This window comes from Sipha flava, unplaced genomic scaffold (genome assembly GCF_003268045.1).
Source record: "Sipha flava isolate LNK unplaced genomic scaffold, YSA_version1 131_pilon_pilon, whole genome shotgun sequence".
Lineage (NCBI taxonomy): Eukaryota > Metazoa > Arthropoda > Insecta > Hemiptera > Aphididae > Sipha > Sipha flava.
Genome location: NW_020271757.1, coordinates 575,814 through 719,992, shown reverse-complemented (window position 1 = coordinate 719,992; position 144,179 = coordinate 575,814). Strand labels below are relative to the sequence as shown.

Sequence of the window (144,179 nt, the reverse complement as noted above, 5' to 3'; positions counted from 1 at the left end):
ATATATATATATATATATATATATAAAGTCAAATAATTCTTATAATTTTATTAATTATTTATTATTTATTATTTCAAATAATTGTTGCATACTTTTTTAAAAACGTTATTCTTGAAATTTTTTATTTTTATATTCTTTTATTGCGTTTGTTGTATTTAATAATCGTTTTTTTACTCGTATATTACATCTTACAGAATAATTTATAATATATATATATAAATTTAAATTCTAATATATTCAATAAATACGTATATTATTCAGTGAATAATATTCACGATTCACATTACTATGTTGTCACAGTACTGACATATTTAATCACAGAACTCCAATCCCGATAACACAGACACTAACTACGCATAATATAGGTTATAACTTATAATATTATGTAGTTCGATTTATATTTATTTATAATGCGTGGATATTATTAATCGTAAAATCAATTATCTCTTATATATCTTCAATATAAAATGATGGCTTATTCCGAATCTCGATGTATATCGATAATCGATAGAACTGCAGATAAACAAGGGGTTCTCAAACGCTACCACAATAATATAAGTAGAAATAGATTTGGCGGAAACGAAAATCAAGTTTTTTGACGGAAACAATGACCACCCCACTTTCACTTATTCAATTTTTATGTAATTACTATTTACATTATCAATCATCTATCAGAAGAAAGTCAATTAATACCTGAACTTATTGGTATTAATCTTTTAAAAAATGATCTTATTTAAGAAAAAAAAGTACCTATAGTTTATGCTTCGATTAGACAAATTTTTTACGCAACAATACCTTTAGAATATATATTAATGATATTTAATATTAATATATAAAAAGGTATTAAATTTTTATGCTTATAGTTTGATTAAGCATATAATTAAATTAGCTATTTAACACTGATAATAAATGTTTACATAACTACGAATTGCGGAAACAATGTATTCGACGAGGAAAATGGAAAACTGTACTAACGAGACGTATACCTATACGTAGAAGTGGGAAAAACGCCCTGTGTGAATATATCCTTTTTATTGTTGTAGAGTTCTCACGGTTTTCTTGAGAGCCAGCTGTTTGTGAAAAGGACTCAGACCGCGAGCACCAGCTGCGGCAAAAAGGTCCCCGATGCGTGTATAGCTGTGCAGTGCAGTATGTGCATATACGCTGACGGTCTTATCAACTATTCTTATCCTCGGCTCACTCATCTCAGCTGTCTACTACCCCCGCGAACCGATGTGTAATGGGAAAAATACATTTGTATTTTTTCATCATATTTGTTATGGTCGTTTGGCTTTTTATTATATTATATATTAATAAAAACATTGAACACCTTACTACTGCGCATAAGTTCCTGTACAATAATATCATCCGAACTCGGATTTATAATGATTTTTAAGACGTATTTATAATGCTAGTGCAGTAAACCATCCGCGAAAACACTGCCAACACTCCAAGACACATCCTATATTCAGAGTTTGACCAAAACAAACTAAATTATACTATAATGGATAGCCACCAACTTAGCTGATACGCAGTTGCCACGTGCCAACTTGGAAACGATTTCTTTATGGCGCCGAATTTAAAATGACATTAATTCAATTTGTATCGAGTATTATTGCACTTCGTCGTGAAATTTTTTTTATAAAAAATGTATCCTAAGTTAATGTTAATTTTAAATAGCCATTCTAACGTTATTAATTATTAGTGTTAATCCTTTTTTAATGTATTTACTGCAGAATTGTATAAATTAATAAATAAAACGCATTTAAATTTCTTCGCCTTACCTATAAAAATAGTCAATCATGTCGATAAAAGGATGAAAACTGTCAATAGGCAACGATGATGAGGAAATTTACACGTTCTACCTATTTATATATGTATATATATAATTATATAATATTTAATTTAATGTAACTGTACGAATATTAAAAATACACGTTTGTATTAATATTTTATATTATGACTTTTATTAATTTTGAGTTTAGCAAACTTGTATTTACACATGCCAAGTAGCCTAATGAATTTAAATTGTTGTAGATATATTATACACGTGACAATAATATATTTGCTTAAATTGGCATTTACCCACTAAATTGTTTGTCCTTGCGTCGACTATATTAATGTTTCATATAGCTTATTTTAATACATATTTATCTAGTTTTTTAAGTCTGTAATAAACAATTATGAGACTGTTTTCTAATATTTTATCTTTTTTTTTTAAAAAAAAAAACTGAAAAATCGAACCAATTTTTCAGTAGGGTAGTATATATAGTACAGTATTTCACAGGTGATAAAATCAATCGAAATAATAAACCAAATATTTTTGGTCCATTTTGAAAATTATACCGAAACGTTTGACAGTGTGATACCTGATTATTGTGTCCATAAATTTAAGAAAAAAATCTTTACCGTAAGGAAGGGTCGTGTTTCGTGGAATTCGATTAACATTGACTTTAACTCGCCAGCTAATCCCATGACAATAACACCAATGGTACATCGTTTTGTACAATTGACTTTGTGTATATGCACATATTATTTACGTATATGTTTATATCTGTGTGTGTGTATGTTATTATTGTATCTATGTGTATTTTATGTATACGCGAACGCGCGCGTGTGCCTCTCAGATTTTTTATTTATTTCATTTGGCTTTTATTAAAGTAAAATTGTCTTTTTTGAGTTTTAACATTAAAATATTCAAACAATAAAATATTTTACTGATAAGTATTCCCTGATATAATATGCACGTAAGAATACTAAAAGAAGATTTTCCCTTGTAGTTTAAATATTGTTCAGTAAATATAAATCTGCAGTCTATACTGTGTGTATGTCTATAACAATATTTTATAGACGTTAAATAAGTTTCAAGTAGTACACGTGTTATATTGTTAAAATTAATTAATAAATCTATCGAATTAAATTATTTTCAAATAATCATTATGTACCTCTTAATTTTATAATACAATTCAAAATAATGAACAATCGATAAAAATAAAAAAATATAGAAATTAGTTGTTTATTACTACTTAACTGTATATAAGCCAGAGTAATAATTAGTAATAATAATGTGTTAGAAATTATGTTTAGTGGCAAAAGTCACACTTAATTATGTAAACAAATTAAACCCCAAGAATGATATTCATCTCAAAACTCAAGTTCATTGTTTTTAAGATGCTAAACATTAAAAACTTATTGGCTATCTTAAATAATAATAATAATGTCATATTCTCAGCTATAATTAATAAGATATTAAAATATAACATATTTAACATATTCTGATGGTACAGAGTTTCACGTTGAGTAAATTAAAATTTATTGGAAACTTTTTAAAATCTATTACAATGTGAATTTACGAAATTCTACTTTAGTAATAAATATATCTTATATAGTATTAATAAGTGGCTGATTATTATTAAATTGCGTGTAGTCATTGGTTTATAATTTCAAAATCCTTAAACTTATACTCTTCGATAGCTTTTATATCGTTACTTAATTTAGATTCCTGATAGTTATCTAAAAAAATATACCGGCTTATAGTTTTATATTTATTAATTTTTAAATACATTTAGTTACTTTGAGGCTACAGATTTTCTTGACATCTGTGAAAACGGTTGAGATTAATATTATAGTAGAGGATACTAAGTGGGGTGAATTGATTATTATTGAAATTTTATATTTATTAAAAGTAAATTTAGAAGCAACAATAGTGTTTGCATTTTAAACTCAAATATTTACTATCTGTAACACGGGTATCACCATTAACCTTGGCCTTGTTATAAAAAATTAAAACAAATTATTCAAAATCTGAGTTACTATAATAGATTAAAACAAAATGGTTTGAATCAGTATATAAAATGTATTCATATAAACTTAATGTAGTCCTAAGAGTGTGATTTTAAGGCGGCAGTCGATATAAAAGATAACTAATTCGTCCATCTTTCATTTGTCGCTGTTCGTTTATAATTTTTTATTTTTGTGTTATTATTTTATTTCTTTGTTGTACTTCACCTTCTCCTGCACTTTTAATTTTTATATATGTGTCAACTTAATATTTAATAATAGTAATATTAGTAACTTAATATTAGTAATATTTATTACCTATGAATTTTACACGATCAACTATTGATAATATTATCATGAAAATAAAAATCGCCATGTGATCATTGCGCAAAATCTTAAAACATTAAAATTTTTCGATTGACGAATAAAAATAGATGATGGTTACAAAAAAATGCTGCCACCCTTTGATTCCAAAAAAATGTGCCGCCCGGGGCGATGGTACCCGCTCACCCCCCTCCTAAATACGTCTCTGTTCGCACACATTATTCGTTATAATTTCTAATTTGAAATGCCTATAAAATAGAGGGGAATACTTCTTGCATATATGTTTCTGTTAAATAATCCCAAAATTCTATTATTTTATCACTAGATGGCATATCTGCAATTAAATCAAAAACAAATGAATCTTCGACTTCATCAGATTTGAGGAATGGAAGACCAAAAATATTACTTAAAAATTTTTCTTCGTCTGAGTCTCCTTCAATATGAAGTTTAGATGGGCCCAAATTTTGTAATTTTCTAAACCACGCTTGATCGAAATGAAAATTACAACATTGAATACCATGTACTGCTAACCGCTTCGTGTATTCCAATCTCAAAATCAATTACAAATACATTTGGGTTAATTACGAAACCTTCGATCAAATATGCTTCACATAACTAGTGATGAAACTTTCATAAGTCGATGTACTTTTATTGAGAAGCAATGCATATACCAAAGACATATATATACAAATTTGAAAACCATGCAGTACAAATATATAACTGATAAAAATATTTAGTATCGAACCAAAATGTTCCATCCAAGGTGGTTAATTCCCCCTTCGCCCCCCTTCAAATGCGTCTTTGTTTATTATTATAATTATTATATAATACCTGAATATCATATTTTGATAAACTGAAAATTCATTCACCATGAGTGAGCAGTTAGCAAACATTAAATTCATCGAGGAGGTAGAAAAACACGAACTTTTGTACAATTATAATCTTCCTGGATACTCAAGAAAAGACCTGACAGAAAAAGCATGGCATGAAATAGCAGCCAAAGTAAACATGACAGGTATTTAAAAAAAAGTAATTAATATAGGTATGTACCTAACTTTTTAAAAATTTTAAATAATGCATTATAATCTAATGTTTAAATTAAATAAAAATATTAATTTTTATAATTTATTATGCTTTATTGTATAATGCAGTATTTTGAATAATATTTCAATGTATATTATTACGTTTCAACTGTTCTAAAAATAATATTACCCAATATGAATTGTATTTATTTTTATCCTATAAGCTATATTAATAATAAAGTGACTAAAAATACCATAAAATAACATAATATACTAGCTGTTTATATACTATTGTGCTACATTGTATTTTGATTTTATTTATAAATTATAATTATAAGTATAATTACATAATAATAATAATCATGTTATTGTATCATAGCGTATCGTATTTCTTATTTCTGATACAGTGTATTTCCATTGCCATGATAGAAATGCACAAGGAGAAAGAAAATAATTGGATAAATAATTTCTAATAGCATTCGCTGATGATGTTTCATTTATTATTACCTGTCTTGGTATTATTGTGTCTACAGGTACTACGGCTATTTCATGATCTTCTTGCGTGTCTATGGGTCTATAGACGATACCCTCTCGTTTACGTACAAAATTATGTAGCATGCAAACCGCTTTAATAATGTCATTCACTGCTTCTACTTTTCGACATCGTATGGGACCATTTAAAACTTTTCTTTGTGAAACTGTGCAAACTGTGTAATTACTGTAAATAATTTAGTTAGGGACCGGAGCAAGTATCTAACCAGTAACCGCGACCATACGGATCACACTGTTCTAAGGGATAGTGAGTCCCAGTGGTCGAAAATCCTACTTATACTACTTATATTACTCATTTACTCATTTCACTCGATAGCTACTAAACAACAGAGCGAGTTCCCGGTTTTTTTTATTTGTTATTTATTCTTTTTATTACATTGATTTTAGTGGCCGAGTGTAAAGAAAAATGGCGTAGTCTTCGTACTGTTTTTACACGAAAAATGAAAATTCCGGCAAGTGGATCTGGTAGAAAAAAAAAGCATACTATTTAGCAGATGCCATACAGTTTTCTGTCCCATTTATAAAAAACGCTGATTCCGCCGTCCACTGGTAATCTTCCGGAGAAACCGCAGGACGAAACGACTGATGAAACGATAGAAAATACAGAAATATGTAATAGTCTGACAAACTCATCGTACTCTGAACTACAACCGTCACCACTTCCAACATCACCAACATTAGAAGCACCACTCCTATCACCTTCCGCATCACCAGCATCACCAGTACTATCGCAACAAATCAATCATCCTGAAAAACAGTTCTCGTCGTCTAGAAATAAGAAAAAACCTGAAGTTCAAAAATAAATCGGCAGGGGAAGCAGATAATTGTGTGGCTGAATACTTTAAAGCTAAAAAGACAAGATTGGAAGCAAAATTTAGTTACTAATTCTTACAACAGTTAAAACAAAGAAGCTCTCAAGATGTTTTTATTAAGTTTGATGCCTGAAGTTGAACATTTTAATAAGAATCAGACTGACAAATCATATCGGTTTTTTGAATTTGCTCTAACTCAAAAACCAAAAAACGCAAACACTTGAAATTTTCACCAAATTTTTATATTAGTGTCTTTTATACGTGGTTAAGTTTTCAAAGTGTTATGACATATTTTGCCTTATTAATAGACAATTTAAATTTTCAATTTTCCAAGTTTTTTTTTTTTTTTAAATACCGATAAAAAAAATTTGGCTGTAAGAAAACTTTTGAAAACTTAATACAAGGTTTATTATAAATTATACTTATCGAAACTAAAAAAAAATTGGAAATCATTTCACACAAATTTTTTTAGAAGCCTATAAAGTCCAAATTTGTATGAAACAAGTCAAAATAACAATAATTTGCACGTTATTTTGTAGTTAAAAATTCATAAATTTTTTTTCTATTTATACTTAAGGTGTACAATTTTAACACAAAGTTATTTATAAGTTATTCTTCTAATAACTTTGAAAAAATGTCTACCGGACTTTAAGGAAAAATTTGTATGACCGTTTGAAATTTAAATTTTTACGAAATCGCATAAAATAACAATTTATTCTCAAACGACTTTAAATATTTGTTATTATTCAAAAATGAAAATCGCAGAAACTCGAAACTTTTACTAGTTATTAAGTTTGGCATTTCCTTTAAGCGTATTTTTTTCAAAATATTATACTGATTTTTAAGCAACTTATAGGCATTTGAAGTATTCGATTTTTCCTAATAAAATCATAAGAGTTTAGTACACTGAACAAATATGCATTAAAAATCAAAAAAATTACCCAATAATACTGAAAATGCTCTAAAAATGCAAAATAAAATTTATAGTTTTGAAACCCTCGTTACATGAAACGAATTATATTCTTAGAGAGCATTGTGTATGATCAACCAAAAAAATATGCACTTTGCATTGAAATCCGGGTCCTAGTGATAACTAATAAATGTAAGTTTAATGTGGTACGTAGTATACAATTGTGTTAATATAATTAAAAGTGTGTTTAATAAAAAAAAACGGTATTTCACCATATTTCAAATTACCACTTTAATTTTTATACAAGGAACTCAATTTACCGATTTCATTTTTATATGAGGAACTCAATTTACCTTTTTTTTTTTTGGGTGGGACTCAGTTTATCTAAAATTAATAAAATGAGACTCAATTTACCAAACCCTTTAAAATGTACCTATAACTATATTTAATGTGAGATTGTAAATAATTAGGTTAAAGAAATTGTAACGGAATGAAAATAAATGATTAATCGTTACAATACGATCTGCATATTTTATCGAGAATATCATGTTCAAACGAATGATTTGAGGACTCACGGTGTATAAAATGTAGTCACGTATTTTATTTTTTATTCTGTATACCCATATGAAAATCAGTGGAAAGTTTTGCAGGGCCCGGAACAGAATTTTTTACAGGCCCCTAGCATTTTTTTTCGTGAAGCCAAAAATGTTTTCTGGGACGCCCTAATACTCGTATGATATATTTTTCTATTTTACATAACTTACGTAAAAATATTTTTCCTTAATATGGATATTATATTTGATCATTGAAGCGTCAACAATATATTGTTTATTAATTTTTCAACGTTATTAACATCAAATACATAAGAAAAATCGTAAACTTCACAGGGTGTATTCATACATTACATTTGATACATACCAGTATAAAATCAACATCAAAAGTTTACATTATGACCCATGTACTTTGAATTACAATCACTAATCTGTGGTATTATATTCTGACTTCTCGACATAGCATGATGTTTAATTATAGATCACGTGATTGGTATATAACATTGTTTTCGATTCACGTAAACTCCCATAGAAATCATTTGTTTGTGTACTCTTTTTTTTTTTCGATTGATACATTTTTTCTCGGTAAAAAGACATCGTAGGTCACGAGGTACATTAGAATTCGTGCATTACGATGTGACTTATACATTTATAAAAAAAATTATCGTGCTTATAGCATATTTATAAATAGAAACAGAAAACAATTAAATTTCTTTAATCTTTTATCTAAACCAGGGGTCTCCAAACTACGGCCCGCGAACACGTTTTAAACGGCCCGCAGCACCCATAAGACGATAAATAAAATATAGATATCTAAATATATGTGTAATTTAAAAAGTCGTTATCGCGGGCACGTATCATAATTTATGACGACAGACATTGCAATTTCCTTTTATATTTTTAGTTTTAACGTTGATAACGGAGAGATTAGTCACATAGACGAGCGGTACGACGAAATTATTTCATAACGTTTGTACAGTTACATGTCTAAGTTTGCAGTGCCTTTATTATAAATATTATTCTTTACCTATTAATTCACCAATTCGACATGTCAGGAAGAGGATTGAAAAGGAAATAGATTCAGAATGTCGTGTTTTCAATGAAAAGTGGTCGTTGGATTATTTCGTAATTTATTCAGGTGACAAAATAATTTGTTTAATATGCAAAGAAAGTATTTCTGTACTTAAGGAGTACAATATTCGAAGGCATTATGAAACGAAACAGAAGACAACTTTTTCAAAATTTACTGAGAAATTACGGTTAGATAAATTGCAGTCACTTCAAAATAATTTTTCATCACAACAATTATTATTTAAAAAACTATAAAATATTAATGAAGCTGTACAAAGGCTAGTTTTCGTATTACACATCTATTGGCAAAAAGAGGAAAAGCGTTTTCTGATGGTAGTTTAAGAAAAGAATGTATAATTTAAGCAGTTGAAGAAATTTGTCCAGAAAGAATTGATACTTTTAAAAATATTAACCTTTCTGCTAACACAGTTACCCGTAGAATTGACGATATTAGTAATAATTTAAATTCCCAGGTTAGTAATAAGACTCAAGAATTCATTTCGTTTTGTATAGCACTTGACGAATCAACAGATGTATCTGATACGTCACAGTTACTTTTATTTATTCGAGGTGTTAATAAAGATTTAGAAATTTCAAATGAACTACTTTCTGTACATAGCATGTACATAACTACGACAAGTATCGACATATTTAAAGTTATCGAAAAATCATTTTTAGAATATAATTTGAAGTGGGAAAATTTGAAATGTATCACTACTGATGGCGGAAGAAATATGTGTGGCACAAAAAAAGGTTTAATTGGACAGATATTTACGAATTGTGAAAAAGAAGGTTTTAAACCAATGACTTTGCATTGTATTATACATCAGCAGGCATTATGCGGAAAAACTTTAGACTTGTCTTGTGTTATGGATCCAATAATATCAACAGTAAATTTTATTCGCTTGAGCGCACTTAGGCATCGTCAATTTCAAGATTTTTTGAAAGAAATAGAAACAGAGTACCCAGATATACCGTATTTTAGAGCAGTTCGATGGCTTAGTCGCGGAAAAATCCTATCGCGATTTTTTGAACTAACAAATGAAATTGAAATATTTCTAATTGATAAGAATCGACCATTGCTTTTACTTACAGATAGTGAATGGGTTTGGAAATTAGCTTTTTTAGTGGATATCACAAAATATATGAACGACTTCAACCTAAAATTACAAGGTAAAGATGTTCTAATTTGCGATGTTTACACATTAGTAAAAGCATTTAGGCAAAAACTTATTTTATTTGAAACGCAAATTTCAAAAAATTGTTTTATTCATTTTTCTACTTGTGATAAATATAACACAGAATCAAAAACACAATTTCCAGTCGACTTCGCTCAAAAAATAATTTCTGAACTTAAAATCCAATTTAAACAACATTTTTCTGACCTTGACGTAAAATCGGAAGAAATATTTTTCAAAACCCGTTTAGTTGTGATATTGAGAAGTTACCTTCTACCCTTCAAATGGAAATGATTGATTTACAAAGTAATGATGCACTGAAAATCAAACATCGTGAAGAGACTTTAGTTGATTTTTATAAATTTCTCCTAGATATAGAGTATCCAAATTTAAAAAAATTTGCAATTGAATATATATCTGTATTTGCTACAACTTATTTGTGCAAACAAACTTTTTCTAAAATGAAATACATCAAATCAAAATATAGATCGGCCATGACTGACAAACACTTGGAGTCAATTTTGAAAATTGGAACTAGCAACATACAATCTCAATTCGATCGAATATTAGCAGAAAAACATCAATTTCATACTTCTCATTAAAAAAAAAAAAATTATTAAAATTACAATGTATATATTATTATCATTTAAATTTATACCAATTATATTTAAGTATATTGTAGACAATATTTTATAAAAAGATTTAAAGTTAACTTATATTTGTATACCTATATTTTTATAAAATTAAAAATTATATATGTTAATAAACTTTTGGCCCGCTAAGAGCATTTGATATTGTTTGTGGTCCTTCAATAAAAAAGTTTGGAGACCCCTGATCTAAACTATTTTTTTGTGGATATAGGTTATACGGTTTAGAATAAAATACTAATATATATATACATATATATGTATTTGCAATAGATAACTCAATAAATGGTTTTAACAAACTTACTTTCTATACAAAAACGTTTATAAGAATAATTGGATGTAAAAAAAAAACAAATAATTAGGTAAATAAGTACTTAGTGATATAAAAATATATATTTTTACCGATATTTTCGACCGAGTAATTTCCAACTGCAAATAGATTTAAAATAACTATATTAACTACTATCAAAACAGCCTTAAAAAAATATATAGGTACTTAAATGTAATCAAATAATTTATAATCATTTTTTTCTAGGATTTATTTTTATAAAAATATTTTGACAACTTTTTCTAATAGTTAATAATTTTTATTTTTCGTATATTAATATTAATAGTATTTAGCTAAAATATTAACTTTAGAAAATGATTTAAATTTATTAATCAAATCCAATACGTAATAATGTGGAAAGTATGGAGTTTAACCACCTAAAATCTCTCCATTTTTAAATCTCAGATCTTGTTTATTAGTACCTAAGCAAATTAACATATTCACTGAACAACATTGCAAATGTGATTTTAAGTCAAATTATTATTAAAATGTTATAATTTTTATGGAAAAGAATAAACATATTAAAAAAAAAATTCTAATCTGCTTAACTCTTATTAAGATTATGTTAATACTAAATACACTATTTTAGTAATAATCATTCTTATTATCTACTATTAAAATTTTTATCATCTATATTACGCTGTTATAATAATCATTTTTATCATCTGCTATTTAAATTTTTATCACCTACATTGCACTAAAATAACTGTGAAATGAGTAAAAGTTTTAATAACACTATTTTACCCCTGCATTTAAGTCTTTAGTAATTTACCGATATGAGTACATACAGTGAATACAGTTTTAGGCAAAAATTGTTCAGCCTCATTAAAAAATAAATGTATATTTGTTTATATTTACTATGACTTAGAATAAGAAAACAAATTGATTATTATTATGTAGTAAGAATGTAATTTAATTACTTGCTTTATTGATAAACTCTTCTAGGATTTACTGGCATTCAATAGCCTAACTCAAATTTACCAAAATCAATAGCTCTTAAAAATTATGGTTGTTTAGTAAGTCACACTAACATAACTAATTATACATGTGTGTCTAATTATAAAAAACATATAGTGAATAATTTTTATTTTTTCAATTAAACAAATCATTGGTAAAATTGAAAAAAATATTAATAAAGATTTTAAAAACAAAAAGTGTATCTATAAATATATAAATATATTTACAAAAAAATTTTAAAACATTCTAAACATTAATCATTAATTTTTTTCATTATACATCTATCATTGTATGACTGTTGTACAATACACAATATACATGTAAATGGTAAATAATTCATTCATTACTATCACTTATAAACTACAAAATTAAAAAAAACATTTTTAGTAAAACATTTTGTCCAAACAATTTATATCTAAGATTTTTTTGGTGTACTTTTTTTAGGTACATTAGTTGAGACTGAGGTCTTCTGTCTTGAACGACTAGAACCTTGTTTTGTTGAAATAATTCTTTTTTTTCTAGAAATGTCATCCCCCAAAACTAAAATATTTAAATTAAATTAATTATTTAAATATTGATTGAGGATAGAATTGCTTAAAGTTGGGGCGCTGATAAATAATTCAATTTACCAAGACTACCAGGTGTTAATGATGCACGATTTCTGCGACCCATTCTACCACGTTTGTTAATTGAAGTTGGTGTTTCTAAAATAAATTAAATATTAAATTTAAAAATATAGTTGAATATTTATATTATTGAATATTATAATTTATTTAATTTACTAGGAGATGATTTGGTTGGAGAATCTTCATTTTCAATAGTTGTTTCACTACCAGTTTCTTCGTAGGCAAAACTACCCTAATTGCATTTATAAAGAATTAAAAATTACAGTTGAATAAAATTAAAAATATCTACATCATAATATAAAAATAAAGTTTAATATTAATGATTTACTTCGCTATGAGGACTTAGCACAAATTCATCAATAGTTGATCCTTCTTCCCCCTTTCTTATTTTTGGAGAACTTTCAACTTTAGCATCTGTTTTACGTTTTCGATCTTTTTCTTTAAATCCTTCAGCTCTTGTTTCTTCTAATTGCCTTCTTTCTTCTTGTTTTTGACGATCTAAGTATGATTTTATAATTTATTTAACATTTATTTAAAAATTATTTCTAATTCTTACACTTTGTTTCAATTTCATCATCATCCAAAAGTAATGATACAACTTCTTTTGGTTTTAAAGTATCAGGTTTTAAGTTTCCACCACTTATAACCATTCTTTGTATCTATTGCCAAAACAATTAGAAATTTAGAAATTATTTTATTTATTCAGAAAATGTTCAAGACAACATACTTCACTTTTTTCTTTAGCTCTCTGCAATATTCGTTCTTCAATGGAATTCTGAGTTATTAGCCTGTACACTGTAACCTACAATAAAATACCATATAAAATAAATTAAGTGTTAGTGTATTATAAAAATAATTATTAGAACAATTTTTTTTAATTATTTATTATTAAAATTTATATTAACCATTTAGAGATGAAATAAAATATTAATCATAGTAATTAAATTAATAATTTTAACAGTTACACAGAAGAAAAATATAAAAACTATGTACAAAAATTAATAGAATAGATCATTAATACAATTATATATTATACAATATAATTACCAAGGTAGTTAAATTATTACAATAGTCAATTGATGTCTAAGATTTCATAATGTTTTCTACTTATCTTATTATATACTTATATGTAAGCTAACCTGTTTAGTTTGACCAAGTCGATGTGCTCGGTCCATAGCTTGTTGATCTACTGTAGGATTCCAATCACTATCATAAAATATTACAGTATCTGCAGCTGTTAAATTTATTCCAAGTCCTCCAGCTCTTGTACTCAATAAAAATACGAAAATGTCAGAACTACACAATAATAAAAAAAATTTAAAAATAAAAAATTATTTTAATTTAAAATCATATACTGAATATATATGATACATCATATTATATTTATATTTCATACATAAATATATATCAAATACTAATACAACTAAATATAACATTTTTAAAATAGCTTTTTAATTTATATAAAAATAAAAATATTTATTAATTTTTCTATTTAACATATATTTTGAGCTGATCAGAGAATATAATAATTTTGAAGTTATTTTTTTTTTTTGCATAAATACTTTTTAGGATTGTAAATTTATACCAAAAGTTTCAATTATTATTCAAAAGAATGAAAATAGAAAAATAATTTAATTACATTTTAAATAATAAATACTATTTACCGATTTTGAAAATCAGCAACCATGTCTCTTCTTTCAGATATTTTAGATGAACCATCAAGTCTCATATACCTTAATTTTTTATACCACATATATTCCTATAAATTATGAATACAAATAAGTTATTAATTTTAATACTACTTTAGTTAAAATACCTCTAAAATATCAATCATTCTTGTCATTTGTGAATATATAAGAACTCGATGGTTTTCTTGTTTTAGTTGGGTAAGCAAATTATCCAAAATTTTCAATTTTCCACAATCAGTAACCAAACTTTGCTTATCTATAAATAAAAATGCATAGAAATTATTGACATTGTGAATTTAAAAACAAAAATTACCAGGTATGCTAATGTGAAACCATCCATTTTCAGCTCTCAGAGCATTTAAACCTCCAACGTTTCCACATGACCATTCATTATAACTAAAATTTGAATCCCCATCATATATTAAATCATGGCCTTCTTTAGAATCGCAAGCTTCATGTCGTTGCCAAACATATGCAGCCGATCTACTACCAGGAACCCATAATTGACGACCTTTAGTAGTAACTTTTGGGTAGTAAAAATACATAAATGATGGTAGTTGTGTTGGTTGGTATTCATATATTTTTGATGGTCTAGGATTGTAGTTCTCCATTGTTTTATTTTCAAGAATTATATTGTCCATTGTTATATTCATATCAGAATTTACCTAAATTTCATAAAATAAATTATAAAAGGCAAATTTAACATTATAAGTATCTTTTGGTTTATACTCGTTTCATGCGATGTAATTTATGTTCCATAGTTTCATTCATATGGTGATGAATATGAGTTGTATGATAAATAGTACACGTATTTACAATAGGAGTTATAAATTTAAATATTTCTGGTATATGTTTTTTCACAAATGGCCAAAATATACTGTATTTATCCCAAAAAATTTTTTCTTGAAACAAATTGTTCATTTTTTGATGTATTAAAACATAAATAAATCTAGAACATTGATAATTAATAGCATTAGTTATTAGATTATTTTAAAATATTTATTACCTAAAAAATAATCCACCATTGGTTATTTGAAACAGCTCAGTAGCTGATAATTTTAAAAGTCTACTGAAACCAAACGCATTCCAACTATTTGAATTATCTAGAAATATAAAATTATAAGAAACTATACTTAATTACAATTACTTATACTATTCGCACATAAAATTTTTAATTAATTTTAAAAATTAATAATTATATATAAATTGTTATTTACCATTATTTACTGGGAAACAGCTATGATGGACATGTTCAACATTATATATACAAAATTTGTTAGTAAATAAATGTTGTTTCTTCAAAAAATTATATCTAACTGAATTATCAAAATAAATAAGTTTAGGAACTATAAATTCTGTAGGATGAAAATAAAAAGGTGATCTAGCTTCTCTTCTTTCAAATAATTCTGGATGATTACAAACCTAAAACACCAATTGTAAATAATGATAATCATGACTAAACTAATATTGTTAAATTCATAAATACAAATGAATACAAACTTTTCGAAATTGCATAACTAAATTCATAAGATTTGATGTGACATTCGGTGAGGATTGGTAAGAACCAGCAGAATGTAATAAATCTTCAATACGAATCTTTTTCCTTAAAGCTTTAAGTATAACATTGAATAATATTAAAATATTTATAAATCATCAAATTAAAATGGAAATTATTAAATTACCAGAATATAACATTTTTTGGCGAGAAGTAAGTGGACAGTACATCAAAATTTCAATTTTATCAGATAACTCATTTTCGACATCCTTCTTTATTCTACGTAACATAAATGGTTTTAAAATCAAATGCAATCTAGACAGATGTTCTGAAATAAAATAAATTAGAAAATGTTATAATAAATATCTATAATTTGCCTACAAAAAGTATACCTACTAAAATATATTATATTACATTTTGATATATTTAAAAAATATTTTAATAAATCAAAACAATACAAATAATAATAGATTATTATAAAATTAAGACATTTTAATAAAAAAATTAATATAGTAAAACTAGCTTAAGGCACTTTTGTACAAAAGGTACTGATTTTTATTGATCCTAAGATATTTCCTAAACAAATGAATTAGTGAAAAATGAAAATGTTATAGAATTTGACTCATTTTATTTATATAAGAACATATACCTAATAAACAAATATAATTATTAATTAGTGTTTGATTAAGTAACAAAATAATACTTATCAGTATTCTGCAGTATGAGTAAGTTATTAGAAAAAAATCATCTATAATTGACTAAATAAGTATGCTACTCAATATAAATTCCTTTCACCATGTCAACATGGTTTCAGAAAACAACACTTAACCACTGATTGCCACGAAAAATTGAAACCAAAGTCATAGAAACTCTTGCCAACAAACAATCAATAATCTTCATAAGTCTCGATTTACAAAAGGCATGGGACACTGTTTGGCGATAAAGAGTAATTAATTTATTTAATAATTAGAACATATATGGAAATATGTTAATCTTTCTAAACAACTTCCTAAATGAATGATCCTTTCAAGTAAAAATTAGAGATCAAATATCAAATACATTTATATTAGAAAACGGAGTTCCTCAAGGTTTTTCCCTCAGCATTTTTTTACTTCAAACAGCAATCAATAATTTTTCTAACATTATCACAAATCCTATCAAATCAATTATTTTTGCTGGCGACACCCACATATACATTTGTGGTACACACATTTCTGTAATAACCGGAATATTCCAAAAGTGCCTAAATGACCTTTTTGATTGGTGCTTCAAAACTTTCATTTTCTCACCTCAAAAGACAAAATGCATTTTATTTTCAAATAAAAAAAAATTAACAAAACCAAAACTGTTTTTTAGTACCATTTGTTTACCATTTGTAGAAAACATTTTTATACTGAATCTCACTTTTGACAAAAAGCAATCTTGGAAATCTCATATGTCACTCAAAAAAAAAAAGCACACAAAAGCCTTAATGTCATTAAAACATTAAGTCATTATAAATGGGGTGCTGAAGGTACTATATTATTAAAGATATATAGATCGCTAAAAAGATCTAAACTCGATTATGGTTCAATTTTTTATGGAAAAGACTCAACATTTTTAAAAATTTCAAAAGCAGCCCGATAATCAGTTTGTTACCCTTGACGGGAGAACCCCCTCTTCAGCTCTGCAGAACTAAGTTATCACTTAATTATATAGCTCATATCAAATCTACACCTGATAGTTCAACCATTCACCTTTTAAATAAAAAGCTTTTCCAATATACATGAACACAATTCTAAACTAAGAAAACCATTAGGTTTAAGAAGAGATGATGGATATCAATATTGCATTTAATAAAGTATGTCAACAAGAAAGCAGTCAGATACCTTCTTGAAAATAACCAAATTACACAGTTGATACAAGCTTAACAGAACAGTTGAAAAAAGAAACACCAAATACTATTTAAAACAGTTTATTTAATAAACTTATACACAGTTCGTATAACAGTAGTCAGATCTACACTGGTGCATCTAAAATTGAAACGGGTATAGGACTTGTAGTAGTCCACCTAAATGTAACTAAACAATTCAATGTAACTAAACAGTCGAATATCTAGCACTATATAAAGGAACCCATTTAACTCTAGAAATCAATGATACAAAAATAGATATATGTTCCGACTAATCTGCAATCCAAAATACTAACTGAGCCATTAGCAAAATTAGTAACCTTCTTTCCTCATCAAACAAAGACATTAGATTCATTTGGACCCCAGGCAGGCGCGGATCCAAGTGGGGGGATAGGGGCGATCGCCCTCTCCCCGTTGGCCGTATCAAAATGTGTTAATTTAATTTGATGTACTATTAAACTGCATTATTTTGCGTAATAACATTCTAAAGTATTGTTATTATCACACATTTTCGTCTTTTATTTTTATAACATAAATTAATGAATAGTCGATAAGAAAAATATTATTGTGACCGTATGATCGACAACAACCATCAGCCGACTCATAGAGTATACTTCTTTATAATCCGCCCCTACTGTTATGCTAGGCTGAATCCACGTCTGACCCCAGGTCATGGCAACATAAAAGGAAATAAGGAGGCAGATAAATCAGCGAGAAATGCATTAAATAGTCTTGCCAGTGAAATAATATAATAAGCAATATACAATAATCTATGTAGATGATGCTTAAAAAATAAAATAAACTAACCAATAAAAAACCAATAAAAAAAAAAAATACTTACGAACCACATAAGATGAATGTAATACTTGCTTAATACCTTTTTTGATATAACATGTAAAAATTTATATTATACTTACATTTTTTGAACAATAAACTTAGTATTTTATGCACTTAAAGGTTTTTCAATTCACATATAAAAAGCTTTATTACTTAAAACACTCTTTTAGGCTTATATTTTGAAGAGTGTTTTAAAAAATGTTAACTGCATTTAATTCTTACTTTCATCAATGCCTGTTTTGTTTTCTGCATGACTTTCAATATCCTTAGAAAACCATTCAGTAAATTCGTCATGGGAATCAAACATGGTCGGCATAATAAAATGTAACAAAGCCCAAAGTTCTGCCATACTATTTTGTACTGGTGTACCAGTTAATAACAAACGATTTCGACACCTAAACGTTAATAGTAATTTCCAACGAACACTGAAACATTCAATAACAATTGAAAAATAATGATATCATTAATAATAGATGAGAATTAATAGCTTTGAATATTTCTATGTGTGTTATAATTATAGCTATATAAGCTAAATATCAGCTTTACGATCTAATAAGTGTTTAAATTATTTATATAAATGTTTCATAAATTAGTGTTTTCTTAAAAAAATGATTATACATGCTAATTGTTAAATTCTGATACATTTCTGATACACTAAATTTAAGTAAAAATTTAATAACAAAAGACAAAAAACAATCAAAAATTATTTTTAAATTTAAAGTAATTATTTATTTATTTTTAAATCATATTTAACTGAATGAAAATATAAATCAATATAAATCACTAATAGCATTAATATGTTTAATATTTTTGATAAAAATATAAAAAATACTTAGTCTATATATAAATGCTGTTGGTACTATGTAATTGAGGAAAATTTACCCTCAACAAAAACATAAAATCGTAGCTCAAGAGATGAAAATCAATACACAATTGTTCTTTTGCTTATTACGAGATGACTTAGGTGTACGTACATATAAAATAAGTGGGAGTCATTTATTGAAGGATCAATTAAAGGTAATAAAATCTAAAATATCAAAAAAGTCAAGAAACCTGTACAGTCAAAAAAATTTAATTTACTGTAGAGGAAAAATATAACAAACAAAATGATAAGGTATATGATAGGTCTATATTAGAGGCAAAATAGAAGGTTTTAACAAGGTCATCATCCTGCTCAAGTAATAACTTTTTAGGAATGTCATGGCATGGTGTAACATAGATCTATTTCTGTTAGAGAGAGGTTGAAACTAGATCTCACATTTATCTGACAACTGTCATAGACCCTATATTAAACCCACTTTACAATACATTTTTTAAAGGAATTGATTGGGGATTTCAACAGAATTCGGCATCTGGCCATATAGCAAAAACACAAAAGTGGCTTGAAAATAATTTTCCGAATTTCATTAAGACATTTTAGATTGGCCTTCCACAAGCCTGAATTTGAACTAGCTAGATTATGATTTATGGAGCATTTTAAAAGAGATAGAGAGAGCATATAAAGAACAACAGAAATTTGGAATCACTAAAACTAAGTATTGTGAATGCAGCAGCGGAAATTCCATTAGAAACACTTGGTACATTTATTGAATAGTGGCTAGAACTTTTATGTCATTGTATTGAAGAAGTAGGGGGGAGATTTTGAATAATTTATAAATGGTCTGAATTGTAATTAGTTAAACTACTGATATATATTTATGAAATTTTTGTGCGATGTGTTGTTCTTGAATAACGTTTGTTAGGGTAGTACTGACAGTATTTAAATCCAGACTAAGTACATGGCTACATTTATATACAATTAAATATATACATTTTAATAGTTTTTAATAATATTAAATGAAATATAAATTTTAATTCAAATTTTTTAAGTATGTACTGAAAAAAATGATTATAATTTTCTTAAAGTAGCAAGCTGATTATTATTTTTAACATATTACATTTTTCAAATGCATTTTTAATATTCATTTTAACTTTTTTATGTGTATTAAAATACAAATAGTATAGATATTTTTTCCTATAAGTTCTCATCCCTATAGTTAAGTAAATTAAACTCTACAATACCTATTAGTACTTTTTATAGCTTGGGCTTCATCAAGAACCAAATATTGCCATTTTATTCGATTAAAGTATTTAAAATCGCTCACTATAAGTTGGTAACTTGTTATAACAACATGAAAACTAGCTTCTTGAGTATGTAAGCCTTTTTGATCCCAGAATTGCCTTAAAATTTTTCTTTCCTAAATAATTTGGTTTTCATTTATTAATATATATAACCTTGTAAAATTATGTATCACTATTATTCTTTATAATTAAGATAAAGGTACCTGTGGATTTCCCCAATATGGAACAACTTTAAAAGCAGGAACAAACCTTGCTATTTCTTGCTGCCAATTGTGAAGAGTAGATGATGGAGATACAATTAAAAATGGGCCCCATACACCTATATCAAAATATTAATTTTACATTAATTAACATATAAACAATATTTATATTGGTAATCAAAATGGCTAATTTATGAGCATAATAATCTTATTCTAGTACATACAGAAATAAATACATGTCTATATGTATCATATCTCGTATATGAAAAGCTATTATACAATACAACTAATTAAATAAAACAACTTTTTGTAATTATTCTTTAGTAATATTTATACATTATATTATACAACAGTGTCATTTTTTCAAATTTGTTGTGAGGGAATTTTTAAGTTTTTCTAAAAAACAAGTGATTTTATAATATGATAAAAATACTTATAAGGTATGAATTAATAATTATATTATTCTATATAAATACAAATGAAGAATTACTTACAACAACGTGATAAATATTATTGTTATCTTTCTCTATACCTCTGAAATAAGTAATTTATATAAATAGTAATTATGACTTTTTGAACTTTTTTTTTCTGGGAAAAGAGAAGTCGAGACCCAAGAACCCTTCCAAAAATACACCACTGTTATACAATATATAATGATATTTAAAATAACAAAATTCAAATTATTAGATATTTGAATAAATTACGATATGTTTCAGCAATATGACATAAAAATGCAATTGATTGTACTGTCTTCCCTAATCCCATTTCGTCTGCTAAAATTCCATTTATTCCCTAAAATGTTTAAATATTTAAACTTATTCTTCGTAGTAAAATTTAATTTTTTTAAGATTTTAAAAAATTTTACTTGATCATAAAGATTTGCAAGCCAATTCATTCCTTTTAATTGATAATGTTTCAAACTCCCTTGAAATATTGTTGGCTGTGGTCTTTCTTCATTAGGAGGAGGTGTATTAATTTTAAAATCTGGATCATCGAATTCATTTGATTGTCGTATCTGAGCATCTAATGCTTTTTGAGTGTTTTGTAATGCTTTATCTTTATACACTTCACTGATTATGAATAAAAACAAAAATATAATTTATGAACAATAAATAAATAAATTTGTTTAAATTTATTTGTATTTAATAACATAACATAGATAAATAATAAGAATAAATAAAATATTAACATTCCTCTAAATATTTCAAGTTCTTAAATATACATTATTTTTTAATTTAATTAATATTATAAAAAACTAATAAAATATATAGGTGTTAATTTTTTAGAAATTAATATTATTTAAAAACTAAATAATTTATTTAATTGAATATAATTAATTTGGTATTTTTGTCGTATGCTGTCTACCATGCATGTTTCTATACACTATAAGTAGTATACCGCAAACCTGTCATCTGCCGTACATCTAAATATAAAAATAATTTAGGTCATTCTTATTGATTCGACGGCAATTAAGTATTATCTTAACGATTTAACTTCAATAATAAAGTTTAACAATGATCGTGACTGTTAGGCCAAGCACACATTGAGACGCAGGTGACCCAGCAGTGTAGGACAGCGCAGCGCAGGAAATACTGTGTGATCTATGTGAGTGCATATTACTACACAGTTCTGTGCCACCGTTCACTTAGTCATGAGCGCAGTGACGGATTAAACATTTGTGAGCCCCTAGGCAATTAAAATTATTTACAAAATTATTTTTTATATACTTTAAAATTACTATCCAATATTTAAAATAAACAGCTTTAATAATAACCAACTATTATTAATAAATAAAATCATGTTTATTAAATTTTTTTTATTTGCAAGAAAAATTAACTAATTATTATATTATTTTTATTCTTTTCAAAACAATTTTATTATTATTACTGCATATAGTACCTACAACTTGATATATAATATATTTCATAATGACTTTTGTCCCGTAAATTCATAAAAAAAATAAAGGTATCACTACATTAAAAAAAAAATATTTTTCCGTTTTCACAGGGCCCCTTAAATGAATGAGGCCCTAAGGCGGGCACCTACTCCGCCTAATAGGTAATCCGGAACTACATGAACGAAATTATGGCAGACAATTTAATACATTTTAAGTTCTGAATCAGTTTCTGACGGATAAATCTGATAAATTTTTTTTTTTATTATTTACATTAAATACACGTAAAAAAATTGTGGAAAAGTAATTTTTTAATTTTGTCTTCATATAGTTGATATGACTAGTGTCATGTAAGACAATGTAATGTTAGACGGCTTCAATCACAAACTCTTCCGTAATAAAATTAAAATAAAAAATAAAGTATTGAATCATAATCAAAAAGGTAGAAATTATGTTAAGCCGGCGTAACTGGAAAATATTCCAAACGCGTGTGGCACGTGTGCAGTAATCTGTGTCGCGAGCACTACATGATGCAGGCCAACATAGACACAGCACTGCTCTGCCCTGTCCTGCCTCCCAATATGCGCTAGTACGTTCTAATAGATTACAGAAAACTACGTTGCGCTGTCCTGCGTCTCAATGTGCGCCCGGCTTTAGGCTAGAATCACATGGACACGCGTCGGTTGATCGCGCGTATCTATATATATACAGGTTTCCAAATCATCGTTCACATGGCGCATGTACGCACGTCGACCACGATAACGACGCAAGTTTTTATTTCCACGCAAACACGCGCGTTTCAATGCGAATAATCGAATTTTAATCTAAAGTTTTTGAAAACAGGTGTTTTTTTAAATATGGAAATTGAAATAGATACCTTAATTAATGAAATAGAAAAAAAGCCTGCCATATGGGACATGACAACGCATGAGTAATCAAACCGAACCATAAAAAGAAATTGGGAAAAGTTAGTGCTTATTTTTGGTGGCCTTGAGGATTCAGAAGAGAAAAAGAAAAATTTGAATGTGACATAAAGACTAAAAGAAAGTCTTGTTTTTAAAATAGGATGAACCCAATATTTCTTTTCCCTCATTTGTCTGCGTCTTCTCATCCTTTCGTGGACGGCCCATAAACACACAGCATTTATCCCATCCATTCTTGATGACAGTCTGAACTGTACTAAGTAATATAGTTTTTGACTAGAACATTCCCATACAACGTGCGTGACTCGTATCCATATGAACGGTCATACGCGCGTTTTGTGGCATGCTAACTGGTTAACAATACCGGTCCATGTGAACCAAGCCTAATCGTAAACATATGAGAAAATCAGTTACAGTTTAGTTCATGCTGCTATACGTGATACATTATTCTACAGTTAAAACACTTTACGCATTATGTTAGCCAAATATTTATATTCAATCGTTCAATTGGAGGAAAATATCATAGCTATTTTTAAGAAAACAGGACTTATTGAAATTGACACTCCTCCTTGAGTTTACTGTAGCTTCTATACTAAATTCTGTACTAGCAAAAAAAGAAAAGAACAAACTGAAACTTTTAGTTTTTAATACATACCTATTGACATATTATATTGTAATGCACTAATTTATTTACCTACAAATCATAGAACATTGATGCATATTTTTATATAAGCATGCATAATAGACCGCATATGACAAGTAGAAATACGCGGTAGCCTGCATACGACAATAATATCGTTAGTTCTTATAAGTCATATTATACCTATTATAATTTTCAATATGCATCAATCTAGGTATTTTTTCTTCATCTAATTGATTTAAAATTCGAAGCTGTTCTTCAGCAGAACTTTGCCCAAGTTTTTTTGACATAAAATGTGCATACAACTCAGTTTGAGTGATTAAGAAATTTAATTTTCTTTGTTGACGTTTGGCCTATTATAATGTAAATGAAAATAATATGAGATTATTATAAAATGTATAGAAATCGAATAATAAACAAATATTTAAAAATAAAATTTGCATTTACTTCCATTAGCTCTACATCCATTTTTCTTTGTTCTTCAGCTTCTTTTTCTTGTTTTTTACGTGTTTCACGTTCATTACGATCATACCGTTTCCAATATGATAACATTTCTCTAGTTAAACGTTTTGCACGCCAAACATTTTCTTTCATATTTTTTTGACTCTAAAAATTGTTTAAATTTATTAAAATTTAAATTAAATTAAATAAATATTACTTGAATAGCTTTTTGACGTAAATGCTTCATACAAGACTGTGCAGTTCGACGACATGTTATTAATATTTCTTTATGATTATTATTTTTCATTCTATGGACCTAAAAGTAAATGATTTTTAAAAAAAATGTTTAAAAAACTGCACACGTTCAATATTTTGTTACATTTTTTTCTAGTTATTACCTTTCCCATTTCTTTTTTAGACATATGTAACCATAATTTCTTTCTTTTCATAAATATAACTTGAGCTGTTTTAGCTTCTAATAGAGCTTTTTTCTTTTCAAGTTTTAATGTTTTGGCTGTAGGACTTAATGATCGTGTTTTTCTTTTTGTAAGTTTTTTATCATTATCAGAATTCTATGTACATAAATAATGATTTTTAAATAAAATATGTATTATATTTATAACTGTAACTGAATAGTAAATAAGTATATTGTTTTACCTTGTGTTTATGTTTAATAGTAGATGCTTTAGACTTTTGTACATTTTTCTTTTCTGTTCTAGTTTGATATTTATCAAAATTAGATAATAAACCAGAACTATAATACTTACAGCAATTTTTCTGTAAAATAATATATCTATTGATAAGTTACTATGTCTGAATACATAAGTACATTTTATAAATAATTCAAGATGAAACACTATAAAATTCACTAATATTCAAAATAAATAAAATTACATTTTTAGTAGCAAAAAATTGTTGTTGACATTTTTTTCTAAATAAATGATGTCTTAACATATTTTTTAGATCTTCTTCTGTTACAGTATCGTCAGAATCATCTGAATCATTATTATCCAAGAGAAGATTTTGTAACCATAACCGATCGTCACCAACATTTGATAGATTGTAAAAACGAGAACGGTCAACAATTCGATCTAGAATAAATATAATAAATAAATATTCAAATACAAATTTAATTTCATATTATTTATCAAATTAGAAATAGAAAACTAACCTTCTGGCGTTTCAAGATCACTAAAATCACCATCTAAATCTGTATCACTTGAATCTTCACTAAAATTTGATATAAACAAATTATGATTGAATTTTCTCATATTCTTACACAAAAATATTATACTAAGATAATTTATGTTATAATGAATATAACTCTTACCTATAACTATATAAACTATATTATCTAATATAGATAGAAGAAACTAATTACAAATACATTTTTAATTTTTAACAAAACACTTATCATACATTTCATAATACATACCCAAGAGGTGTTTTGAAAATGTTTTCCACATGATTCAAATATGGTTCAATATTGATTGCTTGAATAATTTGCTGGTAATAGAACGGCAACGCTATTTCATTGTTATTCATTTCACCATTCATCTTTAAAATTTATACCTAATTGGCAAAAAATAATTTCTCAAATCAAAAATTAAAAAATTATGTTTAATATTTAAAACATTTTCACGAAAGCCATCGAAATAGTTTGCAAATAATAATTACTATAGGTAATATTTTATGAGAAATAACAATATACAAACTATGTATACAATATACCTAAATTAATATAATTCTCAATATTTATCAATCAAATTAACCAACAACAACAAATATAAGCTTATCGGTTTATTTTAATGATGATAACAAAAAAATAAAAAGCGTTGTGATATATAAAATACCAACTGAAATGTAAAACATGCATTATAAAAAGTTTGATCATTTAATGTGCTTTAATTGTCGTGAAATTCTATTATTGTAAATTATATTTCCTAATGATTTAAGAGGGCAAAATTCCGTTCTTCTACAAATAATAGGAAAAAATGTAATTAAAATTAAATGTTACAACTCATACCAACCGATAAAAATGTTCAAAATGATAATTTAATATCAGTTTTAGTGACAGCCTGTAATACAATAAATAAATTGATGTATTTATTTTATTTTATTTGTCACATGTTAATTTATTGATAGTTAAAACTAAAATACATCTGACAAAAATGGCATTTAATGGTGTTTAATGGTGTTAATCATAGACCTTATACTCAACCTTATACCCTCTTACTGAGTTTAAGGTTTTAATACATTACTCGATCTCGATTATTCATCAAGTATTATTTAATTATATATTACATTACCTCAAGGGCGGACGCAAAAAAAAATTTCAGGGGTGTTTTGAAAAGATAAGAATAATTACCGTCAGGCCCGTATTTAAAAAATTGGCACCCCCGGGCATATTAGTTATACCCCCCCCCCCCAAAAAATAAATAATAATAATATAACACTTATTATTTCGTCCATAATCGAGATTCTTAAATATTAAAATATAACTTATAAATCATTCGATGTCCCGCACTCGTAATGTGTGCATCTAAATTAATCGTTAATTACTATTTTATTAAAAATCAAACTAAATACTTAACCGTTTTTGTTGTGATAAGTGTCAAAAAAACATTTCTTAAGTGTTCTTTAACAAAAGAAAATCACTGTCCATCTGGGACCAAAAAAACCCCAAGACAAGACTTTTTGTAAGTATTTTAATTACTCAAATTCATATATGTAATTACAACCGTCTTCCCAACTGCGTATATTTCACTTACGTAACAACACCTAATTAAAATGAATACTAAAATAACTAAAACGATCTCCCCAATAAAAATTATTAATTAAAACACCGTGCAAAGAAAAAACACACATAATAGTCAGCCATTCTACTCCGATAATAATGATGTTTTCAATTACGACTGGACTGAGGTCGTTTCTCCTAAATCTCAAAAACATTTAAACTCCGAAAAACAAAGTCCGTTATTAACAACAACCAAAACAACGACGAGCACACAATTTTCCTCCTGTAATAAATTCGGTAAACGGACGTTTCGCCTCCGCCGTTTCGTCCCCGGCAAAAAAACCAGTCCACGGACGTTTCGTACCTGGCAATTATTTAGATAAGACGTTTCGTCCCAGAGGGTTATTAGCCATAGGACATTTGGTCCCCGTCATATTTTGATTAAAGGACATTTGGTTCTTAGTATTTTTAAATTATTATTATTTATTAATTTTTTCGAAATTCATTATTTTATTAACAATTAATACATTTCTTTTTAATGAACAATTCTGTAATGTCTAATATAGTATATAGGCTATAGGCAAGTAATAAATATTTTACGTGCACTATGCATCCAAACAGGTTTGTGAACTGAAATTTTAAATTTATATTAATACATCAAATAATAATGATGGGGTTTTCAAATAGGTGTATGATATTTAGTATATCAAAAGTTATTAAGGGGGCTGGAGCGTATCATGTTTTAAGGAGTAATATTTAGGCATTTTATATCACATTAACATTTTTGCTGTGTTAATGTGTGAGTAGTAAATGAACATAAGTGTGTGTAATCCGTTATCGCGTTTATCGTGCCACCGTACATCGACTAAAATACAAATGAAAAAATATAGTTACTCCAGCCCCCTTAAGATAAACCTATTCGATAAAAAGTTTTTATACTTCCTATTTCCGCAATTATACACACTCACCGTAAACAGTTGCATTTTGTTCGTGTTGTAGTGCGTATATAATACAAATATGTATTTGTATATTTTGTAATATTGTCATTTAAACATTAAATTGTTCATTTAAAATTAATGTGTTTAGATTATCAAAGTATGCCGAGGACCAAACGTCCTATGGCTAATAACACTCCGGGACGAAACAGTGGGAGCGAAACGTCTGCGATTCAATTAATTCAGAGTCCTATCGCAAAATGAAGACATGGATATGGAAAATAACGAAATAAACGAAATCGTATTCAAATTACCTCCACTAATATTTATTAAAACAAAAATCCAAAGTTATCAAGTTTTTTGCGAAAAAATAAAAAATATAATTGAACCGTCCAACGGTTTTACTTGCAAAAGCTCTACTGAGTCTCTTAAACTTAACACTACCTCGTCAAATGCATACAGAACTAGATGATACTTCACAGGATCGTTTATGTAGTATGCATCGTCTCCTACAGGTGCAAATTTGGAGTCGTCAACTATAATTAGATATCTAAAAGAATCTAAAGTAGAATTTTTCACTTATCAATTAAAAGAAAACAAACCGTACCGGATTGTTATTAGAAATTTACATCCTACTACTAATCCCGATTATATAAAAGAAGAACCTGAAAAAGAAGGATTTCAAGCGAGAAATGTCACAAACATTCTCCATAAAGTCTCAAAAATACATCTACCCCTCTTTTTTGTAGATCTAGAACCAGCACTAAATAATAAAAACACATTCGAGCTCAAAACTCTATGCTATACCAAAGTCAATATCGAAGCACCTCGAATCAACAAACTAGCACCACAATGCTTAAATTGCCAAAACTACGGTCACGCCAGAACTTACTGCAATAACCATCCGAAATGTGTCCGTTGCGGTAAAAACCACAGAACTGACAAATGTACCAAAAGTCGAGAGCTCCCTGCCAAGTATTTGTTATGTAATGAAAATTACTCAGCAAATTATCGTAGATGTCTTGTTTTCAAAAACCTACAATAACTTAGAAAATAACAACTACCAAGCAAAAGCAACACAAACATAACCGAAGAAAACACAAATTGTATAAGCCCAATCTTGTACAACCCAATTCTCAACAGTACCTCACACCCAAATAATTCAAATAACAGCCAAACCTATTCTCAGGCCACCCTACAAAACAAAAACCCGATACACACAAATAACGAACACCAAAACCAACAAAACGAATACATGACTACCCAACTAACCTCCTTTTTAAACGAATCCCTTATTAACCCACTTATCTCACTTTTAACAATAGCCATCGACAAATTAATAGTAAAAATGTCAAATGTTAACAATCAAACTCCTCCGTTATCAATACTACTCTGGAACGCGAATGGAATAACCCACAATAAAAATGAACTTCAACATTTACTCTTTGACAAAAAAATAAATATAACTCTAATTACAGAAACTCACCTAACACCAAAGAAACATTTCAACATACCAGGTTATACAACACATTAAACAAATCAACCCGATGGTACAGCCCATGCCGGTACCGCGATCTTAATATCCTCCATGTTATTACACTATGCATTACCGACATACCAAAGATCTATTTACAAGCCACAAATATTCAAATAGTACTTAACCATATCCCCAATACAATATCATTAGTTTACTGCCCCCCCTAGTCAAAAAATCACACCTCCCCGACTCCAAAGATTCCTAAGAACACTAAAAAATTCATTCATTATCGGCGGTTATTTTAATACACAGCATATCGCATTTGGTTGTAGGTCAACTAATCTCAGAGGTCAAACGTAATTTTAAATAATCGATTTTCCTTCATTTCACCTGATGCCCCAACCTATTGGCCATCCCACACAAATCGTCACCCAGACATACTATATTTTTTCATAACTTCGCTACCAAACCAATTAAAGAATAATAAAAAAAACCTCGAAGAACTATCCAGTGATCACTCCCCAATTCTACTCCACCGAGGTGGCAAACCTGAAAACATTAACAACACTTTACACTCTGGAAAAATTAATTTCAATTTATTTAAAAAAAAATTGGAAGAACACGTTTCATTAAATATCCAATTAAAATCTTGTGATGACATAGACAGCGCTTCACAATTCCTCATAACAACCATCAAATGATAACAAACTCAATCTCTTCACCACCAAATTTAAATATACCAATAAAACCACACCAATATACTTATTTACTCCATAATTTAAAAGAATTTATCAATAAAAAACGTCGAGCAAGAAAAAATTGGCAACAAACACCTTACAAACTACAAACATTCAATAACAATCAATTTCATTCATTCTTGTCATCACTCACACCAGTCAATGGTTCCTTATGAAAATCAATAAAAAATAGAACTAAAAGAAAAGACTTAGTCCCCCATTTAACAAATCCTAACAATACTTTAGCCATAACCGACAGTGAAGAAGCAAATTTATTCAGTAACCACCTATCAAAAACTTTCCAACCCCACTCAGATACAAATGCTAACATAACGACACACTTAAAAAATGTTCAAACATTTCTTAACAGTCCACTACCTATTTCACTGCCAACTAAACCAATTACACCATAAGAAATAAAATCAAATATTACTAAACTACGCAACAACAAATCTCCAGGGTACGATCTAATTAGTAACAAAATTCTCAAAAAACTAACAAACATAACCATACTTCTTCTCACTCAAATATACAACGCAATGCTCAGGTTGTCATACATTCCCCCGATCTGGAAATTCTCAACTATAATATTAATTGCTAAGTCAGAAAAACCAAAGCAATTAGTAACTTTATGCCACTAAGTACAAATCTTACCATCTATCCCTGTCATTTGGAACTTCTCTCCATCTTATTCCTGGCCCTATCGTTTTTACATCCTTTTTCTCACAGTCTTCTCACCTCAACCTGGGTTTCCCTAAAGGTCTTTTCCTTATAGGTTCTTCCTCTATTACTTGCCTTATTAGAGATCCTTGCTTACGCCAGGCATGCCCCCCCCTACATGAGTCTTCTTTTTGTGATCGCCTTAACTATATCAGGTCTCTGAAATTGCATTTGGAGCTCATAATTATGCAATTTTCTCTATTCATTCGTTTCACTATTAAAGACCGATCCATATATTTTTCTTAAAACTTTCCTCTCAAATACCCCTAATCTTTGTTCTTCGGATTTTCTCAATGTCCACGTTTTAGAACTGTACAGGACTATAGGTCGTAATAATGTCATATACATTATTATTTTTAAATGTTTAGAGATGGTTCTAGATTTTAGTACTTTTTCTAATCCGTAATATCCCTTATTAGCTAATTGTATTCTCGACGACACTTCTGTCCAGGCCCATATTTAGGGGGGGGCACGGGTAGACACATACCCGGGGGCGTCAAGTCTCAAGGGTGGCAAAATATTTTAGCAAAATTAATTTTAAAAGTGATGTAACTAATGAAAAAATAAAAATAAAACAATAAAAAAAAGTAAAATAGTATGTTTTATTATGTTATAATTTATAAAATATAATAACAATTGTATTTTTATTATGTTATAATTTATTTATTAATTTAAACGCCATTTTTTCAGCAATTACAAAGAGAATAGATTACAGTAGAGCGTTTTGTGTTCTAACATAACATAATACGTTCTAACATAGTGTCACTCAAGAGATAGGGGTGGAAGATAGGCTGACGTTTTTTATTAAATGTCATGATATGACACTTGTTAATATTGAGTGTCAGTCCTACAGCTTGAGTCTATGTATTGAAGGAGTTTAGATCTGACAGCAGTTTAAGGCAGTCAGAAGGAGAGGAGATTTTAAGAAATATCTTGATATCATCTGCGAATAATAAGACTTTAGTGAAAGAGAGGAAAATCTTTACCGAATTTATAAAGAGAATGAAGAGGAGTGAACTGAGATGATCTCCTTTTGGCACTCCTGAAAGAATGTGAGTCAGTTCGGAGGGAGTACCATAAACTTTGACAAATTGCCTTCTGTTACTTAGATATGATTGAAGCCCTGATAATAAAGGATAGCCGATTCCAAGTTTTTCGAGCTGATAAATTAGTCGAGTATTATTAACAGTGTCAAAGGCTTTTCTGAGGTCTGTGAACACTGCATCCGCTTGGCAACTGTTCAAAGCTATCTAAGATGTAGGTCGAAAAAACAAGGCTACTAGTGACAGTTGATTTACCCTGTCAAACGCCATGTTGGTCATCAATTATGATATGGTTTAAATTCCTTTTTATACAGTGATATACAATTGATTCAAAAAGTTTGGCAATATGAGGAAGAATAGAAATAGGTCTATAGTTGGAAACAAGGGAATGATCACCTGACTTAAAACCAGGTGTAACTTAGGAAGTTTTCCATACGTCAGGGAAGACACCCTCATCTAAAGAACGTTTAAAGATATGAAATAAGGGAAAAACTATAAAGTCACGGCAGTTGTAAAGTAGTCTTGCAGAAATTTCATCTAGGCCATTTGAAAAGTTGTTTTTTAAGTTGGACAAAGCGATATACACATCATCAATATTAAAGTGGCAGTTAGAAGGAAGAGCATAAGAGTATGTATTATAATTGGATATATGGGTGGAAAAAGGGGGAAGGGAGTTATAAACAGAAGAAAAATACTTTGAGAAAAGAGCTGCAGAATCTAGCGGTGTGTATGCGGATTCATTGTTTAGGTGAACAGTGCTCGGTATGGAAGCTGAGAAGTTAAGTTCTCTAGTACATTTCCAAAAGATGGCTGGTTTGTGAAGAAGCATTTCTTCAGTGTTTTTGATGCAGGTTTGATAGTCAATCTTTGACAAACGATTGCATTTAGCTCTAAGTTCAGAAAAGGCATTATAATCTATACGTAATTTTGTGCGTTTAAAGTTGGTATGAGCACGTTTCTTTTCCGAAATAAAGTTTTTAAGAGTATTAGAAGTCCAGCGTGGGAATTTAGGAAGTTTAAAGGTTTTACTTGGAACAAACCGTTCTATGGATTGGAGTAATGCTTCATTGAAAACAGCGACCACATCATCTATAGAATATAATAAAAAGGTAGATTCCCAATTGTATGAGTTGAAAAATTTAGAGATAGCAGAGTAGTTGGCAGAATTATAGTCTTTGTACGTATGAGTAATGGTGTTACCACTTAGTGCTTGGACTGGAAATTGAATGGAGAGGGGTGGGTGGTATTGATCGGGGATGACAAGATATTCAATAGCTGGGAGGAACGAAACGTAACAGGAGTTGGAAAAATTAAGGTCTAAAATCTTACCGTGACTATTCAAATTAGAGTTGTACTGGAAGAAATTATGAAAAGAGAAAGATTCAATAATAGATTGGGAAGAGGGATTAAGATTCACCAGATGCAATCAATCCTAACTCATCACTAGATCAATCAACACCGTGAATGTTATAGTCACCGCAAAAAAGAAATTTGGAAGTGGTATATTTTGAGACAATGTAATCGACAGTATTGGTATGTGATTCATATAGTTGAGGATGACTATTTGGGGGTATGTAGACTGCGCCAACAATAAGGTTTATTGAGGGATCAGTTATATGAATAAATACTTGCTCAACTGGGTTAATATTAGTAGGTATTAGAACTGTGAGGTAAGTAGATTTTACAGCTATTAGCACTCCACCACCTCGTGTACAAAGATTAGTGATATGATTTCTGTCTAAACGATATATGTGATACCCATATAGACTTAGCTCGGAGTTGGAGATAGCAGGAGAGAGCCAAGTTCCAGTCAGTATTATAATATCATAGTTACCGAAAGTTAGGAAAATAGTTTTAAGAGGAATAAACTTCGTTCTAAGACCGCGAACATTTTGGTAGAAAATATTGAGATTAAATGTAAGGGAGTTATGAGAATCATGTAAAGGATAAGTTTTATGAGTGGATACAAAATCAAAATAATTATTAATACTAGACATAGTGCATTTACACAATGTACAAGAGGAAGAAGAATAACTAAAATGGGCACAAGTATGGTGTAATAAAATGTTGAATGGTAGGTGATAACATGCATCAGTTAGTTTTTTGAATTGGATTGAGATGTATGCTGATTATTGAGACGTATGGTGGTTGAGACTGGAACAATTCTAGGAAATCCATTGCAGTAGCGGATGGAAATATTTTTTTCTCCTTTTTCTTGCCTTGTACGTAACTCGTTGTAGGTTTCACGAATTGAAAGTCGTTCTGAAGGCGTTCGATCACGAGAAATGATGACATTGGTGAATTGGTCAGGTGAGGTGTCTTGAAGGCGTAGAAAAGGCATTATCACATGTTCAACATCATCATTTGAATAAAGTACTATTTTAAGAATGCAGGGTGTCAAATCTTTACTTCTTCCTATTCTAAAAGCTTTGCAAATTTACGTTGGTGGTAATGGAGGGTCAAGCTTTTTAAAAATGTCTTGAACAAAATTAATGTCATCAGTGACTCTTTTTGAGGCCGAAGGTTCAAGAGATTTAAGCACTCACCGGATTATGATATTCTTAGCACATGACGGAGCATTAGCCGAAAAAGAAGTTGATGAAGATAGAGCGGTATCAGATAAAAATTTTTCAGTGGGAGCAAGTCTGGTCTCAAGTAAATTTATCTTGTTATGAAGAATAGTATTTTCAAGTTTAAAATCTGCGACTTGTTTCGTTAATCCTTCTAGACATTTTTTTAGATCAGTAAATTGAACTATTTGAGTATCGGCGAGATGCTTGTTAGATATGAGAATGTCTGATTGTGTGGATTGAAAATTTCTGAGAAGTTTCATAATATCAGAATTAGATGGAGCTGGATTAACAGTTTTGGTAGAAACAGAAGATCTAGTAGTTATTTGAGATATTAATGACTTGGATGGCGAACTCATAGTTATATATAATTTATCTGAGTCACGCTGTATATAGGAGTTTCTGTGCTCGCAGTGTATATGGTATGTATGGAGAGGTCAAATAAAACGATGGAGTAATTTTAAATTACGGGAAGTACTCACATTTATGCGGCGCGCGATAAGATTTGCAGCGATTTTCTTGCTGATAAAAATTTCCGATAACTAAACACAGGAATACACCTTATGCATTCTACGCATGCGTGTAATTTATTCTCCACTATTATAATGTTAGGCTGTTGTATCAAATCATTATAACCAGTGGTCGAAATGGTTCAAGATAAGTAGAGGGATGCCTTATAATTCAGATTTCTTGAAATCATCATAACATTCTTCACACCTTGTGTACCTATAATATTTATTTTTTTTATAGTTCACATAAAATATATTATCTTAGTCCGTGGCTCTAAATACGGGTATAATACGAGTTGCGAAACGGCTTATACTAAACAATACGATAAGCTGAGCGGCTGGACTTGAATGTTAAAAACAATTATTTTCACTGAAAAAAAAAATGTCTTATATAGAAATATAAAAATGATAAGTATATCGTTTTAAAATACAAGTCTTAGGAGGAATGCGTTATTCTAAACAAAACAAGTAAAGGGTTGAAAACTGTAAATATAAAAAAGTAGAGGAATACCATCCCTCCGTATCCCCCCACTTCCAGCACTGAGTATAACACGATAATAATATAAGTTTTGAATCAAATTTTCAAAATTTGAATATACTACTTACGTATTTTACACTTTTTTTTTTGTGCTTCAACCATTTCAGTAAATAAATTATTATACATACCAGATACATTTGAAAAAAATCAGAACAGCAATAACTATCTAACAAACTTGGGTAAAATACTTTTTAAAAGTATTTAGAATAAATATTCGAATATTTACAAAAAATAGTATTCCGAATATGTACTTAAATACATTATTTAAAATACTTCAAAAGTATTCCGAATACTTTTAAAATACTTCTAGTTTTTATACTATAAAAATAATGAATATCCACTCAACAGAAATATTTGAAATTGCTGACTAAATATATGTTATTGTATTGTATTTTTATATTACATAACTATTATAGTTTATGGTTTGCAACAATAATAAATACCTGATATTAGCTTATACAAGATACAATGGAAAAGTAATAAAATCATTTAAAAAGAGATGATTTAACGGTATTCGAATACAGTATTCAAAATACTTTCAAAAAAGTATTTAAAAAGTATTCTGAATATTGTATTCGGAATACTACCCAAGTCTGCTATCTAATATATTGAAATGGCTTTTAATAATGTTTATTTATATCTACATTTACCCAATTACCTATATGAACAATTCATAAACCAGACTTTATCATAATGTATTACACAAAGGCTATTTACTAAATGTTTTATTGAGTATTAACAATACAATTCACAAACATAAAAATTCAATATTATCTAATATCTATATAAATGACATTAAGTACAAGTATGAATTATTAAAACCAACTAGTATAGTGTGCCGAGTTGTGAGTTCAACACGATTACACAATATTAAGATTAATATTGATTATTAAATTATATATTATTATATATTAAATTAGATTAATAACTTCATCAAGAATACTTATTGCGATATTACTGATATTTTATTTAACACTTTTTAATTTAACACCAACATAGACAAAGTAAATGATAGTAACAAATATAAGCGGAGAGTATATACTGGATGGCTGGATACATTGGGTTACTAATGCTGTTTCGCAACTTTATCCTATTCGAAATTTTGCGATTCGCAGGTGGTTCATATTACATCTATTCATTTGTTTATGGTTATAATTGTAAATTGTAATTACGTAGTAACTATAAAATATGTATGAAAAAATATAATGTATACATAGTACATTATATTAGAGTCGAAACTAAACATCACAATAATATACTAATACAAAAAAAAAATTATAACGAAACTGAACATTATTATTTAACAACTAAAATAAAACGACAATATATTATTTACATAGGAAGTAGGTATGTAGTTAAATTTCGAATAGTTTGATTCATAACCACAGATATATATATCTATGTTCATAACTCATATTATTATCGTATTATAGTGATTTGATACGATATATTAATAACAGCCCATAGAGTTACTCTATGTAATAACCTAACATTATGATAATGTTGAATAAATTACGCAGAATGCTTAAGGTGCATTCCTGTGTTTAGACGCTCCTCAACTTTTGAACGTGTGGCTACCGATTTTAATAGTAATAATTTAATATTCTATGATAACGTATTCATAATAACAAAGGGCTCAGAAGGTGTTGCATTTGCATGATTTTATAGGGCTTTTCAATTTATTGCTAAGTAACCTTGAAGTAACACTATGAAAAACCTAATGGGAACATTTTGAAAGAAAATTTTAAATTTGAAACTATTTATTTTATTTTATTTTATCTTATATATTTATACCTAGAAATTATGTTTAGCTTAGTATAATATACTAACATTTATACTGTTATGTACGAGTATATTTAATAAAATTTTTATTTATGAACATTTTTGTGTTAAAAAAATGTGCATATTTTTTAAGCATATTTGTGCTTTTTTAAGCGTATAAATGCATGCATATTTAGATATTTTTAAGTACATTAAGTTTCGAGCCCTAATAATAATATAATACATACTGTCTACTATATAATTTAATATTCATCAGTTATTATTTATTGAAACTTATGAAAATATTTCATATCTAATAAAAAACTGCGAAAATATGTAACCAAAATTTGATAGTATTACCATAAGATATATATTGGTATCACACATTTTCAAAGCACACGGTTTGATAAAATACACATCACGGTGTAGTGTCAACCCGGCTTAAGTATCAACCTAAATCATAACTCTTATGATTGGAAATTATAATACATGTATAATGGTACATTGTACTTAATACTTAATATATATTGCAGGTATTAATGAAAGAAAAATAGAAATTAGTTTTAGAATTAGGTTACAAAGAATAACATAAAGACGTACACACATATAGTAGATACGGTTAAAATCACTAAAAATTCTAATTAAAAAATATTTTTTGATAACAGGTTATAACTGCAGCCGTAACCGTAACATCAGTTTCATATTTTTAAGATTTATGATTTAAACCGAAACCTCGGGAATTTTTTTCTGAAAAACCTAACCGAAATCGAAACCAGAAAAAACATAAAGGTTACAATCCCTGAATACAACTATAAGTTATTATTTTTAAAAAGTTTTGGTTAATAAATTATTATAAAATATGGAATTATTATTAATTATCTTGTTTTAGTCTTATCATTGTATTAGGAAAGTCAATTTGCTCAATTTCAAAATGTTTATATATTTTATAGCATATTCGTATTCCGTAGTTCTAATAATAATTGTACTGTGATAATAATAATAATAATTTAAAGAAAGTTCTTCTAAATATTATCACAAATTATCACATCTATAAATTCATTTTTTAGAAATACAAAATCATAATTTTTACAACTGAATACAAAATACATGTTAAAAAGAAAACATTTTGACTTTTTATTTAAAAGAGGACGGACAAACGAGGACGTCCAAAAAAAGAGGACGTCTGGTCACCCTTCCCTATCCACTGCCACCACCAAATCGAGCATTGATTATATATGTAACGATGTTTAAATGTGATACGCATTTAAGACACATGTTGCGAGAGCGGGTTTATCAAGTTTATCATAAAACTGATAAACTGGATTTAGAAAGTACACTATGTCATAGTCCTAAATTCAAACGTATAATCGAATACTAAAGAGTATCCCTTAATCAGTATCAAAAACAGTAAAGTTATCCATAAGTCAATAATTTTGATTTGATATTCTATATATTTATGACCTTTTATTATAATTACAATATTTTTTGCCCTTTAATTTTATTTGCATATTCACATTTTTGATGATTATTTCTGAACCAAAGTATTGTGGATTATTTAACTTATATATTATCGGTCCAAATAGTTAAAAACCAATTTAGAGGTACCAAATAATGAAACTACCTAGTTTTGTAAATAAGTGTTTTTAAATTATGTATTATGTTTTTAGATGTCAAATGAATCAAAAATAAGCTGGAGTTGTATGAATTCCAAAGAGGATTTATTGAAACTTTTTTCTGGTCATGTTGATATTGATGTTATTGAAATGATGATTGATAACCGCAATAATTGTATGTTCATTTTCAAGTATTTATTTAAGTAAATAATGAAAATTAAAATATGATCGTTAGGTTAAAGTTTTTACTTTGTTACAACTTTGACATACCATATTAATAATAGTATAATTATTATATGATTTAAAAATATTATTATATGATATAAAATACATTATTGTATAATAATATAATATAAAAACACATAAATTAGATATTATTGTTTCTAATTGTTCTTGGTTTTCGGTAGTGATAAAACTTTAAACTATCAGGTACAATATCAAATATAAATAAAAATCCTAATCCTTATATTTGTTTTTTTATTAGTGTTATTGGCATATCGTGACCTTATGGAAATTACCAAAATTCCGAATTCTGAAACAAATTTACAATTGTCATCCAATGAAGACGTATTAGCTGCCACTTCTGATTTAAATAGTCCTAATATTATTAACTGGGAACGTTTATCAAAAAATGAATCGCCAACTAATCGGATATTATATTTAGTATCGAAAGGCTTTAAAGTTATGGTATTGATGAGAGGATGTCCAGGTAGTGGGAAATCTTATCAAGCCACTAATATTTTAAATATGTGCTATAAAAATGCTAATGTTGATGAATTTATATTCAGTGCAGATAAGTTTTTTATAAATAAACAATCGGGTGGATATAATTATATTCCTTCCAAAATAAGACAAGCCCATCAATGGGCTCTTGAAAATACAAAAAAAGCAGTTTTAAATGAAGTTACTCCTATAATTATTGACAATACCCATATTGAAGCTTGGGAAATGGAAAATAGTATTAAAATGGGTGTAAACAATGGTTATTGGATTGAAATTCTGGAGCCCATTTCTGAATGGGCATGGGAAGGATCAGAGTTAGCCAAAAGAAATATTCATTATGTTCCTTTAGAATATATTATGAATTCTATACGTCGATATGATCATTATATCAATACTGAAAATTTTCTAACTAGATTTAAATTAAAGTATAGCAAAAATAATCAACCTCCGCAATTATCAAATAATATAAAAAAGTACCAGCTTCATGAAAATCTTTTAGATGAAAAAAAAAAAATTATTGAACCCATAATTGCAAATTATGAACACTTTAATAATTTATGTATATCACAGAAACAAAATAATTATAAAAATGAAAACCCGTGTACTTCATTTAATAATATTGATGAAGATCCTTGGATTACTAATATGATACAAAAAAAAGAAGAACCAGTACTTTTTTTAGTAAATGATCTTGAAAATCTATCAAATGATATATCTGATATAAATGAAGATTGCTTTTCTACATCCCCCTTTGAAGAAGCATCTAACTTTACCAATAAATCAGTCAATACATATGAAAATGATTTCTTATTTATGGAAGTTTTAAATGAAATACCCGAAGAAGAATACAGCAGTTATGTTATTTTTGGCAGAAATAGAAATATTAATGATGGAAATCATAGTATTTCAGGTACATTTTGTGGAAAATTAGATAAAGGTACTATAACTAATGATGAGCTCATAGGAATCATCCATAAACCAAATATAAGTGAAATTCGTAAGCAGTTTCCGGAAAATGTTTGTTCATTAATAATTGAATTGTTTGATAAATGTGAAGGAAATATTGATTGGATTTTGGATATGTTATTCGAGTTAGGACATAATATTTCAAAAGAACAGCTACAAAATGTCATTCAGATTGAAGAAAATAATTTAGCTGAAAATATTCAAGTTCAAAATACTATTGAAAAAATAAGACCAAATAAACAAGATAATGATTTGTCTATCATCTTTCCAAATTCTAAATCAAACACTCTAAAATATAATGAAGATACTTTTGGTAAAAAAAAAAAGCAGGGAAAAAAAGTAATGGACACAAAAGGCAAAAAATTTCACACAACTCATCCTAGTTTTAGTATTGATCTCAGAAAAAATATTGAAAATAAATTTACATTTGATGATTCATTATATTCTGACCATGTATTAAATATAAAAAAATTGAAAGAAATTCATAATACACCGATAAATTACAATTTAGTTATACCATCAACATCTGATGGTATTAAAAAAGATTCAAAAGCAGAAAATGATCCCAAAGAAAAGTTTGTTCAGTTGGTTATAGATACTTCTGTACTGGCTCAATTATGTGACTACTTTGGTGATTTTTCTTCTGATCTTAGTAAGTCCCACAAATCATAAGAAGCTATTTCAATTTTCTTAATTACCTTATTGTTTTTTTTATAGATAATGATCGATTTTTTTTTTAACATGTTATTTTTTGAATTCAGGTAAAACCGCATTACCAATGTCTGTAAGATTACCTGAAAAGTTAGCAGAAGATCTTTATTACTGTTTGATTGCAAATGTACCTACAGATATTTGTGAGCAAGAAGCTATATTAAAAGGTAAGTAATGGTTATTATTTAAATAATATAAAGCAGTTTATTTTCAAAAATTATGTATTGCTAATTTATTTAACTTGTATAAAGGTAAGTATAATGTTGAATAAATATCCTTTTTAACCCTATAAAAAATGTTTTTTCTTTATTTAACTTTAAATTTTTTCTAGTGGAGGTAAAGAAATTTTGATTAAATTTCTTATTATTATTAATACTTATTAGTTTTTATATAAAACTTGCTTATAATCATGATGAATTATTATTAATTGAAATGCTATAAAGTTACATATTCTTTTGTTTCTTAACTGAAAAAAATATTTACAATTTCTTTTGTGAATTATTTTCTGATTATGGTTTCATCTTCAAATATTTATTTATTTGAAATATTTAAATTATAAGAACTTATAAAAATATTGATATTGTACTCTATTAAATTAAATTGTCTGTTAAAATAGTAGAAATATAAATGATTATATTGATATATATGTTGTAGGCATATAGTCAAATCAAATAAAGTTTAATGCCTAGTCATTTAATTAAATGTGAATATTGATATATCAATTAGGAATATGATTAAATGCCTCTTTCATGTCAGGCAAATAATAAAAAAAACATTTTGTATTATTTTAAAAATTTAAATATATTTTCTATCAGTTATTTATTGCTATTTTATATATAAAAAAGCTATGTATTATTTATTAATTTGTAAATCATGTTGGTATATGAAATAATATGTTTAATTTCATGTTCATTATTACTCTTATTTTAAAAATTGAATCATAAATATTTACAGGTAATAACTAATTCAATGTGATAGACGTAGATGATAGTACGGGTATATTGTATACCCTATAGTCAGTATGATTTGACTATATGGCTACGACATATATATAAATCCAATCTTACATAAGATTTCAGCTTCATTAATCTTGATGGAAAGTTTAAATTGAAATGCAACATTTTAAATTTAAATTCTATAAATAATTTAGAAATGGTAGTTCATTTACTATTATTATTTTTGTTGTTTTCTTAAAAACAATTGAAAAATTACCTATTTGAAATATTATCTGTATTTAATTTTTATAAAAGTCCTATTTAATAATTTTGAACCTTTTTACTATTTTTATAGTGGTACATTAATTTTTTAAGTAAAAATAAGTTACCTTGCTTTGTTAAGAATCTAAAGAATGGTGGAGAAACTATTATTTACTGAATTATATTTTTAATAATTTAGTTATATTTAATGTTGTGTAAAGATAAATAAAAATGTATCTAGATAAAGATAAAAGATAAAACATTATTTATCCGAATAAAAAAAAGATATATTATTTATTTCATTAATTAGTTTATATAAATTTATACTTAAAAATTAAATTAAATTAATATTAAAAAAAAACTTTGATCTAATAGGTATTTCAATATAAATAATGAACAAAAAAATTTTTATATTATAACATTTGTGGGTGCCAGTGTAGCGTGCGATCTACCAGCCTGTTTTTGGCGAACGTGATTTGTGAGTCGCTTAGCATTATTCAAAATACACCACGAGGAAGTGGGCTCACACGTATTTCAAAAATCACAATTTAAAAATCACATCCACATAATATAAGTTTTGTTAAATGAATATTTCAAATAAAAGTTTCGTTTTAAAACTCACAATTTCAAAATCACATCCACATAATATAAAATAATAATAATAATAAAATATAAAAAATAAAAGTTAGTCGCTATTTATGAATGTCGCATATCATTTAAAAAAGCAGTGAACAAATCTGGTTCACTATTCTGCCACACCTTCCAACCATACATATCTAAAAGTGATTGAAGCATATAGATAGGTATGCCCCTCTTTTTTTTTTAATATGGATATTTTTACATCCAACCATAACCTTTCAACACCCCGTGTGTGCGCACCTGTTAAGGGGTGAACATAATTTTCTTGATAATTAACAGTTTCATGAATGAACCCCTCTGCTGTTGATCATCGGTATAAGGGCTACTCATTTGAGTGGATGACGGAACCACCTTCACATTCCCTTTTAATAATAGTTATGGGTATCCTTGTCACGACGTTCTACGTAAAAATACCGACTGTCATTTCTATGAATCTAAGATGATTCATAAAATAAATAATTTTGTTTACTATCTAGGTAAGATAATTAATTATTTATTTAGATAATGCTCAACACTGGTTATATATTTTTTTATATTGTGTTATCATTAGATGAAACTTTGGCCAAAACGTTGCAAGAAGAGTATAAAAAATCAACATCTAGTAATTCTAATTCTGTAAGTATAGTTATGTGATGATTCAAGAAAAAAGGGCTTGTTTAACTTAAAATTTAGACCTTCATATCATTAGTAATTAGTAGAGATCAGTTAAAAAAAAAAAATTATAAATACTTGGTTTAAATTTATCTTTTATTTAGTATTACTGATTTGATGTACAAAAACATTTTTGAAAAAAAAATATCTGATTTAATGCCAATTTTACCCTTACGTGGATTAATCCTAATATTATTTAATGATTTCTTTTTATAAAAACCTAGGAGAATATAAAAATAACTAACAGAGTGAATATTGTATTTGTTGATCAATATTATCAAAATGTTTTTTCTTCAAAAAATATTTTCAAATATTCTCTAATGTATTAATATTTCCAAACCCTTGAAATATGTTTTTCTATAGAAAATAAATTTTTTTCTTTGAATTTTGTGTTTCAAGAATTGTAAAGATATCTCACTTTCATTTAAATGCATATACTTAAAACCCATATGTAAAATCATAAAATCCGACATTAGTCATCAATTAAAATTTTATTTTTTGACAGGGAGGACTTTCTTTTGCTGCAGTTTTATCAAAACAATTATTATTGGAAAAATTCAAACATTTTGATTCTAAACTTATTATGGATGTTTTGCATTCCAATGGTTATAAATTTGAAGTAAATATATGCTTATTATTCTATTGCACATTTTTGAAATTTATTTTTACAGGAATCGTGTAACATATTAACTGAGTTATCTGGAAGAAGATGTTTATCAAATCAAGACTCTCCCAACATAGTAATTAAATTTTATTTATTGATTCATTATAATTTAAACTTATAGTATTATATTTCCTATTTTAACATAATACAACAATATACTTTTATGAATTTTTATAACTGCTAATTGGATAATCAAATTAAAGAAATAAAGACAATGTTATCAGGTAGTTTAATGGGAGAACTTATTCCAGGATAGCTATAGATTTGATTCCTGGTCTGATTACTCATCTTTTGACTTTTTTCCAATTTCTTATAATTTCTGTACTTTTAGGAAAATGAAGATAATTATATCAATAAAGTCCAGCCTATTGTTCAAAATTATGAACAAGAAGCTTTAAAACATGCACACTCAAGACAACAGTTTTTAAATAAAGCTAATCAATCATTAAGCTCAAAAATACATCCTGCAGTGACTGCATATTATTTAAAAAGAGTAATAATATATTTTAAATTATTTAAATCAAATTATGATGTGTAGTACATTAATAAAATATAATTGTATTTATTTATTATTTAGGCAGAAGAATCCAAACAAAATGAAAAACATGCAAAAAATCAAGAATTAGTCAACATGATTAAGCAAAATGAAAGTACTACTTTAGATCTCCATCATTTCCCTGTAATAATAATACTTTAAATTTTTGAATTAAATGACTGTTTAAATCATATATTTTATTAGGTTAAAGATGCTATATTAGCATTGGACATATACTTGGATAAACATATATCTTATTTGAAAAAACTCAATGAAATATACAGTCGAGGTAGACAGTTGACAATTATAACAGGTCGTGGAAAACATAGTCCTAAAGGTATAGCCCGCATCAAACCAGTTGTAATACAAAGACTTGAAATAAGACGATTAATGTAAGTTTATTGAATTTTATATTTTAATAACCTTTAAACTTTCTTAAACTAACAAACTTGTTTTTCAGGTACTTAGAACCAGAATCTCCAGGGTTAATAATGGTTATTATAAAAAAGAACTCATTGCTTAGTTTGGAACTTTAAAAGTTAATAACTATATTGTTTAATAACTTTTAAATAATATTTATAGATTTTATAAATATATGAAATCAAGTAGAAATAAGTTTAGACTAAATATTTATTTACTTACTAATTTTAATTCATCAATATTTAATGAAGTGAAACAGTTCACAGATTGCCATTTTATGAATTACACTCTATGTTTTGTTATTTACTTTAATAACTTTCTTAACTAATTTTTATTATTTATATATACCTGTTTATAGTATAAAAATGGATTTTTACAGTCATATATTATATTTTATATGATAAATGTTTGATTAATTTAAAATATATGTTTATATTTTTTACCATTTATTGATTTTTAATATATATTTTATTGGTAACTTGATAAAAATAATTATTTACAAATGTACAAATCTCTCCAATTCAAATTGTAATGAAACTATTCCATTTTATTACAGGGAAAAATTATTATATCAAATTTATTTATTTTTTTTTTTTAATAATAATTAATGGGTGGTGCCCTTTGAATACAATATGTATTACATTTGACTTCAAGTAAGGATTAAGAAATACAATTTAATAAGAATAATAATTATAATGATTAAAAAAAATAGCAACAAAGAAATGAAAAACATAAAGGATTTAAGGTATTATAAAATAATTATTATAATAACAATAATAATACTTATAAATAAAATAACAAAAAATGAAAAGATTTAAGGTAGTAAACAATGAAAGTTGTTAGAGTAAGAAGGAGGGACCTCATTGGCGATGGACAATATATGTCTTAATGTTTCATTTTTCATATAATTACTTTTGTATTGGGGAATATAGAACACAGAAACTCGTGATTGAAATTAAGGGATAAAATAGTAGGACAGTCAACAAAATAATCAAATATTTATCAAAAACTGTGACAGGGTTTCCAACCCGCGGACCTTGGACCACATGCAGCCATCGAAAATTTTTTTTGTCCTTCCTCCATAAAAGACTTGAATTAAAAAAAAAAAATTCACAATAATATTAAAACAAAATTATCAGTGGCGTAGCCAGGATTTTTAAATGGGGGGGCTAACCACTTTTTTGGATAAGTAAGGTAAGAGAGGATATGAGAATTCATCCTTAACCTCCCCCCACCATCTACCACCAAGTTTCTGAACGTAATTCAAGCATTTTAGTATAGTTTTAAAAATATTTATTAATATATAATTTATAATAATAATAATAATTTTGGTTTCAGTGTTCAGTCACTTGCTCCACTCTGACAGCTGCATCCTCTTAGGCGAATTTCTGCCAAATTCAGTTATTATTTCACTTTCATCGAATTGCTCTTTTTTATTTATATTAGCCATAGCTAACCCATTCAGTCTGTTTTCCGACATGGTGCTTCTTAAAAAAAATTTTAAGCGATTAAGTACTGAAAACGTTCTTTCCGGAGTGAAAGAGGTAACTGGTAACGTGGCGAATAATTGTAAAAGTATTTTAATGTTAGGTCGAAGATTGGTGCGATGTGAGAGTGAATCAAGAGCAGAATTCGGTGTTGGGATAATATTTTGACTCCATTGTTGCCTCCATATGAACAGGTCTGCTCTGATTGTAGATGAGGTATCATCATGGAGATCTTGGACATATATTTTAGCAGCTTTTATAATATTTTTATCGTCATACATATTTAAATTAGCCGGAATAAGTCCTTCAAGTGGCATAACATCAATAAGCCTTTGATTAAAACGAGCATCCATTGATTCTATTAAATAGTCAAGATACATTATACATATAAACACGGCCCATGTGGGGGCTATAGCCCCCTTAGCCCCCCCCCTTGGCTATGCCACTGAAAATCATTATCTATATGATTGTATATTATTTATGTTTTTTACTATAAAATGTAGGTATACGTGCGATAAGTTACATCAAAAATCATGATTGAATTCAACTCACTACGTATATATGTAGATGTCGTGGAAGTCATTATTAGGCGGCGATTATTGACTGCAGGTTTTATTGGATAATAATATCACTTTTTTTTCGGCCCTTAGTATATTTATGAAAATGTAAATTGGCCTACCAACTACAAAAAGTTAGATCATCCTAAACTATGAAATTTGTTAATTTTCTTAAGGCGCGTACACTATACGTATATAATAATGTAGTATATATATACCTAATATACCTATACTAAAATATAAATTTACTATAGTCTATTTTCATGGTGCAGTATTTTTTTAGTTTGGACCGTTTGTCCGCTCAATCATATTATGTTATACTTGGTCTTGTACGGTAGAAAAAAAATAGGTCCGTAACCTGGTCTCGATCCACTATAACAAATTATTTTAAATTTTCAGTCCGGTCCGATCTAAAATTATATGTAGCAATCGGTTCGGTCCTTTTTTTAAATTTTCAGTCCGGTCCGGCCCTTAAAATTACGGACCATGCAGAGCACTAATAGGTACCTAAATACAGTTTCTTTTTAAAGATAACATTAAATAATTCTGTCCAGTGACATCAGATTTATATGCGATTTTCAGAAAAAAATAGGGAATACATAGAATACACATTTCTTGATAATTTTTACATTTTTGGATCTTTCAGTGTGCGCATGCGCTATACAACTTGCATTTTTTTAAATGGCAATAAGTTTTTTGAATGCCAACTTCAGATAGACCGAATCTTTTTAAGATAATTTGGTCCTTTTTACCATAGCTCTAAAATCAAAATTAACCAAATGACAATGAGTAAAAGTTTCGCTTAAAATTATTGAATTTTTCAACAATCATACTAGAATTTTATGAATTATTATGAAATTTGAAATCTTCTATTATTAAAGTTTCAATTTAAATTATTAATTTTATCATTTATTGTTATTTTTCGTGATAGATGTGGGTAATTACTTGTAATCTCTTTGATTATTTTATTTGTAGCCTTTACTAAAATAAACTAAATTTATTTATCGTGTGCTAAGAATAATATTATCTTTAAGTTCTTATAAATATTACAATAATAATTTATTTTAACTGATAAATTATAACATTTGTTTAAATGTACTTATTGAATGTCATTATAAGTTTTAAACTCGTATGTAATGTACGTATTTCATTCAAATTTAAAAATGCCAAGTGTCGTGCACCCAAAAGGGATTACGATGGGTAGTGATGGAGAAGAAGAAAACAACACTTCGAAAAATATATTATGACAAGTTTAGATGACTTTATTTATTAATTTAGACAAACACACTGTAATTATGTAGATAAATATAAAGTTAAACTGTACAGAAGTCCAGTCGGTCACGACTAGTATTAACAATAACACAGTCTAGTGCCTTTAACTCTGTATTAAAAGTGACTCCCTGTGGCTAGTGAGCAGACGTAGGTGAAGTTGGCCCCCCCACTTTGTCCTATCGGTTTCAAACTAATTCCAAATAATTGTAAATTAATTGTAAATAATTGTAAATGCAGTTCTGGAATTTGTAAATCCCCAAGAAAGTCACAAAATCAAAATCAAAATGGGGGGCTAACTTCACGCAGCCCCCCTCCCCCACTTTATCCTATCGGTTTCAAACTAATCCGAATAATTGTAAATTAATTGTAAATAATTGTAAATGCAATTTTGGAATTTGTAAATTCTCAGAGAACATGGAAAATCAAAATCAAATGTTTATACATATTATTATTGTTATGGGTAGGATTACATCATGTGTATAGTTTAATATTAGTAACGAGTCGAACTTGTGATATTATTAACCTAATATAGTATATTTTCTGAATTCCAAGGAACCTGAGATATCGGATATTTATAGTCAATTTTTTTATTACTTATGTATATATATATATTTTTTAAGTTATGTGAAAAATTGCGTTTATTTTTCCTATTGAAAAGTTGAGTTATTTTATTACAGTAACGAAAAGGTAACCTTGTAAGCTATTAATTACTTTTAGTTTATTAGTTATAAATAAAGTATTTTAATTCATTTTTAAAATTCTGAACCGGCACTTTCAATTCAATTTAAATATTTATTGAATACTAAAACTATTAATATTATTACATCTTGTACTAGAAAATTAATTTAATATACAAACTGCTTATTAGTGTAAACATAAATAAAAACAAATATTACCTCATACCTTAAAATATAAAAACTAAAAATATTAAATTAAATAAAAATTGTGCAGCCTTATGACACATTAATTAAAATAGATATTATAGCGAAATATTAAATTAAATTAGCAATTACAATTTAGTATAAATAATTAAATGAGGAGAAACTTTATGTTTTATCGGGGAGTTATAGTTAAGAATTTTTTTTGCCAAGTCGTTGTGCTTTTCCCATTGTCCATTTGAACGTCGAATGTAACTCACATAATGCCCATTACTATAGTCTACAATTCCATTAAAAATAAATCTATTGAACAATAAAAAATAATTATAATTTAAGATGAAATAATTATGCAGCAATAAATTTAAATCTTACATTTCATTTTTGATCGTCACCGTTTTTGGAAAATCGGTCATTTCAAATAAACATAAGTCTTCAACCTGATCAGCTTCAATGAATAAATGTTGTTGTAGAATTTTGTTTTGTGTAACTTCTCCATCGCAGTGAGGTTGAGAACAAGTATAATTTATTTTGTTAACATAATCATTTAAAGCCTCTTCTAAACGGTTGATATTTATTAAAGCTTGGTGATTCAACACAATTGTTCGAAGTTTAGTGTTTTTACATGATGTATTAGTGCATTTAGTATAATCAATAGCTGATGGAATTTTTTTAAATAATTCTCTTATAATGTATGTTACATTGCATTGAGTATTTATTCTTTTAATTCCTGATAATGTAGTGTCCTCAGAAAAAATAGATTTTAAAATATTGAAACGGCCCTTGTTTAATATTTTTACTGTCCCGTTAGTTGCAAGTGTCTTGCAAAATTTAAAAAATGTGTCCTCATTTGAGTCAATAAACATTTTATAATTAGGATTGTCTATATATGCTGTAGAAATAATAACAGCCACTGAATCGTACGCACATGTGTTTTGTACAAGGTATTTTTGTTTTTTATCCATAATGATTGAAGAATTATTACCATTTATCAATAAAGTATTGAGGCTAGATCTCATATTACGTCTATTTAATACATTTTCTATATTTTTATTTGACTGCATATATTTTGTTGGTCTAGATCTTTTTGGTTTATCATTAATAGTATCAATTACATGAATTTCCTTCCCAAGTCCACGCCAGTTCTCATTTTCATTTAATGTGTCTAAGGAAGTATTTGATTTATTTAGTTCTTTTGATATAATCACGTCAAAATTGAAGGAAATCGATGACAATGATGAACGAAAAGATATAGCAGAATCTGACGTGTCACATTCAATTGAATTTGGTAATGTTTTATCCTTAGTCTCTACGTCTTCGTTGATGATATTTAAATACGATTCATCAATAGCCATTTTAGTTAAAGGGTTTTTAGGTAAGTCACTGGATGTATTACATATATTTGGTTTATTAAATTTTTCAGATATTTGTTTTATATGAGCAGCGTTTCTTAATTATGAACTTCAGAATAGTTTCGAGTTAGAATCAATGCTGTTTAAATGATGAATGACTAACCTATCTGCAGTCATTGGTTTTCTCTCGTGGTAAAGTATAGTACATTTTAATTGCTTGAAATCTCCTTCTACTGATGCAGATGTAGCAATACTAAAAGGTGATTGAAAGTGATTTTGCATGATTGATGTCCATAATGGAAACTCTTTGCATAAGCGCATAACATCACTTGACAATTCAGGAAGATAGTATGCAGATATTCTATTCCCTTTTTGTTTAGCATTTTCTTTTGATTTGCTAAAAATATTTTGCAAAAATATTTCTAATTGACCTAAGCCTTTTTAATTTTCTTCTAATTCTTCAAGATTTTCACTTTCATTTTCATTTTCTGGTTCAATTGAAACAATTAATTCAGAATTTAGAATTTCATCCGTGCAAGATCCTTTCATAAGACTAATAAGAAACTCCCTGCCTGCTTCTGAAAAGGTTTTCGTACTATTGTCATAGCCAATCCACCCATCTGTTTCACTAAGTATAACGGTTAGTAAATTTGTTAAAATTATTTTGAAATCGTTTAGGTTTTTAGCCTCCATAAGTAATCTTAAACATCTTACCTAAAACTCTTTAAGATGTTTTCTCTTTTGTCCAATTAAACATTTTATACGACAAAATATTTTCATCATATGTGCGATATCTATTCTTATGTAACATTTAGGGAGCTGTACAGTTTGATTGGATAAAAATAAAAAACAGTTTTCTATATATTTCTTTAGACTTAATCCTTTACAAAAGGAACGGGTCAATGCTCCAATGCTTCTTGGAACATATTAGCATATGTTCAATTAAACCCTCAATTTTCAATAGACATTTAAGCAACGAAATTGGAATATTTATTAAAAAAGTTCATACGATTTTGAAAAAAAATAAACTACACCCGTATAGGCCTGATTTAGTATAAAAGTTGGTACCAGGTATTTCTAATCGTAGACTTATATTTATTGCATGGTTTATGTGATGCAATTACACGACGATCTCGATTTTTTATGATTTATCTATTGGACTGATGAATTTAAGTTTACCAACAACGGTATAATTAATAAACAAAATAACCGGTATTGGGCTGATCACAATCCATATTGGACGACTGATACAAATCACCAAACAGTTTGGAGAAGTAACGTTTGGTGTGGACTACTCAATGGGAGACTTCTCGGCCCGTATTTTTACGACGGTACACTTACTGGCAGAGGATACTTGGAGTTTTTAACCGATGTTTTACCTTCATACATGGACGATATTCCATTAAAGATTGGAAATAATGTATTTTTTCAACAAGATGGAGCATCTGCACATAATGCAATTGTTGTAAGAGAGTATTTACAAAATAAATTTGGCAATCGATGGATGGGTACATACGGAGCAGTAGCTTGACCACCAAGATCTCCAGATCTCACGCTATTAGATTTTTTCTGTGGGAACATTTGAAGAAAGTAGTGTATTCAACTCCACCTTAAACTATTCAAGATTTTAGAAATAAAATCGTAAATGCTTGTGCAGAACTTTTAAAGGAAAAAATATTAGCAGCTACTCAAAGATAAGTGATTCGTGGACTTCAATCATGCATGGAGAATGATGGACTAAATATTGAACAATTTATTAGATAGTTATTAGACATTTTTTACCTAAATAAATAATAGAAATAATTAAAATTATAAAAAATACATACAGGTAAAAACATACAGGGCAAGGTACCATAGTGCAGTGTTTCTTAAACCATGTTCCGCGAAACCCTGGGGTTCCACAAAACTCAAATGTTTTTTTTCTTTATTTTAAAGCAATCTGTACAAACAGCACATTTAGTAATTTAGATATAATAAAAAACATAGCATAATATTAAAAAAAACAGCTTTTAAGGAAGTCACCCATTGGTGACACCTACGAACTTTTAGCTGGATTTACGATCTTACTAAATTAGATCGGGATTCCAATTACGTTTAAACCTACACGGGGTTACCTGGGATATACAGTAATACCATGTCTCTAATGAGAGGATTAGTACTGGAGTTGAGTTTGGAATGGAAACGGTGGTAGTGAATTTTTGCATAATCTGTGACATTAATTACTTTGAGGTCATTGTGAAGTGAAAGGTTTGTCATGTACCATGGGTAATAGTGCGTAGGGAAATATTTTGGAAAGATTGGATGGGGCGAATGTTTGAGACTTAGCCATTCCCCATATTTGAATACCATATGACCAGATAGGTCTGGTCATTGAATTATATATCATTTTGGTTTTTAGATTAAGTTTAGATTTAAGGAGGGGTCGGAAAAGATGGAGTCTAATGTTGGTAAGTTTCCTTTTGTTTTGGAGATGGGATTTCCAAGTTAGGCGTTTGTCTAAAATTATTCCTGGATACTTTGTCTCATTCGAGATAGGTATGATTTTATTTTTGAGTTTAATGGTAGGGCAAATGCCGGGGCGTAGAGCGAAAGTGACTTGGGAAGATTTGCTTTCATTAATACTAATCATCCAGTTATTGGCCCAGTTATTTATAAGATTTAAATGTTCTTGAAGGTGTTGTGCAGCTATAGTTATATCATCATTACTTGATAGGATAGCAGTATCATCGGCAAATGTAGCAAGTAGGGTGTTGTCGGTTTTAGGGATGTCCATGGTAAAGATGTTATAAAAGTCGATTGAAAGGTCTCTACCTAGAGAGACACCTGCTTCAATATCGAACAGTGGTGAGAAAGCATTGTCGTGTCTAACCTTGAATTTTTCGTGTTCTAAATATGATTTAAGGATAAGGTATAGTGGTGCTGGCATGAATTGTTTTAATTTGAACAGCAGCCCATTATGCCATACTTTGTCAAACGCTTGTGCGACGTCGAGGAAAATACCTGTACAGTATTTTTTATTTTCGAATGCAGAGGCTATCATGTCAGTTAGACGGTGAACTTGATGTAAAGTCGAATTTTTGGATCGAAAACCAAATTGAGTATTAGGTATAATATTATACTCGGATAAGATGGGTCTGATTCTCTTGATGAGACATTTTTCAAAGAGTTTGACTGAGGTGGGCAGCAAGCTAATGGGTCTATATGATGTAGCCAGGTTTTTGAGTTTACCGATTTTCGGAAAGAGAATTACAACAGCAATTTTCCAGATGGCAGGGAAGAATGATAAACGCAGCATGGAATTATAAATAAATATTAATAATAATATCCCTTTCTTTGAGAGATTTTTTAAAACTTTGTTGGTGATATGATCATAACCTGGAGCTTTACTGATCGGAAGACTTATAATAATACTTTTGATTTCACCTGGAGATATTGGTTTGGTGGGAAGGGACATGGGTAGAGGAGACGAAAGAAAGTTGTTGACTTTATCAGTACGACTAGGATCAGGTCTAGAATATTGATAGTTTTAAATGTGAATTCTAAGTGCTCACCGAACAAGATAGATTTTTTAGTGTCGGTTACTGCTAAAGTATTATTTTCTTTTAGGAGAGGTGGATCTGAAACGTTCTCCAGCGGCAGAAGGTCCGGAGAGCAAAACACGACGGTGTCACTTGGCGGCTAGTACGACGTTGAAAAAGAACCGAGAACAACTACGTCGACCGTTGTGGACATAATCCAAACCGCACTCAAAACGTCTTGAAAAAGGAGTCGGAAGCGATCACGTTGGGAGTCACGGACGAACGACGAACACGAAGTAGATAAATCACAAAGAAATAACCAAATAACGACTCACAGGTCCGTACCACACGATCGCAACTCACGAAGTCGGCAGACCAATAAATAAAAATGCTGGCGATACGGCAAAAGTAATAATAATGAAAAATACGTCCATACGTAACGAAAACCGGAATTGACGCCACACGAAAATGTTGTGACATCGACAACGCACACGAACGAAGAGACCGGCGATTTTCGCAGAGCGGAGGGCAGCAGTAACCGCTACTACCGACCATTAGCGAGTTTTGCAGCAGAACTAACGGCAATAAAAGGATTGACAGAGGCAGTTTGGGCATATTTCAAATACTGACCTGTCAACTGCGATGTGGAAGGAGAAGGATACCATCACATTAGAATTCCTAGTAAGCAGTATGAACCAAAGTTATGAAGAGATGGAAGTTACTAGACCAGATATAGTCGGAAATATCAGTTGTCTTGGCAGGAGAATAAGAAAGCGAAAACCTTGACAAAACATCGGAACTTGTAACGTGAGAACTATGTTAAATAGAAAGCTAGAAAATATTAAAGTTGAAATGACAAGGTTAGACGTAGATATATTAGGTTTGAGCGAAACATGATGGGCAGGAAATGGAGATTTCTGGTCTGATGATTACCGTGTTATTTACTTTGGAGATGAAAGAACAGGAAGAGCCGGAGTTGGAGTTATAATAAACAAAAAATAGAGTCAACAAGTGATAAATAAGATAGCGTACAATAACAGACTTATAATGGTTAAATTTAAAGCTGAACCCAGAGATATTGTAGTAATTCAAGCTTACTTCCCAACAACTGAAGCAGAGGACAACGAGATAGAAGAAATGCACGCAGGACTCGAAGAACTCTGTAAATTAGTGAAAGGAACTGACAACTTAATAACAATAGGGGATTAGGGAATAGGGGTGAAGGTGCTGATGGGCAAGTAGTAGGAGCATATGGATTGGGCACTAGAAACGAAAGGTGAGAACGACTTGTAAATTTCTGCAAACAATATGACTTGGTCATAACAAATATATACCAAAACGTTCATCGGAAAAAAAGGTGTACGTGGAAAATGCCAGGAGACATTGGACGATACCAAATCAACTATATATTAGTAAGAAAACGCTTCAAAAATCAAGTTCGGAGATGTAAAACTTACCTAGGCGCCGATGTGAACAGCAACCATAACCTCTTAATAATGAAAAGCAATGTTACATATAAAAAACTAAATAAGTCTACACAAAAGGAAAGAAGATATGACGTAAATGTGTAAAAGATCATAAGACAGCGGTAGCCTATAAATCATGTATCAGTAAGACATTCAAAGCACTCTCACAAAATGATTCAATAATTATAAGATGGGAAGTAATCAAAGAACCTATACATAATGCAACCAATAAGATTCTCATAGGGAATACGTCAAATCCCAAAAAACCATGGATAAATGAAAAGATTCTAAGAGATATTGAAGAAAGAAGAAAGTACAAAAGCTCCAAAGACAACTAGGGAATAAGAAAATATAAAGAACTTAAAAACAAAATAAACATAAATGTAAAAGAAGCAAGGGAGAAATAGCTGGAAGATAAATGTCATGAAATAGAACTATTACTAAAAGAAAACAAAATGGACCGCGTTCAATGCAATAAAGAAATTTGTCAGTGGCAAAACAAAATCTAACAGCAAAATAAGAAACACAAACGGAAATTTTCTAATAGACAACGAAGACATTTCGCTAGTAGATGGAAACAATATCATGAGGTTCTGTACCTGGGTGAAGAAACAATAAATATAAATAATGAAAATAACCCAGATAATGAGGGCGCACCAATCCTAAGAGAAGAATTAAACCAAGTCCTTAAAAAATGAAAACTAGAAAAGTCCCGGACGTAGACAATATTATCAACAGAACTGATTCAAAATGTAGATACAAAAATTCAAACCAAATTGTTTAATTTGGTTTATGATATCTATATAACTGGAGAAATACCAGAAGATTTAAAAAAAAAAACATTATAATTACTCTCCCCAAGAGAGCAACGGCTAAAAAATGTAATGAATATAGAACTCTGAGTTTGATGATACACTCGGCTAAAATCCTCGTAAAAATAATAGGTAACCGGATAGAACATAAAATTGAAAAGCATTTAAGTAATGATTAATTCGGATTTAGAAGGAACAAGGGAACTAAAAAAGCGATTTTAAGTTTAAGAACATTAATTGAAAAACAGATCGAAATTAACAATGATACATTTATGGCATTTATCGACTTGGAGAAGGCATTTGACACAGTTCCCTGTAAAGAACTTTTTAGGACACTAGAAGAAATAGGAATTGATTATAGAGACGGACGATTAATATACAACATATACAAAGAGCAATCAGCTATTATAAAAGTATCAGACAAGTTTGCTACAGCCAAAATAGGAAAGGGGGTAAAACAAGGGTGTTCACTGTCACCTAAATTATTCAATATTTATGTAAAAAAACCTATCAATGAAATTAAAGAAACACTCACCAGAGAAAAAATTGGAGTGATAGTAGGAGGAGAATTGGTATCATTTCTAAGATTCGCCGATGATATAGCTCTTGTTGCAAGCAGCGAAAATGATCTCAAAAGAGCGTTAGAAGAAATAGCAAGGTGCTTCCATAATTATCACCTACAGATCAATTGGAATAAAACCAAGGTTATAATGTGTCAAAAAAAAGAATCGTATTCATAGATTAAGAATTAAAATTGAGAATCACACTCTCGATCAAGAGGAAAGCTTTAGATATCTAGGTAGTATAATTAGCCAAGATGAAAAATGTACTATGGAAATAAAATCAAGGATCACTCAAGCAAAGACAGCATTCATGAACAAAAGAAACCTACTGTGCTCTAAAAACATGAATATAAGATGAGAAAACGACTGATAAAAATATATGTGTGGAGTGTCGCACTTTACGGATGCGAATCATGGGTAGTGAACAAAGCGGAATAAAAGTTCCTCGAAAGTTTTGAGATGTGGTGCTGGAGAAGAATGTTGCGAGTAAGCTGGACAGAAAGAAGAACTAATGAAAATGTTTTAAACGAAATAAATGAAACCAGGAAGATACTTAGCAACATAAAAGAAAGAAGATAGAATATGATTGGTCATGTCTTAAGACACGAAGAAGAGTTTCTATAAATATAATAGAAGGGAAGATGAACGGAAAAAGAGATTGAGGACGACCAAGAACGTCATATATCAAAAGGATGATTTCCGATGCGGGTCTAGCAAACTATAAGGAGCTGAAGAGGTTAGCTGAGAATAGAGATGATTGGAGAAATTTCGGAAAACTGCAAAACCAACCTTAGGGTTGATCACCCCAAAAAAAAAAAAAAACTACTCGTGTAAATAATTGATTCCATTTATTCTTTGGCAGAAATGCAAGGCAATATAAGTTCGTTGTAATAGATTTCGAGTTTTCAATGTGCAATAGGACCGATATTGTCCTAGTATCGGGCGCAATGGCCAACAGTTTAGACCGGTATAGAATTATAAAATTGCAAGGAAGTCCATTACTCCTGACAAACTGCATCATGTTATAATAATGACCTTAATTATGATTGATAAAGCCTTGGATAGATGTATTAGTTATTTAAAAATAAACCAGATAAACTTCACCCTTTGCTCGATCATTATGGATTGATCATGTTCTCAAACAATAGAAATCTAAGTGTCCAAACATAAAAAATTATCTTAATAAAGGGAAATTAGAAACCATTGTAATCTTTTGGAGTGATAGTACCGATAAAGAAATAATGGAAAGAATGGGACTATAGTCTTATAAGACATTACAAAATGTTAGAACTGAACGCTAGTGACGAGTATAATAATCAGGAGTTTTATTTGCAGTTAAAAGATATATCAACCAAGACAATAATATCTGAAAATATAGGTTACATGAACAAAGGGGGGAACCTTCTTAATCTAGGTGAGGCCCATCAAATAATTTGTTCTAAGAGTCATGGCATTACGTACCTACATGATCTTACAACAGACGTAAAACTAACCAAATGTATTTTTGATAAATTGTTGAGAGTAATGACCCGTAAAGGTTTAAATATGTATGAATTCTTTTAGAAAAAATGTATATGTACAAAAATATAAGATTAATGACGTATGTATATGTATATGTGTATGCGTACGTGTAATACGATAAAACTGGGTCATAAGGACGTACATGAACTTGACAATGACCACACTCAACAAATACTATTTATCATTTGTCATTCTGTTAAAACAAAATTAATATGAAAATTTATTGTAATGTAACTAATAACATATTTATAATTATATTCATGATTGATAAAGAAAATATTATGATATATGTGTATTAATAATATTGAAATAGAACTGATATTTTATTGTGTGATATCAATATCTATTAACTATTGCATATTTCTTTTATTAACAAATACACCTGGACCGATTGTAAATAGATTGGAAGGCTTCATCTTATGGGATGAACCCCTATTTTGCAGGGGAGGTGTTGTGGACCAATGGTGACCCAGTTAGAATAATCATGTTATAACATATATAATAAAGATAATAATAAATTATTATCTATGTGTTATAAGTATGAATAATACACGATGTATGTGTAAACGGGTATCTAATGTATCTAATCTCTTTTCTATGCCGTAGGCCATCACGACTAGACCTTCCGGTCTGTGTCGCGTGCCGGCTATTGTAGGAAGACGATGGACAGTCGAACTGCAATCTGTATTGACAACTCTTATGAATGAGTGTAATATTGTCGGTTAAGCTCTCGTCTCTTCTTTTTAATGTTCAAATATTTTATAATTATTTATGTAATAATTTTTGTAATATTGATTATATTTAGTTAAATAAACGTTAATAATATTAACTACGAATAGTTGTGCTTCGTAATAAGTTAAACCTTCTACTGTGCCGTTGTTGGGACACAACAACGGTAATACGTACGGCAGGACGACATTATCAATATCGTATTAATCAGTACGTAGTCTTCCGTTGTTCGTTGTAGTGTATGTGCTGAGTGGCGTTAAAATGTATTATAATTCAATCTATTTCGATACTTGGAAGTATCAAAATAGATTGAATTTGACGCCAACACTAAGACTTTCATTAACAAATCTTACAAATATTGGTAAGATTCAAGCTCATTCACCCCTTTATGATTCATGTATTAATTTTAATAATATATAATTTAATCAAATATTATTAAATAATTTTATTATTTTTTATTATTAGGTACCTATATACTATATACTATACACTATATCCTAATAAAAGTTATATTATATTACACTTGAGTATTATAATACCTTCTAAATAAATAATTGTATTATATTTTCCTGTACTTAGTATATTAGGTGTATTATTAATATTGCCATTTATTGTCATGTTTAGTGATAACCTCTTTTTTTTGAAGATAATTTTGATAGGGGTTTCGCATAAAAAAATATTATTGTTTGGTCTTCCATGATAACAAATAGTTAAAGAAATACTGCTATAGTGTATGTTTGTTGATGATATACTTTTGATAAGAGAAAATCTTAAAGAAGTTAATAATAGGTTGGATGAGTTAGCTCTTGAAGGAAAGGGATTGAGAATTAGTTGATATAAAACTGAGTGTATAGACTCTATACAATATGTTTAAACATTAGGAATCTGAAAATTTTTCGGGGACCATTAAAATTCTAAGTACATATTTTCAACATACATAGGACAATAGATATTATTTTAAAATTGGATGTAATGAGAAAATTATTTATTTAATTTATTATTTGCTATTGTTTTTAAACATAAAGAACATAATTAATATTGCAAATATTATAAACATAGAATATTGTCGTAATATATGTTTTTATTTTTCGTCTGTGGGCCATATAAAATTTATTCGCGGGCCGCCATTTGGTGACTCATGGTATAGAGTATGACTTTGGAGGAAGATACCAAAAAGTTGAGGGGATGAGGAAACCAATGATAATAAGCGGTGAAATGATAGGTAAAGTCAATAGAACTTATCCAATGTATCATACATATAAATACATTTTAATTCTAATAAAACTTATCAATAATATTTCCAAAAGTTGAACCTTGGTACATGATCAATAAATATTTAAGAGTATAGTGATAAATAAACATTTTTCAGACATACATGAACTCATAAGAATATAAATAAAAGCAACTGTGTTTTGGTTGTATTATTACTTTTTATTTTATAAATCCCCTAAAATAGAAACAATAAATATATATAAACAACATAAATTTACATTAACATCCCAACCATAAAAATATAAATTTAACTTATTTAACAAACAATAAATTTACAAAAATGATAATATAGTTTTTTTATATATAATATTTCATAACATAAAATTCAAAAACATAAAATTTAAGATCCATTATAAAAATTAAATAAATTGTATATAAATGTATGAGTAGTATATTAAACATTCTATAAGTTCTAAGTAATACAAATTTGGGTCTACAATTATAATTGGAATAATTATGAATTTGAAACATATATAAAATACTGTAAACGTATTTAATAAATCTAAATTAATTTAAAAAAAAATGAAAATATACAACTTCATTATATTTTTTATTTATAATATAGTACCGATATATTGAAATCAATATTGTTTTTATTCAATTTTAAACATAAATAAATATTTATTATTGTGATGGATTATAAAAATTTGTTGATGAATGATTTGTCTGAAATATTGAATCTGGTGTTAATATATTTTCAGTTGGTTTGCTGCTACTCATAACATTAACATACATATCTTTTCCTAAAATAATAATTCGAGTTTCACTACTAAGCTAATAATGAAAAAACTAGAAAGCTATACATTTATAATAAAAACAAAAATTTCAATAAATTGAAGTAAACAACTTTAATGTATATTTTAATTACCTCGTTTACGTTGAATTTTAAATTGATTATGATTTTGATTGGCGGGGGAACTATTAGCCACTGGATTAAATTGTAATTCTGAATCCATAGGAGGTGCTTGCGGAGCTATTTCTTCAGTTCCAAAATTTTCATTGATAGACTATAGTAAATATATTTTAAGTATTAAATTAAAATAATTATATATTATTAACTTATTATTAACTATTACATCAACATTATTAGAAGGCTTCCATAATTTTGCTAATCCTCCAAGCCATGAATTCTTTTCTTTTTGCACACGTTTAGTGTCAACATCTTTTTTTGCAGGTGATTTATTTTCATTAGTAGCAGGAATCTAATGATATTTCAAAATGCCAGATTAATTTATAATATATATATTACTATATATTTACAATATTTAATTATTATTTTACCGTTAATTAAACAACAAAAAAAGAAAAGAAAAATATATACTCTTAAACTAAAAATTAGAAGCTCACAAAAAAATATCTTGAGTACATCAATGTCAAACAACATTACCTTTGGTTCTAATTCAGCCATTTGACGATCAAAAAATCCAAATTTAGGTTCCGTTGATATGGTCTTTTCTGATTCTGTTAATGTGAGATCTGCAGCAATTGTTGAAATATCAGAAGTCATTTCATTCTGATTTTTATGAGTGGTAATTTCTTCTGACATAACCATAGATGTGGGATCATAGTATTGTGAATATTCTAAAAAATAAGAATGCTATGCTCATTATTTGTTTTTAATCATAATATATTAATAAATAATATCCCACAGCCTTTAATTTATTTTAATTCTAAATTCTACATCTTATTAGTTCAAATTTAAATATTTTTATTAGACATTGAATACATATTTCATATTATATATATATATATATATATATTAATTGATTGATTTTATGCATAAATAATAAATTATTTACAATATTTTTTTTTTTTATAATAACATTATTTATACATTTCCTACCACAAAATATGTCAACCATTATAAAATTATTAAAATAACACAAACTAGATATAATTATTTGATTTAACTTGTATATATTTATTATTTAGAATTAAAAGAGTAAAAGAAAATTAGTATTTCATATAAAACAATATTAATTAATTAAAATAATAGTTGAATACTACATTATTATGTATTTTCTTAAAAAATGCGCTATAGTTTACTTATAGAAAGCAATAAAATAACTGAATAATTGTTGCTGTTTTTTTTTTTTTAAATTTTTTTAACTGCTTAGATGTATACATCTTATAAATTTTTCACTGATACTTAAAAATATTCTATTTTCAATATCAAGATTAGTACATAAATATATTTATATTCTAAACATCTATGGACTTAGTCAGGTTCAAAATTAATTTAGTACTTTTTAGCATTTATATTTTGTATTCAATATAGGCGAAAAAAAAAATCAAAAATAATTTAAATTATTATTATTCTTTTAGTCAAAAATAAAATATTTTCAGTTATTGAAATAGTGATAATAATAGTTCTAATAATATGGGTAGGTATAGACCATCATATTATATCACCAGGTAATATGGGTTATTTATCTTAAAGAAAAATTGGTTTAAGTAATAGGATAATAAATAATAAATACCTGATGTAATTGCTTAAATTAAGTATTCATTATTCAACATTTTAACATTGCCATTTAATTGTTTTTTTTTTTTCTAAAATTTAGAATTTTTTTTTTATAGAATATTATATTATTACGGTACAAATTAAAATTTAAAGTTGTAATTTCTATAATTCGAGACCCCCAGTTATGAGGGCCCTGGGCATGTGCCCATAGGGTAGTTAGAATTGCATAGTATGGAATAAATAATAAATAATTAAATATCGGACAAAAAATAAATTTTACAATAATGATAGAGCAATAAATAACTGTAGAAGCAACCTCATTTTTTATTTCAAATTCTAATTGTATTTTATCATTCAATACCTTTCAATATATTTTATTAATTAAATCATTCACAATTAAAAATTTGTAAAATAATCATTCAAAATTAATATTAGATAATTCTAAACACTACAAAATTCAATTCTTAATGATAAAATGATTTATTTTTTATTATTTATGAAATATAATACAATATTACAGTGTATAAATATAATTAGTATAATTGGATATATACATTAATACATACAAAAAGGTAACCGCTGATTTAAATTAAATTAAGCAATTTTTTTTTAACTATAATTTATATTTTTAAAAACATCCTAATAATTTTAATTTGATTATTATATTGTTTATAAATCATATTATCAATACACTACTAATATATTAATAATTAAAAGTATGAACAGTTCATATATATGTTATTTTTCAAACAATACAAATATCAACATTATTATAAGATTAAAATGATAAATAAAAAAATATAGTACTATATGTTTATTTAAATATTCTTTATCGCTTATTTGCCACAAAAACGACATAACATAAAAATTGTCATTTTTGAGTTGTTTACAAATAATAATAATTTTGGTGTTTTTCTTTATACTACAAGAATGACATAAGTGAATACACAAAAATAAACCGTTAAATGGCAGTTGTGACATTATTGCGTTATCATGGGTTATCCACATGTTTTATTCCAATACTGTCTTATCTCAGTTAGTATTCCAATATACTTATAATATATATATATATATATATATATATTGATAAATAGCTATCATTTTTTTTGGTAGAATGACATAATTTACATTTATGTGTTAATGTTACAAAGGTAAGAAGGTATTTTTTATTTGTTTGAAAAAGTGTATTATTTCGACTTATGATTTTATTGATGAAATAATGACTTATTATGACTATTTGCAACAACAGTCTCATTAGTTAAAAACTTAAACTAACTCCTAATTTTATAATAATAATATTATTGTAGGTGAAAATTGAAAGCATGAATATAGTGTGCTACAACACTTTACTTCTATTCAAATAAGTTTTTAAGGTAATTTAATTATTAAACATGATTTTATCATCATTTTTATGTAAATAAAATTTTCAAATTTGTTTTGTGTAAAATCATATTTTTCATATTATGCCATTGTTGTAGCAAACAAGCGATATATATATATATATATATATATATCTCAAATAAGGCTATTTTAAATAGAATATTTAAATAATACAACTATAGAAAACATAATTTAATAGAATATTTTTTAAAAAAAAAACACAACTTTAGTTTAATAATAAATAAGTAAAAGTATATTAATTTTAAAATTTACCATTTTGAGGTGGTTGTGGTTGAATTTCACTTGATTGGGAAACAACATTTGGTTGCCAATATGGGTTTACTGATGAAATAGATGGCGGTTGAACAACTTGTAAAGGTGTTTGAGGTGGTGGTACTTGATATTTAGTAGAATAATCTATGCTTGCACCTGGAACCTATATATAAAGGTTAAATTAATTATTTCATTTTATTTTCATAATTCTTACAGTTTGTTGTTCATCGGGTACTGTTGAAGATTCAATTTTATGTGATTGATAGTTATCTATTTGTTGTTGTACTGATGGTGCTACTTCATCTACAGAGTTATACTTCTAAACAGTTAATAAATTAAATAAATTAAAATATAAAATATATAATTAATGTAGAATAATATTTAAAATATATAAATCCATTTTACTTACATTTCCAGAACTCATTAATATATGTTTTAAATTTTCTAACCAATCCAATGTTTCCAAATTTCCAGGTAAACTATTATTTGATAATTGCATAAAATGCAAATCTGTACTTAATTCTACTACATTGGCAATAAATCCTAAATTTACAGATTCAGGTGATGAGACCACCTGTGCTGCAATAGCTTCTAAATGATGTAAAGCATGTTCACATTCTCCATACTCAGCTAGGCGAATTGCTAGCAAGTATTTATAAGGCTAAAAGTAATATTAAACTATAAACTTTTGGTCTAAACAATAAAATAAAAATATAAATAAATAATGATACAGTAAATTACCAAAAGACTAGGAATTTGAAAATTACTGAGATTTAATCGCATAGAAAACTCATAAGCACTGGTAAGTAGTATGGCACGATTTGAAGCCATAGTATTAAACGGCTGATTAAAAGATGTACCTAAAAGAGTATACTTAGAAGATAACCCAAGTGATTCTAATGGTATTTGAATAGCTAAATAACAAAAGTGGGCTCCAAACACATCACCTTTAGCATCTGAAATATTAAGGCAAAAACAAGTATTAAAATAATTTTTTTAACCTTACATACTAACTTAAAGTGTCTCCAAGTTGTATGGTGGCAATTCGAGCATTATTTATATTGACATGTTGATTACTTAAAATCATGGCTAAATGTTCTCTCCAATCACCCCAACTGTTATCGGTACAGCACTATTATTTACCAAATAAAATAAATTATTAATGATTAGCAGAAATATATTTCAGTTTTATGATAAAACAATTTGATAAAAATATGTTATATAGAAGATATGATGAAATAATACATAATAATTGAGGAATTAATGATTAAATAATTGTACGACTATTTTATAATAATAATAATATAAGTACTGTCAAGTTTTTGAAAAAATGCCTTAAGGCTTTAATTAAACATTTCTTAATTACAAAATGTAATTAAATTAGACTCAATATCTAAATTATTGAACTACTTACAATATAAAATTCTAATGACTCAATTTTTTTTTTAAACCAAATAAGGAAATTTTAAAAATAATAATTGATTCCAGAGAATATTAATTTAAATAATGACTGATTTTTAATACTACAAGAGAAATAAAAAGAAAAAAAAAATGGAATTATGTGAAAACAACATTTTTTTATAGGATACATAGATTCTACCATAAACTAGTTTCACTATATTATTTTCTAAAATTTTCCTAAATAACAATTGTTTATAAGAATGTTATAAATTAAAAAAGTATTAGAAATTAAGAAATTTACTTACAGTTGTACATGATGGTATTTTACCACTACTAAGTTGAAAAAACGTTTGTAAAGTATCATTTGGCGATATTGTTTGAAAATACTTTGATCTAACATAATTTAATGTTTTTGAATCCATATATAAAGCCAATATAAATGCCAAGCCCCAATCTTGATTTGCTATTGCAAATTCTAAAAATACATATATAGTTGAAATACATTTTTAATAATATTAATATTAACATTATGTTATTAAAAGTTTTAAATATATATGTTGTTAAAAATATTCTATTTAAATAACAATAATTGGAAATAGTTCCAATTAATTCAATTTACAAAATACTTATCTAAATATAATTTTATTGATTATAATATTAACAAAGTGAAATTTTATTCATCACTTAATCTATGTTTTTTATGTCTGGTTGAATTACATTTAATTTATGTCATTTATTACATGCTAAAAAATTATTTTACTTTGGTTTGATGACACATCTAACTATTAAACTATGAGTATAATATGATAAAACATAAAAGTATGATTTAAGTTCAAAATGCAAGTCCTTAATTATATATGTCATATTAAATAAAATAAATTTGAAAGCAATATAAAATAGTCATATTTGAAAAATGAATCTTACCGAAATTTATTACACCTTAAATATTAGTATTGAATACTTTAAAAATAAAAAATAAATTTAATTAAAACCAAAATGGATGGATTTAATCTTTTTAATTTTAAACACTAGTATTAACACACTAGATTTATACTAAACATTTTAATTTTTATTGCATGAAATAAAAATTTTACAATATTTTTCGAATTGTTACGAGTTTTGATTATAATTAAGAAAACTAATAAGCATAATATTTAAACATTATTGCAAGATATGTTAAAATTTACATTCTTAAAATATTATATATGATTTAAGATTATTTTTACTACCTGTACTAGTATCACTTACCTAAAGCCTCAGATTTATTTCCTTGTATAAGTAATTCTCTGAAATTATTTAATGGTTCAACTGACATTCCCTTGGTATTTTTTAAGTTTATATTATCAATTAATATACTGTCAATTGGAAATTTCAATACATTTTCCATTAAAAGTTCAGATATATCAGTTCCATCAACAATCTTTAAAACATAAAATTAAAATTAAAGTATTTTATATATACATAGTCTCTATTAAACAAAACTACATTTTACTTACTCCATTACGCTTAGTTATCATACAAATTAATTCATACAAAAGACACTCTGAATGGTTATTTGCCTCTTCTGAAAGTTTGTTTAAATATTGAGCTACAGCATTTTTGTGAGTTTTACCTCTGAAAAATATTTATTACAATAATTATTATATTAATAAAAATAAAAATTTAGAACTTGATTTGTATTTTATACTAACAATACAAAAGGTGTTGGGAATCTAAAAAGTTCAGCAGTATCAGTATCATTCAAATCAGGCACTGCTTTAAAAATATTAACTGCAGCACTTGAAGAGTTTAACACATATAATTTCCCAAAACACATATTCATTTTTGCTAAAAATAGGTATAATTAGTATTATAAATATAAAATTAATTAAATTTAATAAAATAAGATTTTAAAGAACTTGTTCTCAAATTATACTTAACAAAAGATTAGAGCTCAATTTAAAGTCAAAAACATGCAAAAAGATAAAACATTTTCAAAAATTATTATTAATTATTTCTTCATCAAAATATCATTTTCTCATTAATTTTGTTTTCTTATGTCACTAGAGTACATCTCAACAAAAATATAAATTTGGAAACCACCATTTCAAAATATTTATAAAATAATCCTGTATTGTACAATTTAATTTGAAAAAACCAAATATAATTAATTTTGATTAAATGTTTTAAAATACAATTTTTTACTAGTGAAAGCACAATTAATAAAAAAACAATCAATTTTATTAATTAATTCACAATAATAAATAACATTTTAGATAAAATTAATTTAACCAATATATAATACCACGCTAGTAATGTTTATAAATCATTTATATTATTAAAACTAGGAAACCTTAGTATAATAAATAGTTTAGTCTGAAATTACCATTTATATGATACTTTTGATATCTAAGAGGAGTAGTCCGATGAATTTCCTTTTCTTTTTCTTGTCTAACAATATGATTTAAAGATCCTCTAAATACATAAATAAAATATAAAATATATATCTTAACTGAAATAACTTAATTGCTTTGGAAACATACACATCATGTGATTGTGTTGATAATGGTGTACTACATTCAGATCCATTTTTAGTCCTTGATATTAGTTTCTGCATTTCAACTTTAGCTTTATAATTTGTGTACCACTCAGTATATGCTTTAGGATTATTTTCTCTAAATTTTAAAAGGAAATTTCTCCCTAAGAGAAAAAAAATTTACAATAAATCAAGATATATAAACTTAAAAACAATAGACACTAATTTAATACAATGTTAATATTATCACATACTCTCTAATGGATCAAGCATTTCAATATGAGCTGAATAATCTTGAAAAGGTACAGGTGAATAATACCTTCTATGATAATCTGAATCAGTTCTACTTGAAGGTCTATTACGATAGATAACCTCATCTCTTCTGTAATTCTGACTACTAAACATAAAAATTTTACAATTGTATTAAAATATTTATTTAAAAATTAAAATCATACCATACATTATTTCATCTTGGTATCGTTTATCACGATAATTTTTAGGATGTCTTCTATATCGATCTAATTCAGGACTTCTAAAAATACGAAATTACAATGACATTTTTAATTAAAACTGTTGTATATTAATAAATATAACAATAAATACTAAAAAGTAATCAACAGTTTTTATAATATATAATAAATATAATTTACATATTAAACAACAACAAATAAAAAACTAAAATTATAAAATATATGCAATAAACTAAATTAAAAACAAAATTAAAGTAACTATTTACACACTTTTCTACAAATAACCTTAATATTATCAATTTTTTTATTTAGATTAAATGTTTTTAACCATAGTTGAATAACAAAAAAACTATACTTCACTGTATGGGTGTCCCCAGAAATTATTTTTAGGGGGGGGGGGGCCAAATTAATTTAAAAATAAATGTAGATTTTTTTTGTACATTTTATACCTACATTTTATTTACTCATTATTCTTTTTCCTCAAACATAAAATGTATGATAAAATAAAATAACCCAATTATTATTAAAGATAGTTTTCTTCTACATATAATATATATGTTATATTAAAATAATCTATGTTTACTAAATTAGCATGTTACAGATAATAATTTTGAAAACATTTTAAAAATTCTGGGGGGGGGGCGAGTGCTCTCTTTTGCCCCTTCTGGAGACGCTCATACTTCACAAAACAATACAGCACTATATAAAATTTACTCTGAAAATGTAAATAAAAATTTAAAGCAAAATCAATGTATTTACAAAAATAAAATAATTTCAAATTATTAAAGGACACTAACAAATGCAAATTATAATACTTGTAAATACTGATTGAGCTAGAATGTCACTAAAATCCAAAAGGTGCTTCAACCTCTCCCAAATATACATATACATTTTTATAAGATAATATGATAAAATATTCAATCAGAAAACCTGTTGCTATTGTGGGATATTGCCTTGTATGAATTTATAAATAATAATAGTTATTTTTGTAAATTATCAAGCAATAAATAAAATAGGAATATGTAAATACCAAAAAAGTAAAATATAGAAATTCTAAAAATTAAAATAGATAAACTTAATATTTTTTAATGCATTGCGGTAAAACCATTTATATTTCAAATATGAGTAAATAATTTCTGATTATTTATATTAAATTTAAATTTTTACCTATATTGTCTCCGTCTTTCATATTCATCAAATTCATCATATTCACTTGGATATTCTATGTCTGAGTGGTCGTAGCTGTGCAAAGCAGGATAAAAACATGCAACAGTTATGTATGTGAGTTGAATATTAAAATTGTATGTAAAAAAAAAAAAAAAATGTGAAAATTGGTTAATTGCAAGTACAAATATCAAATATACAAACAATATTAATTTAATATCTAAAATTATATTAAAAATATCAGATACCTATCATGATGATTTCTTTGTCTAAATCGCTTAGGTTGATGATTTCGAGATCGATGTGATCGAAATTCAGGTTCAACTTCAGGACTCAGTGAAGCATTTTCTTCTTCTTCTACTTCATGAAAATAATCTCCTTCGCTTCTTTCAAGAAAATATTAAAATAAATTTTTAGATAAAACTTTATAATTTTAATACCATAGAATGTAATTTATAAATCTATTTTTTTTTATGTTTAATAAAATGAACAAAGAACAAGATTTTCCTACTTACTCTCTAGGATGACGATAATGTCTTCTTTCACGATTTTGGTAACGCTCTACATTTTTGTTATATTTTTTCGTTTGAGATCCTCTGCGGATACTCCTAATACCTTCTTCTGATACTAGATTAGTCAGTGGAACTGATGAATCTGAATCGATTGAATGTCGACGAAGTCGTTCATCATTTTTATGGTTTATTTTTGACAATCTTGATTTTTGACCTTCTTCTCCAATATTACCTTCAACCATTCTATGAAATCCTGGGGGAGGATGTTTTTTTTCAACTCGTTTTTCTGTTCTGTCATACTCTTGAAATTGTTCAGTACTTTCTGATTGAGCAGAAATTAATTTTAGACTATTATCTTGTTGGGAATCCATTACTGCTTTATTTTGGTTTTGAGTAGTTGACCTCAAATAAGGACTTGTTTCATTCATGTAACCATCTGGTCCAGTGCGTTCAAAAACTTCATGATCTAAAATTCTTGGACGACTTTTTTTAATAACAGTCATTGGCTCTTTTAATTCCAATTGTGATTCATTTCTACTTGATGAATAACTATCAATATCAGAAATGACTCTAATTGAATCATCTAACTTTAAATTGTCATTGGGCTGGTTAACAAAATCTTCAACATCTCTGTGTAAAACTTGTCGAGAATGACCTTCAAATTGATTTTGAAACTGCTCTGATGAAAGCCTTTTTAAAGTTACTGAATTATTATCAATATTTTGAAAATTAGAGTTGTTATCAATTGGTCTAGCTCCAATTTGGGAACCTGTAACATGTCTTTGAACAGGAATATCATCATCACTTAACTGGCCAGGTACTGTTCGAACATCAAATGGTTGAGGATCATATGGTTCAGGGTTTGAATAATCTTCAAATGATTTTGTTTGTCCAGTAACCAATCGATGCAATCCAACTGGTAGTCGATCTAAAATATCATATTTAATAAATATAAAAAGTAAACTATAAAAATACTATAATAATAGTAAACAATAATTGAAGTATTCTACAAATAATTTTTGTATTTACTACAAAAAAATTAGCATCAATATATCATCAATATCAAATAAAAATTTCATTAGTAATAAAATACATACACTAATCATGAATATAATTAACAGCATAAACGCTACAGGCATTAATTATAGAATTATGAGAAGTAACCCGATTGTATTGCAAACCTTCAGAAAAAATTTGGAAAATTCCATTTATTTCCCAAATCCTGAAGTTATGTAAATAATCCAAAACTTCAGGATTCAGGAAATAAAATATGAGTAATTAGAAAATAGAAAATTAGTATATATCGCACTCGCGCTTAAAAAGTGACGCAACTGAAAAAATATGATTCTCCAATAAAGTTAATTGAAAATGTACAACATTTTGTAAAACATTTTGTAACTTCATAAATTGATCAATTTATTTGGTTTTTCACTTACTATCTTATTTCCTTTTTTCAATTTTTTTTAATTTTTTACTAATCAGCCATTTCTTATTTAACAAGTCAATTTTAATTTGTAATTCTTTTAATTAAGTTTTAAATTGTGACGTTTTCAATGGAATAATTTACATTAAAATTGTTCTTACAACTATTTATTTTAAGAAAAGATAATTATTTAAAACTAAAACTAAATCATTATTATTTTCATTAAATATAATAAAATTTCATAAAGGTTAAATAAAATTATTTAAAAAACATAACTGAAAAATCTTAACTTAATAAAATGTATTAAAAACAAATCTGAAAAATTATTGAACTACATAAATTAAACTTACAGGTAATAATAATATAACATGACTTAGTTTTGTATAAGGAACCTTGTTTTCAAAAAATGTAATTTAAGTCTACTTTAAAGTATAGTAAAAATCTGCATAAAACTGCGGAATATGGTTGTTTTTTACTAATGTTAGCAAATCAGTCTTTTTATTTTCTTAGATTTTTAATAGCGTCCTGTATGCATGCTTTAAATCTGTTAGGTGTTGTATTGTCAAGTTCCCTTTAATTTTCCTGTTTAATTTAACAGTTTGAAATTCTTTTGAATACAAATTCTTAAAATAAAACGTATGAATTGAATCCTTTTCAATCTTCCAAACTTTTGGGGGGGGAGTTAAATCTTCACATGGCTGAAATTGAATTTGAGGTCATCTATTAGTGTTTTAATTGCCGAAAAATCTAAATGTGTCAACTCGTTAACATTATATGATTTTCCCCTTTTCTTCACCATTTGTATTAGTTGTGCATACTGAGATGGTACATTAATGGGACTGAACTTTAATGAATTTTTAACTTGTTTTTTGTTTGTGGATAACTTGTAAATACTGAAACATAATTTGTGTCACAACTTAAATTTGTTCAATAAAATTTATTAAAAACTGTCATAACTCGAAATAAAATTTTGTAAATCAAATAAAATTTAAAATTACCTCAATTAATAATGACACAAATAGAAATAATACTTTAAAACTAATATAATATTTTAAATTATCTTAATTAATAACAGCACAAGTCTAAATAATGCTTTAAAAATAATTTATGATTTTAAATTACTTTAATTAATAATAACACAAGTCGAAATAGTCCTCGTATGGAAATTATTTTCAAAAATAATACTGGTACAAGACGAAATAGTACTGTATTGTTTGTAATTTATTATTAAATACAATGACCAATTAAAAATAATATACTTTTAACAAATTATAATACATGTTCTCTTGAAGTTGTACAATGCAAGTGAGATATGACACTTTTGATAATATTTGATCGGTTAAATGTTAAATTATCAAAAGTGACATTTATTCCATCTGTTGGTGAAAATATAAATAGACTTGTGATATTTTTGTATAATATTATATTTACTTAACTTATGCTATAATAAAGATGGAAAATCATATTTTTTCAGTTATCACTTTTTAAGTGGCAGTGTGATATGTATTTTGTCATTTTAAATAGTTATCATTATTATTAAAAAAATGCCTCCTCTATCAAAAAAATTGGCTCAAACAACAATGAAAAAATGTCAAAAATGGAATTTATGAGCTGTTTAGATTACCATCAGCAAGTGGTTTGCAAGTAGCTTGTTACTATATTCAACTGTAGAAAGCCCTCATTTTAGAGAAATTATAAATGTAGCTCAACTTATAAATAATGGGCCTAATAGATTCAATTTAAGCAAGATGTGAAAGAAAAAGAAATTAGAATGAAAAAAATTGGAATTTGATGTGTTTAAAACAGTCAGTATTTAAAAATAGCTCAAGCAGGCCAACTTAACCTGAATTTTTCCTAAAATTTTATGTTAAATGTTTATTATGTAATAAAAATATAGATTTTTTTAAATTAAAATGTATATTTTTTTATAATGAATTATAATAAATTACAAATATTTATTTACATTTATTTCTGATAGTCCATAATAGAAATATGAAATTGTTAGCTATACTCAGCCCTGACAACTGGCAAGTGCATACCTGAACTTGGCCTGGACCAGACAATTTATATTAAGTCCATAACTGGACCAGGTCTAAGCCAAGTTTTGGGCAGGGCCAAAGCAGACCAGCTCAGCTTGGTAAAAGGACGTTTCGCTACCGACGTTTCGTCCCCATCTATTATTAAGATAGAACATTTGGCCCTCGGGAGTTATATAAATTTATTTATACCTATCCATAGGACCTTTGGCTCCTAGAATGTTAAATCACTAAATTTAAATAGTTTTTTTTTTTAATTTAAAATTTAAATTCTTTTTAAAACGCACAATTAACAAATTTAAATCCACAATAACCGTATATTGCATAAACTGTACACGCCACAATCAGTGAACGGTAACAGACACAAGGTATCAATAAAAAAAAAAAAACCATTATAATGATAATAATAATAATTAAGGTAAAATTATATTAAGTAAACATAAATTATAAATATTATATGATTATTTATTCCTGTTACATTTGTACAAATATTATAATTAAAATAAATCTATAGAACTCATGGGGGCCAAATATCCTATCTTAATAATAGATGGGAACGAAACATCCATGGACTTGTTTTTTTGACAGGGAAGAAACGGCGAGGGCGAAACGTCCGTGATTCGCTCAAGTGGTAAAGAGCATTAACCTCAACTGATAAGACTTGTATTTCTCCAGTATATTATAATATAATACATAAAAAGATAAATCTAATTTTTAAAAATAAATAAAAACATACCATCATTATTTTCTGTAGAATTTCTTTTTATAATTTCAGTATCATTAAATGTTAAATTGTTATCACATGCATTAAAATTGTTCACCTAAAAAATACATAAATATTTTATTTAACTTATTGTTTATTAATACTTCAATTTTAATTATACTTTAAAATAGTATAACATAATAAAATATAATAATAATTCTTATTAATTTTAAGTACTTCTGTTATTTTTCATTGTCTATATTTAACTCATATCTGTACTATTGAATTCTTGCCTATTTTATTTATTTGATTAAATTATTATTATTAATAAAGTGATTATACTTATAAAACATGTATTTCAAGAATCAAATACTCTAAGATAAAAATTTTTTTGGTATAAATTGACTAGTAATACAAGTACAATACAATTATTAAATAAGAATCATGGATCACAAAATGTGAAACCATAGGCGCAATTAGGGGGGGCTGAAGGAGCTAAGCCCCTTCAAAAACATTTAAAGCCCCCCCAAAAACCATACAGAAATTTATATTATTATATTAATAAATAAAAAAATATGTGATTACTACTGAAAAAATGAATAAAATACATTTTTGTTATTCTTTTTTTTAGTAACAATATTATAATCATGGTCTTAAATAATATATCTATTATTTTTAGAGTCTAGAATGTGTTTAATACAGCGCACAGCAGAATATAATTATGTTTTGAAAAATATGATAAAAGGAGTTCCTAACTATTTAATCATCAAAGAAAATATATCTAAAGATACGTTTCCAAATCTTTTTAAAATGATTTAATTGGCTATCACTCTTCCGGTCAGTTCGGCTACTTGCGAACAGTCATTTTCTGTAATAAGAAGAATAATTATCTCAGGTTTACTACGTCACAGGAACGGTTTTTGAAATTTGCAATACTTAATAATGAGAGAAATATTATTGTTGACACCGAAATTATTTTAAATACATTTGCTAATAAAAATAGAAAAAATAAGAATATAAAATGTAAAAAACTATATTAAATCTGTTATCTATACTTTTAAAGTGAATTATTGTTTTATTACTTATTTTTAAATTTTACTTGCCTTCTAATAAGCACATTTTTTATAGAGGGTAATGGGTGAAAAAAAAAGCTTCTGAGAGGCAGTAATTGAAAAATGTATGTAAGGGGCTAAGCCCCCCCCAATATTTATACTCTAGCAATTAGATATAAATATAGGCTCAATGCCTATGTGTGAATCACTTATAAAGCTAAATTTTACTCGGTTAATCAAATTATGATATATCTAGTATCCCTTAAATATTTTAATTAAAATGTGAATGTAATGTAGTACTTCTTTAATGTACTGAATTTGAATTTTATTTTAAACACATCTACCATCAATTTAAAAATAGTGATTAGAATATTTGTACGAAAACTTCAATTGACCAATATTTTGTCTAAAATGTAAAACTATCATTAACTTAATAATTTATATAAAATTAATGTCATTCACCCAAATGTAATAAACTCCAATTGTGCATTGTTTTAATATCATTAGAGAACATAAAAAAAAAAAAAAAATTAAAAAAGAATAAGCAAATGCACTAACTATATAAGTTCATAATTAAAAATTTTAAGATTATAAATTATAATTAATAACTTACCTCATCACTAATTTGTAAATTATTCATTTCAACTTGTAGTGAATCGTTCTGAAATGATTCTGGTGGAAGTATTTCTCTATTTTCAACATCTGCCCAAAAATTGTCATCGGTTCCAACAATACTATCAACATTTTGATTAAAATGATGGACATTAGGTTTAATTTGATCAAGTGGACTTTCAGTTTTATCAAACCAATTATTACTAATGGCAGGAAATTTCTGTTGATCGTTTTCAATTCCATTGTTATAATTATAAGAAGGCCTATTTGAATTCACTATTGGTTGAGCTGCTCCATTATTGGAGTCAAAAACAGAATAACTATTCAATGTCAAATCTGAATTAAGTGTAGAATTAGATTTAAATTTCTGAGTATTAGAATTTTTATTGTTTGAAGGCTGTTCAATATAATTCCAATCATCAGTACTACAACTCCATTCATCATTCTGTTGAGAACTTTCTATCTATAATAGACAAATTAAAAATGTAATAAATAATAAATTGAAATAGCAAATAAACTTACGGGTTGCTGCTGAAAATTAGAAGAATCCAAATTACCCCAAAAGTTATTGTTGGACATCTTGACTGTTTATTGTTGTCTTTGTGCTCTATACAAATCGTTTTTTTAAAAAGTTAAGCTTTTATCAAATAACAAATTTAGATGAGTGATCGATATCATTAAAAAAAATTATGTCTTATCTTACCCTTCTGCCCTTTGAATTGAATATTTCTAATTTTAATATTTAATCCATAATGCACACAAATAAACACTGTCCGGAGTAAAAATATTCACAATATTTCTATATACTAAAATACTACTCTACTTTCACAAATTCATAAAAAGTTGAATCGTTTACGTCACTGAAAAATTGATATGTTAATGTTTAAGTATAATATTAGGGTTAGAAGACCAAGGGCCAACAAACAGTGTAACCATTCTTGTACTTCAAATAATATTGTACTATGCATTTATACCATTATCGTAAAACCGTGATAATATTTCAAATTATCGGGGTATTTTTCATCATTAATTGAGATATAAATACTTTATTAATTAAAATTTAGTTAATAATTATGAATTCAGATAATGATAATTTATATGACATACTGATTCGAATATGTGAACGAACGCAAAGAATATGTATTAAAAATTAGAATTTACACGAATAAATGTTCACAAAGTAGGTATGGTATAAAATATAAACAGCGGTGTTCCCATACGGTATTCTTAAAGTGACCACATATTTCTCTAGTTAAGACGAGAAAAAAATAAAAAAAAATAAATTTGATTAAAAACAATTTTTTTATTTAATCTTTATATTAGTGATGGGAACAATCGAGTGATTTCAACAATCGAAAGATTCACTCGAAAATAATATCTCGGTTAGTACTTAGTTGATAGTAACTACTAATTACTAAATAATAATTTAAAATTCTAGTAGGTAGTACCTAGTGTAATATATTATGAAATCACTCTTTCGTTTGAATAATAAGTACGTTGTATTACTTATGGTTACTTATTTATTATGGTTAATGTATTTATTATAAGTACGTCGTATTACTTATAATAAATACATTAACCATAATACATTTTAATTATATACCATATATTAATAAACCATAAAATTAAACATGTCGTATTTTTTTGGGAATATTTTAATTTATTATCAACTTCATATAAATAAAATAAAAGTACATCCTTGTTTAAAACAATAAAAATAGATACTTATTAAATTATAACTCAATATATAGTAAATAAAAAAAAAACGTTATAAAGTTAAAAAAAGTTAAAAAATGTTTAAATTACTGTTTAAAAATATTATTGTGACTAAAAATGGATAAAAACTAAAATTAAATATAATATCACAATATCATACCATTAAAATTTGTCAATTTTAAACTACTACATTTGTAATATTTAATTTAATGAATGCATCTTTACAAGCAGTGATTAAGAATTTGAATTGTTGGATTGAACGATAAAATACCTAATCAAATTTTTAAACTTTAAAATATATTATGTATTATAATTATAAATAATCAAAACTATTACCTATTAGTTAAATGTTATATTATCTTAAGCCGCGTACACACTTGTAACCTTCGCGCGTAACGCCGTAACGTGAATCTGTAGTGTTACGTGTTACGTGTTACGATATCATTATTTGTGTGTAGGTAGGTGTTGCGGTGTGGCTATGTTGCGTAGTGTTCCATGTTTATTTATTTATTTATTTTGATTTTTGATTTTTCTCGTCTCATTGCAGATAACAAGCCAAGAATTTTTTTTTTCATTCATCAGCAGTAAACCCAATTTCTTTTGCTATTTCTTCCAAAGCATCATTTCTTTTGATATTATTATAATATTGAGGGTGTTTTGCATACCAAAGTAATGGTTTTTGTTCATACAATTCAATAAATTGTATTGTATTTTCTTCATTCCACTCCATATTGAAATATTAAGTTACAAAAATTAATTACAGACAACAATGTTTACGACTTAAAGCGTGTAGCATGACGTTCAGAATACAAATAATGCGTTGTTGCGTAGTTGCGTTATTATTTACGTCCACACTTTTCGTAACCCCACCTCGCAACAATCTTTTGATGCGGTTCAAATTTACCGACAACTCGTGGGACGCCGCGTAACTTCGTCGCGTATCAACATTTGTTACGCGACGGTGTTACGCCTTCACGTCCACACATCGATTGCTGTTACGCGCCTAAGTTGCGTTACGGCGTTTTGTTACGCGCGAATGTTACAAGTGTGTACGCGGCTTTAGACCTTATTTAACCTAACCAGCACTTTTCGCTCAATTACTTCAACTGATATAGGATTTTGTTACCGAGAGAATAACTCGGAACTAAACTAGTGTATGAGTAATCGAGCATTTTTCACTCGATTATTTCAACTGATTTTTATACCGAGAGAATCACTCGATGATTTCCAAAACAATCGAGAACAATCGATTACATCGAACAATCGAGTATTTCGAGTATTTTCTCTCGATTGTTCCCATCACTAGTTTATATATAAAATCCAAATACCACTAACTCACTGATCGTTACATCACAAAAACTACTTAACGTATACAATTGAAATTTGGAACAGTGGTTCCTCTAATACTACCACCGTACAATAAGAAAGGATTTTTCGAAAATCGCATTTTAAAAGATCAAAACAATTTTTCACTGAACGTATAAACTTTTTTCTTTTTCGGTTACCTAGGAAATATTTGATTTGTTTAATATGTTGATTTTGTAAGATTTATGTAAATTATTTAACAGTATGAATGAATCAATAACAAATAAATAACATTCGAATATACAAATATTTTATGCTTTTTTTCAACCTAACATTTTTATTTTAGGGATTCGTGTCAATTTTCTAATCTAAAATAATAAAATATATTCCAGGGGGGGACTGTGTAATTCAACCATATAAAAATTAATGTTTATATGTTTCTTACGCCTTTTTATACTAGATACTTAATATGTTCAACGATTTATGTCCAATGGACTTCGAAACCACTGAACCGATTTTAATGAAATATGGTACAGAAGTAGATTAGACCTTGAAGAAAGACATAGTCTACCTTTTGTTGCGAAAAGTAAAGGGAATCATCAATAGAACTAATTAGGCCCGAACGAGCAGTTTTGTTTGAATGTTGATAACAACAGAATAAACGGAAAGGAACGTCACATCAGTGGCGTAACTATAAAATGTTGATTCGGGAGCAAATTTTTCAGCCCAACCCCCTCATTCAGATGTAAATATTAAGAATATCTGAGGGGGGTGCATTCACCTTATTAAAATTATTTTAAAATTTATTTTAAATATTATTGCATATATTAATAAATAATAAATAACTCGTCATATTATTTAAGAATCATTTAATTAATAATATATTTATTAAAATATTTACTACTAATTTAATACTTAATATTATTAAATAATATTATCAATGTACAACAAAATCAGTATATAAATACCGATGTAACGAATAACAATTAAGACTATAAACTTAAAACATTTTTCTGGACTTCTTATTTGCTAAAGTAGAAATTATATCTGATGTCTTAATTTCTTTAGCAATTTTTTTTTCTATTAATAGTATAAAAAAAACTTGACAAACAAATTTGGGACATCATACTTCGAATATAGTTTTTAATTATTTTAAGTTTTGAAAAACTTCTTTCTGCATTTGTGACCGTCACTGGTATTGTCAAAAAAAGAAAACAAGCCATCCATAAATCTGGAAATTTGCCGCTGTTAAATAATTGTCTACAATTATAAATTTCACCAAGTCATGTACAGAATTTAATTTTGAAATTTGATTTTCAAATGATCGTTTTAGTTGAAAAATTTGGTTGATTAAATCTATTGTTAAATTATTTTCATAATTGCTTACTAAAAAGGTAGTTGAAAGTTTAAGTTAATTTTTATTCATTGAACATATATTAATTAGTATCATTGAAGCAAGAATTTTTATTATTTGGTTCATACCATTAAAACGGCGTTGGAGTTGTTCGATAATTATATCCAGAGTACGATAGTAAATTTGTGCTTTAAAATATTGTTAAGCATTAAGGAGACATTCATCTCTACTATATTCATCAAAATATTTAGTAATTTTTTTTTTCTTATGTTATTAAATGTTGGCTGAACTCACGAAGTTGCTATTTGTTTAGCTTCCTCAAACACTTCTTCGAAATTATCACGCATTTCTTTCATTTTATTTAAGACCGTTTGAAGCAATTCAAAAGCTTTAAGTTTATATCCGATTTTTGTAACAATTATAATGCAATTTGTAATGAGATAAGAATTTTGGTTTTAACGATAATAATATTTAGCTTAATAATATATTATAATAGAAAAATAATAGTTTTTATTAATTATTAATAAAAAAAAAATTGTAAAATTTCGGGACCCTCTGTGAACGGGCCTGGGTGCGACCGCACTCTCTGATTTCTCTTAATTATGACACTTCCGTGGAACCCATCCAGGGGCGGATCTTGGTTAATTTGATAGGTGGGGTACCAGGGGCGGATAGGCATAATCTGACTAGCCCGGGAAAAATAGAATACAGCGGTCCGCATGATTATATCCAAGTTCCAACTAAACAATTACCTCAACTTTGAGAGAACCAACTCGGCAATCACCACCTTTTTTTTCGATGTTCTTAAATAATATTTAAAATTATAATATATATTATACTATCCAATTTTACACATGTTTTACTTTCTTCTAACAACACTATGATTTTTATCTCTTTTATTTTCTGCATCTTTTCTTTTTAATTCGTTTTGAAGCATACCTAGTTATAAAACATTTTAGCAATATTATACTATTTACATGGTTCGCGTATAATTATTGTGGGAAAACATGATATATCAGTAATCAACTTTGCCATGGGGTTTTATTAGTGACTATATATATATTTATTTTTTTTTTGCTTTACGCGCCATTTAGGCGCTTCGCAGCTTCTACCAAAGTTCTCCAAAGTTCTCGATCTTCTGCATCCTCAATACTTGCTCCATTGCTTAATCTCCAGGTCGTCCTTTACTCGGTCCAACCACCGTTGTCTTGGCCTTCCTACAGGTCGTTTTTTATTTGGTTTGTTGATGAGTACCTGTCTTATCAATTTACCCTCTGCACGCCAAACATGGCCAGCCCACTCTAACCTTTTCGACCTTAGAAAATCTTTTAAATTGGTTGTTTTAAACAGACTGTTTAAGTCAGCGTTTTTTCTTCGCTCGTATACACCAGTACTGGGGTTTAATATGGGCCCATATATTTTTCTAAGTATTTTCCTTTCGAAAGTCAATAGTTTATTCTCGTCACCCTGCGTCGTGGACCATGTCTCACATCCGTACATGACAATGGGGCGTTAGTAGGCAATGTATAGTTTTTTCTTTGTGTCTCTAGATAGCAGTTTCGATGTGAACATTTTTCTCATTGCATGGTATCCACGGTTTGCTGCACTTATCCTGGAATTAATCTCGTTATGCATATTATTTTTATGATTTATATTAGCGCCTAAGTACTTGAAATTTTCGACTTGCTCAAAAGAGAAATGATCAATGCTCACATTTTGTAACGGAGTAGGTCGTCTACTCATTAACATATACTTAGTTTTATTTTCATTTATTTTAAGGCCCATATTTTTACTTGTCAGTATGAGCTTTTGTACGGTCCCTTCTAATTCCGTTTTTGATTCTCCAAATAACACAATGTCATCTGCATATGCTAAGAGAGATGAGCGCCCCAGTACTTCCATTTCTCGATCTCCCTGCATATCTCTTACAACTTTTTCAAGTGCTAGATTGAAGAGAGCGGGAGATAGCGCGTCCCCTTGTTTCAAACCACATCTGACCTCAAACTCCTTTGATGTTTCTCCAAGAAAGCGCACTTTGCAAAGCGTGTCAGAATTACAGCACTTTATTAGCTTAACCAAATTCTTTGGTATTCCGAAATGTATAAGTGCTGATCATAGCCGGTCTCTAATAATGCTGTCATAAGCTTGCTGAAAATCGATGAAAATCATGTGTAGATCTTTGTCATACTCATAATATTTTTCCATAACCTGTCTAAGGGTGAATATATGGTCAGTAGTGGACTTTCCTTTCATGAAACCACACTGGTATTCACCGATTATTTCTGTTGAATATTTTTCGAGTTTATGTAAAATGACTATTGACAAGACCTTATAGCAGTGTCCAAAAGGGATATGCCACGGTAATTTTCCACTTTCTTGGAGTCTCCTTTTTTATAAATCGGGCAAATAATAGCGGTGTTCCAACCCTTTCCTAGTTTTTCTTGCTCCCATACAGTTGAGATAGTTTTGTGTAAGTTTTCCAGGAGGTCTCGGCCAGCAAGTTTGAGTAACTCCGGATTTATGTTGTCCTCTCCTGGAGCTTTGTTGTTCTTCAGTGACTCCACTATTGATTTAATCTCCTCCAAACTAGGTTCCGGCACTTCCGGTTCCGCTGTAACATATATTTGATCCTCAGCCGGTTCTCCAGATCCATCTATATTGTTTGTTTCATCGTCTGAATTATTATTTAATAGAATCTCAAAATATGTTTGAAACTTGTCTATGATTAGTTTAGGGTCTGATATGAGGTTGCCATCGTAATTAGTCATAAGGTAGGTACGAGATTTAAAGCCTTCTTTTATTGATTTACATTTTTCGAAGAACATTTTCGGGTCCTTTTTATATGACTCAATGTCATTTAGGGCATTTTTTTCTGATGCTCTTTTCTTTTGCCTAATTATTCTATTTGACCTTGCGTGAAATTCTGCATATTCCTGCAAATTTGAAGTCGAAGGATTTTGTATCATTTTAACTCTTGCTGCTTTTCGATTTTTTATCGCGTCTCGACACTCATTATCAAACCAGTGATTCTTACTTTTTCCCTTGGTAACTCGGAGAGTTTCTGCTATTTTATTTAGTGATTCCTTTATTTGGGTCCACTCTATGACATTACTCAATTCTCCTTGTATTATGTTAAAGCTGTTCAATCCTTCCTTTATTCTGTTTTGGTATTCCATGATTTCCTCTTGATCTCTTAATTTACTTCTATCTAGTTTATGTGCTGTATTAGGTTGTTGCTTTTTTCTCCAGATCGTTGACAGTTTTAACGATAGGTTTGCTATCACTAAGAAGTGGTCTGTGTCCCCATCCGCCCCCCTATAGCTTCTGACGTTTTTTATGCTTGTTCGGTGTCGCTTGTCAATAATAATTATTGAATATAATAAATATTAAATATTAAATATAATTATTATATGGTCGATTTGATTTTTCGTCTTACCGTCTGGGGCAGTCCACGTGTGCTTATGAATGTTCTTTCTAGGGAAATAGGTGCTGCTTATAATAAGGTTTTTCGATTCTGCAAAGCCAACTAATCTCAACCCATTATCATTAGATACTGGGTGCCAGCTCTCTTGCCCTATTGTTGGTCTGAGAAATTGTTCTTTACCGACCTGCGCGTTCAGGTCACCACAATTATCTTGATGCAGTTGTTTGGTAGAGAGTCAAATAATCTCTCTAGATCATCATAGAAAATATTTTTCACTTCCTCCTCTTGATCCTCTGTCGGGGCATAACCGTTAATTATACATATATCAAAATTCCATCCAGCCATTTGCAGGTAGCATAGACGTTCATTCACTGGCATGAAACGTTTAATGCTTGAGTTTCTAACTACGAAACCTACTCCTTGTTCATGTTTGCCTGTCTCTTTGCCACTAAAAAAGATAGTTGAATTACTAGACTGAACATTACCATTTCCTAGCCAACGAATTTCTTGTATTGCGACTATTGGCACTTTATATTTTTCAATTTCTTCCACAATATTCTTTAAAGCTCCTGCTTTAAAGAGAGTTCTGATATTCCATGTTCCAAAACGAGTCTCCAAAGTTTTCCGTTCCGAGACTTTGTTAGAAGATTCACAACATATGGTTTTTTTACAAGGATGGATTGTTGGACCATCGCTTAACCCCCAAACCTGGAGGACCGGTTTGGGCCAACTAATCAAAGTCAGCCCGTAGCTCGGGGCCCCGGGTTCGCAAAGCCCGTAGCACTAAAGACTTAGTGCCCCCCTGAGGGCTTAGTGACTATATATGATAATTTAAATCTGAACAATCAATTATCATTATAGCACAGAATTATATGCATTAAAAACCAATCAAATATGCGATAAAAGATCTTTAACATGCATAAGTATATGCATTAAAGAAAAAAAAATTTGCACTCGAAATTTTGAATAAAATTTAATTTTTAATTTTTGATCATTCAATTAAAATAATACATAAAAAAAATCACATTTAAAATTATGTAACCCTACTATAACTACTTTTTTTTCTTCTTCATTTTTAAGGAATTTACTATGATATTTATAGATTTAAGCTAGATTAAAATATATATATTATCAGTATTATATTTATTTACTTTTATTTGTATATATGTACATATATAATAGTATTAGTAGTAATATTTTTCATCGGCCCACCGGGAAAATCCCGGTGTCCCGGCAGCCCTATCTGCCCCTGAGGGACACTTATAAATTGTAATTATTCTTTAATCATAATTAATAATACATACTCTTATTTTTAAACAAAATTGGTAATATAATTAATAAAGTGTTGATTTCATAATATCTCACACCAAAATAATAATTTATACCTATAGACAAGTTATTATTCATAAACATAGTAATTAATAAATAAAAATATCTTTATAGATTCTCATACATTATAGCCTTATAGGTAAAATTGAAGTCTTTGTTTATGTTTTTTGGCAAACATATTGATCCAGTTTAAATTTAAATAATTAATAAACTAGTGGGTAGTATTATTCTTATTTATTGTATTTTTCATTTAAACAATACTCGTAGTAACATAAAAAAAATTATCCATAGAAAATTTACTGGGGTCACATACCCTTGTGCCCCTTCCTTGAATCCGCCACTGTATACATCAATCGATAGAGCAATTATTTTCGAATAATAGTTAGTTAGTTTCCTATTAGTAATCTACAGTACATACTATTATAGTAAAAATCTGACAACGTTGTACACAATATTTTTTTTTACCGTGCTCAATCGGGTCGTCAAAAAGGTCAGCCAAAAACGACCCTGCTCAATTGGGTATCACGAACCAGACTTGCCGCCGCATTAGTGGCGTATACATAACTTTTGTATGGAGGGAGATTAGTTGCAAACAAATTATTACGGAAGGAAAAATCCTAAACCTAAGTACCTGCACATTTAAATAATAAATAGTAAAAGATATATATATTGCAATATATATATCTTTTATTATTTATTATTATTTTGACACATTCATGAATGTGTCAAAATAATAATTTACAATAAATCCTTGCAATATTTTTTGTTTCCTTATAATTTCCTTAATTAAGAACATTATTTTATACAATTTTAAAGTCCTGTGGGGGGGGGATCTAACCCACCTTTGTATACGCCCCAGCGCCGCATTGATTGACGTTCAAACATTGAAATTTGACGAGCCCATCATTCTTTATGAAACATCAATCCACCACCACTCTGCAATGGTACCAGACTTTCAGTAAAAAAGTTGATGTACAACATTACCAAAGCTATAATTTTAAACGGAAGGACAAAGATGAAGGTACTATTACCACGCATCTCAATTATTTCAACAGATATGCCATTCGAATTCAAATGTTTGCAGTAAAAAGTGCACTTTTAAAAGTTTTGAAATGAGATTTTTACTTTTTTTTAAATCAAAGTCTTAGGTTAATTTCACTCGATAATACGTAAGCAACTGGCACGTCGTTACTAATTTCGATGCTCGACTTTAACTGATGACAAAATATTCTATTAACATGGACGGGGCACTTAATTATATTATAATCTAACCTATCCAGACTTGCCAAAAACCGGCCCAGACACGTCCTGAAGCAGTGGGAATGGACCTTAATGCGGGTTTTATGTTAGGTCTGGCATACGTGCTTTTTTAGCGGGTAGGGTTATTTATTAATATCTTATTTTATGCGATTTGTGAGTAATAGTCGTGAAAAGTTGGGAACCACTGATATATATTATAGGTTAAGTGCCACTGGCTTCCCCTATAAATAGGGGGCCATATTATGAAATTCCTAAACTGAGATATCATATTGAATGAGTTTTTTTTTTATGTAATGCTCATATGTAAATAAAAATAAGTATATCCTTTTATACATCCCAATATTATTATATATATTATTATTAAATTATACAAGATTCATGTGCGTGAAGTTGGCCCCCCTAAATCAAGCTACCGACTCCAAACCTTTACAGAAATTTTGCAATTAATTTGCTATAATTTGCTATGTAGTTTTCAGAATTTGCATACCCGCGGTTTTTCCGGAAATTCATATTTTCTGTTTGGAGGGCCAACTTCACCACAGCCCCCCCAATTTTAAGCTAGCGACTCCAAACCTTCACAGGAATTTTGCATTTAATTTTCTATAATTTGCTATGTAGTTTTTAGAATTTGTATTCTGTTTAAACTACTTTCCATTATTACATTATTATATTTAATAGAAATCATTTTTACTCAATGAACATTTAAAAAAAAAAATCGTACTCATATATCAATTACGTGAAGATTAATTTACAGATTTATTTTATTTTGCATTATAACAAGAATTCATTTATAATACGGTATTTTAAAATTTAATACAACTTGTGAGTTGAACTGGTGTTATATACAATGAACTTATAATATTATATTAGTACGTAATATAATTATAGTAACATATAATATTCATTGTGACTAAAATATACGAGATAACAACAATAGGTGAATTCTGAGTATACTCTGTACAGTTAATAACTTGGCCTTTTTGGTTTCTTGGTTTTGTCTTGTGTATCTAGTGGATTACTATCCACACAGTGTTTCTAAATTTAGAAATTCATACGTTTAATATTATTTAATATTAAATTATATTTGATATTGTTCGAATCATTTTTCTTATTATAAGTTATTCAGTGTTCTGTGTTTCTACTGGTATACAGTCGTATTCTGTATAGTATTCAAAAACTATTTTTTTTTCTTTATTATGGCCACCAAGGTAAGTTTTTTCAAATTTTTAAAACATTTTTACTTGTATTTTCACAAATATCTTTGCTATGAAATTTCACGTGTATAAGTACATACAATTCAATGATATTTTACTAATATTTTAAAATAAGAAAACTGCAGATTTCATTAGATTACAGGGAAGATGAATTATTGACACTATTGCGCTAATAATAGGCACATGTTAGATTATTAAATTATAAGTTAAATATAACTATACGATATCTAATTTGCATAGTAATCATATTACTTATATATATATAAGTTTGTCTGAGTACACGATTTCGACCAGAATGACTGCTTCAAAGAATATAAAGCTATATATTTTCTGACAGGGAATTTCACATAGTTGGTACTTTTGAGAGGTATAATTTGAGAGGTGCACAATCTCTAAAAATTGTAAATAATGCAATTGAAAATTGTTCTCTATATAGCAGTTATAAAAAATTTAAATGCCCTAAAAAAAAAAATATTAAAGTTAGGAATGTATTACTAATAAATTATTAAATATATATTATTATTATTATTATATATTTATTATTTGTTATTAAATATTATTATTATTATTATTATTAGGAATGTATTACTAATGTATTATTTTTATTAAACTATTTTCAATATTATTGAATTTGATGGAAGTTAAATTTTTACTGTTGGTTGAAATAAATGTTAATTAATATGTTGTAGATTTTGATTATTTTTAACTACTTAAGAATTCATTTTTTCATCAACTTACTTGTATTGGTATTTTTTGTAGTTATTTACGAATAAGTAAGTTATATTTTTGTTTAATATTATTTTTATAAAAAAAAACAACAATTGGAGATTTTATAATATTATGGTTTTGGGATCCCAATTTTGAGATAATATGGTCTTTAAATCATTAATATAAAAAAATCATTTATATAATTTACTCAATAATATAATATAATAAAACTCATCTTTAAATTCACTGAATCTTTCTTGTATTTTAAAATATTATATAACTGAGTATTTCATGTCGAGATTAACCTGTCTGTACAAGGCTGGGCATTAACGAATTAAAAGTTAAAATTAAGTTAAAACGTTAAGTTAATAAACTCGTTAATTTTTTTACAAATTAACGTTTTAACTTAAGGTTAATTTTATTAAAAGTTATTAACTTAACGAGTCAACGATTTTTTTTTTCGTTTGTCTGTTTAACCAACTGCAAAATTAATAGACAGCACTTATACTTATGTTGTAATATAAACTATCTATGTGAGTTATGCCCTGTTGCATGAATGTTTATAGAACCGATACCTAACTAGTTATCTGTTTTATAAAATTAAAAACTGTTTTGTAAAATGAATAGTTTTGATATCTCGATAACTTGTAGCTTAGATTTCTACTCTGTAAAATTTTCAGAACCATAAATAAATAAATATATTTTTATCATTTGATTTAACGTATGTTATCACTTAAAATAATTGTTATTAATTAATTTCATTATCAATAATGTTTATTATTTTATTTTACTTATTTAATTTTTAATTTCATACAATTGTTTGAAAACATTTTAAAATAAACAATGGATTTCAATGTCTTTGTCATCCTCGTCTGATGATAGGTACCGATGAAGACATTATTCTTCAAATTTAAATTAATATTCCAAAACTAAGGTAATTTATGAATAGGTCAAATCCGTTTCAGGACTATGATAATTGATAAACAACATGGAAAATAACAATTTAACAATTAAATTACCAAAACATTCGTATCTCCTCAAAAAAAATAATTATCGTAGATAAGAATACTATTTGTGTTCTGTATTAAATACCAGATAACTGGTTATAACTAGGGCTCGGAACTTATTGTACTTAAAAATTACTAAATATGCATGCGCTTTTGCGCTTAAAAAGTACAAATATGATTAAAAATATGCACTTGATTTCTTTTTTAACATAACAATTTTTATAAATAATGATAATATATATGTTTGAACTGGTTTTTAATACTGTAGAGTGTACTCAAGGAATCACTGAGTATTATATGCTTGGGATATTCATCGTCTATAACTGAATTGATCGCCTCTAGTATCGCTATGGCCTCGGCCGTGTATATAGAGCATGTGTTAGGTAACTTCATTAATATGTTTTTGCTTTTGAGTATTATTGAGATTCCTACTTGGTCCTGTGTTTTGGACGCGTCGGTGTATATTTCTTGATATTCCTTATAATTTTCTATTATACTTAGGAAGTATCTTTTGAACATTTCTGGGGACGTTTGTGTTTTTAAGAATGCACTGAGGTCGGTATTTATCTCGTATGGAGAAGTCCACGGAGGTGTGGACAGTTGTTCTCTTACAATTAGTTGCTTGAGATCAATGCCGTATTTTTCTAATTCATCATATGATTCGCTGTCTTCAAGTGGTGGGTTAGTATTGTAATTAATAGTTTATAAAGATCTTAGCAAAACATATTGTAAGCTATCTATAGATGCTACTGGTAGTTTGATAAAAAAAATTAATCGTTCATCAGTTAATGTTTTATCAAAACATATATTTTTATATGAGGCTGTTATCAGTTCAAATTTTGGAAATATACCGGTAACGCAAATGCTTTCAGAAAAACAAGACACCTTAACAATTTTTTATTGGTTAGGCCAGTGGATGATGTCGGGTATTCGAAGTCCAAACGAAGTTGTTTGTGATTATTCAAAAGCCATATTAGGAGCAGCATCTAGAGCATTCTGTAATGGTAGATCTTTTCAAAATTACGTAAATGATTGTTTTAAAGCACGAATGTCACGATGAATATTTACCAACTACTTATATCCGAATAGATGTAGCACATGTTATTAAAATATTTTGTCGGATAAAACATTTTAGTAGAATAAAAAATAATTCGCTTAAACAATTTTATGTACGTGGAATGAGACTGCTTTTAACTTCGGATACTTTAAAGGAATTCAACTGTATTTTAGAAGCATTGTTCACAATTATTTTAAGTGAAACAGATGGACGGTATATCGGAAAAGGTATTATAGAAACACCGTCCGAAATAAGTAGACAATTAAATTTAGAAAAGATTAGAGGGCTATCTTCTGAAAAAACTTTAATTTATGATATAGAGGCAGACAATGATTTAACATTTTACGTGAATGATGAAAATGATGAAAATATTGTGAAAATATTGATAACTATATACATGAAGAAGGTATTAGTCATATGGATGAATATTTGAAACAAATATATGAAAAGAGTAAATCAAATTCAGAAATAGAAGGCGACAGATTATCAGCATATTTCCTACCTGATTTAGCTAAAACTCTTTTACGTCTTTGTAAAGACTTTCCGCTCTGGACAAATATAATGAGAAAGAAATTTAATTCTCCATATAATATTGCAAGTTCTGCTGTCGTTGAAAACGATTTTAAAGAACTTAAAACGCAAATTCTTAAATTTGAAATCCACCCAATGACTGTAGATAAATTTATTATTACCCACCTAAATAATATCGAGTCAAATGCGAAACTATTAAAAAATTCACTTGAAAGAGCTTCGCAAGTATCAAAAGATAATTTTTCTGCTGAAAATACTGATAAAAAGAACAGTAACTCAACAGTCTCCCCTACAACATCTGATGACAATGATTCTATTACATCTCTGAATGCTATAGAAAACTGGCGTGGCCAAGGAAGAAATACTAATATGATTCTTCGAATTCCAAAAACACCTCGAAAGAAAAAACCGACGAAATATATGTGTTCACTGCCAGAAATTGATAAAGTATTGGGTTCAAAACACTTAAGATCTAACCTAAATACTATACTATTAAATGGTAACACTGCCACTCCTGTTCGTTTAGGCAAAGAAAGATATATTGTATATAATACGTGTGCATTCGATTCAGTTGCTGTAATTATATCTATGGCTTACATAGATATATTAAACTATAAACATTTTATCGATGGCAGTAATAATGAATTTTTAAACTTTTCAATGCAATTAGCGCTTGAAAATTCATCCCGAAAAATATATGACACAAGAGTTTTATTACTTCAACAAATTTTTCATAAAGAACCAAGTGTTACAAATGTAAAATTAATTAATTCAAGGTGCAATGTTTCATTTATTATAATTAATTTATTAAAAACTGCACCTTCTGCCATCGAAAATATTGAATGCTCAAGAACAGAATGCAAGAATAATAGAAGGAAAATTTGCAGTCCAACAATTATATTGAAAATGAAGCATGATTTTTCCAATTTTCAAAATGCTCTGAATCAATATTTATCAGAATTACACTATGCATGCGTCGAAGATAACTGCAATGGAATAATAACATCTACAAGACTAATTGAAAATCATTTATTTATTGAAACTGATATGATAGCTGATGGACATAAATTCTCATTAAATTATTTTCCGTCCGAGTTATGGGATCGTTCTGATAAGTAAGTTTAATACTACATCTTAATTCTTATAATATTTATAAATATAATATTGTTTTATAAATTACAGCTACCTATTAAGAACTTATAAAGGAAATTAAATTATTAAAACATCAATGTTCAGCTTATTCACATATAATTACATTAAATGTTTAATTTGTTCATTGTAGGTATATTCTCCGAGGAATAGTTGGATATTAGTCTGAACATTATATCGCGTATCTAAGACGATCAGATAAATGTTGGGAAATACATAATGACTTAATTAAAAAAATTCAAAAAATTTCAAATCCTGGAAGAATTCATATAAATCCACACTTAATTATATATGTGAAAATCTAAAATTGTTTTTTTTTAATAATTATTAGGATTTTATACCTTATTTTTTTTTTTTTTTTTTTTTTTATATAATTATTTGAAATTAATTTTTAATAAATATAAGAAATATTTAAAAACTAAATTATTTGAGATATGTTTGTTATTTCCGGAAAAATCGTGGGTATGAAAATTCTGAAAATTACATAGCAAATTATAGCAAATTAAATGCAAAATTCCTGTGAAGGTTTGGAGTCGCTAGTATAAAATTGGGGGCTGTGGCGAGGTTCCATCCTCCGAACAGAAAATATGAATTTCCGGAAAAACCGTGGGTATGCAAATTCTGAAAACTACATAGCAAATTATAGCAAATTATAGCAAATTAATTGCAAAATGTCTGTGAAGGTTTGGAGTCGGTAGCTTGATTTAGGGGGGCCAACTTCACGCACATACAAGATTCAACATTATTTTATCTCAGCTTTTATTAACCGGAATAAACTGAATGATCGGACGGGACATCGGGACTTGTATTTAAAACCGGGACGAATGGCAAGCCTACCTATAACCATTCATAGAACGATGCAAGGGCGTTTGCAGGAATTTGTCAAGGGGTGGGGGCAAGGTATTTAATTTTTTTAATTTTTGTTTCATTATCTAATTAGTAATAAAGTACTTTATTTTTTTTTTTTTATGAGTTTTATATCATATAGGTAAGGAACGTAAAAAATTAAATTATTAATTATGTGTATAATTAGAACGTTAGAACTTAATTTTACAGTATTAATTTTAATTAATTAATGTGCAACTTTGAATCAACAAATGCATTTTTTTTTATATAAATAAAATAAAACCATTGATTTGAAAATTTTAGGATACTTATAAAATTAAATGTTTCGAGTTTCTATAAAATAAATAAAGAACTACCAATTATCAAACTATTTGGTATTTACTAACTTTAAATATTCACATATAAAAGTCTAAACAGTGCACTGAAAACCGATAACTTAAGAGGGCGCAACAGTGAAAAAATATGTAATTCACCCATAAAGATCCGTATAACAACTGTCGACTAAATATCGACCGTGCACTCAACGTTTCAAAAAATGTTTTTTAATTTAAAAAAATATTTATTTCCTGATATTTTATACTACATAATGGTTGTGATAATTGACCCATGAAAAAGCCAAGGGGGTTATAATTACCCCCTGCGGACGCCATGGAACGATGTACAAGTATAAACTATATATAGCATGATAAATTCCGAGCAGAAGTAATGCAAATACAACACTCGTCGATTCAAAAAAAAAAAGAGGAGCATAGAAAATTAACATATAATGTTATGATTAATATGAAATCAAAGTGAACAATTTAAATTTAGAAATATTCAAATATTTATAAAATATTTTAGTAACCGTCTATTCGAATAGTTTTTCAACTAACCAAATAATACCTACTATTTTTATTTTGCATATTTTTGCAAATTTAATGGTTTTGTATTTTAATTTCATATTTTAAAATTTTAAAAATTAAAATGCATATTTCAGTACATATGCATCACTAAAAGGTATCGATGGGTATATTTGTTACCCCCAAAATTTTTGTGGGCTAGCAATGGTATCTTTTTGCTACCACAAAAAAGTTTTAGATTTTAAAATATATTCAAAGTTCATTATTCAAATGTATACGAACATAGACCATATATTATTCTGATTGTATCCAAAATAATTATATTTTGTGAATAAGACAGTGTATACGTCATACCAAGGTTTATGAAGAAAAGTTAGCCAGTTATCATGTTAAACCTTTAAAAATGTATTTTTAACTTCCTAAAAATAAACTTTGCTATCCCAAAATTTGAACTTTAGTGACGCCCATGTTTCAGTACATTTTTCAAAAAAAAAATGTTAATTAACGATCTACACAATTAATTCTACACTTTGTATATATAAGTTTTAAAGGACATGGTAACTACAATCTACTACGTATTGACGTAAAATATAAATGTTTAGTTAAAAATCAATTATTATAGACTTATCTAACGTATATAGCAATAATAGAATTTTGTATACCTACGGCGACAACCGGACAATGCATTAGTACGAATTTCATCATCGTGTCAGTTGAAGCCTGTATTATATTTTTCACCGGTTAGTTTCAATTTTATTTAAAAATGCCGAAAGTCAAGTCATCCTGTTCAATACTCCTTAAATATTTTTTTAACGAGTTTGGGAATGACATTTTTTCAACGGATGACTTAGTTTTATATTGTAAGGTGTGTGCAACTTAAGTCGGAAGTGATCGTCGTTTTACCGTCGAACAACATTTAAAGACGGCTTGATATTCGTACAGCTGATCGACAGAAATAAACTCAGTCACAACAACTAATTTCCAGTGTGGTCGGTAAAAAAATCATAATTTTACTTGGGTATGTGCGGAGCGTTTTTAGTAGCCAACATTCCTTTCCGCAAAGTAAATAATACAATATTTCGTAATATTTTATTACAATATACTAGTAAAGAAATACCAGATGAATCAACTTAACGCAAAAATTATTTGACTGATTGCTATGAAGAAACAATAAAAAACATTAGGAATAATGTCATTGGCAAAACAACATTCGAGTCTATAGACGAAACAACAGATTGCGAAGACCGCTATGTCGCAAATGTGATCATTGGTATCTTGATAAAAGTACACCGGGTAAATTGATTTTATTGACCTCCGAAGAGTTAGATAAAGTAAATTATTCAACAATAAGTAAACTTTTTGATCAATCTAAAGCCTGCAGGCATTCATCACGATGATATTATTTTATTTGTTACTGATGTCGCACAATACGTACGAGTATATGGTTAAATCTGCAAAGGCACTTTATTCAAAAATGATGCTTGTCACCTGTCTTGTACATGCACATGATAGAATTGAGGAAACAATTTGTGGAAAATTCAATAATGTAGACGGACTTGTGTTAAATGTAAAAAAAGTATTTTTGAAAGCCCTATCACGTTTAGAGATTTTTAAAACAGAAGACTTTGGTATTTATTTTTCTCCTGTTCCAATAATAACCCGCTGGGGAACGTGGTTAAAGGCAGCATTTTACTACTCAGATAATTTTACAAATATACAAAATATATTTTCAAAATTGAATCCAGATGACGCAATTTCAATCGAAAAAAGTATTAAGATTATGACTGAATTTAATTTAGGTCCAAACTTAACATACATTAAGTCAAATTTCAGATGTTTACCAATCAACATAACTAAAATAGAATCATTTGAAGTGGTCAATAATACAAGAGAAACCCTCAAAATGGCTAATGGAAAAGTAGGAAAAGAATAGGTATAGAACAAATTTCAGAACGTAATTGAAAAATATTATGTACTTAAAACTTTGGTATAAATTTTGAAAATACATTCCGGTAAATTTAATACTATTGATGGAATAGAAGAAGATTTAAAAATTGAGGACCTTGCATTATTTAAATATGCTCCAATAACATCAGTTGATCATAGACGCAACTTGAGGGATGGGAGGCTTAGGCCAAAATTAATCTCCCCCCCCATAAATATTCCATGTTATTCATGGGATACCACACACAGCATACTTAACTCACAATAATGTCACATACAAAAAAAGACACATTGCCTTAAATTCAAATTGGCTCAGAATCTAAAATATATAAGCTTGGTATATAAGAGTAGGGGTAAACTACAGGTTATTTTAAGTTTTGGTAAGAGGGCTGTAGCCCCCCCCCCCTAGATTTTGCGCCTATGCAGTTGATGTTGAACGAAGTTTTTCACGGTACAAAAATTTACTAAGTGATAACAATCACACAATCCGATAAACATCGGAGTCCTAATTAATAAGTAAATTGACCAAAAAGTATATTTTTAATTGAAATTATTGAATACTAGAGTCAGTGGCATATTTTCAAATCTTTACGGGAAGGTTTTAAATATTTTTAAATTATAAGTGATTTTATAAATATATGTTTATAATAATAATTAAATTGTGAATTAATAATTATATTATTATCCATATTTGTATATAAATAAATAGTCCTTTTTTATGTTCCAATTTTGTGATGACATTATTTAACAATTTTCCAATTTTTTTTTCGTATAGTTGTTTTAAATACTATCCTAAGTGCATAGGCGCACATTGTGTATGAATTCAGGGGGTGCTGGAATAATTTAAAATACACAGGTTCGTGGGGGGGCTTTGCCCCCCATACCCCCTAATAATATAATCAACTGCGTTGCCATAATTTTTAATTTTTATTAATGAATATTTAAAAGTAATTATATTATAAGTTATAATAATATGTTAAATAAGAATTAATTTCCTGTTTGATGATGCAAATTTTTTCAATATAATTTTCAAATCTATTTTATTGGTAAAATCTCTCTCAATGCTAAGCGTAGATAGCTTAATAAATCTTTCTTGGCCTATATTAGTACGTAACCAATTTTTAAATCTACGCATAGCTGAAAAGGAGCGTTCACACGTTGAAGAAGAAATTGAAATTGTCATTACCATTTGAACTAGCTTATAAACATTTGGCAACGAACTTTTATTACATTGATTTTTCAAGTCTACAAATTCAAAGTTGGCTAGTAGACTATTCTTTAAGATCAGCATTTCTGCAGATAAACTAACTGTTGATATATTCAAAATAATCTGATATATCAAAAATTTGAACTAGTATATAAAATGTAAATAGTAATGAATCATATCGTTTGTATGATTGGTAATAATATTTGTCATTCCGCATACAATTCTGCATAGCTCACTGGTTAAATATTACTAAAAACAAGGTTATAATCAAAGTTATAAATTGAACATAACTTCGTAGCCAACCCTAAACCGTAGATAATATAAAAATATAAAGTAAGATAATATGATTTTCTGTAATATTTTGATTGCTGTTTATAGTTAAATAGTCAGACAAAAACTGAAACAGTAAAACGTGCAATTATACAATTATATTGTTTTAATCGTGTATTCGTTAACTATATTGTATATTAATTGTATATTATTGTCTATAGTGGAAAAAAAAATGTCCAACTCAATAAACCACAATAATTTAGAATTTATTGATGAAATACTGAAATAAATATTCTAAGAAACTGAGGGTACTAATTTTAAATAAGGGGGTGCTAAGTACTTCCCTATGTGCGCCTATGCCTAAATGTCATCTCATCTCCTAATTTTTTTTTTTGTCTGATGTGAGGGAAAGATGGATTTTATTTATAGATAACGGTTTTGTATCGTGTTTTTTAAATAATTTAACGATTTTTTTTTTTTCATAAGATTGTACCAAATATACTACTAGGACTTACTTTATCACATTTTCATTTTATTCATAATTTCAGTTATAACCGTGATGGATTAATTTTCTTACGATATTGTCATCTACAGCGAATTAGTAAGTTTTCCTACAGAATTCTTAAATTCACAAACGTTTTGGTATGTCTCCTCAAAAAATATGTCAGAAAGCAGAAGTTCCAATCATATTATAAGAAATTTGAATTCTCCAAGGTTTTGTTATAGGTTTAGATTTAGATTCATCTCTTTTACAAAAATTGTAATTAATTATCAATTGAAACTGAAATGTTGATAAAAATATCATTATACCACAACGATTTTTTAGCTTAATTTAGAAGAGTTCAGTTTTCAACAAAATTTTGTTTAACAATGACAATAATCAAAGCGCAAGGCCAGACATTAACTTTGTGTGGTGTGGATATGGTAAATAACTACAATTTATAACAAAAATTGGTTTTTGCTCTAGATGAATCTTAATTGAGGAGGTTTAGGTTAGGTAAAACTACATTTTGAGGAAATACGATACCAAATCGCTTTAATTCATCTAATGACACTTCAATACATTTTGTAAACGAAATTTATAGTTTAACACAAGAAAGTAGACTATTGTAGTGATGGTAAGAAATATCAGTAGCCGTTTAAATAGCACTGCTATTTTACAATTGCAATCGCAGACTGTTATTCAGTGTCAACAATAGCAGTGATTGCTAAATTTTGAATTTTGGTTTTTATTTTTTCCTAGTTTCCTACACTGTTTTATAGCTACTATTATATTAGAAGTTAGAATACTCAATAGCAGCTATAGCAGTAACATCTTGGCGGCCGGCAAGATGTAATTACAGATATAATAAGTTTATTCTATATATCTGTGACATGAGATAATTGATAATGCGTGTGTTATCGAAGCTTATCGTATGCTCAGATATTATATATCAATATTTATATATAATGATCTAATAGACCAGTGTTTCTTAACCGGTGTGTCGCCGAGCAAGTCCAAATGTGTCGCGTGAAGTACTAATATTAAATGACAAAAAACATTATTAACACTATTAACTATTTACAAAAATTAATAGGTATTTAATATAATTTCCATGATAATAAAAATAGATTTTCAGCTATCGACATAAAATAAATTGTATTATTATCGTTGGGTTATTATTATTATCGTCATTTTGAACGATTAATCGCGCTCGAATCGCCTATTGTGTGTCATCATAATTTATAAACGTTGGTTTTTGATATTTTCGTTTATTTTTAAACAGTGAATACGTTAGTATATTTATACTGAAAACATGCACCGTATCAATAACTCACTTTACTTATATGCTCAGTTGTCATTTACTTCTATAGTCGAATAGACTTTTTCTTAATTTATTAACAACAATATTTTTTTGTTAAAATAAAATGGATAAATTTTTGATTAAAAAAATACAAAATACAAGTAGTAAGAGAGAATACAGATGAAGACAATTTGGAAACAGAAAAAAACTCGTCATCTGTAAATGCATCATCAAGTTTTAAAGAAATACAAGAAAATCCTTCTAAAAAATTCAAAGGTAAATATCGTCAATACAATAAAAATTATTTAAAATTAGGATTTTTTTGGGTCGGCGACGAACATTGTCCTATTCCTTATTGTTTTATTTGTGACGAAAAATTGTCGAATGAATCAATGGTTCCCAATAAGCTAACCCGCCATTTCACCACAAAACATCAATCGTTACAAAATAAACAAATTGATTATTTTCGAAGACTATTAGATTCAAAAAAACTACAATCAAAACAATTTGTAAGATCAGTGAAAATTTCGGATAAGGCACAGGAAGCTAGTTTTCGTATCGCCCAATTGATAGCTCAAACAAAAAAATCTCATTTAATTGCCGAGAGTCTTATTATGCTAGCTTGTCGTATTATGGTAAAGACTATATTAGGAGTCGAAGCAAAAAAATAAATAATTAAAATACCATTATCTGATAGTACAATTAGTCGTAGGATTATAAATATATCAGAGGATATTGAGGAGCAGGTTATTGAAGTTATAAAAAGTGGAGAATTATTTGCCTTGCATGTTGATGAGTCAACAGACATAAGTGGGAAAGCTCAATTAATGGCATTTATTAGATTTTTTGAAAATTCAAAAATTGTTAGTCAGTTTTTTTGTTGTAAAGAATTATCTGGGACAACAACTGGTCGAGATGTTTTTGATGTTATAAATAAATATTTTAAAAACTATGGTATACCGTGGACTTCTTGTGTAAGTATTTTTACAGATGGGACGCCATCAATGACAGGCTCTATTAAAGGATTTATTACAATTGCCAAAAATCAAAATCCAAATATAAACACAATACACTGTTTTTTACACAGGGAGGCATTAGTAGCAAAAAGTATTGTTAATGAATTAAAGATTGTACTGGATCAAGTCGAAAAAATGGTGAATTTTATTAAAAGTAGACCTCAAAAAATTCGATTATTTTCCCAGTTATGTGAATCAATGGAATCTGACCACTATACATTGATTATTCATACAGAAGTACGTTGGTTATCAAAAGGGCGAATTTTATCACGTTTTTATGAACTTAGAGAAGAACTTTTAGTATATTTTACAATGGAGCAAATGGAATATTCCGATTATTTATCCGATGAATTTTGGTGTTCAAAATTAGCATATTTAGCTGATATTTTTGAACACCTGAATCAATTAAATTTAAGCATGCAAAGTGAAAATCAAAATTTATTAATATCTACAGACAAAATGGCTGCATTTAAAGGCAAATTATTGATTTGGAAAAGAATGGTAAATGATAATAATTTGGATATGTTTCCTTTAACTGCTAATACTAAATTTACTGATAAAATAATACCAATTATCAATGACTCAATAACATTATTGGACCAAAAACTTGATCATTATTTTTCATCGCTGGATTTGAAATTATTTGATTCGGTGAGGAATCCATTTAATCCTAGTTTAGAAACCTCACATCTTTCATTAAAAGAGGAAGAAGAACTTGCAAAATTAAAAAACGATCGTACTCTTCAAATGAAATTTTATGAGCTCGAGCTTAGCCAATTTTGGATTTACACAAAAAAAGAATATCCGAACTTAACAAAATTGGCTCATTCCGTATTATTACCATTTTTGACATCATATTTGTGCGAAGTAGCTTTTTCTGCTTTGAATGAAATTAAAAACAAAAAAAGGGAAAGATTAATTAATGTCGAAGAGGAGTTAAGAGTCGCCTTATCGAAGATTTCACCACGAATTGATACATTATGTAAAAAATATCAGTCACAAATTTCTCATTAAAATGCTGTTTTACCTATGTTATATTTTTCTTTGTTGTTTTATATATTATAATTGATTATATATTATAAGTTTATATATTATTAACTAATTATAAATATTTAATACTATCTATTATTCTTATTTTTTTATTATGTGTCGCAAAATATGAAAAATTTTATTAATGTGTCGCCATTATACAAAGGTTGAGAAACACTGTAATAGACTATTTGGTATAATATACGCATAGTAGTGGCGTAGCTAGGATTTTCTGAAGGGGGGTGTTAATTATAATTATTAAATATTATATATAATACGTACAAACTAAAACTTTTATTTTAACTCTTTGAGGGTCAGTGGTTAGTATGCTAACCACTTTTTTTTTTACCTTTCAAGTGCGGTGGTTACTATATTAACCACCTTTTAAATTATTTTTATTATTTTTTTGACAGTGGTCAGTATACTAACCACCTTATTATCAGCTTATACATAGGTACATCAAACAATATCACAATATTTTCTTATATCCTTCTTATGGTACTCATATACCTAATTTGTTATTAAAGTTACTAAGTATATTTTGGATTTTATAACATTTTATTCAAAAAAAGCCTTTTATTTTGGTGGTGGTCACTATAAAGACCACCTTTTCCTAAGTTTTTCCGGAAAAACTGCTAACTCAAAAAAAATTTAGTCAACAATATTTTAGTTAAATACCAGACTAAAAGCATTTAAAAAAAAAAAATTAAAAAAAATTAATTTTTATACATATTGCCCAAATGGGTATTTTTTCCAAAGAAAATTTTGACATAATGTCTGTAATAGAGATGTAATGTATATTCGAATTCGGATAGTTCTACCAATAAATTATTCGAATATCAGTATTCGATGCTACAATACCTATTATTATTAAACGTTTTGTGTTGCACAAAAACGTAAACGAATAATTTTCGTCACGTATTGTCGCAATTGCGATAATGTTAACCTGTATATATGTAATTAGTATTGTGCATTATTCTATATTTCATATTGTATTATCGATTTACCTATATTCCTATAATAATGTAATATATGATACGACTCAATGGGGATGTCATATCTAACAATCACCCCCCCTTGTATACGCCACTGACACATAGAGTAACTCTTACTCTTTGAATATACATGAGGTGATATTTAAATATCAAATTTAAAATTAATGATAAATATTATATATTATCAGCTGTTATTACAAAATAGCAATAGCATTATCGGATATTATAAAAAAAGTAGTAGTTTACCAGACTATTACTGGACTATTGTTCTGAGCAGAATTATGTCTTCTGGTAACTATACTTTATTTACGTGAAAATTGAGCCCACGAGTACAATATTTTTTTATACCGTACTGAATAATAATGATAATACAGAGTTACGTGTCAAAATATCTTATCGCAAAATCAATGATAATAACAATAAATAACAATGTTCCGGACACGTACAAATTTTATATTTCAACTAAAAATTAACTGTGTTTAAATTAAACTTTGGATGTAATTTCATTCGTAACTTAATTAAATCACGTATAAATATGGTTCTTTTAACTATGATAGCAAGAATTCCTGATGGATTACCATTAGCTGCATCCATGCAAGATGACGAACAGGTAAATTTGGTGTCTTGCAAAAACATTACATTTGTTGAAGAACAATTTAACATATAAAAAAATAATTTTATAATTCATAATCTTGTTTTTAATAATCATATAGTTTGGAAGAAAATTAATTGAGTATCAAAATCAAGCAAAATTATTGTTTAAGAAATTAAACTTTCAATCTCCTAAGCAATGTACCATTGAATCTGTTCCTTATTATTTTCAGTAAGTTTTATTAAAATATTTATTTTAAATATTACTACTATGGTGTATACGTATTCCTTTTTTTTTTCAGCTACATAATTGAAAAAGATGTTAGTTACTTAGTTTTGTGTGAAAAAAACTTCTCAAAAAGAGCAGCATTTGGTTTTTTAGAAGATATAGCAGCTGAGTTTAATAGACTGTACGGACGCCAAGTATCAACTGTTTCACGACCTTATACACTTATTGAATTTGGTATTGTATTTAATATCTTAAAAAGAAATATATATTGTTGTCTTTAGTAAAATTGTTTGATAAAATGAATATTTGTCTAAGTAAAATATTTTTCATTTATTAGTTATAATGAATACAATTTTATTTTATAGATAACTATATTCAAAAAGCAAAAAAAAATTACATAGATTCCAGAGTACGTAAAAATTTAAATTCAATAAATAATGAACTCCAAGATGTTCAAAGAATTATGGTTCAAAATATTGATGATGTATTACAAAGAGGCACTGTTTTGTCAGGTAATACTTTTTTTATAAGTATTTTTTTTTATTTGAAGTGTACAATTTATATCACATTCAATTATTACAATAAAATTATATTTGTGAATCAGTTAATTTACAATTATATAAAAATAAAATATACATTGTTTGTATTATTCAGACCTTTATCATAAATCAGTTTATTATTACAATGATTCATAATTGCTTTAAAATATTTATGAATAGTAAAATAGTATGACTAATACTGACATGTATAAATACTCTTTAGTCTAAATGATTAATCATCTTTCATAAATAAATTATTTATTATTTAATTATTATGCACTACAATTTATTAGAAATAGCAGTTAAAACAATATTTAATTTATTTGACATTAAAGAATAATTATTAAGTTATTAATATAGTGCTATTCACTTTTTCCTACAATAATAATAAATAATTATTCATTTTTATTCTGTCAACTATGTGTAATTTATAATTTGTTGTATATTATAATTCATTAATTCAACATTTATAATATAATCATTTATTTAAGTTAATTTACCAAAATAGACATTTAAAGAATTAATATATAACACATGTAATTTTATCATTTATAATTAAAGCTAGAATTTCAATACATTTTGTATTGTTTTTCAAAGCTAACTTGTGATGCTCATACTGTCATATATTTATTTTATGTGCTTTTAAATGAAAATAAGAAAGTTTATTTTGCATTTTTTAGTATTTAGGTAATTTTCTTAATTTTTTGGAAACAAAATATGAATAAGAAATTTTATTCTAAGATTTTAACTCCGACATGGTTTATATATAAATAAAACAGATTATAAGAAGGTACTCATAATTTGAATTATATTATTGGACAATTGTTGAAATTCGTCAAAACTTAGATAACAAGTGTAAAACGATGTGTTATTTTAGATTAAACAAAATACATGAGTATAATATCTAGTTTTATGCACAATTTTTTTTAAATTTATACTAATACTATACTAAATACACTTGTAATATATTTTTTGAATACATTTAATGTAATTTTTATAATGCATTTTATGAGTTTTTCTGTTATTTTAACTTTTTATTATAGTTTATATAATTTTATTTATACTAAAATTATTAAAAATAAAAATTTTAGTGCTTTTTTTTAAGTGTATTATTTAGAGTTTTTTTGGTCACAAAAGCATTTTTTTTTTTGTTTTAGTGCATTAAAATTCCAGCCCTATTCATAATACTCTAAAGATTATATTATGTAAATTTTTATAAATAACCACAAAATTCAATATTTCTGAAATCGACTTCATTTAATCTAAAGTTGTTCAATTACTTCATGTTTGTAATCTAAATAAAATAAAAATATTTTATTATTTGTGTACATGAACAAATATGTTATATAGATTCAACAAAATAATTTACAGGAATATTATTTATCCCAAGTAAAACTAATTAGTAGTGAATAAAATTGAATACAAGACCTAAAATTATTTTAATAAACCAGAGGACTTTTCAAATGAAATTTACCTTTGAAATTTTTAATTCTTATAAACAAGTCAGATCTAGTACAATGATATAATATGTAGAATCATTATTATTTAATTAATGTAATTGTGTATCTATTTTAGTTTTCATGATTTCACTTAATTATGTATTATAGATAGACAATTTTTTAACCATAACAATTTTATAAAAAAAAACAATAATCATGTAAAATATGCATATTGCTTTTTATTATAATAATATATCTATACATAGGTATATATTAAATTAAATAATTATTTAATTATATTTTTCAGAACTTGATACAAAAGCACAAAATTTATCTATATTATCAAAAAAATACAAAAAAGAAGCTACTAATCTCAACTTAAAATCAATGTATGTGAAACTTACAGTAGCGGCAATTTTTGTTATTGTACTATTTTTGTATTTTTATGTTCTTTAAAAATAGTTGATAATTTATTTAATAATACATTATAAATATGGCTGGGGGGAATTTTTGTTAAAAACTTTTCATCTAATAAAATAAATTGATAATATATAGACCTCCTCTTTATTTATAATTTGATGTATAATATTCTTCTTCAAGCTCATATAATTCTGTTGACATATCATCAACTAGACTTGTTAATTTGCGATCACATTCAACTTGTTTGGTACGAAATAGTTTTGAATTTTGGGCAATGGCTTCATTAACAGATGGAAAGTCATTTAAAATGAGGTATTGCTTCATATCTGAAACAAGTTTTAAAAGAGATTCCCCAGCACGAACGATGTTGGCTGCTCTGACTTCCATTTCAAATGCAATCAATTCACTACGAGTTGCTTTGGAAACTTGTGTTTGATCATCATCAGTCTTACATAGTTTGACGATACCTAAAAACAAAAAAAAAACAAAAATACATATTTATATTTAAATACAATAGAAAATACTGCTGTAAATTTAAAATATTAATTATTATAAACTCCAAGTTATAATATAATATCTTAACTTGGATTTAAAAAATAGGAGCTAAATTGTAGTGTATAAATTAATTTAAGTTTATGTGAAATAGTAATTAAAAATGTCATTATTATTATTCATTATTCTTTATTTCTTAAATTATTATTTATTATTATTTATGTTATAATTTTTTCATTCAGGGATTTTATATAGTAATATAATTTTCTAACGATAATAATACAGTTTTTTCAATTGTTTAGTAAATGTATAAAAAAATATCAATATCTATATAACTATTTTATGTTTGGTTAATTATTCAGAAAGCTCACAGATAAATATATGATTCAATGACCATAAAACATAACTTATACTCGATTTTGTAAAATGTTAAATATATAAAAAAAATATTAAATTACTTATTTAAATCTTTAATATCAATTGCCTATAATCTACAACGGTGCTTCTCAACCTTTTTCAAACTTTCACCCCCTAAGAAGCAAAATGTTTTTTAATGCCCTCCCACCTTTTACTTCATTAAAAAAAAAATAGTATACATTAAATGTTTATAATTGAATAATAAATAATATATATATATATATATAAATGTAAATATAGTAAAAATAAAATGTAAAATTTATATTTAAATGTTTTGAAATGTATTGATCAGTAAGATGGTTGTGTTTGGTGATTCAAAGCCAATTTTTTTACGTTTGGTTCAAAGTTTGTGAGATAAAGGCGTAAGCCTCCTATTTTGATGATGTCTAGTCGATTTTTTTTTTATTCATTATAATAACACACTATCTCTGGTATAATATACCTACTTATTATGTAGTTTATATTTCATAATCACGAATATCTTTAGAAATCGATAAACGGGAAACAATTACTGATCAATCTTGCTGCATTGCTTTGAATGGAAAAAAGTTCACCGCTCGCTATTCCTCCCTCCCTAATCCCCAAAACAAGCTCACCACCCACCAAGGAGCGATATAGCCCCTGTTGTGAAGCACTGACCTAAAATAAAATAATTTGATTAATTTTTAACAAATATGCACATAAAATAATAATAATATACGATTAGAAAATAGTTCAGTAAGACTGTTTTTTCAAATAATGATTTCAAGTTTGCATATTTATAATTATAAGTATTATATGATAAAAGATAAAATAAGTATTTCAAAATAAACAAAATAATAGATTATATTATAATAATAGAGGTTTTGAACTAATCACACAATTTATATTATTGCATAACTGTAATATGTAAATTAAATAACATAAAAGTTAAGACTTCTATTTCACATAAAATTGTATAAATGATAAAATCCATTTAAAACATTAAAGAAACCATCTTACATGATGTAATTCTACCCAATGTTGAATACAGAACTTGCACACTACTAGAATCATTTAACATTGAGTTATAGACTCAAATTTGTAACCAATATGAGTGTCATTATAAATGAATTCTATTGCGTTTAATATAAATTATTTATTACCTTCAAAATTTTCCAACATGCATTTCACATCACTTTTTAATCGGTTTGTATAAGATTTTGTAACCGACATTGAAGTAGACATAGGTGTTAAATTTAATTTTATATATTACTCAAAAATTTGTTTAAAAATTGTATGTTTATAAGCAAACAATTTTCTTACAGCAATTTAATTAATAAAAATTAAATGATTAATTTATTAAAATAATTATTAACTATACATTTACAATATTTAATTTATCAACTAGATAATTGCTGCGAATTAACAATACTGCAGTTTATTGATATAGAAATATTAATATAAAAATTATATTAATGCATAAGACAAAAACTATATAATTGTTAAGTATTTTACCGTCCCATATCAACAATAAATTATCAGCTCCACAACTTAATGTACTATCAATTTTTTTTCCTTTATCACTCCATGAAGGAATTTATGCCATACTTCTTTTCTTCTATGATTTATACAAACGCAGTGTTGTGATTCGTATTCCTGTTGACCATGTCAACATAACCTAAAACTTTTCTTTTTTCGCTACGGTTCGCACGGAAGTGAGTGTCTTCCATTCCCATTCCGATTGTTCACATTTACATCCTCATTTATCTAGTTAATCTTTAAGCTTTTTGTCATCATGGCTCCAAAAAAGGTAATTTTTTATGTTAAATGTAATATACGTTTAGTATATTTGTTGAATTTTTTTAAGTATTACCGATTCTACGAATAAAAATGTATAACACTATATTATTTAGAGATTAGGTTTAAAATTTGAGTTGCCTCATCAACTAATAAACATTTTTATCATAATTTATTTCTAATATTTTTTTTAAACTTTGTTTCTTTAAAATTTGTTTGATTATATGCTCATTTAATTTTATTAATTTTTATTTCAGCCAGGTGCGAATAAAAAAGTTGGGAAGAAGGCGAAAATTGCTCCAGCACCTCTTGTGAGTGAAAAACCCAAAAAAGTGGTTAAACAGAAAGTTGTTAACCCTTTGTTTGAAAAAAGACCAAGGAACTTTGGAATTGGTGAGTAAATTATTATTTAGGCATTTATTTGTGATATTTTTTTGCCTTAAGAGCCGTTGAGACCTGTCACTGGTTCTATTTATCCCTCTTCTTATCACAGTAGCAGTCTAGAATGTTTCTGTTCTATCTATCATTCTTATATTTGTATTGACTATCTTGCCATTATTACTGATGTTTTCTTCTGAGGTGCTTACTAGTTGGATTATTGATCAATATCTTTTGAATCATGCTTCCTTTAGTATGCCACATGGCATGCTTGGATTTCAGAAAATATATTGTCTGTTGTATAGACATTCCAAATAGGTTTTTTTTTTTCATTTGTGATTTACCCTAATAATTGTGTATTTTATTAAAAATGTATAAAATTGCAATGATGTTTGAATTTCTTCACCTGAATTTAATTCCTTATTGTTTTAAGATAATGCTGTAAATGACATCCTGAGCAAATTTTTATTCCATGTTTTAGTTTTATATCTTCATATTATGTAGAAAAAAAGAAATACAAATTCTGTATGTTACATATAATTTAACAAACTGAATAAGGTTCTTATTGTTAGTATTTGTGTGATTACCTTTATAGTTTTTGTAGGTAATGTTATTAATACTAACTACATAATCATCTTATATGTATTTATGAGTTTAGCAATGATGCTTGAATTTCTTCAACAGAACTTCATATATATTAAATATAATTAAGAATAATGTTGATAATGACATTCTGAGCTTAAATTTTACTAAATATATATTTTTATAAATCTAAAATTATATTTTTACTTTAAAATATAAACCCTTATGTTGTAGCAGGTAATGGTATGGATTTTATATTAACTGTGCTATGATGAAAAACATTTTTATTGAATTGTTTAATGATAAAGTATTTAACGAGCTTTTTAACCCTGAGCACTTAATTTTATTACTGTAATGAATATTATGTTATATCATAGATTTAAAATATTATTATTTTATATTATTATAATTAACTTTATATATATATAAGGTTGCCAGATTTTGAAATTCCTTAACCGGGACATCATATTGAATGACTTATTTTTCGTGTAACGTTTATTTGGAAACAAGAATAAGTATATAATTTGGTAATTTAAATATTTATTTGCTTATACAAAAATATATTATTATTGTATAAAACCATTAAATAATATTATGTACAATTATATTCTATGTTTTATTATTAAATATTACTATGTATAATGTTATTTTTTCTTAGCTCATATTAACCGTGACAAACTAAATGATCGGTTGGGACATACCTTTAAAACTGGGACTGTCCTGATTAAGTCAGTAAATGCCAATCTTTTATATCAGCATATTTTTATACAATTTGTTTGAATGAATATTGCCGATAATTAGAGCTCAGATTTATATGTAAATACATATTTTTACTATGACTTGATAAATTAATTTAGGTAAATGATAAATTTGTTTCAAGAGATTTCCAATGGAATCAACTATATTTTATTTTTACATATTTTTACTATTTGTCCATTTACAAATTATTAACAATTCAATACAAACAATTTCTCATGTTTTCTAAAGTACTTAAACAAAATACTACCAATTATTGAATTTTATCTACGGTTGATATATGTTAGTTATTTTGTTATTTCAATATGTTTGGCATGAAAAATATCTTCAGTTCAAAGTTGAGAACTTGTAGAAGCTGTGAAATGTATAGTATAAGTACATAGACTATTGTGAGTTGCAGTAAAAGAAAACATACACAGTGTAATAATCAAAAATATAGGGTTAAACTATCTAAAATTAATTAGATATATACATAGCGGAATGAATGGGGTAATAATGTAAATTGAGCTCACTCCTTTGGACATTAGAAATATGAAATTTGGACTCATTACCTCTGTTGAAGTCGAGAGCTCTTTTAGTCAGTACAAATCTATGTTATGATCAAACCGTAGATAATTTGAACATTTTGATAATTTGTATCTGGTATCTCATTGCTATCGAAATCAAGGTTCAATTTCATAATATTTTAATTCAAGTGTCTTAATTTTTTTATTTTCTTTTTTTTCATTTTATTATCACATATAAAACAATTTGTCATTACATATATTGGTTTTTTTAATACATATAAATCCGAGCCCTATTGATAATTATATTTTGAAAAGTACTTATGTGCTTTTTACTCTAAGCATATCTTATTCTGTAGAAAATTCCCAAATCGGTTTTAAAATATAATTTTAGTTCATTTTTGTGTAATTTGCTATGATGATAAATATTTTTGTTGAATCATATGAAAAATTCTATGAGCTTTTTAACCCTGAGCATTTACTAAGTCTATTTTTTATTTTTGTAAAAGATCTATTTTTAATTGATTTATTCATTTATTATCTTCTCTAAGTTTTTTCAACCTTCATGCTTAGTTTAAATTTAATTCTTAAGGTCAAAATGATAAACAATTTAATATTTTCTGGCTAGTTACAAAGTTGAGTAAATCAGTATTAGTAATTTTCAAGCTAAATTATATTTTAATTTTTGATTCTTATAATTTATATTATATATTCTTTATATCTTTTATATTATTTATTCTTATAATATTGTTCATTGAAATAGAAGTTAATTGCACTACTGAGTTCTCAAAAATTTTATGATGTTGTCATGAAGATGCTTCTTTTGTTGGTTATTTTGTATATACAGTAAAATCTATAACGGGATTCGTTTAAGACTAAACATTTTTCCGTTTTAAAGAGTTTTACGTCAGAGAGATAGAAAAAAAATTAAGTTTCAAGATTGTATGCATGTATGTGTTAAAAAATTATATTTTAGGCAAATACTTCATGCAACATAAATGTATACAGTAAGATTATAATGTATGACTTAATATTTAAATATGTTTGTGTATAATACTAAAGAACTAAAAAAAAATTTAAATAGTAACAAATTTATTCCTTTGTTATAATTTAAAAAAATAGTTTTAAATATTTGATTGCTTTTTTGTGATTAAGAGCAGCATGTTTAGCTTATTCTTGGGTTTTGGTTATTTGTAAGTTCTAATAGATTTCGATTTGAAACTGTTACTGAAAATTTTTATAATTATAAATATTAGATTGCGATTTTAAAATCTTTTATTTTTGACTCGTCGTTGGTCTCACTGTCATCATCATCATATTTTTCTTCTAAAAAAGAATAATAAGTTTCATGTGTTTCTAATTTATTATCAAATTTAATGAAATCTTCTATATCAACATTGGCTGTAATGCATTCCTCATACTATCAAATGATATTTCAGATAATGATAAGGCTTATGTTACCAAATATATATGTTTACATGCAGTACTTACATGATTATTATTTATCTTTAAATAATTTAATTTTCCGTTTTCATTTTGTAGAGGTTCTGTCTTAAAGAGGTCAATTTCATATATTATTTTTACTGAGACTGTTGACATTTTCAATTATAAGGAGAATTCTGTTTAATAGAGGGTCCATTATAGAAAGGTTTTACTTAAAGTTCTTTTGGGATTGAAAATCATTCCCAAAAGTATTAAATATTTATTGATTTTTTAAAATAACTAGTAAAAAATTTCTGTGAAACGTTATAGTCATACTCATCATAGTAAGTGTTTGACATAACGTGTCTCTCTGTAATGATAGATGAGATGTATATTGGAATATATAACAAATGTGTATAGTATATATGATTCAGTTGCGCAACCAAAAATAAATTTCAAGGCGATTGTATATTTGAAAAAATTTAAATATAAATTTGGTAAAGATAATGGAGTAACATTAGGTAATCTAAACATTTTGGAGAGTGACAATACACTTCCCTATTTATGATACTGGTAAGAACTCATCTATAACTACTAAAACTTAGTTATCAAACCATACCTTTATAATTCAAGTTGATCCATATTTCTATTGTACATAAATTCAACCTCTAAATTATATTGAGAAATGCTCATGTTATAATTCATAATGTTATTCATTCATAAGGTCAGGATATCCAACCCAAAAGAGATTTAAGCCGTTTTGTAAAATGGCCAAATTACATTCGTATTCAACGTCAAAAATCTGTTCTTCAGAGAAGGCTTAAAATTCCACCACCAATCAACCAATTCTCATATGCTGCAGACAAAGCTACTGGTAAGATGATGTTTTAATTCAAATTAGGTGATTAAACTTATTTTTTAATAGAACAATTAGATGTCTCAACAGAAAATTTATTTTGTACATATATTATATAAATATTATTTTAGTTACTCAATTGTTCAAATTGATGGAAAAGTACAGACCTGAAACTGCTGCCATGAAGAAAAGAAGATTACAGGTGTGTCAACTCATAATTTAATTTAGAATACTTTAAATAAATAATATATTCCCTGAGGTTATATATATATTTTTTTTCAGAAAAGAGCTGAAGATAAAATAGAAACCAAGGAAGATCAACCTACAAAACGTCCAAATGTCATCCGTCAAGGAATTAATACTGTTGTAAACCTTGTTGAACAGAAAAAAGCGCAACTAGTTGTTATTGCACATGATGTGGATCCTTTGGAGGTATAGTGTTTTACAAGTAGTTGTTTTATAAAAAAAAATGTTATTAATCTGTAATAATTTATTTTGTAGTTGGTAATATATCTTCCAGCATTATGCCGTAAAATGGGTGTTCCTTATTGCATTATCAAAGGAAAATGGAGGTTAGGAAACCTTGTACGTCGCAAAAACTGTACTGCTTTGGCTATAACACAAGTAAATAATATTAATAGATAGAATTTAATTTTAAACATCAATATATGTATAATATATATATATATATATAACATACATATTTTATATATACACTGTTTTTAATAGGTTGATACCGGTGACCGTGCAACTTTAGCTAAATTAGTGGAGTCTATTAAAAACAACTTTAATGAGCGATTTGATGAATTCAAACGTCACTGGGGTGGTGGAGTTTTGGGTGCCAAGTCTGCATGCCGTCTCGCTAAAATTGAGAAAGCAAAGGAAAAGGAACTGGCACAAAAACAATGAGATTTATGTATATGACTTTCACCTAATAAAACATAAAAAATTTGATGTATTTTATTTTTAATTCTTTAATTTTTACCTTCTATCCTTTTTTATATGAAGGGTACTAAGGAAAAACGGTAATAGTCCATTTCTGTACATTTTTCAAGGGAGTAAAAATAAGGTATGGACTGAAAGATTTTTTCTGTTATATATATCAACTGTTGATATTACTCCTTATTTGCTATCGAAATAAATGGAATACTACCGTTTTTCCCCTGTACCCTTCATATATTTAATGATAATGAATATCAGAATATATTACCAAAATGAACATTTTTAAATGAATTAGATCAGTTCGTGTTGAGATACCGTGTAGTCTAGTCGTATATTAATCGTTATCCGCTTTTATCAGTTCTTGATAGCAAGTCATTAGTGCATGCCGTCGTACCTAGTGTACGTCTCTGGTCTTCTAATTACTGGTAATGTATAATTTAATATATTCACCAAGGCCAATTATTATTCATAACTTCCCTATCAACATCGATACCCTATCTTTATCATTATGAGTTCAAATAATCATAAACACCGTTAATTATATCAAACGGGTGACAACTCCCCATCTGATCTCTCAGGTAATGAATACGACTAGCAAACAGTCCCAACAGAGTCAAACGCATAACGGTTGATTCGCACTGGACCGCACAGACCCGTACCGAACCGACATTTTAAGGAGTATTCACATAGTACCGTTTTGCACCGACAGACAGACCGTCATAAATGAAAAGTAATTTATACGCACAGTTAACTACAGTGAACTAGTGCAACGAGTCATGCAACGCGTAATATTAATTTTAAAACCATGTTTAAGCACTTGTCGACCAAACATTTAGCCATGATGGCAATAGCCTTAGACGAAGAAGAGCAAAAACCACTAAAAATTAAAAAACGTATTTGGATGCATGACATTTTAAAACGGAGAAAAATAGAGGGTGAATTTTATAGTTTATGTGGATCTCTTGAAGATCACGAAGAAAAATGTTTTATTTATTTTAGAATGTGTTCATATCAGTTCAATATAATTCTAAAACAAATTTCAAATGACATAACTAAACAGAACACGCACTTTAGAGAAGCTATACCGGCTAAACAGAAATTGGCTGTATGTTTAAAGTAAGAAAGTATATAATTATTACTATTTTCGTCTACTAATATAATGTGAAACAGAAAAAAATATTTTATTACAACATTTATTAACAATTGTAACAATAAAGTGCAATTAAAATTTAAATGATAATGATAATGAATATATAATTACAATTTTTTTAAATTATGAGTCATTTTAATTCTGTGTAAATGTTTGGAAAAAGTTGCCTATAGATGTTGATGTATCTGAATCTGAGGGGTGTTCTATCGGACTAAGAGTATACACTTTTGTCGATTGAGGTATTAATTGAAATCCTGACATGTTTTGTTGTTGGTGCAATTGTTGTGATTTTAAATGTTCTAGCTCCAACTCGGATATTATGGAAAAAAAACTCTAGTTTTAGCTAAATGCTGATGATACGAAGAAAATTGTTTCACTGTCAAACTCATACTCAGAAAAAAATTATCAATCACATAAATTTCTGTTTTGTAATTTGACTTAACTTCTTTTTCAATAATGTATTTCATCAAATGTGAGGATGCGGATTCTGAAGTGGTACAGCATTCTGTTTTTTTTCTTTTTTTCGGAGTCATAATTTTCTTAGGTTGAGGTACACAAAATGTTTGAGATGGTGCCGGTAGTGTACTTTGTGTAATATTTTCATCAGGTGAAGAAATACTCTCCTTGGCAATATTGTCAGATTGATTAGTTTCATTTTCAGAAAAAGTTTCATCGTCTTCTGCATCGGAACTATTTTTCTCCACATCACTTTGAGCTTCAACTGAGGATATTGTTTCCCTTTCCTTCATATATGGTTTCAAAAAATTCATCTCCAATTCATATTTCCATTTTTTTAAATATTTAGTTTTTTGACCCGACACTGTAGCAATTTTTTTTTGATAGCTCTTCTATAAGCGTCTCTTAAATTTGCCCATGCCCTTTTACATTCTTGTGCTACAAAAATAATCATTTTTTTTTTAACTTTTATTACAAATTTAATTAAAACCAATAAAATTATTTACATTTTTTTAATTGTTTCTTTCTGTAGATTTTTAGCAACTGGATATTCCTGCCAAACTATTGCTTTTAGTTTTCGAATGGGTCATTCTACAGTACATTCAATTGTTATAGAAGTGTGCACACCAATCATAAAAAATTTAACAAGACAATACATACCACAACCGAAAATAGAAAATTGGGAGCAGATAGCTATGATTTTTAGGATATTTGGAATTTCCCAAATTGTATAGGCGTTTTAGATGGGAAACATGTTGTTATAGAAGCACCTCCCAATAGCGGATCTATGTACTATAACTAGAAAAAAATATTTTCCATAGTTTTAATGGCATTAGTTGATGCGCACTATAGATTTATTGCTGTAGATATTACAGTATTATGTACGGTAAAAACAGTGACGGAGGTATTTTTTTCAAATTCCAATTTGGGAAAAGCACTTGAATGAAAAAAACTTAATATTCCTGATGGAAAACCACTACCGGGAACTATTGAAAAATTACTATTTACAATTATTGGCGACGAAGCATTTTCTGTAAAGACATATTTATTAAGACCATACCCGGGTCCTCAAATGTATGTAGATGATACTAAAAAAAAATTTAATGACCGACTATCTAGAGCCAGGAAAGTAGTGGAAGATACATTTGGACAACTTACTCAAAAATTTCGTATGTTCATTTCCACAAAACGGTCACTTACAATTATTTTAGCTTCTCTAATAGAAACCGCATCGCTCGAATCTAGAAGTTGTAAAACTTTGTATATTTCTTTAAAATATTGACAGTAGTATGAAGCTGCTTGTAGCCATGTTCCCCAACGTGTTAGTATGGGCTCCGGCGGAAGTGGAATTCCAGGAGCTTCAGTTTTAAATAATATAGTACGAAACGGTGCTTTCAAAAACATGACATTATGGATCACAAAAATTTTTTTCCTGCGAAGAACCGTTCGTCAATGAAACGCTAATGCAATCACCAATAATATAAATAAACTTCAAATCGTCCTAAAAGAATACCATCTAAACAATCTAATCTATTGGTTAAACTCATGGAAAATCAAAATAAATGACTCCAAATTAGCTCATATCACATTCGCCCTCCACCCGGGAATCTGCCCACCCATTTCGTTTAACAACGTAAATACACCCCAAACTAATGAAATCAAATACCTAGGTCTTGTGTTGGACAAAAAACTTACCTGGAACCCGCACCTAAAAACTAAACGCAATCAACTGAACAGCCGCCTACATGTCCTTAGACCCCTCTTAAAATCGAAAATGTTTACCTCTAACCGGCTACTAATATATAAAAGCCTACTTCAACTTATATGGTCTTGCGGAATTGCTTAACGGGGCTCGGCCAAACCACCTAAAATCAGAACCATCCAAGCATTTCAATCGATATGCCTAAGAATGACTGTCAATGCCCCTTGGTACGTCACCAACGTCAGTCTTTACAACGAGCTAAAAATGGCTACTATTGAACAAACAGCTGCTACATTTTACAATCATTTCCACTCCAAAATGGGCCAATCATTCAAACAACCTCATCGCTCAACTTCACACCAATCAGCTTCCAGGTAACCCGGAAAGACACCTTAAACGTAAATAGCCTGGAGACCTCAGACACTAAACACCACAAGATCAGGCGTTTTTAATGTGAAGCGCCTATAAACTACTCACCGCCTTTTCTTAATGTAAAAAAAAAACTACCTATTGTGCACTTATAGTACAGATTGTAAAGAATTAATTTAATAAAGGTTTTTAATAAATAAAAAAAATATAATAAATTAATTAGATAAGATGTTTTCATTATATATTAATTTATTCTTTGATAAATACGAAGTTAAGCAATTTTATTATTAAGTAACTAGTTAATCTAAATAATAAGTTTGTTTATTGTTTGTAAATTAAATTCCAAAGAATTATTCAAAATTATCTAAATAAGATGATTATTTTCTTATTTTATCAAGTGTTATGGTAAAATTTTATAATTTTCATAGACCTTATAATAGTATAAAGTTTATAATTATTTTATTTTTTATAATCATTATTCTTTATCTTGATGTTTATAATCAATAATATTATCTATAAACCTTGGGGTGATAGCACCATAAATAATAAATTCTTTATTATCTATGGATAGTAGCTTAGTTATTTCGGAATGATAATAAAAATTCTAGGAATTCATCCTACTTGTGATTTACATTTTTAATATCTTATATAGGGTTACACTGTAAATATTGACGCATGCGCATATTAAATGTATTGTGTATTTTTTTTTATGATTTGAGTAGGTATAATATATATCTAAGCTAAATATTTTTTTGGTTTAAGAAAAATAAGATTACTTTACTACAAATATGGAAGTCAATTATGAAAACGAAGGTAAGATTCATTTAGTTTTGTTAAAATAAATATGTTATTAATAAATAAATATTTGCTTTATTACATAAAATAGTATTGCTGATACATTAAATCATAAATATGTTAGGTATGATCAGTTATAAATTCATATTTTAATAATATGAGTTATCGCTACAATAATTTCATTTTAGTTATTTTCTCTTATACATCTGGCTATAATGTGACGTGATATATGTATATGAAAATATATTGTACACTTATAACGTATGCTTGTAGATTTTACTTTTCAACAGTAATTTTATCTTCAAAAAAATAATTAAAATTTCTATGAAACATGATTATAACTTTATAAGAAAGTTTAAACTAAAAAGTATTATTTTTAAAAAAATTACATATAATAAAAATTGTTTTTATTAAAACGTTACAAAATAATTTTATCACAGTATAATACTGATAAATTCCTTACTTCCATTCAGAATATTTTTTTAGCCAATTGTAATTTTAGTTATATTTTAAATTTCTATGTTAAATATAATAGTTCTAAATTAATGTTTAACACTTGTATAGTGTAATAATTTGTAATACTCATTTAAGATTTTTATGTGTTGTTTAGGATATGATAATGATTATCAATCTAAACCAAAAGGAAGCATTTTAACAAGAAAGAACAACACATTACCAATATGGGGTAATGAGCGTACAATGAATTTGAATACTCTTATATTAACTAATATTCAATCATCTCATTATTTTAAAGGTAATTATGAAAATTATATAATTGTATACAATATTAAACTCATAGATGCTTTTCCAAATTACTATTTATTATGTGTTAAAAAATTAATATGAATTATACTTATACTTTATTTGTATTAAATTACTGAGTACATTTATTATTTTAGTAAATTTATATGAACTGAAAACTTACCATGAAGTTATTGATGAAATTTATTATAAAGTACAACATCTTGAGCCATGGGAAAAGGGTAGTCGGAAGACCTCTGGGCAAACTGGAATGTGTGGTGGTGTTAGTTTTTTAATTAATTTATAGTTTTTATTTTTCTGTACTCAAATATGTTATACGATTAATATTGAAAATTTTTAAACTAAATTGATTTAGGTTCGAGGAGTTGGTGCTGGTGGAATTGTGTCAACAGCCTTTTGTCTTCTATATAAACTGTTCACATTGAAATTGACTCGCAAGCAGGTAACTGGGTTAATTACCCATTGCGATTCACCTTATATACGTGCTTTGGGTTTTATGTACATCAGGTAAGTTTTTGATCAAACTATCCCAAACTATAATGGAGGATAATTGTTTCAAGAATGATAATGATCCTGAAAGTATTCCTTTTCCTATTTTTTTAAAAATTTTCTTAACATTGATTTCATGCGATTTTAATTTATTATTTATTATTTTTCTTTTAGGTATACTCAGCCACCAGGTGATTTATGGGATTGGTATGAATCTTTCTTAGATGATGAAGAGGTAATTAAATTTTGTAAAATTCATTTAAAAAAAAAAAAATTAATTATTCTGTATTTTTTCAATTCAGAATTTAATAATTATAAATGCTAACTTCTTATAATAAAATATTGTAACTATAAATTAATTAATAATATTAGGAAATGGATGTTAGAGCTGGAGGAGGTCAAACAATGTCAATTGGCGATATATTAAAGAGCTTTTTATTTAAATTGGAATGGTTTTCCACATTATTTCCTAGAATCCCTGTGCCCATTCAGGTAGGTAGGTCGACCAAACAGTCAGTATTACTACTATTAACAAAAAAAAAAAAATTAAAAATTGATAAATATTAATTTTAATTTCTCTTAGCAACAAATGGAAAAAAAAATGAGTGAAAAATATCCTCCAGTGGTGGAAGAAGCGCCTAGAAGAAATGTACCCGAAAAGAACTTTAAGTATTACAATATTAAATTTAATTTTTTTTTGTCTTTAGTTTAAATTAATATTGTTTTAGTAGTAGAGAACGAGACGACTATAGAAGTCGAGGAGATTTATCTGACCAATCAAGGTCTCGAGATAGAATTGATCGTAGAGAAAGATCACATAGAGATTATCGTGATAGAGATTATGATCGTAAGACTAGTCGAGCGAATTCCCGAGAAAGGTAAATTTTAACATTTATTTTATGATAATAATTCAATATAATTCTTAATTTAAAACTTCTTAAATGTTTGGAATAATAATAAACTTTTAATTATTATTTATGGCATAGTATCGTGTATTATTAATTTTGAAATACATTTTAGATAAATTAGCTACAATGTAAAAGTATATTTCAAAGTATATTAAAAAATAAGAAATTTCAAATCCAATTTTGTAACATAAACCAAAATATAAAACCATTTTTTATTTATGAATGTTGCTGCTTTCCTTAAATATTTTTTGCAGATATTTCTATGCAGTATTTAAAAAATATAATTATTACTTAATTGTACTACTTTATTTTAGATCACCTTATGTTAGTCGAAGAGATGATTATAAAAAAAGGTAATGTATATTTATTTATTTTAGTACTTCAAATGAAAGAAAATATTTAATTATTTATTATTTTAGTACTTCAAGAAGTCCAAAATATGGTAGCAGTAGAAGAAGAGATCGAGATGATTACAGGTAATAAGACTTACCTTTAACCTTATCAAAATATTTTTTGATTAATTTTTAAAGTAATAGTAATTACATTTTGTATTACAATTTATAGATCGAGATCAAAATATTGATAAAATTATATAGTAATGTTGATATTTCTTTTTTCAATTTTATATTATTAACAAAAAACGTAAGTAAACTTTTAAATTTAAGTTGTACATACATACATTATAAAATTACTCATTAATTTGTGTTTTCAATTAGTTTATAAGTTGACAAAAAATTTTCAATAAAATAAATAAAAGTGTATTAATTGTGTATTCTATTTTTAAACTATCACATATTATATGCTTTCTTCTAAGGCCTTAATAATTTATCAGTAGTCTTGCCATTGTTTTCATTATATTCTTATTCTGTTGATATAATTGGTTGAACTTCCATTTTTTCCATTATAGAGGTGAATTTACTCCAGAATCCATTTTTCTTTCTCCTTGAACTTCTCTCGTGAAGTTCTGAATCATTGCATTGATTATCAGTTTTTAAGGCATAGAACGAAACTGTATTATCATAAACTGGTACCCAACCAAGCAAATCAACCTTAGATATTGTTCTTATTACACTATTGTATACCATGTCAGAAACATTACGGCTGTACAGAAAATCAACATGATTGAATTCATCAAACATTATGAGATTTAAGCCCAATCTGTTTCTTAAATGGGTATAGAGCTCAATCACATCCTATGTACAAAAAAAAAAAAAATCAGATAAATTATGAAAAATAAATTTGTAATTTGGTGTTTGTTAATTCATTTATTACTTTGTTCACTTATATACAAATAATTTTGTTAAATTAATGAAAAATTTTCTTCATTTGAAAAATGTGTTGAATAGGGTTATGATTTTATAGCAGTTACATATTGCATAAGCATAATTGACACAGAAAAATATAAAAACATACCAGAGGCAGTATAATTTAGTCTTTTTTAATAATTGACATATCTGTTTTTTTAGTAAATTCTGTAGAAGTATTGTTCTTATACTGTCATTTAGTAACCTCCAGGCATTGTATTACGCTCATAATTTTAAATTAATTTTTGATACAGATTTCAATATAGTTAAGCATATTTTAAGATTTTCAAGTTATTTTTTCTTATATTTGGGTTGCTTATAATACTATTTAATTTTAACCTTAAATAATAATAATTATATTCTTACTTGAGAATCTGCTAATATATCATTTTTAGCATAATAAAATGCTATTGGTGTAATTACATTATTTAAATTGTATTTTGGTGGATATGAACAGTTGTAAATATTTGTGTTTACTTCTGGTCCATAATCAAACTGTTGAAATTGTTCTTAAAACAAATTATTATAAAATAAATATTTTAATTTATTATTTAAGGCTTAAATATTTTACTTGTTTTGACTTCTTGCGCAAAGTGTATTAATGTTTTCACTGATGTACCAGCTGGATTATGAGCTAGTATTATGGGTAATAATTTCTAGTAAAAACATTTGGTTATTTTATTATTTTAAAATACTTAAATTTAATTAACTTACCATATCAAATTGAACAGAATCTTCCCCAAAAATTTTGAAGACTATATATTTTTTGCATAATTCTGAATTACTAGCATCTTCCCCACATAAATATTTATTCACTATTTTACTAGCAGCATTTTTAGGTAAAAAAGCTCCTTTTGAAATCCAATTTGTAGCTTTCTAAAAAGGAATTTATAATATAGTTATATTTAAATAACATTTTAATTTTAAAAGTATACACACTTGTATTTGGTTTGCATATGGTACTAAACCATTTAACATTGATGTCATATGATGCACATAAGCCACTGGAGCCAAACTAATTTGTACACGTATTTTATTATTATATTCTGGAAGCATCGAGCACATAACAAAAAATATACAAGTTCCCATTGAGTGGCCAATATAATGTAATTGATTATGTTTTGTTTGTTTTAAAATATAATCTATTGTAGCTGGCATATCATATATTCCCATTTCATGAAAACTATTAAAGTTTTTAAAGATACATATTAATAAGTATAAATATTACACTATTTAGTGGCATAATTAGTAGGACATCAAAATACATGTCTCTTCCTATAGTAATTTTTATAAATTATTAATTTCAATGACTACATAATACATAGGTAGTAAATACATTTTTAATAAAATGGCATTCATGAAACTAACTTCTATGAATTGTGATAGGTAATTTTTATAATAAAAACAAGCTCTCCATATCTAATTGGCAATTGTTTACTTATTTAGTAATGTGTATAAAATAAGTTTATTACATTGTCTTATTCTTCTTATTGTTTAAATTATGAACTTATTTAAATTCTTGTTCGATTAATTATTTATTCCAATACTAATTATTACTTGATAGAATTCAAGAATAGATTAAGAACATGTTTCCATGGTAGTCATTTACAATTTTATAACTCATAAAATGGAATGTTTGATGTACCCATTGTTAAAACAGAAATTTAATTAATATGGATCTTGAGATATAATGAATTTTTTAAACATATATTGCTCTTCATCTCCTCTGATAAATAATAATATTAAAATTCTTGTTGACCATGGCAGTAACTAAAAAATTTATTCGGAGGGAGTCCAAAACATGTATATTGTAATTTTATTGAATTTAGATTTTAACTTGATATTTGGTTAAAAATAAGACAGAAAAAGATTAATTTTCTTTTATTAAAATTAATATCATATTTTCATATGATATTATGATATAAAATTAAAAGAAATCCATGATTAATTGGAGCTTAAGTCATTTTTGACTAAAAATATTTATGTTGGTATTAAAAATAAATAAGTATTATAAAAATTCGTAAAATATTGAAGAAATTTCGGGGGGGGGAGGTCCAGACACCCTGGACCCTCCCAGTTACGGCCTTGTTGATGACTATACATTTTCTTAAATATAACATGATTATTACAAGAGATGGAAAATTTTGATGCATTATATTAATTTATTTTTTATTAAAGTAGATTATTTATTATTTTTGAAACTGAAAATATTAAATATAAAGTATACTTTAAAGTAATTTACTACATTTAAAAATAAAAATACTGTCCTAGAGTATTATATAATGTGTGGCCATTTAAAAGCAGATTTATTTTAAATTTTAAGCATTTATTTATATTTATTAATATTAAAGTCAATAAGAGAGATAAAATCTAACTGTTAACATTTTATTTGTTCAATGTTTATGTAGAATACAAGAAACTCAAAAAATGATTAATTCATTAATAGAATAGTAGATATGATAATATTAAATTATTATTATATACCTAACATGTTGATAATAGTTTATGATAAAAATACTACCTAATAAAAAACTGAATATTTATAGTTAAATAAAATTAATCAAATTTAAAGTTGACCTTGCAAAATATAAAATAATAAGTAAATTTAAATTTTTCTTTTGAATAATCAATAAATCATGATAAGCATTTACATTAATTTTGTTACAGGTATCAAAGAAATCATATTACATCCATTTTTGTATTTAATAAATGTTCAACATATTAACTATCTTGCAATCCTTAGTTTAAGAAATATAGAAACTGGACTACCTATGTAGTATTAAGAATATAGAATAAATTAAGTTAAACCATAAATTTTTTATTATATATTAAAGACATTTCATACTTTACTAATTATAATTGTGTTTTTCACTTAAAAATTACAAAAAGAGATTTTGATTATAATTATTATCTAGACATATTTTTCTTTTAGAAATATTGCCTAACCACTGTAACTATCATTAAAGTAAAACATGTAGATATATTATACTAATAAGAATTTAGAATTTACCTGAAGTTCCAAAAGTTTTCATTGTCTGGACTAAAATTCTTATGAGAACGAGAATAAGTGTTCCCTCTAGAATTTCCTAACCATACATCAAAACCTTGATCTGCTAATTGGTAAGCTAAATAATATAAAATACAAATACAGAATTTTTGGATTAATATTTAATTCTTAATGTTTTATTTGAGAGTGAAAAATTAATCTAATATTAATTTTAGTATTTTTAAAGAATTTAGTTCTTTTGAATTAACAAACTTTATATAGTTCCATAAGTAAGTGTAAATTATAAAAATATTAGGATTCTTACCAAGTGCTTTTGAAGGACCATTTATTATCCAATCTGCTGAACTAGCTACAACTCCATGTTGTAATAAAACTGGGAAATTCCTAAACTGTTGTTTATTTTTACCGTGTGGTATTCTATGAAGTTCTAATAAGTATCCATCTTTTGTATCCACAATATGAGTTTCAGATGGATAGCCATAGTATTTAATTATTTTTGGCTAAAATAAATATATATTAAGAATTTTTAATAAGCAATTTGGTTTTTTATTCTTACTACACTTAATGAAGCATCTGGTACATATTTTTCTGTTGCAAAAGTTGTAGTTAATAATATGATTAAAAAAACAGTTAAAATTAATAAAAAATTCATGATTTGAATGTAAAAACAAGTAAAAATTATTTTATGAGCATTCACGTGAGTTTGTAGTATCTACTTGAATAATTTCTAACAGACTGATTTACTGCACTGATGAATCATAATTTATAATAACTTATACATTACTCACAGACTACATTATCATGATAATCTAATGAATTATAACTAATGATCATTATTGTACCCACTTTTTTAACAACAACTGTTATTGTTGCAAGAATTTAAACCAATAGCACATACGCAAGAAAAAAAAAATAATCAGATACTGTATAATATGTAAACATATATGAATGTATTTTTATTACGTTAATATGGTTATTATGCACAATACAAAGGTTACTATTTGGTTCAACTAATTTCGGGAACACCACTCATAAGCGTTATAAAACATCTGCATCCAAGGGGCGTAATTATCATCTTTTGATAGATCCAACCCATACGTGTAAGGCCATTGCCATGTAAATATACTTCGTTCTGGATGAGGCATTAATGCCAAATGTCTACCGTCAAATGAACATACACCTGCTATTCCGCCTAAAAAATTAAAAAATGCATAATATATACGAGTATAAAACTAATAATCAAATAGAAACCAAATTATTTTTATTTAAAAAGAAAAATATTCTCATTGTGATGTTAAAAACCTAAATTTTTATATACCAAAAAAGTATATTTTTCATCAATAATCACTTTAGAGTTAGTTTAGAAGGTATTTATTGAAATTTAAAATAAACTAAATTATTAAATTCAAATAACATTTTATATAATTATTAGACATAATAATCTTTATCGATCACAAAAAAATATTATATAAGTATTATATACGGATAAGCTTAATTAAAAAAAAATTACATAATTATATATCACAGTCGATATATCCATAGTTTTAGTATGTTTTTAATTCTGGTTAAGGGTTTCAAAATTTGTTAAAATATACATTGAATTCTAGTGTATATAAATATTAAAATATAAGAATAACCTTCGATGTTCGTTTTGAATTTAGTAATCAAATTACGTTTTCTATCATAATAAATAATAAAATTAATCAATTTTACTGTAATTCAAATTTGTGCTGCTCATAAAAACAATCGCACGTGAAGATTTATTAGATTTTATTAACTACGTAACAATTAAAAGCATTAGCTTTAAACGAATATAATGTGTATAGAAAATTTCGAATAACTTTTTACATTTTCAAATTCTATAGATAGTGAGAATAATATTTAAATAGAACATGTATTAAATTTTCGGGTTTTGATAAAAATAAAAAATGGTTTATAAAAATTTATGATATAAATAATTCAAACTTCAATCGTTTATAAAAATGATTGAATCGAGTTAATTTTCTGTTATTTTTTAGTAACATTAGAGTTAAATATGCAAATACAAAATGCTGTAATAGTATATATAAGTTTAGTCTTAAATTATCAAACAATAAATTCCCAAATTCATTATTTTGAAATAGGAAAATGAAGGTGCTATTTTAAAATTAACAAGGAATCTAAATTTACTATAATGATAAATGAAAATATAAGAACATATTACTAAGTTATAATTATTACATTCTAAGCATTGATTTTATAATAATAATAATAATAATAATAAAATCAATGATAGTAAGGTAATATAATAAATATATTATAATTACAATTTCTCCCCATTCGCCTGGTAAATATGAATGTATTTTTCGTAAACGTTAAATTTCCAATATAATATGTTTTGATTTAATAACATTATTATCCTATAGAATTTACATAGATACAAGTATGTATTATATATAGACTTTCTTGGTACGTACCTATGTACGTATTCAATACGTCTTACAAATTATTCATTTATTACTCATCGATACCAAAATAATAAGCTAAAACATCTACAATATCATTTGTAATATATCATAAATATAATTTATAAATAAATAAAATATACCAATCAATTTAACTAAGCATTTATAATAAGTAATAAAATATATCGAATGCGCACGTTTACGTCATATGTTATACTCACCAAAAGGATTATGAAAGTCATAAAGTCCAATATAATAAAAAATCCAATTAAATTATTGAGATAGAGTTAAAATTGTTATATTACAAGGGTTCTAATAAAATAGAAGTATCTATATAACGCTTAAAAAGTCTCAACAAGATAAATGTTTACTACAATGGAAAATAAAAGTTAAAAAAAATATTTAACTTAGCATTTTATTTTTAGTAAATTTATAAGGTGTTAATATTAAAAAAAAATAAAATTATGGTAATTACTTTCCATTTTTAGTCATATTAGTGGTGATTATTTAAATTAATATGAATCAGAAATAATACAAATTATATTTTGTGCATAAAGAATTCAACATAATTCTAAAGATAAATAGATTCATTTTTTGTATCATTAAATTGCTAATATCTCATACGTTAAAGACGTACTATATACAACGTAATTATCCATACCGTATGCTTGTACTCCATGTATGCAAAGGACCAAAAAGGTACCTACTCTATAGTTTTTTATGCCTACATTAGAGGCGTTATTTAGGGGGATAGATTCCCTCACAGTTAGGGGCATATTTCATGTTATCTTCTTATATGTCTGTAAAAATTGTCACCAATAGTCACAAATAACTAAAATATTAGACTATGTTATCATTTATTTACAGTAAAATATACATTAATTAAGTAAAATATTTTATTTAAATTATAAAACAAAATTTTTTACGAGTTTAAATTGTATTATTAATAATTATTAACTACATAAAATATTAGTCTACGTTGACATCTGGTAGTAGCAAAAATGTCGATTAAATTTTCTGCATAAAACTGCATAAGTAGCAGTTCTCTTTCTGGTACCTAAAAATGTTACCCAACTGCTAATCGTTCCAAAAAAATCTTATACGCATTTAGTTGCTTCGTAACAATCAACAATTGCTCATTTTAAATATTGTTCATAACACCATATGTGTAATGAATTTTTGTTCTCGTTCTGTATTAATGAACGCCATCATTCAACAACTTTTTGCAAATTAGATGCTCCATTATAAGCTTATCCAATTAAATCATGCCTCCAATTTAAATTATATTTATTACACACTTTGCAAAATATGTTATACATCTCATTTCTAATCGAATCTAGTTTCATCAAAACAAATTAATCGTTTTTTATAAATCAATAATTTGTACAATACCTAAAAACTAAAGAAAATTGATAAGTTTTGTAACTTGAGTTGTTGAATCTAATGTAAGTGAATACATTCCAGACAATTTGACTTCCCTTAATATTGTTTCACGGATCAATTCAATAACAGTCTGAATGTAGAGGTTTGTGATGATTTGGACAGCAATATTAATTTTAGTTTTTTGTCGATGGTTCAATTCTTTCAAGGTGAGCAGCTAAAATTGTTGTTTGGCAAAAACTTTAACCCAATCTAGAAAATTTCCACAAGTATTTGTGGATCCCATCGTTTTTTCATTCATCTAGAACACAGGTTCCCAAAGTGGTCTGTATCGACCTCCTGCGGTCGATTCTGACCTGTAATAAGTCTATGTATATACGAAAAAGAAAATTAGGGGTGCGTCATGTGTAAATAGGGGTCCAAGAGAGTTCTAAGTCAAAAATGTGTGCGAAAAGAAATTACAAAAACTGATCGGAATAAGTATTAACGATGAACTTAAGGTACAATTTAGAAATGGGTATCAGCAGTTAACTAACCTAACCTGGTTCAGAGAGACATACCTGTTATTTATCCTACTGTATGGAATATTGCAAGAAACCTCTGATCTAGAACAAAATGGCAAACAATTCGCCTTTTCTCCATAGTGAATAGAGGACTTCTTTTGGATGATTCTGAATTCAATCGAGAAATTAAACTTAATACGAACCAAATGTGCGTGAAGAATTTTCAGCAACTATCGAAAATGAATTGAATACGTATCGAACCGAATCTAACAGTATAAGTTGTCTTCACTATCTTAATTATTTTAGAATCGAGTATCGGTTGTTGATCATTTGATTTGATTTTTTTCGGTAAATTTTAGTTGTCGTGTTAAATGTCGATTTAATTCGAAATTATTTGAAGTAATACACGATTTAATTTTAAAAATACTACTGATGCACAACAATGGCGTATACGTAACTTTTGTATGGTGGGGGGGGATCAGTTGCAAACAAATTATTATGAAAGAAAAATTCCTAAGCCTTAGTACCTGCACATTTAAATAATAAATAATAAAAGATATATAAACGAGTATATATATTGAATGTTTCAAAATAATAATTGACAATAAATCCTTGCAATACTTGTTTGTTTCCTTATAATTTCCTTACATTAAGAACACTATTACATACAATTTTAAAAATACCTATGGAGGGTCCCCCCACATCCCCCTTGTATACGCCACTGATGCACAAAAATGTCGTATTCGATATCGATTCAGACCAATTTTACCGATATCGATATGACAAAAATAATATTCGATATCCAAAATTGATATCAATTCGTTGCAATTTGAAATTTATATTTTCTATTTATATAAGTTTTGACAATGAATCAATGTCAAAGAACGATAACATAACAACAATAAATAAAGCGATAACGCAAAAATGCAAATTTATCAACGAACAGCGACAAATGAAAGAAGATGAACAAATTTCAAGTAATGAATTTTTGAAAAAAGTATGTTTTAAAAATAAACGACAACATTTTAACCCTTAGCTACACGTGATCATTAAGGTCTCTTAAAATAATTTTTAATAATAATAATATTTTTAAATTTTAAAAATTGGTTTTTATTTATTTTTATGCCTAATACTTTATAAATCTCTAAACTAATAGCTGTCATAACACATATTATTCCTAATTAAACGATAAACGTGTATATAGGTTATTATAACGATATGTATATATTGTATATAGTGGCGTCGACTTATATTTTATTTGGTGGGGCAAAGTATAAAAATTTGTTAATACCACCACCCAAAAAGTTAGAACAAAATAATGATTGTATTTATTGTTAAATGTGCCGCTCAATGTGCACATAATAATAATAATATAAATTATAATCGAGTAAAATGCCTCGTATTTTATCATAAATCAATAATCACAAAGACTGAAAATGATAATTATAAATTAGATATTAATTATTAGCTATTTACCTTATTTATTACTTACCTACTTCATAGTGGTTTTAGAAAAAAAACACTTGATATCAATTCGAAACGTATATAAATATAGGTTTAATTATTTAAATATTAAATACGTTATTAAAATTAAAGAATTGTAAAACAAAAAACAGTTTATTTTATTTTTTAAACAACTGTAATTAAAAAAAATATGTTTTAAAAATGTTTCACAGGGCTATTGATAATTTAAGTAACTGTCTTAAAATGTTTAAAAGATGTATTTGCATGCTGTATAATCAATTTTAAACACTGACAATCGAGAGGCGTTCATCTTCATCATGTGTGCGAAATAGATATAAATGTCAATGTATGTCTTTATACTTGATTTGGTATAAAGACATGCATCGATAGGCGAGTTGCTCTAACGCATCATAGTATCCTACCATCTATAGATCGATTGTCACCTAATTTGTACATACCTAAGATTTACTTATTATAGTGTAAATTTATCCACCCCCCTACAATCACTCACCACCATAGTTGAATGAAGGGGCGAACTGCCCCATATAAGTAATTGTTCGGCACCATTGATTGTATATATAGAAGGTATATATAATAAATTGTGGCAGTTTGTATAGTGTATCTTATCGGGTTTGTTGTCGCAGATTGTATAATCTTAATTTTTTTTTGTCGCAGTATACATATCTACTTAGAAAAAGGTAAATTTTTCTGCAGTTTACCATTTTCCAAATTAATATGTACTAACATAACTAACATATAACTACCATATACTACATACAAATATATATATTGTATACCAGAGGCGACCAAACGGTCGATTGCGGACGATTTCTGAGTCGATCAAGTTAGAATTTATTTTTAGGCCACGTGCACTTCAACAATGCCCAGATCAACAAAATAAATATTAATATCTTAATTAGACTTAGGTAAGTATTTAGATTTTAGAAATTATAATATTATTTTTAGTAATTAGTTTATAATACTTTATGTGTGTTTATACACACTTTAAGCAAGTATGTTTCTTAATAATTATAATTATTTAATAATAAAACATTTTTTCAAGAAAGTCGATCTTCAAAGGTGAAGTATATTTTTAGTAGATCATAGTCTAAAAAAGTTTGGCCGCCTCTGTTGTATACCTACTATGTGTAACAAAATAACATTATTAGATTAATATTAATATTAATCGTACTTTTATTCTTATATTTGCTCTAAGATAATTGCTTACCAAAGTGGCCCGCCAAGGAAAAAAGGTTAGATATCACTGTTATAAATGAATTAAGTAATATTAAAGATTAATTATTTTCATTATATTATTTATTATTAATATATAATGAAGGTCTATAAATAGGTTGGAGAGTAAAGCTCCTCAAAAGCTACTTGATGGATGGGTGGGTAAATCGAATTACTTTAATTGGCAGTTTCAATTTAATTCGGCGCCACTGGTCGTTGGATTATAATTAGTACTGCATGGTAATTTTTTTCTACAATAATAAAAATAATAGCATAGTGTTTGTCCAATAGCTGATAATTTGAACACAGATCCGTTAACGCAATTACAGGTTAGAGGACATTTATGCAACTCAAAAAAAAATAAAATAATAATAATAATAATAATAGTAATAGTCTATTACTATTTATTGTTGATTCTATTCTCAATACGCACAACAGCAGACATTTTACACACAGGTTTCTATTTCTTATCGGAAAAAATTGTCCTGATAGTTTTAATATAATAACAATAGTTTTAAAGACAAAGGATATTTCACATCCGGATAACAATATTCTGAAACGTATTCTTCCAGAATATAAGACGGAAGGTTAACTCCTGGATTGTAAATAACTATTTATTAATTATTGTTATATGCCGTATAAAAATCAATATTATTCTAACTTCTTTTTGTATATATTGAAATAACTATTTGATATTATTATTGTCATGGCTTATATATCAATAATCTGATCGATCAAGCCAAGTTTAAGATCAAACGAATGATCCAAAGCTAATTAGTTTACTCTGAACAACCAAATCGGATGAAGTGGCATTTATGCCAGAAAAAGTATCATGATCTTCATAACAAATTAGTTACAAAAACTTATATCCAGCCCTATAAATATCAAACATCAATAAGTCATTATTATTTAATTTCTATTTTTGTTCTAATCAACCATGATATTGAAGTTTTTAATTTAGTTATTTATATAATATTATTACATATTTATGCATTTTTGAATTCCTATATATATTTTTAACATGAAGATTTAAATTATCAAGGTTATATGATGGATAAGATTTCTAACGACATTTACCTAATATTGAACTACTAATCATAATTAGTGATACCGTTAATTAAATATAAAAATCAAAACTTACTGGAAGAACCATTAGGATTCATAGGATAGTTTTCAGTAGACATATTTTGATCATCAACAAATGTAATGGGAATACAATTGTTGGTAACCAGAGCATCTTTAATTTCTTTATTGCGAAATCCGAAACGGCCTGAAATATTTTACACAGGGTTCAATATATTATATTTAATATAAATATAATAATATAGGTAGTATACTTAAATACAAAAAAAAAAAAAATTGATTTATTAAAAAATTAAGAAGTAGCCAATTCAGTGATTGTATAACTTCCCAAATTAAAAAAAAAAATAAAGAATTTTTGCAAGTCCAAATATATGCACAAAAAAATGGCTCTTAATTCAGGTGAGATACAGGTATTGATAAATAATACTGCAGTAAACTTTTAAACTCGAAACCAATATACTTAATAAATTACAATCGAAAAAATAATTATGAATGAAAAAGGTTAAATGGATCTGTTTATATTAGGGATGGGCAAAAAACATCGATTTGTTTATGATTAATCGATTAAACATCGCTGTTTATCTTCGAAATGTTCGAACTTAAATATCGTGTTTAAGTTCGAAAAGTTCGAATTTTTTTTTTGTTTGTATTATTTTAGTATGCAGTATACAAACATTTTTATACAGTATACACTATACTGTTATAAACAGGGCTTATAAGTTAGCACTAAAAAAACGCATAAATAAGTATGTAATAATATGCACGAAAAAAAAAAAAACGTTTAAGGATTTTTTTTAAATAATAAGAACTATCTACTTGTCTCTTTAAAAGTTTTATTTTTTCTTCGGTTACATTTTATTAAAATTATAATTAATAAACACACGTCACGACGAAAATAGACAGATTGCAATAAACACGTCAAAAAGAGGAGAGTGGTAGTGATGCGCAATAAAATTGTTTTTGTGGTACTGCTTTTAACTTATAAAATTTAATGTCACTAAAAAATAAAAATATCAATAAAATACTAAGATTTTTAAAACAAGTTCGGAAAAGTAAATAAGAATGAATTGAAACATTTATTGAGCTAATATTTTTTTAACTTCCACAAAAAACAATTTCGCTGAATTTACATAAAATAATATGAGCTAATAACTCAAAAAAAATCAACTATATGCCAAATATGCCAATATACATAAAACATGCAAAAACATGCTCTATTAAACTTAAAATTTTTATTACCATTGTTATGAAACGGATTTTTATCTCAATTAGCAAATTTTCCGAGATAGCAAAGAAAAAATGCAAATGCATGAACTTACGAGACCTAATTTTTAGTATTTAATATGTTTTTAAAAAATATAAGTTAAACAACAGTATTTTAACTCTTAAATTTATTATTTGATCAAGAAAATAGTACACTATACAGATAATAAGGTGTGCAACAGATGGCAGCTCTAGAGGGAAAAAATTTTTTTTGATGTTTATAAACTTCGATGGTTTTTCAACGATACATCGAACATACCAATATTTTAAAAATCGATGTATCCATACATCGAATATCGATGTTCAAACATTTTTGCCCATTTATATATCTAAATATGATTGATAAAGTAGTAAAAGCAAATTTCTATAAAATAAGCTGAACTTTTAATGTTCAAACTTTTACAAAAATGCATGAACAATTTTAAATGTCTATAAACAACATGCGTTTCATTAAAATATTTTTTAAGTATGAAATGTTATTAAAATACTAATATAAGTACTCAGTTAATTTTGGGATTCAACGCAATTAATATTGATAGAATAATAACATAATAACTAATAAGGTTTAATATAAATTTGTTAAAATATTTATTTTTATAAAAATTTCATCTTGTAACACTTATAAAACTTTTTTGCGACTTTCGAGTAATACATTTTTTTAATAGCAAAGAAAATTCTGTACATTTTGTATCCTACATTTTAGAGTCCATAAAAATTTAAACACGCATAGCAATTATCTAATATCACATATGTTCACGGCCACTCTTATGAAAAATCCGCCACACAGATTAAAACGTAAATTATGTAGAGATCTATTAAATTAACAAAAAAATTGTAACCAATAGGTTTTTTCCTCAATACACCACTTATGATATTATATTATAATGTAAATAGATATCTAATTTCCTTACTGTAAAAATTTGGCTACAGACTGTAAATTAAAAAAAAAAAAAAAATGTATTCAATTTTCAAGTAAAAGTTATATACATTTTTTATTACAAAGATGTTCAGGATTTTCGTGAATTTGTGAATTTGATCGTTTTCTCAATATTTAATATTCAAAATTATTAAAATTATAAAATTTGTTTTTGAAATTAAGCTCAACTTAATCAGGAAGAAATATAAAAAATAAATGTACATTTTCAATTTATTTATTTACAAGAAAAATAAATATTTTTGAAATTTGCAGTAAAAATTTTAAGTTTTTAAGATTCTTATTTTTCAAATTACGATGAAAATAAAAATTTTATTTAGTAGAAAACTATTGCGATTTTTAAATATAATTAAAAAATGTTGCGGATTTTTATAATTTTTCGTTAGTTTTTCGCAATTACAAAGGAAACTGTTGGGAAATTCATAAAATGATCCCCTTTAAAGTATCAACAAGATAACATTACCCGTCAGAAATCTCCTATAATTATGATAATCAGAGTAATCCTTCTGATTGAAATCGTGTACAGAAACACGTAAAAAAACACATAATTTTAATCTAACCAATACATTTCTCATTCGCCGAAACTAAAATAGTATTAATTAAGTAAAACCAAATTAAATATTTTTTCATAGTTACTTTTCAGTTTTTCTAACTATTATAACTAATATTGTAGACAAGGGACCAAGGAAACTATAATACTTTAGAAAGTACTAACCTTCAGCATGAGCAATCCATACACCAAGAATACTTTCTTCCATATCTTTGAACATAATCGCATTAGAAGGATTGATTTTAACAGTACTAAAACGACTTTCATATCTTCCAGACTTATTATGACACATTATTATAGGAGGATCATCAATATTTAAAGAATTATTTTCATTAATTTTTCCTAAAGTTAATTCATGTACATTTTTGTAGATATGTTGTACAAGTGGTAAAATTAAGAAATATTTTACCAATTAATCCAAGATTGCACATTAGTTGACAGCCATTGCATACTCCTAAGCTGAATGTATTTTTTTTAGACATGAAATTTTCTAAGGTTTTTTTAACATTAGGATGGAATGCTAAACTTGCTGCCCATCCTTTAGCTGAACCCAATACATCTAAATAATAAATATAATTTAAATAAAATGAGGGATATGATTTTTTTTATTAATATCATAATTAACCTCCATAACTAAATCCTCCAGGAAAAATTAAACCTCTAAATTTTTCAACAGTAACTGCATCATTTAATAGATCTTGAACAGTAATATCCCATACTTCAAATCCAGCCATAAACAAAGCAGCACTCATTTCTCGATCACCATTTGTTCCTTCTTCTCTAATAACAGCTACTTTCACTGATATATCTATATAATTAATATAATATAATTAACCAATTATTTATTTTAATAGAAAACCTAGATTATCTATTGAAATTTTAGTTTAAATTTGAATACATATAAAATCATCTATTGCTAACCATTACTTATAAAAAATATGTTATTTTTTTAGTGCAGCATTGCATTCAAATAAATAACTTGACATAAAATACAATAAGTTTTACATATGTGACTTAAAGGAGTTCGAGTCCCTTAAATTATTTATTAATATTTTTTATTTGAAAAGAACTTTTTTAAGGAAACAAATTGATTATCAGAATTTTCATGAACTAAAAACTACAAAAAAACTACATATTTTTAAAATTTATTAAAGATATAATGAAATAACTTTAATAAAATACAAATAATGTATTCATTTAAGTCTGCCAAAGTGGTATGTATCATATGGTTAAAGAAAAAGTAAAACAGCATCAATATGATATGATGTATAAAAATGTTTAAACATTTATACGAAAAATTTAATAATAAAAATAAATTATACTAAATTGGAAAATAATATAACCTACCTGATATAACTGTAGCATTTTTCAATTCAAAATTACAAGAATAAATAGGACCAAATCGATTTTCTAATGAACTAAATTCTTCTTCTGCTGTTATTATATTTGATTGCATTTTTTCCAACTCATAACTTGTTTTTTCCCACATTTTGAATGCTTCAGTTAGTTTAATGTCAAGTAATATCTCTCCAGAATTTTCTATTACAATCTAAAAATCAAAATAACTTATTAATTATTCATAAAACTAATGCCAATATTAATATTTGAAAATTCAAAAAGTTAATATTCAAGAAGAAAAATAAATTGATAAAAATCATACACGAGATTTGTTGCCATATGTTGTAGTGCGACCAATTATATATGTAGGTACATCTATTTCCAAAAGTACTTCTTCAATGTATTTAACATCTACCTCTAAAATCCAACCACATTCTTCAGCAAATAATATTTCCATATTATTCACAGACGATACAGATTTAATTTTGTTCAAATTCATATGGACTCCACAATAACCACCAAAAGCCATTTCTAAGATACATGTTATTAATCCACCATCACTTAGGTCATGACCAGATAATATTTTATTGCCTAAAACCAATGTTTTATTTTAATTATTCAATTAAGGCTTTTTTCATAAATTATAACTATTTTTACTTTTTATTAATTTTTGAATAGATTTAAATCCTTTTTTCAACAGGCTTGGATCATCTAAGTCTGGTGCATTATCGCCAATTTGTCCATAACATTGAGCCAAAGCAGAACCACCAAGTCTTCGTTGCCCTCCAGATAAATCTACAAATATAAGATAGCTTGCTTCTTTATTTTCACAATTTTGTCTTGGTCCTTTAAGATCAGGCGTTATAACTAAACGTACATCTTCACATGGTACATAGGTTGAGATAACTAAAGAACCTAAAAAAAAATTAAAAGTAATATTATGTATCTATAAAAGTAAATTTAATAATAATAATAATTTATTACCCGGTGCTTTGATGTTTTCTTCACCAACTTTAGCAGCCATACTTAAAGAGTCTTTACCACCATCAACAGCTATTCCAAGTTGTTTCATGACTTCACACATAGCTTTACATGCATAAAATAATTCTGCTCCTTCTCCTGGTAATTTGGCAGGCCACATCCAATTTCCACTACATTTAATATCCTTGATTTAAAAAAAGGAAATATTAAAATCAAAATAATTTTTGAACTTTATGTTTATAGTATAATAAATACTTCTAGACATGATATTGGTGCAAACACTAAATTAGTCAATGACTCCGCTACTGCCATTCTAGCTCCAATATCTGCACTGATTAATCCCTTAATAGGCTGTTCACCAATTGAAGTTGCTATTCCAACCTTTAAATATCCAGTCATATGTTTAAATATCAAAAATATTAACATAATTATTTAATTTTATTACAGTATCAAATAAAGAAACAACTGTAACAGCAACATCACTTAGAGGCGTATGTAATGGGCCAACACATTGCTGTTGTGCTATTTGACCAGTTACAGAACGATCAACTTTATTTGTCAAATATCTTTTACTAGCTACAGATGGAAGTTTTAACACTCTATCCAATGCTTCAATAATAGTTAGGTTAGATAATATAATAGGTGTATTTAATTTTGGTTGCCATGACTGCTTAAAAACTTTACGAGGTACTTTACTCAATATCATATCCAGATCTAAATTGACTGGATATTTTCCATTTTCAGAAATAATATCATCATCTTCAGTTAAAATAACCTAGATTATATATAAAAAAAAAAATGTAATTATACCTACTACACCTAATTAAGTAATAAAAAGCATTTTGAATTTTAAAATAAAAATATTACTATGCAAAATAAAAACATTTTAGATCACCTTTCCATTATTAGTAACAACACCAACTGGTAAAACTGGACATCTTTCCCTCAAAGAAATCTTATTTAACAATTTTAAATCTTTTTTATCACAAAGAATAGCATTATTTTCTTGGTATTCAGCACCCCAAAGCTCTAAAGCATTAATTGTAGGATCTCCAAGTTCAAATTTATTTGCATAAATTATAGCACCAGCTGGTTCAACTATTTCTTTTAACACATTTCCTTAAAACAAAAATATAAACAAATAAATATAATAGAAAATAAAAACAATAAAAACAATTAGCACAAATTAAAATATTTTTGTGATTTACCATTTCCTCCAGCTCCTTGATCATGGATACTTAATATAGGGTTAAATCCAGGATTTTCAATACAAGCTCTAATAACTCTATTCATTTTCTGTTCCATTTCTGGATCACCTCTTTGAACAGCCTCAAATTCTAAACTAGTTTTATTTACTCCTTGAACTTCAAATGAACTAGCAGAACTTCCCCCTAAACCAATTCTATAAACAGGTCCTCCAATTTTCACAACTTGTAATCCTTCATATGGTGTAAGTTTAGTAGTATACTCTGCCAACATTGTACCCAAACCACCAGTAAACATAATCGGCTTAATCCATTCACGGCGTTCATTATTTACTATCATGCCAAATGAACGAACAAATCCATTAATAATAGGTTCACCAAATTTATTGCCATAATCAGAGGCACCATTAGAAGCTTCAATAAGTATTCTAAGAGGGCTAGCAAAATTGGAAGGATAAATAAATGATTTTTCTTCCCATGGTAAATCATAATCTGAAATACAATATAAAATTTCATATTTCCCAATAAAATACAATTTGACACTATTGAATTACAACCAACAAATAAAACTGAAAATTGACTTTCAGAAGTTATATAATAAATAAAATATAACAACAACAATAACTTACCAGGTATGAATAAGTTTCCTACACAATATGCTGCTGAAGCAGCAATACAAAATCCACCTCTTCCTACAGCTTGAACATCTCTAATTCTTCCTCCAGTACCAGTTGATGCGCCACTATAAAAATTATATGTTTGGAAATTTGGTTTTTATACAACTTTTATAATTTTTAAATAAAATACCTAAATGGTTCAACCCCAGTTGGAAAATTATGAGTTTCTGCAGTAAAAACCAAATTAAAATTATATGATTCAGAAATATAAAAGCTAGGCTCAAATGATTTAGAAGGTTTTATTTGTTTAACCTTGAATCCATTAATAGCACTATAAAAATGAATTAATAAATAGTCATCAATCAAATATTTTACAATTAATAATATTACAAACCTGCTATTGTCATTAAACTTTATAACATTATTAGGGTTTGAAAAATATTGTGTTTCAATTATCATATCTAATAATGAATTATGTACTGATTCTCCATTTATAATTAATTCACCCTACAAAAATCAATGTTGATCAATTAAGACAATAAGAAAACATTTAAAGTACCTTAAAAAACCAATGTCGACTATGCTCAGAATTTGATTGAGCTAGATCAAAACATTCTACAGTGGTTGGATTTCGGTTAGATTTTAAAAACATATTAGTATAATTTTCAATATCCCATTCATCAAATGCCAAACCTATAATTACATTTATATTAATTAGATTCAGAAGAATTTTATAAATAAAAGCATATAAATTACAATAAGTTATTATACTACAGATATCTATACATTTACTTATTGTTATTTGAATGCATAAAAAAATATTTTAAAGATTATAACCATTTTAATTGATAGTTAATAATACATATATATATATATAATAAAATAAAAGTATCAATTACTAATTTATATATTTATATAAAAAAGAAGAAAAATACTTATATTTTTACTGACCAAGTTTTAAGTTTACTTCCTTCATAGCTTCAATACCTTTACCGATTATATCAACTTCATACCAACTTTCTTTAACATCTTGACTTTTAAAAGATTTTAAAGGAGATAAATAAACTGTTTCCGTCATTTTATCATACAATACAGATGTTAACTAGAAAATTGTAAGATAAATCATTCAAATTAAAAACAAAATGTTGAATAAAACAATATAAATGTATTATCTTATAACAAACCTCGTAATTTAATTCAGTTGTCAATTTGTGGTTATTTTTAAACTTAATTAAATATCGAGTTGATTTTTCTAGACGCTTAACAAAATTCAAATTGATAGATTTACAAATTGATAAAACATTGCTTGAAAAAGGTGTAGAAAAATTTAATCTACAAATTAAATTATTTCACTATAAATATGTGTTCATTAAGCAGATAATAAAAAGGATTATAAATTATACTTTAATTACCTGGGTCCAATTTCAATTAAAATGCTATTATTTTTTTTATGGAGAAATTTCCTTTGAGACAGTCCAGTATGATCAAATGGATCCATTAACAACCATTCCAGTTTTTTTGACTCCTCTTTGGATAATTCTGTATACTTACCAATGTCTATGTAAAAACATTGTTCAATTTGAACATCATATATATCGCTTGATATTAATTTGAGATTCGAAATTTTATGAGATTCTCGAATTGGTAAATTCTGTACCTTTCGAAAATATTGTATAATAGTCATCCTAAAATCATTAAAATATTTGTTATAGTCTTAAATTATTCATTCCAATAAGAATTTACCTGAATATCTTATTACTTCCCAAGTGAATAGTTTAATAATCTATCAAAATGAATTTCTTAAATCGGTTAAATATCTAAAATACAGTACCAAAATGTACAAAATAACTTCAAATATTTAAGAAAACACGGACTTGTAAAAGTCAAATAGTCAAGAACCACATTTCAAATTCCACTCGTAAACCCTAGGTCCACCTGTAACGTACTAAAGTATTACATGCCATAGAAGCACACTTCTATAATAGAACGAGAGCGATAAAATTGGGTGGCGGGAAAACTTCAAAGCTACAGTGTAGTAAACAACAAACGTTATAAATAGTACAATAAAATAGTTAACCAAACTGAATATAAATGATTACGCAGTTAATAATATCGCCTTGAGAATCACATTTTTATAATCGATATTATTTTTCAATTACAATTATTTTCTAAGTCCAAAAATACAATGGGCGTTGAATAGAAACGGATACATTCCCTATTCTCTATAGAAATTATTTACAGCATATATTACATTTTAATATTACATTATACTAATTATTTTCGTTAGCCGCGATAATGCTGAACTATTTTATCTATAGTTCAATGTTCAAGTACACAATTTAAATGTGTTCTTTCTTTAAAGAATTATTTAGATAAATAAAACAGTCTTATTTTACTATAATTAATTTACTAATTAATAATTTAGAATTGATTGTTACCTATATTTGCAAATTACAATTCACAATTTAAAACATACATATATATGTTAATTAATAAATTCGAATTTTAATACTTCCATTTGCATATCACCTCATTTGTGAAGGATTACTTTCAATTTCAATTGCATTTCTAAGAAAAAATTCTTCGATTGTTTCATGCTTAATCATCCTATTCGAGTTAAACATCCGAATAATATGAATAAAATATTCCTTTAACTAATAAGTATATTCAATACTATAATATTGATTTGACTGATAGTAATTATATCTAAATCATTTTTTTTACTAATCGTGACTGCCATATCATTCAAGTAGATATAATTGTTATTTTATAATGAAAACATAAAGCTGCACCCCTACATAAAAACAATTCAAAAACGTTTGTCGAACATAATATTAATAATAAAATAATATAATTTTTATTTAACTGTGGATGTGTATTGTGTGATAGTGTTAATTTATTATATTACTAAATTACATATTAAATTATTAAATTAAAAATGAAAAAACAGTCAAATGCCTTTATTTCATTTTTTCAACATAAATTAAAGAAACTAATCAAGAAAACAGCTTGTCAAAATGTAATTTAGATCGAGACCAACCTAGCAAAGAACTTGTGGTAATAAAGTTGAACTATTTTTTTAAGTAATTTAAATGTTTGTCGTGGAAATTTCAATACACAATTCAAATTCATTGCTAAATCATTAATTAGTAATTGGTCAAGATTTGAAATTAGTTGTACATCTATTTTATTGCTTGATATTTATTCAACCACAACTCTGGTATCTATTTATTTACAAACGAAAATTATTAATTATTTATCAGCCTTAAATATGATAGCTGCCTTAAAAAAAGAAATTGAAAAAAAAAAGAAATTACGAGTATGTTTTAAATTTGTATAAAAAATGTCGAAATTTTTGTAAAAAAATAAATAATCATTTTATGAAGAAGATTTAATTAATATTGAAGATAAAAAGTATTTCAAAACAAAAAACTTTTTAGGCAAAAGTGTGATGAATCAAGAATTATATCTC

The 144,179-nt window shown here is 27.0% G+C and overlaps 13 protein-coding genes, 2 non-coding genes and 1 pseudogene across 21 annotated transcripts; 9 read left to right on the top strand and 7 right to left on the bottom strand.

The window, feature by feature from the left end:
• The first annotated feature begins 4,974 nt into the window (after window positions 1-4,974).
• Window positions 4,975-10,802, top strand: LOC112694625 (general transcription factor II-I repeat domain-containing protein 2-like). The gene is made up of 4 exons (XM_025570158.1): window positions 4,975-5,119; window positions 9,452-9,633; window positions 9,715-10,244; window positions 10,451-10,802. The coding sequence occupies exons 1-4, from the start codon at window positions 4,975-4,977 to the stop codon at window positions 10,800-10,802; spliced, it is 1,209 nt and encodes a 402-aa protein (XP_025425943.1).
• Window positions 10,803-12,396: 1,594 nt separating this feature from the next.
• On the bottom strand, window positions 12,397-26,697 carry LOC112694604 (chromatin-remodeling ATPase INO80). 2 transcript variants are annotated; one of them, XM_025570129.1, is made up of 29 exons: window positions 26,620-26,697; window positions 26,324-26,460; window positions 26,060-26,118; window positions 25,783-25,979; window positions 25,546-25,665; window positions 25,287-25,460; window positions 25,106-25,204; window positions 24,895-25,053; window positions 24,631-24,800; window positions 21,856-22,060; window positions 21,695-21,782; window positions 20,994-21,109; window positions 20,731-20,906; window positions 18,892-19,094; window positions 16,129-16,269; window positions 15,947-16,056; window positions 15,664-15,868; window positions 15,453-15,549; window positions 15,176-15,395; window positions 14,760-15,111; window positions 14,575-14,702; window positions 14,423-14,517; window positions 13,898-14,054; window positions 13,486-13,560; window positions 13,315-13,417; window positions 13,087-13,256; window positions 12,915-12,990; window positions 12,762-12,836; window positions 12,548-12,672 (listed from the first exon to the last, which is right to left on the bottom strand). In XM_025570129.1, exons 2-29 carry the CDS (start codon window positions 26,443-26,445, stop codon window positions 12,548-12,550), a joined length of 4,017 nt encoding a protein of 1,338 aa, XP_025425914.1. In that variant the 5' UTR covers window positions 26,446-26,460; window positions 26,620-26,697. The 2 variants fall into 2 exon arrangements, with proteins under 2 accessions (XP_025425915.1, XP_025425914.1); XM_025570130.1 differs by lacking the exon at window positions 26,620-26,697 and having other exon boundaries at window positions 12,397-12,672; window positions 26,324-26,445.
• A 12,516-nt stretch (window positions 26,698-39,213) lies between these two features.
• Window positions 39,214-46,337, top strand: LOC112694641. Of its 2 annotated transcripts, XM_025570177.1 has the most exons (11): window positions 39,214-39,516; window positions 39,583-39,703; window positions 40,013-41,869; window positions 41,979-42,095; window positions 44,314-44,378; window positions 44,920-45,033; window positions 45,086-45,154; window positions 45,410-45,571; window positions 45,656-45,757; window positions 45,818-46,005; window positions 46,074-46,337. In XM_025570177.1, the coding sequence occupies exons 2-11, from the start codon at window positions 39,583-39,585 to the stop codon at window positions 46,147-46,149; spliced, it is 2,871 nt and encodes a 956-aa protein (XP_025425962.1). In that variant the 5' UTR covers window positions 39,214-39,516; the 3' UTR covers window positions 46,150-46,337. The 2 variants fall into 2 exon arrangements, with proteins under 2 accessions (XP_025425962.1, XP_025425963.1); XM_025570178.1 differs by lacking the exon at window positions 44,920-45,033.
• Window positions 46,338-56,141: 9,804 nt separating this feature from the next.
• On the top strand, window positions 56,142-58,112 carry LOC112694624. Its single transcript, XM_025570157.1, has 4 exons — window positions 56,142-56,256; window positions 56,804-56,873; window positions 57,563-57,796; window positions 57,911-58,112. Exons 1-4 carry the CDS (start codon window positions 56,142-56,144, stop codon window positions 58,110-58,112), a joined length of 621 nt encoding a protein of 206 aa, XP_025425942.1.
• A 3,923-nt stretch (window positions 58,113-62,035) lies between these two features.
• On the bottom strand, window positions 62,036-78,353 carry LOC112694609 (protein transport protein Sec16A). Its single transcript, XM_025570140.1, has 24 exons — window positions 78,166-78,353; window positions 77,985-78,069; window positions 77,464-77,925; window positions 75,832-75,916; window positions 71,640-72,564; window positions 71,373-71,510; window positions 71,128-71,202; window positions 69,951-70,022; window positions 69,745-69,887; window positions 69,498-69,654; window positions 69,341-69,429; window positions 68,667-68,802; window positions 68,472-68,589; window positions 68,224-68,395; window positions 67,281-67,450; window positions 66,589-66,706; window positions 66,316-66,530; window positions 65,984-66,235; window positions 65,789-65,893; window positions 65,575-65,737; window positions 62,845-63,038; window positions 62,534-62,659; window positions 62,326-62,464; window positions 62,036-62,200 (listed from the first exon to the last, which is right to left on the bottom strand). Exons 2-24 carry the CDS (start codon window positions 78,039-78,041, stop codon window positions 62,082-62,084), a joined length of 4,230 nt encoding a protein of 1,409 aa, XP_025425925.1. The 5' UTR covers window positions 78,042-78,069; window positions 78,166-78,353; the 3' UTR covers window positions 62,036-62,081.
• A 4,558-nt stretch (window positions 78,354-82,911) lies between these two features.
• On the bottom strand, window positions 82,912-83,337 carry LOC112694589. Its single transcript, XM_025570108.1, has one exon. The coding sequence runs from the start codon at window positions 83,335-83,337 to the stop codon at window positions 82,984-82,986; it is 354 nt and encodes a 117-aa protein (XP_025425893.1). The 3' UTR covers window positions 82,912-82,983.
• A 17,461-nt stretch (window positions 83,338-100,798) lies between these two features.
• Window positions 100,799-102,622, top strand: LOC112694623 (zinc finger BED domain-containing protein 5-like). The gene is made up of 4 exons (XM_025570155.1): window positions 100,799-101,041; window positions 101,138-101,216; window positions 101,295-102,404; window positions 102,618-102,622. The coding sequence occupies exons 1-4, from the start codon at window positions 100,799-100,801 to the stop codon at window positions 102,620-102,622; spliced, it is 1,437 nt and encodes a 478-aa protein (XP_025425940.1).
• A 1,063-nt stretch (window positions 102,623-103,685) lies between these two features.
• Window positions 103,686-106,735, top strand: LOC112694612 (vesicle-trafficking protein SEC22b). Its single transcript, XM_025570144.1, has 5 exons — window positions 103,686-104,056; window positions 104,160-104,269; window positions 104,340-104,500; window positions 104,632-104,778; window positions 106,552-106,735. The coding sequence occupies exons 1-5, from the start codon at window positions 103,982-103,984 to the stop codon at window positions 106,698-106,700; spliced, it is 642 nt and encodes a 213-aa protein (XP_025425929.1). The 5' UTR covers window positions 103,686-103,981; the 3' UTR covers window positions 106,701-106,735.
• A 21-nt stretch (window positions 106,736-106,756) lies between these two features.
• Window positions 106,757-108,958, bottom strand: LOC112694611 (mediator of RNA polymerase II transcription subunit 22-like). The gene is made up of 2 exons (XM_025570142.1): window positions 108,698-108,958; window positions 106,757-107,131 (listed from the first exon to the last, which is right to left on the bottom strand). The coding sequence occupies exons 1-2, from the start codon at window positions 108,777-108,779 to the stop codon at window positions 106,809-106,811; spliced, it is 405 nt and encodes a 134-aa protein (XP_025425927.1). The 5' UTR covers window positions 108,780-108,958; the 3' UTR covers window positions 106,757-106,808.
• Window positions 108,959-109,215: 257 nt separating this feature from the next.
• Window positions 109,216-114,786, top strand: LOC112694610 (60S ribosomal protein L7a). The gene is made up of 7 exons (XM_025570141.1): window positions 109,216-109,344; window positions 109,589-109,724; window positions 113,697-113,846; window positions 113,960-114,030; window positions 114,111-114,260; window positions 114,330-114,452; window positions 114,558-114,786. Exons 1-7 carry the CDS (start codon window positions 109,330-109,332, stop codon window positions 114,735-114,737), a joined length of 825 nt encoding a protein of 274 aa, XP_025425926.1. The 5' UTR covers window positions 109,216-109,329; the 3' UTR covers window positions 114,738-114,786.
• LOC112694663 lies at window positions 110,555-110,629 on the top strand. The gene has a single exon (XR_003149588.1). It is a non-coding gene; the product is annotated as a small nucleolar RNA SNORD36 (small nucleolar RNA).
• On the top strand, window positions 111,961-112,029 carry LOC112694664. Its single transcript, XR_003149589.1, has one exon. It is a non-coding gene; the product is annotated as a small nucleolar RNA SNORD36 (small nucleolar RNA).
• A 1,235-nt stretch (window positions 114,787-116,021) lies between the features above and the next one.
• Window positions 116,022-116,830, bottom strand: LOC112694622 (annotated as a pseudogene).
• Window positions 116,831-119,155: 2,325 nt separating this feature from the next.
• On the top strand, window positions 119,156-121,920 carry LOC112694614 (pre-mRNA-splicing factor 38B). Of its 4 annotated transcripts, none has more exons than XM_025570147.1 (10): window positions 119,156-119,260; window positions 119,853-119,996; window positions 120,142-120,266; window positions 120,360-120,511; window positions 120,668-120,728; window positions 120,866-120,985; window positions 121,077-121,162; window positions 121,225-121,371; window positions 121,716-121,754; window positions 121,821-121,920. In XM_025570147.1, exons 1-10 carry the CDS (start codon window positions 119,236-119,238, stop codon window positions 121,879-121,881), a joined length of 960 nt encoding a protein of 319 aa, XP_025425932.1. In that variant the 5' UTR covers window positions 119,156-119,235; the 3' UTR covers window positions 121,882-121,920. The 4 variants fall into 4 exon arrangements, 2 of the variants coding, with proteins under 2 accessions (XP_025425932.1, XP_025425931.1); XM_025570146.1 differs by having other exon boundaries at window positions 121,222-121,371; XR_003149584.1 differs by lacking the exons at window positions 121,716-121,754; window positions 121,821-121,920 and having other exon boundaries at window positions 120,866-120,989; window positions 121,225-121,317.
• Window positions 121,921-122,100: 180 nt separating this feature from the next.
• LOC112694584 (gastric triacylglycerol lipase-like) lies at window positions 122,101-126,530 on the bottom strand. Its single transcript, XM_025570102.1, has 8 exons — window positions 126,269-126,530; window positions 126,017-126,212; window positions 125,716-125,830; window positions 123,645-123,888; window positions 123,420-123,581; window positions 123,277-123,361; window positions 123,072-123,214; window positions 122,101-122,594 (listed from the first exon to the last, which is right to left on the bottom strand). Exons 1-8 carry the CDS (start codon window positions 126,362-126,364, stop codon window positions 122,262-122,264), a joined length of 1,374 nt encoding a protein of 457 aa, XP_025425887.1. The 5' UTR covers window positions 126,365-126,530; the 3' UTR covers window positions 122,101-122,261.
• A 103-nt stretch (window positions 126,531-126,633) lies between these two features.
• Window positions 126,634-142,761, bottom strand: LOC112694583 (phosphoribosylformylglycinamidine synthase). 2 transcript variants are annotated; one of them, XM_025570100.1, is made up of 21 exons: window positions 142,451-142,759; window positions 142,120-142,392; window positions 141,892-142,039; window positions 141,659-141,809; window positions 141,267-141,400; window positions 141,102-141,214; window positions 140,898-141,038; window positions 140,720-140,832; window positions 140,094-140,582; window positions 139,781-140,004; window positions 139,331-139,660; window positions 139,141-139,266; window positions 138,889-139,069; window positions 138,562-138,819; window positions 138,227-138,495; window positions 137,914-138,115; window positions 137,192-137,374; window positions 136,976-137,125; window positions 136,732-136,908; window positions 133,878-134,006; window positions 126,634-126,904 (listed from the first exon to the last, which is right to left on the bottom strand). In XM_025570100.1, exons 2-21 carry the CDS (start codon window positions 142,389-142,391, stop codon window positions 126,723-126,725), a joined length of 3,972 nt encoding a protein of 1,323 aa, XP_025425885.1. In that variant the 5' UTR covers window position 142,392; window positions 142,451-142,759; the 3' UTR covers window positions 126,634-126,722. The 2 variants fall into 2 exon arrangements, with proteins under 2 accessions (XP_025425885.1, XP_025425886.1); XM_025570101.1 differs by lacking the exon at window positions 133,878-134,006 and having other exon boundaries at window positions 142,451-142,761.
• Window positions 142,762-144,179: the final 1,418 nt, after the last annotated feature.

What these genes read in the sequence shown, in the direction of transcription:
- LOC112694625 (XM_025570158.1), top strand. Translation starts at nt 4,975, where the DNA reads ATGAGTGAGCAGTTAGCAAACATTAAATTCATCGAGGAGGTAGAAAAA. An exon ending in TTTCAAATGAACTACTTTCT is followed by an intron (nt 9,634 to 9,714) that starts GTACATAGCATG and finishes TATAATTTGAAG; the next exon opens with TGGGAAAATTTGAAATGTAT. An exon ending in ACATTAGTAAAAGCATTTAG is followed by an intron (nt 10,245 to 10,450) that starts GCAAAAACTTAT and finishes AAACCCGTTTAG; the next exon opens with TTGTGATATTGAGAAGTTAC.
- LOC112694604 (XM_025570129.1), bottom strand. Translation starts at nt 26,445, where the DNA reads ATGAATGGTGAAATGAATAACAATGAAATAGCGTTGCCGTTCTATTAC. An exon ending in CATATTGAAAATTATAATAG is followed by an intron (nt 22,061 to 24,630) that starts GTATAATATGAC and finishes ATTCATAATCAG; the next exon opens with TGAAGTGTATAAAGATAAAG. An exon ending in AATTACATCGCATGAAACGA is followed by an intron (nt 15,112 to 15,175) that starts GTATAAACCAAA and finishes TATGAAATTTAG; the next exon opens with GTAAATTCTGATATGAATAT.
- LOC112694641 (XM_025570177.1), top strand. Translation starts at nt 39,583, where the DNA reads ATGTCAAATGAATCAAAAATAAGCTGGAGTTGTATGAATTCCAAAGAG. An exon ending in TGATTTTTCTTCTGATCTTA is followed by an intron (nt 41,870 to 41,978) that starts GTAAGTCCCACA and finishes TTTTGAATTCAG; the next exon opens with GTAAAACCGCATTACCAATG. An exon ending in GCAAGAAGCTATATTAAAAG is followed by an intron (nt 42,096 to 44,313) that starts GTAAGTAATGGT and finishes TGTTATCATTAG; the next exon opens with ATGAAACTTTGGCCAAAACG.
- LOC112694624 (XM_025570157.1), top strand. Translation starts at nt 56,142, where the DNA reads ATGGTTAAATTTAAAGCTGAACCCAGAGATATTGTAGTAATTCAAGCT. An exon ending in CGCAGGACTCGAAGAACTCT is followed by an intron (nt 56,257 to 56,803) that starts GTAAATTAGTGA and finishes AGATTCTCATAG; the next exon opens with GGAATACGTCAAATCCCAAA. An exon ending in ATTATAAAAGTATCAGACAA is followed by an intron (nt 57,797 to 57,910) that starts GTTTGCTACAGC and finishes AACACTCACCAG; the next exon opens with AGAAAAAATTGGAGTGATAG.
- LOC112694609 (XM_025570140.1), bottom strand. Translation starts at nt 78,041, where the DNA reads ATGTCCAACAATAACTTTTGGGGTAATTTGGATTCTTCTAATTTTCAG. An exon ending in CGATACCAAGATGAAATAAT is followed by an intron (nt 69,888 to 69,950) that starts GTATGGTATGAT and finishes TTTTATGTTTAG; the next exon opens with TAGTCAGAATTACAGAAGAG. An exon ending in TCAAAAGTATCATATAAATG is followed by an intron (nt 68,803 to 69,340) that starts GTAATTTCAGAC and finishes ACCTATTTTTAG; the next exon opens with CAAAAATGAATATGTGTTTT.
- LOC112694589 (XM_025570108.1), bottom strand. Translation starts at nt 83,337, where the DNA reads ATGTACGGATGTGAGACATGGTCCACGACGCAGGGTGACGAGAATAAA.
- LOC112694623 (XM_025570155.1), top strand. Translation starts at nt 100,799, where the DNA reads ATGGTTCCCAATAAGCTAACCCGCCATTTCACCACAAAACATCAATCG. An exon ending in TGCTAGCTTGTCGTATTATG is followed by an intron (nt 101,042 to 101,137) that starts GTAAAGACTATA and finishes AATATATCAGAG; the next exon opens with GATATTGAGGAGCAGGTTAT. An exon ending in TGATGAGTCAACAGACATAA is followed by an intron (nt 101,217 to 101,294) that starts GTGGGAAAGCTC and finishes TTTGTTGTAAAG; the next exon opens with AATTATCTGGGACAACAACT.
- LOC112694612 (XM_025570144.1), top strand. Translation starts at nt 103,982, where the DNA reads ATGGTTCTTTTAACTATGATAGCAAGAATTCCTGATGGATTACCATTA. An exon ending in CCATGCAAGATGACGAACAG is followed by an intron (nt 104,057 to 104,159) that starts GTAAATTTGGTG and finishes ATAATCATATAG; the next exon opens with TTTGGAAGAAAATTAATTGA. An exon ending in TTATACACTTATTGAATTTG is followed by an intron (nt 104,501 to 104,631) that starts GTATTGTATTTA and finishes TTTATTTTATAG; the next exon opens with ATAACTATATTCAAAAAGCA.
- LOC112694611 (XM_025570142.1), bottom strand. Translation starts at nt 108,779, where the DNA reads ATGTCTACTTCAATGTCGGTTACAAAATCTTATACAAACCGATTAAAA. An exon ending in CATGTTGGAAAATTTTGAAG is followed by an intron (nt 107,132 to 108,697) that starts GTAATAAATAAT and finishes TTTTGTTTTTAG; the next exon opens with GTATCGTCAAACTATGTAAG.
- LOC112694610 (XM_025570141.1), top strand. An exon ending in ACCAAGGAACTTTGGAATTG is followed by an intron (nt 109,725 to 113,696) that starts GTGAGTAAATTA and finishes TTCATTCATAAG; the next exon opens with GTCAGGATATCCAACCCAAA. An exon ending in TGAAGAAAAGAAGATTACAG is followed by an intron (nt 114,031 to 114,110) that starts GTGTGTCAACTC and finishes ATTTTTTTTCAG; the next exon opens with AAAAGAGCTGAAGATAAAAT.
- LOC112694614 (XM_025570146.1), top strand. Translation starts at nt 119,236, where the DNA reads ATGGAAGTCAATTATGAAAACGAAG. An exon ending in AGTCAATTATGAAAACGAAG is followed by an intron (nt 119,261 to 119,852) that starts GTAAGATTCATT and finishes TGTGTTGTTTAG; the next exon opens with GATATGATAATGATTATCAA. An exon ending in CGAGCGAATTCCCGAGAAAG is followed by an intron (nt 121,372 to 121,715) that starts GTAAATTTTAAC and finishes ACTTTATTTTAG; the next exon opens with ATCACCTTATGTTAGTCGAA.
- LOC112694584 (XM_025570102.1), bottom strand. Translation starts at nt 126,364, where the DNA reads ATGAATTTTTTATTAATTTTAACTGTTTTTTTAATCATATTATTAACT. An exon ending in GAAAACTTTTGGAACTTCAG is followed by an intron (nt 123,889 to 125,715) that starts GTAAATTCTAAA and finishes AAACTTTAATAG; the next exon opens with TTTTCATGAAATGGGAATAT. An exon ending in CATATGCAAACCAAATACAA is followed by an intron (nt 123,582 to 123,644) that starts GTGTGTATACTT and finishes ATTCCTTTTTAG; the next exon opens with AAAGCTACAAATTGGATTTC.
- LOC112694583 (XM_025570100.1), bottom strand. Translation starts at nt 142,391, where the DNA reads ATGACTATTATACAATATTTTCGAAAGGTACAGAATTTACCAATTCGA. An exon ending in TTGTTACTAATAATGGAAAG is followed by an intron (nt 139,661 to 139,780) that starts GTGATCTAAAAT and finishes TATATAATCTAG; the next exon opens with GTTATTTTAACTGAAGATGA. An exon ending in CATATGGCAACAAATCTCGT is followed by an intron (nt 138,116 to 138,226) that starts GTATGATTTTTA and finishes TTTGATTTTTAG; the next exon opens with ATTGTAATAGAAAATTCTGG.